Below are 144,179 nucleotides of genomic sequence, written 5' to 3'. Positions count from 1 at the left end.
GCCATCCATATAAATACAGCTGTCTGCTCGTCTGTTAACATTTGCTATACAAAAGGGTGTTCATGTGGGTTAAGAATAGGATCAGCTGGTGCAACTTTAACAAAGGAATGAATGGATAAGTTACTTGAATCTGTTTTGGTTTTTTTTCTCTCTTAGATATAAGTGACACTTTCTAACAGAAATATTTGTTTATTTATTAGATAACTGAGTATTAAATATATTATGATAAATCACCACTTGCAGGAAATTGAGCTACTATGACTTTATTTTACAAGCTAGTGGATGCTGGTATCTGCATGTAAAAGATTGACACACAGGGACACAATGCAAATCAGTCATATAGGCTGTGGTTATATAATCTGCTGATAGGGGGGAGGAGGGAAAACCAAACAGCTGCATCTGACCAAAAACAGAGGGTCTTGTGACTTCAAAATAGCTTAGAGAAACACTGAGGAAGAACCAAAGGAGTACGAGTACTAAAGTTGTATCAATGGAGGCAAGAATTGCCTGGCAATTAAGAGATTAAGGTGGTAATCCTGGCAAACTGACATGTTTGAGTATGTTGTGATTTTTCACAGTATTCTGGATAAAAGAAATCTTGCATATTTGAATTAAGTTTGACCAGGATGAGACTGTTTAGAGAAAGTAACAGAATCTTTTCTGTGGTATTGCAAAGCAGTTGTCATTGCAGCTAATCTAATTTAATGGCTTTTCTGTTTTGGCAGTATGGTTCTTTGATCACTACATAGTGTATGGAGAGTCACTGTGTATTGCAGGGATTTGAAAAAGGTCTCTGGTTTGACAAAATGACACTTACTTTGTTCATTAATTGTTGCACATCACTCTTTGTCCCCTTTCCCCCAAAATGAATTGTGGGCAGAGTATAAATGAAAACAAATCTTAAGATTTGGCATGTAGGAGATGGTCAACGTGCAAAAACACTTGGGCTAGTGCTTTTGTCATATATATTTCTGAAAACTGGAAATAAACTTGTTCTTTCTCAAAGTAAAAAGTAGCCCTCTGCTTAAAACATGACAGTCCCATTCCTTTGGCCTGTGTTGTCCAACTGGAAGCAGCTTGTCAGATGGCACCTGAAGTGTGTAGGCAGCTCAGTAATGTTGCTGTGAATGAGAGAGAATAAATTGAGTAGATGGGGCCTGGGTCAATAGTAAGCAGCAGTTTGGCTGTTCACAGCAATAACGTAAATATGGGAGTTGTTGCCTCAAGCTGCCCTAGTGGGCCAGGGAAGTACGTGGAGCAGACTTGGCAGTGAGCCCAGCCAGTAAAACAACATCCAAGGCCTTGCATTTGTCCAGGCATGCCATGTGGGTTCGAATGACAGTGGAATTTAAGATGAGTGAAATGATCAGTAAGGCTAAGTAAAACTGCAAGGCAGGAGCAAGCTTATTAAGAAGCCAGCATTCTCTTCTGCCTTTATTACACCCATCTGTGAGTGTTCTTGTGAAATACTGGCCAAAGGCAGCAGTAAAAAGTCGTAGAACTGTTCAAAGTCATTCAGAGAAGATAAATTTGAATCTGAAGCACTGCAGGTCTGGTGGAAGGAGAGAAGAATGAACATTCTGGGGTTCTGACTGCAAACCCATGATCTTTCATGATCTAAAGTCATGAAAACAGAATTCTGTGTGTGGTTCAATTTGGTTATGTGGTGATTTTGGTGGGTTTTTTTAAAGCAGAAGCAAAAACTTTGAGGTTGCATGAAAGATGTTTGTAGGTAAAAACATGAGCAAGTACTTACAGCTAATTTATTAATACCAGAAATGTAGTATCATATTATTTAGATTAATATTTAGATTAGTAGGAATTGCATGTTTAAAATGACTTCTAAGGCTGCGCTTTGAAGACTAGACATCACTTGTAAAAATGAGAAATATTTTTAATACAGAAAATATTCTTGAATGGAGTTTAATATTTCTGGTAATTTTGGGGGTTTTCTTAGCAGGTTGTTGGAAAGGGTTAATGAGATTCTTCATGTTTGAGTGGCTGCTAACCTTGCTTTTTGGGCAACAAATGCTGTGAGAAATGTTTTTTTAATCCCATGTTTTAATTTTTTAATGGTTTTAGAAAAAAATGGAAGGATGACTTATGCATACTTTCAGAGAGGCAATATTTGCTCTGTGCTAGAGAGGGAATGAAATTGTGCCTGATTGTACTTGGGCCAGGGCTGAAACTGTCACCTTTTAACTAAAGTTGTTTTACAGAGTAGCCGTCTGTATCTTCATAGCCAAAATGAAAGTGTAACAGAATGACAAACTGCTAGTTCAGTAATGTTGCATTTATTAACTGTTAGTGACAATGATTCATTGCTTTGATGGCTGCATAATAGCCTGTAATAATATCTGCAGTGATGTATAGCTGCTCGTGTGTATCTTTAGATGCTTTCTAGAAGTCATTCTCTAAGTCAAGGACATGAAGATGAGGAGATTCAGTCATTTGGGATAACTGTACTCAAACAACAAGGCCATAAGGAAATGCATTGTTTAATCCAAAGAACTACTAAGAAAATCTGTCAACATTTTGTTTTTTGCATTGCTTCTTTAAATTATGTTACTCTCTGTTTTTCATCAGTGTGATTTGTAAAATTTAGTCTTTTAAGAGCAAATGCTGCTGTCCTTCAAATTACCAAGTTTTTGTGTTGGGGGCAGGAGGTTAGGCTGATGTACAGTATGTGGTGACACCTTTACTCCTGCTGAAATAAACACAAGCTATTTAGGACTCTGAAGTTACACGTGGTGCAGTCATGAGGCTTGCTAATATCACCATCTGTATTTTGGGGTGTCATTCTGAACTTGCTGAAAATAATGGTATTCGTGCTCAGCTTCAGCCTCCTCTTTTTCATTTGGCTGATTTGTGTTTCTGCCTTCTATTGTATCAATCTAGCAAAGTGAATTCAAGGTGTTTCTGATTATACATTCATGTGAGCAGATGGGAAAACAAGGCAGTTTCAGATTGTCATTGTGGCTCATTATAGTTCTTTGATATACATAGCCTTTGAGTTTGATGTGCCTGAAGTCCACATTGAAGCTACATTATGAAATATTGGTGAAAAGCTGTAATAATTAATGGTTTGAAATACTCAGTTAACTGTATGGTAGGACTGCCTGCTGTGGAATAGTTTGCCCTCTGTCATGCAGGCCAGCTGCAGAAGCACAGTGTAATTTGGCCAAGGTGTGAAGAGTTCCCAAACAAGTTTGTTCAGATATTATCAATACCAGTTCTCAGTCTCTGTGTTGTGCTCTGTTTGATAATCAGAAAGGGGATGCCTCCATTTCAGTCTCCCCTCCACTGTGTAACTGCTCCCCACTCGGACATCTTGCCTTGGCTTTCTGCTCTCCTTTTCTGCCAGGTTTCACAAAGACTCTGGTCTGTGTCACTGTACTCTCCTGTAGCTAAAATACACGTTTTCTTGTCTGTTTTCTTTGATATGGCCCTACTCAACACCTGATTTTGGAAGTTTGGCTTCTGCTCAGTGCTTGCTTCAGGACTGGAGCAGTGAACTGGCAGTGTCTGTATAGAGCAGTAGGAGGTGTAGCAGTAGCAGGTTGCTGTGAGCAAGGTCGTGTTAGAAGTCAGTGGTAAAGGCATCCATGCAGAAGTTAGGGAATTTAAGTGAGGGCTTCAGTTCATGCTCTTTGAATAGCTGAAGAGCCTTTTTAATGGAATCTGTTGGTTTTGCCCCCACGGAGGAAGAGTTGTGTGTGGTAGATTGGCCCACAATACCAAGAATCTAGGCAAATTGCATGTGGCAATTACAGCACATGATGAATTCCCTTGTTCCCTTCACTCAGTATTTGCCTCATCTCACTTACCTTTATGCTCAGTCTGCTTTCAGTGAGTCAGGCACAGCACACCAGATTGGAGTGATCAGACTTCTCTCAGATCCCATGTCTACACATGTGAAATGCTCTGGGGTTGCAGGGCTGCAGTCCTTTGGTACAGAGTAAGATAGTTCATCTTCAGAGCAGCAGTGTCAAAAGGCTGCTCATACTGTCTGATAGTACATGGGCACAGCAGGTACTGTGCTGTTTCCAAAAGGCTGTACATTAATGTCTCTGAACTACTGGGTCATGTTAAGATGGCTTTTGAACTGACAATGAATGACAAATGAGGCCTCATCAAACTGGAGGGCAGCAACTTCTGTTTTGTCTACAAGGTTATTATGCAGTGAAATACCATGTCTTCTTCAACAATATAGCCACATGTTAAAGAAGGGAACCAAAGAGGTGCCCAGAGAACTTGGAAGCTTTTAAAGCAAGAAGCAGATTATTTTAAACCAATTTTTTAAATGAATAACAACACTTTAAGACTGAACCAAAGACTTTATAAAATTTTCATTAAAAGACATGCTTTATATCTATCAGAAACAGGGGAAGAGCTGGAGAAGGCACAGGTAGAAACACTACTTGGCACTTCCGGTTGTTATTTTCTGGTTTGTAACTGAATTTAAAATGACTAATTCTTGTTGACTCTTACAGTTACAAGTTGAATTCTTTACCAGCCTTGTGCATAACTTTTTATCAATGTATCTCAAAGCTGTTCTTTCCCTATTTGAAATCTAATACAATTACTTCCGTGTGAAGCTGAATGTACACTAAGACAACAGTTCAGGTTTAAATGAGTACCAGGCTGTGGCCTAAGAGTTTATTTAGTTGCATGTCACATTTTTATTTGATAGTGAGCACCAGTGAACACCTGCAGTTCCTGTCCTGGTTGCTTGTTTCCCCCCATGTCCTAAAGCTTGCCATTCTGTCAGTTGTGTGTATACAGGTGTTAGTGAACTGTAAATATGTTTGCCAAAATCATCTGTGTTAAAAGAACCTCTCTTCTCATTTCCCCTCCCCCTTTGTGTGTGAAGGTGTGTGGGAGGGTGGTTGCTGCTGAAAAAACCTTAGTGTAGTTACACCCCAAGAGCCAGTATGTTCTTATTTTAGTCAGTGTCAGTTGTAAACATTTGATATGCTGGATTATTCTCTTGCTTAAACTAGTGTAGCTTCTTTATTCTTCTATATTTCTACCAAGGATAATGAATTCTTATCCCGACTTGAATTTGTAAAAGACTCATTGATGAGTTCCCACTGTTGAGAAGATTATTTTTCTTCTGCATTTCCAGTATTCTTGCTTAACAAAAGAAAGAGTGAAATTGTCACTGGCACAACAGAACAGCCTCTGGCATACATGATTGACAAAAGCAAAATCTATTTTTATCCTTATTTGCATAATTTGATATGACCATGAAACAGCACAAAACCATCAAAGAGAACAAACTGCTTCTTGAAATGAGACTTGTAAATCATCCTTTTCTGAAAACTTAAACTTGCAGTACTACTCCACACATTGCTAACTTTGGTCTAGAAGGATGTTTCCCCCTACTCCACCCTGCTACCTGAATTTCTTTCACAATTTATTCTTTTCAGTACCATATTTGGCTTGCTAGTCGGTTGTACTGCTTATAAATGAATACATTACTATGTTTCAGTTTGGGGTTGTGGGTTTTTTTAAGTTGTTTTTTAATCTTCTAGAAGATTGGTTCTGGAGAACCAATAGCTTGTAATGGAAAATTGGAGTTAAATATGCAATTATAGAGCTTTTGTGCAATAGTGTACCAAGAAGAACTCTGATCAATCATGTTTTTAAGAGCATGAAAGAAAAACTTTTGATTATTGGCTATTTTGTGTTCCCTGTGAAGATTAAAACTCCTCTTTTATCCCAAGAAATATTTAAACTTCTGCAAACCTGCAGAATAATGAAATAAAGAATCAGCCACATATGCTCTTCATCCTGTTTTACAAGTATTTTTGTAACCATTGTATTCAGAAAGAGATAATGGTAACTGTCATGGCAGAAATGGAAAACAGGAGAGTTGGTCATTCTTTTTAAAGCTTGTGAGTGAGACAGACTTGCCTAAGAACACTCATGATGTCTGTGTCAATATTCAGGTCTTTCCTCATGCTATTTAAAGGACTTGATTACTGATCCCGTTTTCACAGTAGTAGTTTTATAAGACCTAGGTCATGTTGCACTTTCTTCTTACCTTATAGCAACTCCTATTGTCTGAAAATGTTTGTTTATGGGCTTGTAAACTTAGAATAATAAAACAGTTTGGGTAATTCTGGCACAAATCTTATGTTCAGACATTTGATAGTAATTGACCTTCCTTCTCTGGAGAAATCTGGCTGAGTGCACAGCTGCACATGTGCATGTGCCAGTACATCATTGGGGAGTGAACAACTGGTGGGCAAGCATTGCTAGTCCTAAATGTGCACTCTGATACAGCAAGTAGCAAGCAAACTGTACTTTAGGAGCAGTTGTTCTGGATATTATTTGATTATATTCCCCAGTTAGACAGCTTATGTTGAAGTGTAGTTAGCAGCTTAGTAAGGGATGAGCCAGCATTGTTTTAGTACTGAACAGGAGCTTCTGTACACGAGGCTGTTTCCAGACAGTAGCAAATGTACATTTAAAATGAGCAACCTTCTGGTTCTCATTGACAGTAGATGACACAGATGCCTGATGTAAGATTGCAACAAAAGTCTGCAGTTTTATTTAGCTGATACACTGTGAATATAGAGCATCTGCTCATTTTTGTGATCCCTCAGAACCTGATCTCAGCAGGGTGGGGATGAAGACTTCAGTTAATTTCTAAAGACTCATGGCTTCTCTGTGCATGGCAGTGTTAAAAGTCTTAGTAAGTAAAAACAAAGCTGAGTTTTTCTATGCTGTTTGTCCAGAAAATCTCCTTTGATTGTAAAAGAAAATTTGTTTGACGTGGGTTGTTCTTAGGAAACAGTGACTTGTTTTGTTTCCTTGTCTCCTTTAAAATGCTTTCTGGAACAAATAAACTATTAATACTACTTCTAAAACTGATGTTGAACTTATTGGCTCATAATCCTTCAGTAATTTTTAACCTTTTATTTAGTCCAGTTTTCTATACTCTGTATTGCTGTTACCTTTGTTAGCAGTTCATTCTGTTGTCCTTACTAAAGCTTTTTAGCACATTTAGCACACCTGCCTTTTCAGTGTCATGAAGGGCTTTTGATGTGAATGGTGCTGCTTCTCTTGGTCTGTGTATTTTGCTGTGTCTGTCTTGCCTAGCTTCTTGCCCCCATGTGCTCGTGGTAGTTTTTGTGCTCTACCTTCATAGTCTGCCCTAGTTTTTGTGTCTTGAGTGCTTTCTTATATTTTATGGTCAGTGAAGGCCTCATGACTTGGCCAACTTCTTTATTGTCTCTCCTCCCTCAGTAGGATTGTTTGAATATAATAGCTGCCCTACTAAGTAACCAGATTTCCATAACTCCTTTTTTTCCCTTGGTTTACTCCATAACTCTTTTTACCTTACACTAGTTTATTGTGAGATTTCTCTTTGTTTGTTTACCCTCTGCTTCTTGAAGTCCTGTGTTGGATTTGTTTTGTGCTGTTCTCTCTGCTTTCTCTTTTAAGGATTATTGTCTTAAGTTTTTTTCATTCTTACTTTTTTCCCCCCAAGTTGTATTTGTGTCTGTATATTTACTAGTTCCTTAAGATAGGTTAGAAGGCTCTTCCAGACTGGATTCTCTGCAGTCTGTATTAGGACAAAAATAATTCAAGGTAAATAATCTAGTAGAATTAATGGCATGATTTGTAAAGATTTTAGTGTTGTCCATTTTTGGGAGCAGCTAACAGGTGCTCATTTAACACATGAACTATAAGGGGGAGGATTTATGTGTGCAGACTGAAATAAATCTACTTGTTTATCAATTTTATGAAAATTATTTGGGTGATTTAGACTTCAAACTGCATTGTGTTCACAGTGTAAAGTGTGCTTTTGGGGTTGGATATTCATTAGGCTTCTTGCTTCCTGTTTTGTGTGTGTGCAGCTGGGCAGGGGTAATGGGACAGTGCCAAACTCAGGAGAGGCTGTTATGTCAGGAGAGGACCAAAGAAGCCTGAGTCAGAAATGTTCTGTCTGCACCATCTCTTCCTCTGCTCTTCCCAGGTGCTCGTGGTAATTCTGGGCTCATCTGATCTCTCCACCTCAGCCTCGTGAAGATTAAGTTCTCAATGAACATGTACATTTTGTAAATCCCTGTGACACTGAAAGTAGAGAAATTGTCTTAAATATTTTAAGATTTCTTGATTATTGGTGCAAGAGGAATAAGGCTCGTTGCAATGGGGAGTTTAGTGCAAACAATGTGCTGCTACTGTTCCTAAAACCATTAATGACAATAAATGGTTATACACAGGGCTTGAAGACTTCCAACTGCTGTTTTTCTAAAACATTCTTATTATTATTTAAAAAGTTCTGTAGCTGTAACTGTTTTATTTTTAAGTTTTGATAAGCTGGATAATAGCCTTTATTATGATTGCCTTTTTCTTCCCTTGATCTATGCTTTTATTAATACTGAGTTAGGAAATCCATGCTCTTGCACATTAATACACCAACAGATGTGGAAAACCTACAACCAACTACTGTCTGCATTTCATGCTTTGTGATGGAAAACAGCAAAAAAAAAAAAGACTCTTAATTAATGCTGTAAAAAATGTTTGTTACCCTAGTGAAAGGACCAGGAAATGCAGTTTTGGTAGTGCTCAACAATAATGAGCTTATGTTAATTGTGTGCAATATGTGCAATAGCCCTTCCTGAGAATCCTGATCCTTTCACTGTGTGCATAGTTAGAAATCAACCTGTGCTGATTGTCTGTGCTCTTAACACATATAATAGTAGTTAATGATATATAATTATCATTATATGATGGGTAACTGTAATATATACAAAATTACTCCTTAAATGCAATGTATGCCTCCTTTAATATATTTCTTGTTCCCTGTTCATTAACCTTCAGCTTTTTTTTTTTTTTTTTCTGAAGCCTGAGGAATGTAGTCCATTCCTTGGTAACAATTCACTTTCTCTTCATTTGGAAATGCTTCCCTGTCTCTGAAGAGCTGATGTTTTGTTTCTGTTTTAGTTAATTTTAAGCTGATTACTATTAGTGAAATTGGTAATAGACTGACTTCATTAACAAACTAATTTTTTCATCATGGAAAGGTCTAAAATACATAGCTTCCTGTCTGAATATTTTAACTGATTGTGAGAGAGACTACATTTATTTTAAAACAAATATTAATAGTCTGCTGGTACTCAGAATAAAAATAATTTTCAAAAAAGAGCTAATGCCTAGATAATGTCATCTAGCCTGGATTTATGGAAAATTAAAGAGTGAAGACCCTATTTACAAGTGGAAAGAAACAAGACTGGAATCACAGTGGCTACAAAATATGAAAAAAGTTGTCTTTTCTGCTTTTGTTTCAGACAAATGTCTCATATTGGCAGTTAATTCAATATTGAGAAGTGGGGCAAGAAAATCTGCTTCAGTTCTGTGAGACAAAGTTGCTGATTTTGTTAACTGGACTTGTGCTCCCTCTCAATTGCTTGTTTTTCTTTGGAATATTTCCTGTGTTTTGGATAGGTTAGTGAGATCTGAGAATATTTTGTTTTGCCTTATTTTGCTGAACAACTTGTGCTCAAACTTCATGCAACTGCACTGAAAAATGCTATTTAGCATAGGCACTTGATAGTTTTCTAACCTACAAAAAAATATACCTTAGGAATACGATTCTTCATAGTACCTCTAATAATATTCCTTGTTAGGCCTCCTTTGTTTTTAGTAGTTCATAATCTTCATTCAAGTTTGAGTCTCTGTAAGATGCTTTCTGTTGTTAAAGTAGATAAGTATTATGTGTGTGATGTACTCGTGCTTGAAAATATTGACTGGGCTTGCAGAAAGTACCCTAGTCCTATCTGTGTCAAAATGACAAACTTTTAATGATTTTTGAATACAATTTTTAATTAAAAATGGAATACTGTTACAATGAAGATGAAGTTTGAATTGAATGTTCAAGCTTAGACACTTCCAGGATTTCAACCCACTTTTCTGTTTGTATTATATTTTCAATGATTGGAGATGTGTATCAACTGTGAAATCTGATTGAAAACAGGATTTGTAATAAAAAACCATGCTGTAATCATCTTTGTAAAATAGACTGGGGAAGATTTAAAATTAAGAATTGTCTCTATTTTGTGTAACTAGGGTAATAGGAAATGTCTAGGTTGTTGATAACAGTCATACCTTGAAAGCAAAGGATTTTGTTTATGACATTTATTCAAGTATTGCATTCTGACTCTTACTACTTTTTTTATCTTTTAAAATTTTGTTTTCAGATCTTGAGTCAGATGACTGTGCATCCATATACATCTTTAATGTAGACCAGCCATCATCCTCTGTCAATCAGCCAATTTGTATTCCTCGCCATGGACTGCAGTCTCACTCCTCTCCTACAAGATTTCAGAGTCACAAAAACTATGAAGGCACTTGTGAGGTACCAGAATCCAAGTACAGTCCACTAGGTGGACCCAAACCCTTCGAGTGTCCCAGCATTCAAATCACATCCATTTCACCCAACTGTCACCAGGGGATTGAGGCCAATGAAGATGAGTTACACACAAATGGCACAGAAAATGAGTATATGGAAAGGCCTTCCAGGGACCATCTCTATCTTCCTCTTGAGCCATCCTATAGGGAATCATCCCTTAGTCCAAGCCCTGCCAGCAGCATTTCATCCAGGAGTTGGTTTTCAGATGCTTCCTCTTGTGAATCCATTTCCCATGTTTATGATGACGTAGACTCAGAGCTAAATGAAGCAGCTGCTCGATTTACCCTCGGCTCTCCCTTGGCATCACCTGGTGGTTCTCCAAGAGGTCCCAGTGATGAATCATGGCAGCAGCCTTATGGATTTGGGCATGCCTTGTCACCTAGACAGTCTCCCTGTCATTCTCCTAGAACTAGTATTACAGATGAAAATTGGCTGAGCCCTAGACCAACATCAAGGCCCTCATCAAGACCTACTTCCCCCTGTGGGAAACGCCGACACTCCAGTGCTGAGATTTGCTATGCTGGTTCTCTCTCTCCTCACCATTCTCCAACTCCATCACCTGGCCATTCTCCTAGAGGAAGCATAACAGAAGACACGTGGCTAAATACTTCCATTCATAATGTTCAAGGCCTTAACTCTGGCCTTTCACCATTTCAGTGTTGTACAGAGACTGATATTCCTCTAAAAACCAGAAAAACCTCAGAGGATCAGACTGCCACTTTATCTGGAAAAATAGATATCTGTCCTGAAGAGCAAGGTAACTTGTCATCATCCCTTGAAACTGTAGTAGATGATTGCTCTGGATCTCAGCATACCTTGAAAAAAGACTTGCCTGGAGACCAATTTCTTTCTGTTCCTTCGCACTTTACTTGGAACAAACCAAAGCCTGGTCACACTCCTATATTCCGGTAAGTGGTTAGAAAGTAACTCCTTCCTGTTTCTTCCTCTCCTGTGCATCTTAAATAGACATATAAATGTCCTTGTATTTCACTGATGCATTGAGATAAGAAAACTTTTTGACGGCAGATAGATGTTACAATTAGGAAAAAACAAGTTGAGATGCCAAATACACTTCATCTTTGAAAAATACAGTAGACTCATTGTAAGTAGGATTAGTTTTATTTAAGTAAAGTGTATATGCACAGGGCCCAGCTGAATTAGATGTCTGTGATTTTGTACATGCTTTTTGCAGTTCCATCTAATCTGAGCACTTGACATTTTAATATAACTAGGGAAGCCTGACTTACATGATTTTATAAAGCTGGAAGCTCACAAAAGAGATGGGGAGTTTATTTGCTTTTGGGTCTATTTGCTTCTTCAGGCTCATATAATTCTAGAAATAGAATAAAGAAAAAATTTGTATGCCATGCTGAAAATAATACAGGAAGAATGGATGTCTGGGCTGTAGTTCCAAGGTATTTCCACCATCCATGACAGAATTAAATTAGAACAAAAAGAATAGAATTAATAGAATTAAAGGTCTTTTCCTTTTGCAGTCCTGTCATGTGCTAGCAGGACGATTTCTGAAGAAAGAGGGAACTGGTTCAACTGAGGGAAAAAGTCCTCCTCCATTCCAGTCTGTTACTTTCTGTTACTTAATGGATCAGCTCTGTGCTCTTTCAAGTTATAGAGCTTGTATAAATTGTTCAGAAGTTGTCATCTAGCTTGGCTTGTAGCTAAATATATTTAAACAATACTTATTCAGCTATTTGGTTATTTTTTACCTTATTTTATAACCACTGATTTTAATTTCTCTCCACAGAATTGTACTGATTTTAGTAAATAAAGTGATTTTTTTTTTTTCTCCTTAATGTTCTTCCACATATCTGTTTATGGATGTAAAATGTAACAGTAAAGGCACAAAGCTGCTGGCTGAAAAAACATCTGTTCTACCAGGTCTGAAACTACTGTGTTGCCAGATCAGTTAACTGTCCTCAAGTCTGCAGTTTTTTTTTAAATTCCAGTGCCATCTGTTAGTAATAGGTGTTCAATCTGTTACTAGAGTATTTTCATTCAAACTAAAACAATGGTGACTGTTTTTACTTAATTGTGTATTTTGGAATTGTATTATATTTATGTAGGATACTAAGCAGTCCCAACGTGGCATTTTTGTTAGATTGCAGGCTAACAATGTTCACAAAAGGTGAGCACCACTGTAGGGTTAGAGGTCACAAACATACAGGCATGGGATGTGGATCTATGGTTCTTCTGTGGGATAAACAAAGTGTTTTAAAACACAGGCAACTCATATTTGTTTCCTCTTGTACTACAGAGAACTGAATAAAGTGTTTTCATTAAAAAGTAAAAATATTTTTTAAAATGTCAGACTTTATTTAGAAGCTGGAACTGAAGGATTTCTATAAATATAAGATGGTCAAACAGACAGAAGACAATAAAGACTACACCTATACACAAAGAAACTACATAAATATATTAAGCTGTGTACATTTGCTGCCAAAAATGTCAGCTGACTATTGAATTAGTGGAAATAGCTGCACTGGCAGCTGTATCCTCGATGAAATGTTGAATTACTTAGCAGTTGTAGGCTGTTACACAAGGGGCTATGGCAGTGTGCATCTTCATTCAGTAGGTAAAACATTCCATTCTATCATATAATATTTTGTAATTTTGCTTCTTGTAAGCCAGGGTAACTAACTATTACATTTTATGAATAAAAATCAAATGCAAGAAGATCTACTGTTGCTAAATAGTTGATGGTGACCAAAAGTGAGCATATTAGTTGCCATAAAGAATTATATAATCACTATTTATGCATTTATTCCATATTGTATGTACAACTGTATTAATTGTAGTATAAATTACAAGATACAGTAAAAATAGTACACTTTTTCATGTCCTGATTGTATTGTCAAGCACAAAGTAGTGCATGAAGTGAGCAGGAATACTGACTCCAAGCAGATGAGGTGCACACAGCTGCAATAACTGACCCCTGGTAGAAAGGGGGATAATTTGCCCCACGTATTCTGTGATGTGAAATGTGTAGGTAGAACCTTCTGCTCTGAATGCTCTCTAAAGTTTTGAAATCTGCTATCTACTTTATCTGTCAATCCCTCACCATGTTTTTCTTCATTCTTCTGTTTTCAGTAAGTGTGCGATGCTTAACAAAATCTAAAAATGTATAAGATGCTTTTGAGCATATTAGTCATATTTCACGTGCCATCCAAACTGTTTTGTTAGATGACAGCTTGTTATTTGGTCACAGAAACCCATAATCTGTCAGTCAGTGGCATATGAAAAATGTCTGTGTATTCCATGCCCTGAGTCCCATTTCTGCTCCCTTGTTAAAGATAAATGTGGGCAAGGGCCTGGGCAGGACCACTGCAATTCCTTCCTGCAAGTGAAAGAACTGGGCAGCAGCTTCTGCACAGGGAATAGTACAGGAGGTGTCTACTGATGTCACTTACCAGTTATCATGGCAAATTCAGTTGGCCATTTTACAGAATATTCAGCAATGTACTTGGTAATTTTATTTATTAATGGTTACTCTTGTTACTGTTTAAGATACCTGTTTCTTTCATCCCCAGCCTCCCCACAGGGTGATGGATATGACATAGTTTTATCTGTCTCGTGTTTTCCTTCCCATCCATTTAAAAAAACCCTTCTTTTTGGGGTCTCAATGCAGTGGTAGTATGTCCAACCTCCTCATTTGCATTTTACCCCAACATTCCACAAATGCACTCATTTTGTTACTTTCTTGCACATTTGCTGTTTGAGTTGTGAGAGTTCCAAAAAGTAGAAAAAAAGGTCAGGAAGTCTGTTCCCCAATACTTTTTTAATTGAACAAGGAGAATGAGAAGAGTTTAGAGATGACCTAGAAATCTCTACTGAGCAAGTGATATAATACAATACCTTTGGTGAGAATTTCACTTTACAAGTATAATTCATAAAAGATCATCAGCATTGCTGGTGCTAACCTTGGTTATGGTGTTCCAGGGTTAAGGACCATCAAAGACATGGTCAGCACTGGTGCAGGTAACATGTTGCTATTTTTTAGAATGGTCACTGATAATGCAATTGAAAATCATGGCAGTTCTGTTATTTTTACTTTTAAGTTTGGTTATTGTTTGCTTTAAACATAAAATTTTAACATGATTGACTAGTGGAACAGTAAACCTTAGGTTTGGTAAAGTGGATCTTGAGAATTTGTGTCTCAAGCAAACAGGCACTTTGCATGGTAGTAAACTTAATGAGTCATTCACTTTTTCTTTCTTTCTTTAGCCCCACAGTGTTTGATGGCAATAAATGGCACTTTTGTTTTGCTTTAACCAGGCAATATTCATTAATGGTCAAAAATCTTGAAATAAAAGCTAGTTTCTTTTACTTCCCTCGTGGAATTCATAGAGATTTACACATAGATATAAAAACTACACATACATTGGTGTTTGTCTCCAGACTGTTGTGTCATGAATTTAATTTATGACACTGAGAGGTGATGGGGACATCAAATAGCTTCTTGGTTCCAGTGATGATGAGCAAACAGGCTTTGGCAGATGTATTTACAGCTCAGAAATCTTTTTGATGGTAGGTATGTAATGGCAAATTGTATTTTACTGCTGAAAACGAGGATGGCTGGCAATGTAATTAATTAGATCAGAAAAAAAATTTGTTTAAATCTAGTGGTAGATAGTGGAATACTTGGGAAAGCTGTTTCTGTTATTCTTTATACTTCCAAGAGAAGGATTTAGAGAAAAGAATTATATCCCATTTTTACCATAACTATATTGGTCCTTCAGTCTTTATCTTAAGAACTTCACTCACATTGAAAGATTTCTATAGACAAAGTTAGTCTGCCAAGTATTTATCACCTTATTCTGATAAATAGAAATAACACCAGCTATTCTACTAGCAAAACTTTTAAATGAAAATGTTTGCAAATTACTGACTTTGAAGATAAGGACCCACTTAAGTGAGACATGCAAAGGAACTTTGAACCTCTTAGGTTTTTAATAAGCAAGGCTATCACTGTCATGTTTACACACCATTAATGAATCCAGGGAAATTCAGGTAGTGTTTAATAAGGACCTTTGAGCTGTACCTGTTATTCATCTCTCCGCTTTGCTCTGGGATGATGGAACAGAGATTTCCTTGTGGCAGTTCATTGGACCAGTACTCTGACAGAACTGTGAGCTGTGGCTCTGCTAGGAGCAGAATGGTGGTATTTTGAATGTAAACAGTATTAATAAAGTCTATTGATAGACCACTGTGGCAGCTGGAATGGCCCCAAAACTTCTTAATTTCACAGTTTTTCCACCAGTGAGAATATGACTTTATTCTAAACAATGAAGAGCAGCCACAGCAGTATTTTGACTTTACAAAAGTTCTTGAAAACCGTAGTATTGGATCATAGTTATGATTTGAGATTCTCAGGGGGTTGCTGTGTTGCAACATTGGCTTGTCACAGAATACACCATGGGTTCATCTCTGCAAGAACTTGGGATGAGGAAAAATGTGGAATAGCCATTGTATGGTCAGTGAGCTTTTTCCCTTTTGAAATGTTGGGAGAAGCTGTAAGTAGAAAAATATTTTTCTGCTGCAACTAAAATTTATTAAAAGTATCTGTCTTGGAGATCTGTGAATCTTGACTAGTGAAGGAAACAGGAACTTTTACAACTAGCTGGAGATACCCCACAGTATCTTTGAAAGGTTGCCACTAAAATTAGTGGCAAAAAGAGGTAGGAACATTTTCATATGGAAATAAAAATTCGGTAAAGCTGGCAGCTCAGACCTACTTTCCCATTTTCAGCATCTGGTACAAAATAGCATTGCTTCATATCAAAAAGTATTCAAAACATATGCAGATTTGTTATTTCATGCACCCCTAAAGCTGACATGATTTTTCTTATTTGATATTGGATTTTACATAGAATGAAAAACCCCAAAATACCAAGAGTTTGTAGACTGTATTCTCTTGGGCTTTTGAAGTTATTCAATGTGCAATCTTGTGGGTTCATGTGACTTTCTTAAAGTGACAGTGCTGGTTAGAAGTTGCCAGTCTGCTTCCCACCCCTTAGTTCTACTTGAAGGTGTACAGACATCTGGGACTCTAGTAAAATAATAGGATTAAAAAATTTACACTTCAAAATGAGCCAAAGCTGGATCACTGACTCAGTTCAATGTGCATCTCTATAGTATTTGTCTCAAAAATGTCTAAGGATGATGTGGAAGCAATAATATGTAAAACAAGGCAGAAAGGTGCATGACAAAGTACCATAAAACCTTTAAAAAGTCCACTTCTGCTGAGAAGTTCAGGGATAGAGACGGCAAGAAAAATATTCAGAGAGAAACAACAGTTTGGATATCCAACATCAAAAGGGGAGCAGCTGTAAGTGTCAGACCAGCTGCATCTAGAAAACATCTGTTTGGTGCAGTGCAGCCTCAAAAGCTGTGTCATTTACTGGGGAATCTGTTCTGGAAGCTTTGCAATTGTTTAATGTTTTAGGCATCTGCACATGCACAGTGTACTTCCTTGCTCTCTCATGCTTTTATTTTCTACTTGTTTTCAAAGAATGACAAAATCTTGAGACTTGGACTATTTTCTTGTCTGCATGTTTTTTCTAGTGTGCCAAATATTTTTTCAAAAGATAATTTGCATCTGTGTCACATTATTGTTAATTAATTGCAGGAGGTGTAAATGCCTCTGAGCCATTGTATGGAGAGTGGTCATGAGCAACAAATACTTTTTTCTTGACTGAATTTATCATTCAACTTTCAGTAATACCTCCCAATATCTGGTGTATAGCCTGTGGTGCATTAGGAGAGTTCTCTCAGGTGCCATATCTCTTCAGTGTATACCAACTATTTTGACACAGAAATTTGGTTATATAGAGGATAGAAAGATTTTCAGAAACACTACTAAAAAATTCTCACATGCAACACTTCTTTTACCCCATTTTAGTATTTTCTAATCCGGATATTTTTCTCTCCTTTTCAGACTGAAGACTTGAATCCTTCTTTCAGTAGCTGTAGCAGTAAATGGCAAGATGTAGTTGGTAGCCAGTAGTAGTATTTAGGCAGTACATCTTGGCCTGTGGTGAGTGCCTGGAAGGACTGGGCTTACACTGCATTCCTGACAGTTCCCTGTTTTATTGTTGGCATCACCATCATCTCCTACCCAGTAAATGCTATTGCTGTGGGAGGGCCAGTCATCAGACCTCCTTATGGAGGGGAAGATGGGGGGATGATTTTTCTCACATTTCTGCCTTTCAGTAAGAAGAAAGTGAAATATACACCTTCTTCCTCTCATTGCTCCCAAAAAGGTGCTTCAGGAGAGAGGGTTTATGTTATAATGCCAGCTCTCTCCTGAAGTGCACAGCACAGGTGCCATGAAACAGCAGACCAGCAGCCTGGAGCTTGTTCTCCTCAGAGGAGGCCAGCAAGCAGTGCCATTTCTTCTCCCCCTTTCCCATTCTTAATGAAGACATTTCTCTGGTAAAAGGTATATCTGTGATGCTGCAGGCTGAGCCTAAGTCCTTCCAGATACTTCCTAAAGACAGAGATTTTTTATTTTTTTATTCAGTCCAAACATTTATCTTCTTTCTCAACTTTTATGTCTAGCTGAACTCCCCAAAAGGAATAATTTATCTGTCCTGGACCTGCCACTATTCATGTTTGTGGATGTTTGCATTGATTGGTGGAGGGGTTTTACCCAACTTCCTGTGAAGTGGAAAGAAATTAAATTGAGCTTTCCCAGATGATACAAACCAATATTTGTCCATCATTTTAAAACCTAATTTGCTTTCCCTGTTGGTCAGAGTAAGGTAGTATAAAACTATTTTAAAACAAGTTTATTTCTATTACAAATGTTTTTGTTTGATAGACAATGCTATAGATGTTCACTTTTAAATGTTCATAATTTAATTTGCTCTACCAGGTGATTACTGGTTTGAATCTGACTTCATCTTATTAGAATCTTAAGTCTATAAATCTATGCAGGTTAAAGGGTAGGTATGCAAACATTGGGTTGAAGTTCTTCCATGTTATTTCTATTACTGTATTTTGTTCTTCTTCCCTGGAGTGACTTTGCTGCTGTGTGTAAGGGTGTGTCAGTGGACAAGCTGAACACACCTTTAGGTCTCTTTGTTGCCTGTTGCAGTAAGTCTTTCTGCTTAGATAGAACAAATAGTATTTTTAAAACTTCTGGTGATCACATAGTGTTCATTTTAATGATAGTTAACAAAATGCAGTGCTTGCCAAAGGAAAACAAAAATAGCAAGCTGGAAGATAATATAGAGTTAAAATTTAATGACTGGCAGGTTGAGTTTAGACTGTTCCCTCAAAACCACATTTGAATTTGCTTGCTAGGTTAAAATGTGAATATAAAGGCATTATAGAGTAGCACTGGTAGTGTGTGGCTGGGGGTCACAGAGTACCTTTCTTTTGTTCAGGTGCTGGAAATAAGAAATTCCATTGTAGTTTAAGGTTTTAATGTACTGACAAAACTGTGAAATTTTCACATGACAATTTCAGGCTGATAGTTATTCTTATTTGGTTATCATTTGTTAGGAAAGTGGCATCACTGTATTTTACAGTGAAGGATTTGTGCTGTGGGCAGGTGGCACAGTTCATGTAACCAGTGTGCTTATCTTGATTGCAGCACATCTTCATTGCCACCTCTTGACTGGCCTTTACCAAGCCATTATGGGCAGTGTGAACTGAAAATAGAAGTCCAGCCTAAAACTCATCACAGAGCTCACTATGAAACTGAAGGAAGCAGAGGAGCAGTAAAGGCATCTACTGGAGGACACCCTGTAGTAAAGGTAGGAACTCTGGCTTTCATTAATAGAAGGTAATTTTTTAACTTAGTTATTAGTATTTACAATGCTGTGACTTGTTACCTTTTGTGAAGCTTACAGCCTTTTCTGGGCAAGATTTTCTCCCTTAAATGTAATGATAACTGTTTTGAAAACACTGACCAATAAAACCAATTATTGTTGAGGTCAGAATTCGATGTAAGATCATGGTAAATTAGACTTGACTTTGGCATCATACTCTCTTTGAAGAGAAAGATATGGGTTTGGTCTTGTTGGAATAACTGTGTGCACGAGATGTGATGTGCTCCTCTCTGACTTGGAGTGTTCAGGTGTGTATACAAATATCTGCTTTGTGCTGGGAAGACTTCTGGGTTGGTTATGGATAGTCAGTGTTGTCTCCTAAAATATCCACAGTGTCAGCTGACTCACACACCCTCATTCACTGAACATGGGGAAAATGATGCTGAGACACTGTGGGGTTTCTTAAGATGCCTTGGTTTGTGTTTGCCACATCCTTAGGTGAAAGCAGTGTCTCTTTACTTACCTCAGTACTGTTTAATGGTCTTTATCTTAGTTCCAAGCCAGGTTAAGACAAAATTTAATGTCTTGTTTATAAGTCAAATCAGACAGCAGTTACAAAATCTTTATGAAATGAAGAGGGGAGAAAAATCTAATTACATGAAGGTTACAGCAGGTTTTGTCTTTTTCCTCCAAAGCCAGGATATTTCATGTTCTTTTCCAGTAAAATTATAGTCAGTGTTTCAGTTCTAAATCTTTTGCTATAGTCTATACATTAAAAACATATTTTATATATTTATCCTCTTCCAGTAGTTGAAAGTTGGAGACCAGATGCAAAGTGCTGATAGGATTGGCATAATCAGTTTCTTTCTCCTACTCTTATTGTGGTATAAGCACCTTATAGCTTATTCCTCCTCTTTGGCAAGTGAATTTATTTACATCATTATATTTCATCTACATAGATGAAGATATTCTAGCAGAATTTAAGTGTCTTGGATCTGCTGGTCTTAATTTGTCTAAGCAACCTCTGCTTTCCAGGCTCTTCATCTGATGAATTTCTTCCATCAACCTGACTCCTAATCATATTCTTTGGGCTGTTTATCAAACTGTTTCTTCTCTGTTAACTTGAACTTTTTCATTACACCTTTTTTCCTCTTAAAGACTTTGTATCATTTCTTTCTCTCCCTCTAAAAAGGATTGGATCTTCTTTCTTTAATGTCTTTTCTTGTTTTTCCATTTCCATTCTTAAGCTGAGCTCTTTGTCCAGCTTCCATGTTCCCTGCAAAGTTGCTCAGTGTATTTCTTCTCACAGTACTGTGGCCTAACCAGTGCAACTGTCTCCTTTTGTCAGACCTACAGCATTTCTTAGCACAGTGGAGACAAGGGTCAGGTGCTTCTTAGGGAAGTGTATGCTGCAAACTAGAGAAAGTTGAGGATGCCTGGGCTGGGCTGCAATGGGAAAGCTGACAAGACACGTTCTTTCATGTGGAGTATTGTGTTGCTTTAGTCAGTGGAGGACAAGTAGACACAACTTCCACATGCCAAGGTGCTTGCAGTGGAATTTAACACATCATTAATGAGGACAGAAACCTGGGAGATTTTAGCTGACAAAATAAATCTTTCCTGAACTGCTGTGAGCTGCATTCAATATAGTTGAATTTTTTTTCCCTGGGTGCTTATGTTTTGCACTAATGTTTGCATTAAAGGAATTTATGCTGATATTTGTAAGATTTGACAAACAAGCTTTCTTTTTGATCATAGGCTTTCTTTTGCTTACAGAACTAGAACTTCTAAGCTGCAATATGGGATGATTCTAACTGCAGTAATGCAAGTTAGAGGAAACAGATCTGTAGTGGGTGGCTTACACCAATGATTTTAAAAGCTATTTGCATTGAAATTGTGAAATACCTTGATATAGGAGAATGCTGTCTTAAAAATGAGGATGGCATTTTTATGTCTCACAATTCTCACACTTCAACACGTGCATTGTACTATGCCTCTCTAAATTAAAATGAATGCAAATGAAAATTAATATTCAACTTCACAATTTGGTCTCTTCCAGCTGAATTGGAAATGAATTGTTGTGTTTGATAGGAGATAGGAAGTTGTTATGAAACAAAGAATTGATTTGTATTTGCTTTTACTTACTGCTGGGAAAAACAACATGAGAAAGGTCAGGTTTGAAAAAGGTAATACTAAACATCTGTAAGCAGGCAAGTTTTACTTGACTTTCATACAAACTGAAGTGTTTTCCAGTACTTCTGGAAGCTTATTTCAGAAATCCACATCACAATATGCATTGTTACTTCTTTCTGACTTTTCTTTTTGCCGCTCTTAGCTTTAGAGCAGTCACTTCACATGTGTGATCATTGCAGTAAAGTACTCAGCATTATCCTATGTAAAATAACTGTATGTTTACCAGTGTCAGAGATGAGAAAGCAGGTGGGTAAATAGAATAGAATATTTTAATTGGAACAGACCTACAGTGGTTGTCAAGTCCAACTGTCACATCTTTGAGTGCCTGAAGGCTCTGTGCTTTTGTTTCTTACACAACTTGTTTTGCTTTTGAACATTATTTTATAGAAAGGTGGAGTATTTTAATTTCCAAACTGTGAAGCCTCTGTAGTTCTGCATGTGCACTTGATGTATTATTTAAAATAAAGATTTTTAAGATAGTACATGGCTTCAAGCCTTTAATGTATTAGTGCATGTCATTAATCTATTACTAATACTGTACCACACCTGTTGCTAGGACACTAAGCTTCTGACAAATTTGGCATCATCTGTTGTGAGTACATTTAATCAGCTTATTTCCAAATGGGAGGAAATTAAATAAGTGGAGCATCATGCTTTGCTTTGTATATCTCTTAACGTTAAGAAAGCTAATTCTATAATGATGTTCCCTTGTTTTTAGCTTTTTTTAATGCAGAACATTCTAAGCAGCAAATACCTTTAATTTTAAGCTTTGCTTTCTTGGGAGTATATTCCAGCTAAACCTTGTCATCAGGTACAGTTTCTTTTACCTTGGTAGAGAATCTGCATGATAATGCTGACAGTTTTCATAGGGAAGGAATAAAGAATATAGCAGGTTTGCAAGGAGAAAGGTGGCATGTTGAGCTTTTGTTATCCAAATGATGTGGAAATTTTGTAGTGCATTGCCAGGAGACAGCCTCTGAGCTCTCACTATTTTTACCATTCTAATTCATAGGTTAGAGTCTGCAATTCACCCATCTACAGAGCCTTTTAAACAAGTAGCTGTCACATTTTATCCAACTCTAAATGAACATTCATCATTACTTGAATTTCCACCCTTCCCATGGGTCCAATTGTACATAAAATAATGTTTGCACTTACAATTTGCTAGAATGAGCTTTCACTTCTGTCTGAAATGATAGGGTTCTTCATGAGACCTCACTTGGATAATGCTTATGATCAAAAACAGAAAAGCCTTTTAGAGCAGGTAGGTACCTGATAAGACTCTCTCTGGGATAGTTTGGGGTTTTTTTAGTTTTGTATCTTAGTTTTCTGATCTAAAAAGAACTTTTTAAAATAGCAAACTTTTATATACTGTGTTCCTGCTACTCATGTAATTTTCTGCAATTTTCTGAACTCAAGTATTTTAAATCTAATAACATGTTTTGGTAGTAAATTATAAAGGCTGTGTTGTGCCCAAGTAGTATTTCCTTTTCTTTTGTCCTGTTGCTAGGGAAGAAGGTGATATCCATGGTGGTCATCTTGTAACCATACAGAGTGGTGTTCTCAGGGGCTGTGGGCTCACAGCTACTCCCTAGCACCATTCTGTGTGTGAGGAGTGTCTATCCTGGGGCCATTGGCCACTGTGGGAGGCACTGTAGGTGTGAACTGTGATGGGGAAATTGGTTCTACAAGTGATGATCTATCTGCAACAGACATTGTACAGAATCCACTTACACCCTGTGTATGCAAGGTAGAGTTGGAGTGGAGGTAGCTGTTAAAAATTTGCCTGACCAGAAATATCTTTTTATTATACTGCAAAGGGTTTAAGGATAGAATCATTCTGTTCCTCTGCCATAAGCAAAATTATTTCTGTAGCAAATTCACAGTAACAGAGGAGGGGAAGCATCATGTAATCCATAAGGACAACTCAGAGTTCTGCAGCTGAAAAAAAAAAGATGTGTGGTCAAAAATTAAAGCAATATTAAATAAAGACCAGTTTAATTAAATGGCTATGCACTGCTACTCACTGAGAAGTAGAGAGTTGTCTTCTGTGTGAGATGTCATGAAGACCTGTAAATGAAGGACTCAGTGTCAGTTCTGTTTAAAGAGATTGCAGAGCTTGAAGTCATGACAAGCACTGCAGTGGAAGAAAAAAGTAGACTAATTGAGCAAAAGTAAACTCACTTTGAACTGCTTTGAAAGTTCTGAGACAGGAATGTGTTCTCAAAACCTTGTCAAACTCTGTCTGAGTTCTGATGGAAGAAACTGCAACCAACAAGAGAAGGTCTATCCAGGCAATGTCAGATGATCTGATAAAAATAAATGAACAAAGGTTGTCTAAATGAGTGTATGTTTCCTGGCCCGTAATTCTGTGCCTATCACCTTTTCCCAGCTGTTCTCTGGGGCCAGTGCATGTAACTACTTGAATATCAGGTATAATATTGGAATTATTCCCCTTCTCTATGTCCAATAAACAACACGCTTCTTCAGTGTTTTGTAACTCTTCCTGTTCTTCCTGCCTTTCACTCTCTAATTTTCATTTTTGTCTTGGAAGTTTGTCCTGGTTTGTCCATCACCAGAAGGCAGGCTGTATGCCAGCTCTAGTTGCCTACTGTTGATTGGTGACAGCAACCTGCCAATAAATTTAAAAGGCAGAAGGTAAATCTCAGCCTGTGTGAACTGTGTAATGGGCTGTCCTGGCAAGAAACATCGACCTTTGGATGTGATTCTGAAACTATGTATCTTTCAAGAACAGTTTTATGATTCATGCATCTTCTGCTTCAGAATCCCAAAAACAGATAGCAAAAGTGATGCATCTGCTCACTCTAGAAAATGCAGTAATTGCTGTGTAACAACCAATAAAAACAGTTATCTGCATTTTGTATCATGGGTTTACTAAAAACTTTTTTCTATAGGTTATGTGGGAACGACCTTTCCTATCCCAGCAATACTTGTCCAAAAACTCTCCATAGTATAATTAGCATCTGGATTTGTTTCAGGAGCAGCACCCCTTTTTTTCATGAGTATGGCACATCCAAGTGCAGATGGATGATTTGGTGGCTGGTTGCATGGGACTGGCAATTCTGCATTGTGTGTTAGTCTAATACTATTTTAGCTACTAAATTATATCCTTTTTTGCATAGTGTAAAATGGGACAGGACTAAAGCACCTCAAAAAATGCCTGAATTGCCAGTATTTGAAACACTTTCAATGCTGTCTGCAAGCAGTGAGCATGTAAAAGTGTGAGATTTCAGAAACAGAAATCTAAGTTTTTAAACCTTGAAGAATGTTCTGTACATGTGTAAACACATGGTACCATGACCAATAATGAACTGATATTTGCCATTACTCTTTTGCCTTAGTCCTTTGCAGGATCTGTTTGTTTTTGTGATGACCTTTAAAGTGTTTTTAATTGGACTTATGCCCCTTCCTAATGGTTTATTGAAGCTTGTTCCTTTCATCTGTCACTGATTTTTTTTCACTGTTGCAAAGATCTGTACTATTTTAATGTCTTCAAGTCAGTCTACTCTATAAGATTATTTAACAGAAGACAAAGGAAGAAGATACTTTTCTGATGTGTATGCTTTTCATTGATGTAAAGATGGACTAAGTAATCAAGTGATAGAAAATAGTACTGCACTTCAGGAAGGAATTGAAATAGTTTTTTTGGTTCCACATATTGAACTTTAAAATCAGACATTTAACTTTTTGTAACAATATAACCTCTGCAGAATCAGAACAAAATTCTTAAAAAATTCCAATGTTCTGTTAAGACCTTCTGAGCCAGTGGCTGGGATATTGTATGATAGATCTGAATGGAGTTTCCTTCCATCAGTTTCTGCAGTCTGTTTTTAAGTAGTCCATTGGAGATTATAGGTCTGCACTCACTGCACCTCTGCAAGGGATGACTGTGGTCAGTTTGACTTTCAGTAGCTTCCCTGAGCTCTGCTTTCTTCATTTCATGCCCATGGTTTGCATCAAGTTTTCAAAATGTAGCTGTTGATAAATTCACAATAAATTGTATCACTGGTATTAGTCATGGTGTCTTTTGTTTTAAATTATGTTCATCTTCGTGCCCTTGAATCCTTGTCATCCCTTACTTGTCATCTCAAGTCATAGTTGATAGATGTGCTGCTTGCTTGGCAGACAGCCCTTCAGCTTTTAAACCCAGCAGTCCTCACAGTCTCTAGGAAAGTCACTGCACATCACTCAAAAGGGGAATTATTGTGGAGAAATGTCTGTAGAAAAAATGTTCAGTTGATCAAAGCCATGCACTGTTGCCTCTCTGATACCACTGTCCCCAAGATTCCAGGCTTATGGGTCATGTCTCAGTTTTCTAAGAGGATAAAACCTCTAAGAGGCTTTTTCTTTAAATCAAGTTTTCGAAAGAAACTGTATTTTACTTTTGAGGTGGACTGAAATTCAAGCAGTGACAGTTCTTTTCCTTTAGGACTGTTTAGGTTTCATAGTGAACTCTACCATATTTTGCTCATTTTGCCAAAGTAAAAAGGACAAGTACCTGATTCAGGAGAACAGCTTTCTTTTCACCCTCTACAGCAGGCCTGCATTCTTCTCTCTTGCCTTTCTTACCTTGTCACTCTGGGGGGTGTTCTAAGGAATAGAGAAGTCACTGAAATCCATCCAACTGCTGTGAGTGTTATCAAGGGGGAAATAACTATTTACAAGCTACTTTTCCTATCAAGGTGTGGAAAGCCTTGGAAATATCCATCTGAAGTAAATGCTTACTCAGTGCTTGTGGCTCTTTACACAGGTGAGATTCCTTCCCTGTTCTTCACATTGGAACTGAGGATTTTTATATAGATACTGGTGCATTTGGTGAAGATGGATTGTTAACTTCAGGGACTTGATTATGCCAAATTTGTCTTGTACTTCAAGATATGCCCTGTTTTTAGGGAGGCCTATTTTAGGTAAAAGCTTGCTTTCTAATCAGCCTACTTCACCAATCCAGTAATGCCATAAGCAGTGAATTAGTTGCACAAAGGCAAAGGAGCACTGAAATCATCTTCAATTAGCAACCAGAAAAAAGGCACATGAAAGATAAAACATGAGTATTAAGCCTCAATGAAAGTTTGAAGCTTGGCAATTTTCTAATAAATGCTGGAAAGTTTTGCAGGAAATATGCTTTAAAAATACAATCAAATAGGTTTTGACACCATCTGAATGTTGATAGCTGAGTATAAAACCTAACTGATGAAATTATCTTTCCCCTGCCACTACCACCCCTTACACACACCCCCAGTTACATGTTTTCTCTTAAATTCTAAGTTTGAAAGTGTAGATATACAGAATTATGACATCATTTCTGGATTCAGTGACACTTAGGTATTTGGGGTTTTGGATACTTTGGTTCAAAAACCCAGACTATTTCCAAGTATACTAGTGATGTCTTAGGTTACTGTGAAGTGTGTATTTCCTGTCAGTATTTTTTGCCAAGCTTTGTTGTATGTCTTAAGAAATGACATTTTTGCCCTTGAACAGAGATTGGTAAGACTTAGCCTACAACAATAAATGGAAAACATGGACAGAACCTTCCTCATTAAAAAAAAAAAAAAAAGGTGGGATGGGGAGGTTAAAATGTTAAGTATTAGAGACTAAAAAGAGTCTTCTCATAAGCTTTTCAAGTTGCAAGATTTTCTTTAGATCAGAGCATGGAACCAATGATATGTGAACCAGCTGTGTCCCAAATATAACTTGCATGAAATCTGGAAAAATGCTAATTTATTTTTTCCAGGTTGATGCCACTTAATTAATGTGAGCTCTTTATTTTCCTCAGCAAGGAAAGGTTCTCACCACTGCCACAAAATTCCAAGTTTAAATAGTGCTGTCTTGAGTGATCAAATTAATCCATATAGTCTCTAGCGTGACACATTTTTAAAGGATTTTCCATGTGTGCATTAAGGAGTGTTTTTGTTGCATAGAAAACAACTTGGTGATCTAAAACTCTCTCATGAAGTGGCTGCCTTTGTAGCTGGTTGGTAAAAGCTCTGAAGTCCCAGTGCCATGCAGGGGTTTCCTGTGTGCACTGTAGTATTACGGCTGGAACTGCTTTGGCGTGCAGCCCTTGTGGCTTATCCTGTAGTGACCTTCAGTCTTTAGCCTTCCAGCTTTAGTTTAACTTACGCAGGCACTGACCTTTGCTATGGAAACGATATAGAAACACAAAAACAACTTGGCTGAGTTTCCTCGCAGAGCAGTGGGTGGTGTATCAGGATTCTGTTACAGAGGAGGGTTTCTAGAGGTCACTAGTGACACAGTGCAGCAACTTACTGCTTGTCTGCAGCACACTGTTTGCTCCTCCTGGGAAAGTGCTATGTCTTTTTTTTTAAAGGAAAATTAGCAATTTTTTGTTTGTAGTGAGCAATTCTAATACTGCACATTAATGGAGTAAGTGCTGGAAGGTGTACCTGAAAGCCTTCCTAGGACTCAACCAGTAGTTCAGGTTACTGTTCCTCTCTAAGTGACCCATGACTGAATCTTGAGCACACTGATACTGTAGTGCCTTACCGTAGTGCATCTTCATGGTGCTGATTCTGCAGCACTTGCCAGTAGGTTGTAAAATGCTGTTTATTGAAATACCTATGATCTGTAAAAAGACACTGTGTTCTTATTGTGTATACTAAGGTGAACTAAAGGTACAGATACCATAGCTTCATTATGTATTTCAACAAAATATAGTCTTTTTTTTCTCTAAAGTTAATTAAGTACTTATTTTAGTTAAAAAACAATTCACAGGTTGGGGTTTTTTTTTGATTTAAATGTTTGGGCTGTTCAGCATACAGAATTGTGCATAAAGCATATAAGGTAGTAAGAAAATGTAACCCTGCTGTCAATGCAATTAAGAACAGTGAATATTTTTTTTTAATGAGAGCAAAACTGTATTTAAAAGGAATTTTTCCCGATTTAAAGTTGATTTGGGGTAGTAAGTCTTCCTCATTATTCATGAGGTAGGTATTGCATCAATAATGGCAAGTCAGCCTGGAGTTGCCAGCTCACTTATTAGACTAGATTTAAGTAGGAAATGTTCATTCTAAAGCACAGATTTGTCTAATACAAAAGTTGTTTTTTTTCTATGCACAATCTCTCCAGCTGTCTGAGTTTCACTGGCACATCAGGCTGTCTCATTAGCATGCACAGCCTATTGAGCTTACTGGCTTTTGGCTGTGGCTGGGGACACTGCAGCCTGTCCCCTGCTTGCTTAAGGCTGGGATGTTTCCTTTGACTGCACCAATGGGGCCTCATCATGCCCCGAATTGCACCCTGGGCTGGAGGACATGGGGGTTATTCTTCCTTTCCCCACTCCCAGCTTGCTTTATTGCCATGGGTATTGCACACATTGGTTATATTTATACCTTTACATGTGAGGGTGGGGAGTGGTTCTCTTCTTACCTAACTTTGAATAAAAGCAGTAAATTGCCTGCAATACCAAATATATATTTTTTTAGTCTCTGCTACCTTGCCAGTGTATATGGCCACAGAGTCTCCTGGGCAATACCAGTGTGACTGCTGGCATGGGGGATGTTTTACCCCCCTAAACTGAGCTCCTGCTCTGTGTAGGCTTCTGTAGAAGGTGGTCTTCATGCACTGTAGGCAGACCAGCTTCATTTTTCGAGTATCCCCCACCCTTCCTTATCTCTGGTATCACTAGTATCTCAAGAACTGTTGTGTACATGTCCATTGTTCAGCGTGGGGAAGATTAGCCTTAATTGGAAATTAGCTTTGTCACAGTGACCGCATTTGGAAGTCAGTCAAATTTTTGAATAGGTCTGGCTTGTAATTTTTATAATTCCCAGTATTAGAGTGAACACATTTCACTAACGTCACATTTAGGCTGGATTCCATTGTGTTAAGATTTAATTTTAACTCTGAGGAAAATGGATGGTGGAGTCACAGTGTTGAGAACTTGTGACAAGATGGCTGCTGTAATGCTAAACTAATACATGTCCTAATTTTCATTAAACTCCTAAAATAATCCAGACTAATAAAAAAATTCAAATATTCATTTGATATTTAATGAAAAAAAAAAAGCTTTTGGAAAGACACTGGAGTTCTGCATTAAGCATGAAAAGGAAGTTGTGTATATATTTAATTGATGTAACAGTCCCTATGCTCCACTGTGATCACAACACTAAGAGGAATGTTCCCTGTGGTCCTGATGTTCCTGTAGTTTATAGACCACTTCTGACAGTGAAGGGAGAGAAACCTGACAGTACACTGACTGTCACAGGAGGTTCTTCACTGTAACCTTTCTAAATGCTTGTTTATCACACTTATTTACATGGGAAGCAGCTCTGACCATCTAGACTATCTTCAGTCAGTGGCTGAAGGGATATTTTAGTTTGGTTTGGGAGTTATTTAGCTGGATTTAGCTCTTTCTGTACTGAGAACTCCAGGGATAATATACTTGACAAAACAAAGACTTTGCAGACTACTGTTGGAACTTAAATTTCTATTCTTATCTGAGAAAGCTCTAATAAAAGTGACAGGCCTGGTAGGTGCTGCCACTTGAATATAGAAACCAGGGGTTCATTTGGTCCATAAAACTCCCTGCCAGGAGTGATGCACCAGCAGTGGGGCTTCTGACTGCTGGGTGTGGGTGTGCTTTGGGCTTTTGTGCCACTGACTACTGGCTTAAATTACTCTTCTAAGTAGGTTAAATTGACATGTTTTGTTTGGTTTTTAAGTGTTAGCTCTGTAAAGAGCTAGGATAATATTGTTGTGTGACTAAATAACTCTCCCTAGAGACAAAAATATTGACATGACAAAACCACGTTTAAAGAATGACTGTCTGGCCCTCCCTCCCGTTTGAACATAGGTTGATGTCAAAGTCAATGAAACGTAAATCTCCAGTGCAGTTTAGCAATTATGTAACTTGCAGCCTGCATCAATCTGCCAGTTGCAGGAAGGTGAAGGAAAATGAATTTGTAAGAAATACTCTGTAGGTTTCAGATTGATAGTAGCAGGGGTTAAAGGAAACATGTTACTGTTGTTTACATTTGCTTCCTTAACAAATTACCCACAAACTATCATAAAATGGACTTCTAGATTCAATTTTTTTTTCCTGCTGTTTTGGTGTTGAGCCAGAACTGCTGCAGTTACCTCAAGCAACAGGTGATTTTATGGCAACTGAGTGCATTGGTGGTTAGATGCACATTTGAGAACCAGAAAGATGTGTAAATTAGTATTTGCAAAAATTGGGGGTTTAAAGTATTTTCTTTGCCAAAAATAAACCAGACGTGATTTTCTAGACATGAATTGAATCTTCTTATCCTAACATGATACATTTTAATTCACAAAACTTCTTAAGTTTAATGAAACTTGTTATTCCATTTCATACTAGAAAAGTTAAACGTCTTAGTATTTCTAGAATTTAGGTACATCTAAGTGAAATTGGTAATTGGTAATTAGAAACAGTACCAGAAACAGACCCATAGCATAGCTTTGATGTAGAAATTCTGTAGAAAGAAAAATTCTCTTTGAGAGATTAAAAAATAACAACAGTATTTTGATATTCATTTGTTCCAGTAATTGTTGCCAGTCCTTGTGTTTGGAGACAGATACCTGTACTCCGTTTTCTGCTTGCTGAAGACTTTGTAGAAGTTTGAGACAAAATACTACTGACTCTTAACTCTTTGGACTCGTTGTGTGTTGTAGTGTGCACACAGAGGCAGTGCAGCCCCCTAACCTGTTGCTGTTCCCTGTGCCCTTCCCTCAGCTTCTGGGCTACAGCGAGAAGCCGGTGAACCTGCAGATGTTCATTGGCACGGCCGACGATCGCTACCTGCGGCCCCACGCCTTCTACCAGGTGCACCGCATCACCGGCAAGACCGTGGCCACCGCCAGCCAGGAGATCATCATTGCCAGCACCAAAGTGCTGGAAATTCCACTTCTTCCTGAAAATAATATGTCAGCCAGGTACATCGCAGCATGAGTTGGTCATCGGGTTGCTATGTGTAGTTTTTATTTTCTTCGTTTGTGCAAATGTGAAAGAAGAATCTTATAAAATGTGGGTCGTGATGAAGAGACACATTTCTTAAAGTGAGCCAGTGTGAGAACAGTCAGAAGTAAAGAAGCAGAGAGGCAGGGAAGGTCTTGTACAGATGTGTTATATGATTGAGGTTGTCTGTCTCATGTGAATGATTGACCTCTGTGTGGAATAGCAGCTGAGGTTTGATGGGTACACTTTGTCATTCTCTAGTCCTTCCTAAGCTAGAACTAAATATTGGTCTCTTGCTCCTTGTAAATGATGTTTACTATGTTAAATAAGTCATTTTGAAGGTTAAACAATGTGCAATAAAAAATAATCTTTTAAAGGTTCAAAAAAGCAGCAGCTGGACATTTACAAGACAAAATGCTTCACCAGTACTTGCTGCCGATTCCACACTAAGCATTCTTTTAATCGCAGACATTTCAAATAACCCTTAAATACCATAATGTGAGGAAAATAGAACAGCTTCAATCTTTAACAAACTGAAGGCTTACAGAGTGAACTTTGGCTGTAGTTTGATTTTCTTCCATTTCTTTTGTGATCCATCTGTCCATTCTCTATCTCCAGTATCGATTGTGCTGGTATTTTGAAACTGCGCAATTCAGACATAGAGCTCCGGAAGGGAGAGACAGATATTGGAAGAAAGAACACCAGAGTGCGCCTTGTGTTCCGTGTTCACATCCCACAGCCCAGTGGAAAGGTCTTATCTCTGCAGACTGCTTCCATACCTGTTGAATGCTGTAAGATTGCTCTAACTTTTTTTTATACATCCTTTTTACTCATGGTTTCTGCATGTGTTAGTCGTAGCGTCATTGTGACAATATTTATTGCCAGAATTATGCATAACAATTGCGTGAAAAGCATTGTGTGTAAAGAGCTCATTTACCAAAAGTTAATGGTACTTGCCAAGTGGCACCTTGGAGGTTTTAGAGGAGAAACAAGGGTTTGGGCTTTAACCTCAGTGCAGTCATACAGCAGCTTCAGTAGTGCCTGTGTATGGGCAAAGGCAGTTGATACATCTCAGTGAAAATATTCATTCTAAAGCTGATACCACTTCATTGACAAGAGTGTGTACCATGGCTTTCCCTATACTATTATCTAGTGAACAGCTGAACTTCTAGAGAGTTGATTTGTTAAATACTGGCACTAAGGAATCAAGGAATGACCTTAATCTGAATTTTCCCTAGAATTCATTTTATCTAGAAACTACTAAAGTGATTTTTAATCCAGTAGTCCTAAACTAAAAATTGAATTTGCTGTAACAGTAGAGACTGTTGGCATTCATGTCTTCTTGGTGTTTCTTTTCTGTAATTACGTAATTTTAAAATAATTTTAAAAGCAAAGATAAATCATACACAAATATGATCTGTGTATGTAAACAGATGGTCATTTTAGTTTCATCTCTGCTTCTTCAAGTTAGAATTGTAAAATAAATGTCATTATGATTAAAATTGTGAATAATAATTATTCCCTTAATAATTCTAAAGCTCAGCGATCTGCGCAAGAACTTCCTCAGATTGAGAAGTACAGCATCAACAGCTGCTCGGTAAATGGAGGCCATGAAATGGTGGTGACAGGATCCAATTTTCTTCCAGAATCCAAAATTATATTTTTTGAAAAAGGACAAGGTAAATACTGTCTTGCTGGGTTTTTTCAAATCATGTTCAGTACCTGAGCTTGATTTTAAGAAATAAGGATGTTTTAAAAAAGGAAAAAAAAAAAGTCCTGAGTAGTAATTGGAAAGTTCCTTTGAGCACTGTTCTATGTGCTGGTAGGCAGTTATTAATGAAGTACAAAAAGACAGAGAGTAACTAACTTGGAATGTATCTATTTGAAAAATGCTGTTGGCAGATCATACCGTGTATTTGCTCCTTCTTATTATATAAAAATGAAAAAGTGCAAATGGAATCTAATTGAAATGTACTATTTGGCATTGATGCCATGTTGCATCTAATTTAATCAATGCATAGGAACTGACTCCTTAGCTAATTAAATAAATGCTAGTTAGAAAACAATAAAACATTAATCTGAACAGCTTAAATTATCATTTTGGTGATTGTTTGATTTGAACTCTCAGGAAAACTTCTCTAAAAGAGGAGTGTTATTTTTATTAGCAAATACAATAGGTTATGTAGTGGTGTGTTTTGCCACACAAGCTGAACACCTTTGGAAGAAGCAGAGCTGCTGCAGTGGTTCCCTGTAACACCCTGTGGCAGAGTGCTAGGCTCAGGGTGTGGGTTATGGCAGCTCAGAGCACAGGTGGCTGCCCAGGTGATTCCCCCTTGCACCTTGCCCATTCGACCTGGGGTCTGTGGGCTCGGGGCAGGGAGGCACCGTGACCCCGGGGCTGGGCAGGGAGGGGTGGCCTGGGATATCTCTGCTGCTGACTCAGCCTGCAAGTCATCAGCAGTTTGTTTGAATAAGCACAAGTGGCAGCAGCAGTTTAACCACCCTTCAGAAAGGTTTCAGAAACATGAGGAGGATCCTCACAGCACCCAGAGCCTCCTCTGCAGCTCAGTGTGCCTGTGTGGGATGAGCACACTGCAGAGCCCTGCACAGCAGCCCAGAGTGCTGAAACTCCTAAAGCATCTCTGTGCTTTGTTTACAGTGCATGTCTGCCCGTTTAACGGCCTCTTTGTGACTGAAAATAAATCCAGTTTTATATTAAGTCTTTAAATATTTTTAAGATGAATTATTAAAGTGTTAAGAAAATGGTTTTTACTTGAATTATTTGTAAATTTCTCTCAACAGATGGACGACCTCAGTGGGAGGTAGAAGGGAAAATAATTAGGGAAAAGTGTCAAGGGGTGAGAAACGATTTTTCTTACTTCAGAAAGCTTATTTTTTTTAAATGCGAAAATAAGACATTTTCATTGTTGTTCTGAAATTTAGGCTTCATTTATTAAACTAAGTAGATCACTGGCTAATTCAGACAGACAATTGGAGACTTCTAAATTGTCTTAACACTATAAAGTAGCCATTAAGAGGATGCTTTGAAGGAACTGGAAATAGCATGCTTGTTGTCAAAGCAATGACAAAAGAACTTGAAAATCAAAAAGCAGAAACTTAAGATCATTTTGCTAATGTGACAAATTACTTCCAGTGCATACAAATTTTTTTTAAAAACTTAATGATCCAAAATGCAATCCTTTAACTGCTAGAAGGTTTTTTTTGTGCTCTGGCAGATAAGCAAAGCATCCTTTAGATGATATGTCTATTTAATTAAAGCATTATTCTCAGAGTACTTGTGTTTAAAAGAGGATAATTTTATCCAAGTTAAAGTTTGCTTATAGTACTGTTTTACTGTTAATGTGCATAAACATGAAGTTTGCCAATTTCAAGATATTAGTGTGCTTTAGTTTTACCATAAATGTTTCAGTTTTTCTGTAATTAATAGTTTCATTTGCATTTAATATGTAAAACTTTTTTTATTGCCTTTCCTGTAGGCAAACATCATACTTGAAGTTCCTCCATACCATAACAAAACCATCACAGCTGCAGTTCAGGTGCAGTTTTATCTCTGCAATGGCAAGAGGAAAAAAAGCCAATCTCAACGTTTTACTTACAGACCAGGTATCAAATGAAAAATACAAAAGTTGCATTTTTTTTATTTTGTTTTTTAAAGTGACATACAAATATACCTCAGTCTTGTCCCTTTAACAGGTACATAGGGTTAGCTTTGAACTGTTTGTAAAACAGTTACTAAAGCTTGTCTAATTAAAAAGCTGAAATATAGAGTAATAAGCTCCAGTACAATGACTGCAGCCAGTTATTTCTTCATTACAGTTTCTACACAATAATTTTTGCTTTCTAATTTCTTTGAGAATTATGATGAACCTCAGAAGCTGCTCTTTTTAAATACCCCTGGCAATGACACCTTATATAGTGAGATCATAGAAGAACAGATTTGTGCATTTTTTTCCACTCTCAAATGTCAAAAAAATTAAAAAAAAACAGGTTTAGATAGAAGGAAGATCAAAGTATTTTTTCCCCCACTCTGGATACATTGCAGCTTACTGAGACAACTCAGCTTGTAACTTAGCCAGAAGTGAAACCAGGACATGTGAACTGCAGATGTAGTAAAACAGTCTATTCCCTCCCACCTGGTGTGAGGAAGAGCTTACACCAGACATGGAGTGCCTGCTCCTGTCCTGCCCCTTGCTTCATTTCACAGCTGTGTGCCCATTTGGAGCAGTCACAATTCCCAAGGTTCCAGTGGTGGTGGGGACCCTTTGTGCTGCTTGGAGCACTTGAAGTCAGATATCTGAAGGAGTCTTTAAAGTCAGATAAGGATATTAATATAAACTTCTTAAAACTTCTGTATATGCTGACAAAGCCAACTTCCATTAGTTAACATAATTTAAAATAAGCTGTGCTCACTTGTGCTCTAAAATTACCTACTTTTTAAATTTAGGCAGTGTTACTGGGGTGTCTGGTACGCCAAGTACACATTAACTGTGTTATCAGATTTCTGTGGTATTTGTCAACTGTTTTTCAGGAATATCAGCTCCTAAGATAGTTACATATCTATATTGTTGTTTGAAATATCTCCATTTAAATTATTTAAATGGTGGAATGAAATAATGACAGTTACTACTTAAATAAGAAGCAAGCTGAATTGTAACTGCAGCTGTTATTACAAAAGCACTTAAAACACTCTATATGTATTACAGTTCATTTGACTGTAATATTTAGTTAACTGTATTTTATAAAGTAGTAAATGAGCATTTTAAGTGTCAGAATTTTTCTACTAGTACTTAAGATCAGCGTCTTGTCGTGAGCCTCCCAGTAGTTTAAAAAAGAAAAACCTTTAATAAACCTGTAACTGAAAGAATGTCAGTTTGTAACTTATAAGAACAGTTGTTGCCATCACTGAAATTGAGTTGCTGTAATTGAACATGGTGCACTACTCAAACTAGCGTGCCTATTGCTAAAGTTCAGCTGTCCTTGTGATCAGAGGGAAGGAAAGCCTGAGGCCTGCTAAAAATTTCCTTCACCATTCCCTGGTGCGTGATACTGACCTCACATCTGCCTATTTTCAGTGGAGCCCAGCAGCAGCTCCTCCCCTCTGGTGACAAGGACATACTTTAGATGAACTGGACTTTCTCTGGCTGGGTTACAAATGTCTTTAAAAACCTACGTTGCATAGAAGGGGAGATACTTGGATACCTGCTGAGAGAGTTTTTCTGGCTTTGCAGATGTAGAAACAAAGGTGAAAGCAGAGCAGAAGAAGGGAAACAATGACACTAACAGTGCTATTGTGGTTGTTAAACAGCAGTTGGTGTGTATTTGTCACAGGGTACAGACGGGCTGGAGTTGTAAAACCCTTTTGCTTTTTCTAGTTATAATGAAGCAAGAGCACAGAGATGAGGTGGATCTGTCTGCTGTTCCGTCCCTGGCCCTGCCGCACGCGGGCAGCGTGCAGGGCCTGCACTCGATGCGACCCCAGCTGCCTTCTCCAGAGCAGGGGCACCCCCATGACAGCTTGCTGTCCACATCACCCAGGAGCCTCGTGTGTCCCGTCCAGCCCCCCTACACGGCCATGGTGACCTCGGCAGTGCCACACCTGCCACATATGCAGGGTAGAAACCTCAGTCCAAGCGAAGAGTGTCATGTTTTGCCTCCTGCTGTGGTTCAGTCTTTTCAGGTAACATCAGCACCTCCTGTGAGGCCTTCTTACCAGCCTATGCAGTCTAACGATGTGTACAATGGACAGCCTGGTCTTCCCATGAACTCTGCCTCCAGCCAAGGATTTGATGCGATTTCGTTTCCGCAGGACACGGCCGTACCTCACTTGATAAATCTCAGCTGCCAAGCTCTACCACCAGTGCAGTTCCATTCTTCAAACGCAGGTTCTGTGTCAGCATCAAGTCCAGCGGGACACCCTCTGGCACACGCAGCTCATTCGGGACAGTCGTCTGCTCACCTGCCCTCGCTGGGGTACCACTGCCCGGGCAGCGGGCAGGGCTCCGTCCCCTCTGCCCTCAGCCGCTCCCTCGGCCCGGCTTCTCCCCAGCTGCAGCAGGTCCCGTACCATTCTCCAAACCCAGCGGCCGCTTCTTCCCCATCCCCGACGGCTTCCCACCCGCTGGGCCACTCGCCGCTGTCCGGCCCCTCTTCCCCGCAGCTCCAGCCTCTGCCTTACCAATCCCCGAGCTCAGGACCCGCCCCGTCGCCGCCGCCCGGGAGCCGCTCGGGGCAGCACTCGCCGCAGGCCGCCAGCCCCGCGCTGGCAGCGCTGGGCACGGTGTCACCCCTGGGGCCCCACCCCGTGTGTGACTCATCTCCCTTTGCACCCGAGGGGGCCGCTGTCCACATCAAACCGGAGCCTGAAGACCGGGAACTGAATTTTCAAACCATAGGACTACAAGACATCACACTAGATGATGGTAAGTGGATATAATACTGCAATACTGGGGTTATAGTGGACATTAAACTACAAAGTGGGTGTGGGAGGGTTGTTTTGTTTAGAACACGGTGCTCTTCACAGAAGGAAATTTATATCATCAGTATGAAGTCATATTTTTGTGTCCAAAGCAACAACTTGTTTAAAACTAATTATATTGGCTGTTAATTTGTAGTTACACAATTCAGGCATTTTAGTCTGATTTGCCCTCAGATTTTGGTTTTGTTGTAAAACAAGGCTTGAGGATCAACTCCTGCACATTGACACCTTGTATTCAAGAAAGTCATTTGAAGTATGTTCTGATTGTTTCATTGATATGTTTCAGTGAAAACTATAATACCATACCTAAGTTGCATAGATGTAATTTGGAGTCTTGTTTATTGGAGTTGTCCCAGTTTTGAAGGGCAGGCTGGTGTTTTGACAATCTATCACATGTGTTTTGGCACTGTCTTGGTCTCCTCACAGATATTCTGTAGATACCTGTCATCATTCAGCACCTCTGCTCACAGTGGCTGTTTGCTTTCTCCACTCTGGCTACCTTTTTGAGAAGTTCACTTGTTTAACATAAGCAGAACAAAGACATAATGCTAAAGGCCAGACTATGAAGGACTGTATTGTCAATATTTGGACAATTTTTAAATTTATTTCTTAATTAAATATTTATTTTCCAACCAAGTGAAAAAAGAAGAATATCAGATCCTAAGCATCATATTATTTGAGATGTAGATGCAAAGGAATTTAAAAGAAATATCAAAATGTCATGCTGATAAAGACTGGAAGAACAGAAGACCTGGCCTTAAAAGTTGTGTACAATGGATGAAGGGAAGAGACACAAACAGTGTCTCTTTTCCAAAGTAGCCTTAAATGTTGTGGTTTGGGGTTTTTTAACCATCCCTGGTAATTACTTAATTGCATCAGCAGTATAATACAGACCTAAGTGTAGGCCATCTGTTAAGTGTCGTGTCAGCCCCAGCTTCTTGCATAAATGGAGCTTTGCTATTGTTACCTCCAGACAGTACTAATAAAACTTAGTTAGAAATGCCTTTAAAGTCATGGCACAGTAGGAAGAAAACAAGAGAAACCAATCTAGTTGAGCTTTCAGTTCAATGGCCACCTTAATTAAACAAAGCTCTCTTTTTAGAAACACTGTTTATCAATCAACTTAAGTTTATTTAGAAAGGAAGGAAGAGACTGATTCTGTCAAGGACTTGCTGAGGGGAGAAAAGCAAGGCTTTATGAAACAGCACACAGCAAAAAAAAATAGCATTTTATACTTCTATACAGAGGAGAGAGAAAGAAATGTTTCAAGAAGTGTCAGGTTAGAAACTACTTCTCTCATCCTTCTCTCCACACCCACAAAAAAAAAAAAAAAGATAAAGTAGAAACAAATCAGATAAAACTAAATACTCTAGTTAGATTGTTCACAAAGTAAGCAGAAGTGTTTAGCACTTATGAGCATCTTGGCAGTATGCACAGTAAAAAGAAAACTTTTTCTCTGTGTCTCAACTATTTGTTGCTTTTTGATACTATTTCCTTTGCTTAGGCTGAAAGTACTGCCTAGTTCCTGTGCTGACAAAGCCGTGGAACACAAGGAGAGAAGCTGTCAGAGCACCACTTGCTGATGGTTCAGAGTACAGTGAACATGGCAGTCAAATGGCCACAGCTTAACTAACTTCTTTTTTTTAAATGATTGTTGTAGAAAAATTAAAGAAGTTCTGATACCTGCTGATTAAACATACTTCATATATGGAAAATTGACCGTGGATTTAAATGCTGAACTTGCCCTTGGCAGCAGCACTGGGTTTGTGAGCAGATTCCTGCCTTTCCCTTCCATGTTGGCTCCATGTGATGATTTCCTGGGGGTTGGGTTTGGGGCTTGTTTGCATTTCTAGTCTGCAAATACTAATCAGATGTCGAGCATGAAACCTGCTGTTCCAAAAGTCTGGAAGGGCACAGTGACAAGAAGCAAAGCTGCTCAGTTCTCTCAGTGTGAGTGGATACTTCCTCTGCTTAATCAGCTTTAAGGGGAAAAAAAACCCCATGTTTACACATGAACACTTTTTTTAATAATTTATCTAACATATTACTCTGGTTTAAAAAAAAAATCTAAAATTTCTTTTTATGTATAATTGAATTTTAGTTTCTGTACAAATAGAGCCAGGCAAAAATAGCAAATAGGCTATTCTGCAATAATGTTATAACAATTAAAGAAAAAACTCCAAACATAATTACATACATAAAATGAGTGTGTTGATACAATATGTTCTCTGAGCTAATACATCAAACCTGAAAGCTCTACTTAGTTGGAAAATAGATTTTTGAGGGTAACCAATTAAGGCAAATAAACCTCTCAAAATAAAACACTAAGGCAAAGCCAGTTGAAAATTCTTTAAATCATGTCTGGATTACTGGCCTTAAATATTTAAATCAGTAGTCTTAAACAAAAAACACTGAGAGCATAAATTATGTTCCTTCTTTTAAGTAATGTACACTGTTTCACAATTAAAATTATATTATTTCTTTGCCAAAAAAATAAAATATTTCAAGAAATATTTTACAAAATTTCAGTGTACTATGGAAGTGCTATCCCATGATAAATTAATCCCAGAATAACTGTGTAGTTTGACAGTATCTGATTTAAAATTCTTACAAACAAAATCCCAACAAAAAAATCCACAAAACTGGGAAACCCCCACCTCCAGGTGTGGCAGTGTGGATAATAGTTACATAAATTCGTTTAAGTAAGACCCCTAGAATTGACTTCCTGCCTCTTCAGCCAATACTGAGGTTTTTTCTTAAAAATATACCAAAACACTTCCAAATCACTACATAATACAGAGCTACAAAGCTGCTACATCCATCAGTGCTCAAGCCAAGAGCATCTGGATTACCCTCAACCCAACATCTCCTGGAAAGTGTAACACATTTGCAGCTTCCCTGCAAAGTCCAAGGTGTTTGCCAGTGACCAGATGGAGAATCTTTCACAATTTTGTTTATTCCTTTGCCCTTTACCTGGGCTCTGTTCAGACTGAGGACAGTTACACAATGCAAAGGCAGATCCTGCCCAAGTGTCTGCACAAAGGATTCTTCTTTCCTTTTTCCCCCCATACTGAACTCTGTGTGACTCTTCATTGTCTTGTTTTTCAGGAGGACCTTGTTGATGTCCTTAGACTTTTCTAGTCTTCATATTTTATTTTTTACTTTCATGTTTTGTTTCCCCTCTTCCCATCCTTGCATCCTACAGGGAACACCTTCTAGTTCACTTGTAACAAGGGATCAAAATGCATGAGGTCACACAGATAAAAAATTCAAATTACGTTATAAAATATATTTGAAACAGCACAATTTCAAAGTAGGATTGTATGCTACTACTAAAAAGGTATTCTGAAAAAGTTCCCTTTTCTTCTTAGATTTTTGCAGTAGTCAGGCTGCAGAAGCTCAGAAACTTTTGGGCTGGAATTAAGTTAAAGCAGCTTTGTGCACTTTTATTCATTAACAAGTCAGCCCTCTGGAGAACACCTCAGGTTAACATTTCCCTGGATAGACAGTGTAATGTTCAGGGCAGTAAATGTTCAGTGTAATGTAAACAAGGCAGCTGAAGTGACTGGAAATATGCAGCTGGTCATTTCTGGCCTTTCCCATCTCCATCATCCATACTGGGCTCTGCTGCACACCCATCTAATAAAGTTTTCTTCCCCATTTGAAGAAAAGTTACTTAAAGTTAGTCTGGTTATATGATGAGGCCTAATTAATTTCCACCCCCTCAGTTTTTAAAAAGTGCTCCTAATGTAGTGGCTTACCTATTCCCACTGTCAAGTTTTAGGTTTAAAACTGTTCCAATACTGTTGATCTCAAATTTAATCTTTTGTGGTTTGCAGTTTGGAAGGGAGTTTACCTTGGATTTCATGGCTTTCTACAGTGATGAGATTTCTAACATGTACACCTGCATTTAACCATTTCTAAGGTGGTGTTTGGCTGTATTCAGCAAACCAGGATGACCTTCTACTAATCCTCTTACATTTTGTTACTCATTGCATCTCCATTACATAAAGCTGGAGATTAGAAAATCCAGTGTGTGCCTTTACTATAAATCATAACTAGAAATCCCCTAAGCACTTTGTGTATATAAAGCAATAAGGCTGCTTTGTCAGACATATTCCATGTAGAACTCTAAGCCATTAGCATTCATTCATTTTAACAGTTCTGTGATAACTCTCTATCTGATAAATTATCTTGCTGGGAAGCTCCTATTATTCTGATCATAGCTAGAAGACTTGTACATCTTTGCAGGCAGCTTTTTTTTAGCTTCAGCTAAATTTCTGAATAATCAGACTGGTGAGAAATATAAAAATATTGGAGAGGGACTATACTTTGTATTTCTATCTTTATTTAAAACTTGTTCATTAACAGCTCAGTGTTAATTAAGGCAGTGTCCTGCCATTGGAGGTCTGCAGAAAGCACAGAAAGTTCTGAATGCTGGAGTCTGGTGTAGAGTGGAGGAGAGCAGCTCAAACTTGAGATGTACATCTCAAATCCAAGGTGTTTTATTGTCTCCTGAGTACAGAGCAAAGTGTTGCACTTTGCAGTGTGGCCAGGACTGACTCTGACCTTCACTGTGCTTGGAACTCTCAGAACAATCCTGCACTGAAAGGCATTCTGAAAATAATACCAGTAGGAACTGTTTAGCAAAGTTATGTTCAAAGTCCTTCTTTCTTAGCATTCTGATTATTAAATCTGTGTTGACATGTGCTATCCATGCAGTAAAAAGCAGTTCTGCAATGAGATGTTGAGGTGATAAGGCAGAACCTGAAATGTATCGAAAGATAATGGAAATCTACTTTGAGAAATGTGTGTTATGAACAAAATAAAGATCCAGACTGAGCAGTAGTTTAAAAGCTGAAGGGTGGAGCAGTGAGCAAAGGGGAAATGTTTTGCATCAGGGGTTGTCAGAAGTTAAAGGATCCTTTGGCCATATCTTCTAGGGGATTCACTCACTGTGTCCATAAAATCTGTGTCAGCCAGGCATCCATTGAGGAGACTAGTTACAGATTTCTAGTGTGTAAAAATGTCAGCTAAATCCTCAGGTGTCTATGGCCACCTCTTCCTGTGAGAGCCACAGGACATCTCATAACTAGTGCAAAGTAAACTCAACTGGCTCACCCTTCAAAAAGATTCCCATTCAGGAATCAGAAGAGGCTAGAGACTTCTTCCATCAGTGCAGGTGGCACTTCTGCACCAAAATGTAGCTGCTGGCCATTGCCAGCAGAACTGGAAGGAGCTCAGCACACCTTGTGACCCTGGGAAAAAATCCACACAGACCTTTCAGCACCACTTTCCACTGCCTGGCCCATGTGTCCTCTAGAGCCAAGGCTTGTGCTGAATTCTGTGTCAGACTCAGCTCTCTCTTGTGTGAGAGAGAAGGTAAACATTACTGCAATGGGTTGGTTTCACCAGAATACAGAAATGCAGAGTGTGACAACAATAGCCAAGCCCATGAGCAGGGTATTTGTTAGTGTAACAGCTGGTGCTGTGATCCTGCAGGCACATTTAGTTTTTCTGTACAGCTATAGATATAATATGCACAGGAAAATGATACTCCAACATTCCATACAGTTAATTGAAAAAAATAAAAAAAAAAAAAGTAGTACTGCTTCGCAAAGTTGGCATTAAACCTGAAGTTACTAAAAGCAAGCCTGGCCTGTGGCTTGTGATGGTGTCTTGCAAGGCAGCTCACCATGTCTGTGGTAGTTTGCCACAGCAGCCATGGTGACATGTGCCTCGTTTGGTCTCAGCTGGCTGCTCCAGCACAGATGACTGAGGGTTAATTGCAGCTTGGCAGCTTCCTCTTTTTTGTTAGGGAGAGTTGACACTTGCTGGTCATGTGGAGTCAAAACCAGGCTAAATATACTGCACTGAGCAATGTGACGTAATTGCAGGGATTCTTCACATAAATTCAACTGCTAGAGTTCTGTCTGGAGCTGACAGAAGAAGGTGTGTGTCCCAGTAAATCTGTGCTGCAGTCTGCCCATAATTCTCCTTAAGGTTTGCTGATCCTTGCTCCCTCTGTCAGGAGAGCAACTCACTCACCTGCCCTCTAAAACACACAATTTGTATCAAACTTCTTCTTGTGATGCATATTAAAAAAACTCCACTCTGTGCTACTCACTGAAGCAGCACAGCAGACAATCATGCATTCTAGAATATTTTGGGAGATTTGCTTTTCTAAAACCGGTACATCTAGATTATGTCCCACAGCCCACATATCCTGCTTCAGTTCAGCAGCAGTAAAGGATACACAAGCTAAACTTTTAATCAGATAGTACTACAAAAACAGGAAATTAATTGACTCCCGTAGGAAGAGATCCTGAAAACCAAATAGGATGACTCCAGGAGCAATTTGGTCTGCCTGTATCCATAACAGAACTCTAATTTTAAGTTGACTTCCTGCTTTGACCCAAACCAGGTGCTGATAATTGAGGGTTTAAAGCTTTTCTTAATCTTTCTTTCCTTAAAGAGTGAGTCAGGACAATGAGGTCTTTCAAAAAAGTACAAATTTTTGATCAGTTAAACAGATCTACCAGGTGTCATTTTTCTTGATTTTTGTTTCAACTTCCTAGTTTTCATTTTGGCTTTATATTCTTTGTTACAGAATGCATTTTAGGAGTGCTTAAGGTAGTAAAAAGCTTTCTCAAATGTTTAGGATATTACAAAGTACTAAGGTATTTTTAATGTATATTTTTCGGGTATCTCAAGTTCTGTCTAATGTGTGTGTGTAGAACAAAATCTTTATGCTGTATCACACAGTTGAAAAGGCTGTTGCTTTATGTCCCACGTTTCCCAAACAAGAAGCAGTGTGTGCCCAAAGGCAGTGCATGCTCTGTTCCAGAAGGGGCTGGCTGGAGATGTTGTGTGTGCTGTGCATGGCACAATTTGTCAGGGATTGATAAAAGCAAACACTCACCACTGTCAGCAGCTTTGGTAGTGCACACAAAAACCTCAGGATCTTGCTAAGTATGAAACTAATTAGAAAAATTGCTCGGAAACATAGTTCCCTGCCACAGTGATATATAATCCTTACTGTATAAGCTGTGCTGTCTTTATGAAGCAGAGGCTGTTGCTTTATGAGCTAATGAACTGTTCTCTCTGGAGGCTTTTTGTCAGTGTTTGTTGTCTGCTCTTTTGAAAGTTTCACCTTTCTAAAGAGGGTTGTTGACACAGTTAATTTGTTTCATCATGATGCAGTTTCCTCCCCATCTCCCTGGATTCATTAGATCTATATTTAAATATCACTTTCTTGCTGTTTCTATCATAATTGATGGGGAAAAATGATATTTTCTTATCTCCTATTATTTGACAAGAGTTTCTCCTTAATGTATCTTTCCCTTCACAATGGCAGCGGACATTTTCATTGGAACCCAGATAATGCTTTCCACTTCCCATTTAAACACATGTAACTTTACACTTTGAACAATTAAGCATAAGAAGTCACCCAAAGAGGTAATTTGAGCTGCTTGAATTTCAGAAGGAAGTAAGAGTAGATTCCTTTGTTCTCCCAGGAGTCATCCCTAATCAGGGCTTAGAAAAACAAGTGTGTGCCTCTATCCAGAAGGCACAAATTAGCAAGGGTCCAGAGTAATTGTGTTAAAGCCTAGTTGACTAAACTTGCAACCCTGTCTTGGGCAGGAAAAAAACCTGAATCCAACCCTGTTGTAAGCTCTGCATAGCCACTAATCACAACTGAATAAAGACAGACTTGTTGGTTAAAATAAAGCACACACTATTTGACATTGATTTCTCCTCTAGGAAAAGCAGTTCCATGAAATGCAGCTCTGCACTAGCTGCAGGGTTTCTCAGGTGGGCCAGGTCTGAGGGAGCCAAGATAATTTGGTGTTCTGCCTGGAGCTGTGGTGGCCCTGGTGCAGAGCCATGCCTTGGGCAGGGTGTGCAGGACAGCTGAGAGCAGCCACAGCTCCCTGTGCTTGGGGGAGAGGGAAAATGGTACCAAAGGTTTTGTTTACTGAGACTTTTGCCTACCCTGGAGTTGCTGTCAAAGGCCACAGGTACTTCTAATTTGAGCACAGTAAGTAAAGCATATTGAGAAAACTGAAGGAAGAATGTTCTAAACACAAATGCTAAAATCAAATTTAAGTAGTATAAATACATGATGATACAACTAGGCAGACATCCAGAAAATTAACCATTACCTTTATGAATGGCTGCTGAATGAAAAGTAACTATACAAGTAAATATACAAGATAAGTGATACTGTTTTTAATAGACACTCTGATAACTTATAAATAGTTACATATGTCACATACGTAGTGTTTGTGAATGAAATGGGGTATTTAAATTTAGTGCTATTAAAGAAGAAAAATGAAAATCACTTCCTGGTTGAGTGAACTGTAACTTCTTGGTTTAGTCCAGTCAGTAGTTATGTCTGTCTTCTTCTCTGACACAGACAGTTTTATCTCTGACCTGGAATACCAGCCATCAGGTTCAACAGAGAAATGGACTCAACATTCAGCACTCATGTCCAACTCCTATGTGGAAAATCTAGAGGGTGAGTCTGCTTACTGAAATGCTTCAATGTTTGAAATTGGAGCACAAAGGAAAGGGGAAAGTGTTATAAGAGTTTTAAGAGCTGCAAGTGTAAAGCACTGTTTAATACTGAAGTACTGCTATAACTGGACACCTATATATTCTGAAATAGTTGGAAATTTAGCATTTGTGAACCAGGTGTACACTCATTTAGTAAAAACCTCCACTCAAAGTGTACAGAGCTGCCACAGAACTTCCTGAGTGCTGTAGGATCCAGTAAAGCAGCAGAAGGGAATACAAAAATCTTAAGCCAAATATGGGCAAGGTAGAAGAGTGGCCAGATCAGTTAACTTAGAAATTTGGAATGTTTCTCTTTTTCAAAAAGATGAAACAATGATATTTTAAATAGATGGAATACAGTGGCATGCACCACCAGTCAGGGTATTAGGAGTTATCAGTTCATAACTAGATTTAGAGTTGAATGTGCATTATAATTGAGTAAGAATGTCTGGATTTATTTTTCAGCTTCTTTATTTCACATGTAAGCAAGATAATTATGCACTATGACTCTTCTGAATACTAATGATATGAGAAATTGTTGCATGTTATATTGGTCTTGTTTGTGTTTAGACTTTAGTGGTTTTCACTTTATTACAAACATGTCTAAAATGCTATAGAAGAACTATACTGTCCTTTTTTTTCAATACATGTACACATACAAATACCTTATAAATACTTATAACACGTTCTACTTTCTCCATATATTTTAAAGGTTAATAACTATAAATGTACAATAGATTTGGTAACAGTAAAATAACAAGTTCTTCATAAAACTTACACAATTACTGTGTAGACTGATCCTAAGCTTGCTTGTGAAATTGAAATAAACCACACTGGTCATTTGCCAGCTTTCAAGAAACTTAATTCTGCTTTCCTTACCTATCAAAATGTTATTGGTAAGGTAAGAAGCTCCTACTTGGAATGGCAAAGCCAGAGTAAGGACTGTACACCAAGCTGACATTCCTATCTCTTGAAACAGCCAATCAGTTAGTAAAATATGAGTTATAACTTAGATAATTTCATTGTTATATACTATATCATTGCAGTTCACAAACTGGTAGGTTCAAAATAATTGTTGAAGAGCAAGAGTTCTTGAAAAATGGAAATTCAGGCTAATAATAAAATAATCCTCAAATGCCATTATCCCCAACTGAAAAATAATACATAGGATGGGAACCCCCAAATTTAGGCCTGTGAAATGTACTCTGACAGGTCCCTTTTAAAAAGGGCACATAAACAGAAACCCAGACCCAGAGAGAAGCACATTTATACACAAATAATGTACTTTTCAAATGCAATCGAGAAACATGGCATTTTTAAAAATTAAAATAATGGGTATTTTATGTATTTTGCATAATGTAGTGTGGTATTAATACAAGAGATAGGATTACAGAGAAGTAGGATGATTTTGTACCTTGAAGATTGCTCAGTGTCAAATCAGACAAGTTAACTGTATCCACTGCCAGTACAGAATTCTTGCAGAGCCAACTTTCAGGCTTAAATTAGGAAGAGCACAGCTTCTAAATTATGATACTGCTGCAGAGGAGAGCAACTGTGACTTTAGTGTGCTGCAGGAGATCAGAGCATCTGATCAAAGGCAGGAAGTAACTAATGGAATACTTGAGTCATCCTTTATAGAAGGGGCAGGTGAGATGACTGCTTCAGGGAGTACCAAACCTTGAGGAGAACTCACATGAGGAAATATCTCTATTTGATTGAAAAGAATGCACAAAAACTTGAAAAAATTAAATCTTGGTTTGTAGCAGCTTCAGCATCACAACATTTTTGACTTAGAAAAACCTAAAATGCTTGGTAACTGCCAATAAAGAGATTTGCTTGCCCTGTAAGAAGTAGATTAGTGGCTTCCTTCAAAGAAAAAGAGGTTACTTGTATTATTCCCTGAAAGGCCTGTAGATTCAGGAATTTCCTTTTCTTATATTGTTTTATAAAATATATATACTTGGATATACTTCTCTTTTCCTTTGTGGTCCAGTACAAAATATTTGTGTTTTAGCACACAGAGAGAGGATACTAGATACAGAGCAACTCAGAAGCATGTTAGTTTTTGCTTGACATTTGATTAAAAAAATAATACCTTTGCTTTTGATATTAGAAATTCAAACACCTTAAAAACACCTTAAGAAAACTTCTTACTATAAATTCACAGTTGGGGGGGTTTAATTTATCCAAACCATTCAAGATTTTATTATTAGAAGCACCAGCTTTCCTGCTGATGTCATGCTTCATAACACAAGAGCTTTGTTCTGTTCAAATCTGTGAACTTGGATCACTTTCTGTAGGTGGGAATTTCTCTGGAGGGGTTGGTCAGTGTTGGAACAGCTGCTAAAATCAGCACCCATAGCTCTGGGCATCACTCACTGCACAAATGGCTGAGCTGTTCAACCTAACTTTAGGTCTTTAAACTCTGGATTGCAAGTGTGGAGACTCATCCTGAGCAGTTTGATTCTCAGGCTGTGGCTTTGTCAGCTGTCCAGTGCAAGCCTTCAGTGGCCAAAGGTGAAGCCCTGGGGCTCAGGGGGAGGGAAGCCTGGGTGCTCCAGCTGCTTCCTCTTGTGCAGTGAGCAGGAGCTGGAACAGAGCACAATGGGTAGTGAAAACCATGGGAAGAACCCACTAAAACACACTAAGTGGTTGCTCTTATTTTACAGCAGTTCCAAAAGTCTGAGATACTTCTACTCTGTTCTACCCCTACTGATGTTAGGATGCTGCTTCGTATTTTGCAATTTTTAATTTTGTAGGCTGGAGCCTGTATCTGACATTTGGTGCTTTCTCAGTGCAGTGTGTTGCTCCTTCAATGCAGCACAGAGAGGGAAAAGCTTTGCAATGCAATATTGCACTGTCACCAGTATTGACCAGGCCAATCTAATCTGTCTGTAGCAGATTTTATTCCTACCAACTTAACTTCTGTTCTGCACCATCTATTTTTAACTGTTAGTGTAAATTTGCCATCCAGCTTACATTCTAGATAAATACTAAGGGAGGAAAAGGTGAAACTATTGCACATAAAGTAACAGCAGAAATTCTGAAGTCTGGGAAAACTGCCAAAGAGGTCAATTACATAGAGAAAAGTTGTTAAAAATAATTTCCATTTCACAGCCCAATATTTAAAAAAAAAAAAAGGAGGAAAAAAAATCTTAAAAAACCACTGTATCACAATTTGATCTGTGCCATATCTGAGAAGTTTTCAAAGTGCAGTTGCCACTGTTGTATGGAGGAATATGCCACATGTGTATGCAGTGTATTGTGTGCACCCCTCTCTCTTTTCATCTGCTCCAGTCTTTATTTCAGGATCAGTGACCTGGACTGTTAGCACAGAAAACACTTTGTAATATTTTTTATGTCATCCACTCAGTTGGCACTGATAATCCAGAATGATTTTAGATATCAGAAGGTACCAAATGATTACTAAATATTAGCAAGGCCTCTGTAATGGTTTGGTGTGTAAGACATTTCTGGTTCCTCCTGATCTAAGGAATGAGTACAGCTTGATCCCAAGCTATGGCATCAGCAGTGAACACCTGGCACCACAGGTACCAAACAGGCAAGGATTTAACTGCAAGGAGCAGTGGACTAAAAAGCCAAGGTCCTACTTACACAACTGTTCTTCTAAGTCTAATAAAATTGACTCTCTCCAAAGAAGCAGCAAAACTATGAACCACAGAACACACATGAACCTGTCAGACAGGGCACAGAGAACATGAAAACCATCCTGGGGATCTGTGTTGCTGAATCCCAAACAAGCCCTGCAGCCTTCCCCTGCAAACTTGTGCTGGAGAAAGGAAATGGTATCAAGCCAAGGAGGCTTAACAAAGCCATACATGCTGCTTTCCCAGTGTCTAGTTGCTAATGGGATGGGGCTCTTAAAGTGAGCAAAAGGGAGTATGAAATCTTTCTAGCTATATTTTTAGGACAGAGTAGCCCCTGCAGCCCATAGTCAAAACGAGGGCAGGTGGCATAAAATGGTTTTTTAGAAGTAAATAAATTCTATTTTGTTTGTAAAGTATCAGCAATAGAGCCTGAGCTTGTCCTTTCTCAGAATTGTTGGAAATTTGCTCCTCTCCCAATTTGTCACCTGAAGAACTTGAGTTTTTCTAGACATTGTAGAAAACCTGTATTTATGTGCATGAATTAAGTTTTCAATTTTAATCACAGACTATTACATGTTGTGTGCTTGCCCCTTATACCATGCATTCAAATACTGGCTTTGGATTTCTCTTTAAGTCTTTAATACAAGAAGGAAAATGCTGTATGATTTCACCTTCAGCCTTGTACATTTTTATGCAGGATTTTCTCTCTTCTTACTGACTACATGATTTACATTTAAACTGCTTTAATTTATACCACTCCCCATCAGAAGGACAAGTTCTGATAATGCTGGTATTATATGATTATTATATGTGCCGTGAAATATTAGAGACTGATCTGAGCTGCTGCCTTCTGCAAGTTCTGCTTTCTTTGAAACCTTTATTTTTTACCCTCATCTAATCAATGGAGAGTTTTCTGGAGTCTGCAGGCCAACCCCAGTCCATCTGTTGGGTACAGAGTTCCAGGCAGCTGAAATAGATGTTATAAAATAGGAAGATGTGTTAGTTGGGAGGCCAAGGTCTGTGAAAAAACACCTTGGCCAGACACAGCAGGAAAAGCATTATTTTTTTAAGACCTGCAAGGTGCTCTGGCAGAACACTGATTTACATACTTACTTTGAAAAAAACACACTTGAATACTGTTGGATTTATAAGTTAGCAATTCTTATAAAGTCACTTTGACAAATAAGATTTCTCCACTATAATTCTCTGTTGGAATGAAGACATGGTCCTGCATTTGCCTAAGAAATGGTGGATATTCCTAATGGAAATCTATCCAGATAAATCTGTATACACCACATGCTAAAAAGTATTGCAAAAAAAAACCCCACTGAGTTACAAAACAGCTTCATATAAACAAATCAGTGATTATTTAGAGCAAAGCAACACCAACTAACCTGTAGCTTTAATAATCTACCTAATGACTTCTGCAGAAGTTTGGCAAATAAAACCCCATGTGGCCAGCTATTGTCTTCAGTGTAATGTGTTTTAAGGAGAATGCAGTGCCAGTGGCTACGTGCTGTTCAGTTAAACACCTCTGACTGTGGGAACCACAAAACAGTGCAGGACAGACCAGTTTGTGCTGATGGTGCTAGTACAGATACAGATCAGCCATCAAAGCTTAAGTGAAGTAACTAAGAATTTCAAAATATTGAACTTCAAATCATTATTTTTAATATGTTTTTACTGTAGCACTCATGAAAGTTTTAGCAGTACTGAACAGCTGGGGCACTCAATTTGCACAAAGCTGCTGTTCAGTAGGTAAGAGCTGTTGGAGATCATTAGAGCAAGCTAATGAATGCCCTGACAGAAGCTGGTGGAGTACAGTTCTTATGAATGATCATCTATAATTTGGTTGTTTGTTTGTTTGTTTTAATTTGTGAGGGTTTTTTAGCAGATGTTTACTTAAGCATTCTGTTGGCCTAACAAAAATACTTGGGAAAGTGCCCTCCCTGCAGTCACACAATTTCCAGTGTTGTAGTGCAGTTTAAGTCATTGAATGACAGGGTTTTTTGAAGCCAGATAAATTGCAAATCTTGTAATGCTTGAGGGAATTGGCTTTTCCATAGCATGTGTGACCTGTTGGAACCTTTGGGTTCCACACCATATGTGTAACAAGCTGTCCTTGCACTCCTAAGGAGAAAACCATTGCAGTGATCAACTTGTGGATAACAAACACCTCCTCCATTACACACAGGGCTGTGGCAGGAGGTGGTTTTAACACTTTCCTGAATGACTTTAAAGGATATAGACACAACCTCTTTTCAGAGCTGGATTTTCTATGTTACATGGACTTCAATCTATTCACAATATTAATACATTTTCTTTCATAGCCACTTATGATCCTGCTGCCATGAAGGGCAATGCTCAGGCTGTTCAGTGCTATAAACACAAAGAGCAATTTACACCACCTGTAGATTGATTTTGTTATGCTTCTACCAGACAGGAATGGTTGGTAGGAAACTAAATGCTGCTATGAAAAATTAAGGAAGCATTAAGGAAGGTGGTGAAGTGCATCAACACTGTTCTGTAAAGTTACCAAATGAAGAACAAAGTAGCAAAAGCCTGGGTTCCAAGCTTGTTAAGATGTTCAACAGAAGTAGCTTATTAGCAGAACAAAATATTCTAAACATAAAAATGGTCCTTAGTCAAGAAAAGGATCCATTAAATACCTGTTTATAGGAGGTTCAAGCAAAGCAATGCCAATGATTAAGGAAAAGCCTCCATAATTCAGCAATTCAAAGTTTTGCTGAGAAAGATATTATAACCTACTGCCCACTCAGTAATGGGAATCAACAGACCTCATTGCATCTAGCAGTGAAATAATATAGATCATGGTTATAGTCCAATATTTTTCTAAAATTTTTCATTATTATTTAGTGTGATATTTTTCACATCCATGTAGAATGTTATTCAGTTTTCTTTGATAACATTACCAAGGTCAATTTTTGTAAAATAGACATTTCTATCACTGCTTTTACACTTAGCCTTTAAAACGATAATTTTTATCATCTTCCAACTTCAATTATCTTGCAATCAGTTACATAAGATTTAGAGGAAGACTCCAAGATTGTAATTTCTTAATAACCTGGGTTATTTTTGTCACATTCATGGAGGTATCCCTCACTTTTAAATAGTACAATGATTAAACTTTGCCGAAGTTGACACACATGAATACATAATATTAGTTCATCCATGGATATTTTCCTAAATTTTCACTGTAGAGAAATTGACATACAAAATTTAGTTACTGTGGTTTCAGAAATGCAAATATTCACTAATAGGTATGTAGTGTTTAAAAAGAATATTCTATTAACCTGAATCCAAGTTCTGAGGAAGTTCTGTAAGTAGCCTGAAAGAACCAGGAGTTGTTAGAGTTATTTGTTGTGCTTGTCACACTTTGGAACAGGAGTTCTCTGGGGAAATCTTGATAAACCTGACCTGTGCTGTGCCTTTCAGTTACCTGCGTGTCGTGAAACTCATGTGCTTATTTTCTTCAGGGGGCTTAGGGAGTCTCCAGCATGGATTATGGCAGGACATTTTTCCCCACTTGCTTAACTGTTGCTGAACCAGGCTCCTCATTCATCTCCTGCTATGTAACAGCACCAAGGCTTAGCACTGAAAGTATTTCTTTTTTAAAAGGGTTATACTGATGAGTTCTGCCTTTTGGAAAGTATACAAACTTTTTAATATTTCTTCTTTATTTTTTTGTAGTGAATGAGATCATAGGAAGAGATATGTCACAGATCTCAGTGTCACATGGAACAGCAGCAGCCAGCCAGCCTGCACGTCCGTGTCCTGGATCTCTGGAGACGAGAATATCTGATGGAATCCAGTAACGGATAAGCTAACGACTCAACATCCATGAAAACTTCACAGTTTCTCTGAATATTTCTTCATCCTCTTCCTCTTTAGACTTACTGTGCTTCCAACTCTGTGGCCTTTATGAACTGGAACAGTGGATCCTTGCAAAGCCCTTTTAGTGGGTTACATTTTTGATGTAGAGACAGAGCATTTTAATTATAGTTCCTCAGATGCTGTAAAGAGACTTCTTAAAATGGACACACAGAATCTACACCATATATTTTAACTGTTTTAAAGTTACAAACAAGCTTTGCTTTTTGCATTTAAATAGAATACTTTTATATTTTAAGTGCTTCAGATGTGTGGAGATGTTAGTTTGCTCTTATACTATTCACAGTCTTGAACGTGGAAGATTTAATGCACATCTTCAGTGTGCTGCTTGCCCTTAGAGGTAGTATAGTTTGTAACTGATGATTTGTAACACCTTTTGGTCATTTTGGAAAGCCTTTAAAGCTTCTGTTGTTTAATTTTTTTCTTAATAAGACCTTCCAGTGGCAAATCATACCTGTCATCTGAAGCCAATGCCACCGGAAGCCATTGTGTATATGAATATTGTAGCGTTTTCTTTCTTAGATTCATAGGAAGCAAAGCCAAATGTAGATCTGCACTTGTTTATAAACTGAAGATGTTACTTGATAGGCTGCAAAAAGACCATTCCATCATGAAAGTGTTGGGATAGAAATTACATTCCAAAATTTAACTTTTATAACTTTGTGGATAATCTTCCTGATCTTTATTAGCACAGGCTCCTTCTTGAAATAGCTTTTTTCTTAGAAAGTTACATTTGTAATCAGATTTGAGCAGTAGGATTTTAGGTTAAAGAACAGCAACATCAAAGCCATGTTAGATACAGGAGAAAATTTAATGTTTTGCTGAGGATCTGAATGTTCCCATTAATCCTGAAGAATATGGTTTTGAAATAACCAATTCAGTGGCATTCAAGTTTTCAATGCAATAAATCATTTGATCACATCTGTATCTTTTATATGCTGTATGCCCGACCATGCCACTTGGAAGTCCTAAGGAGATGACAGTTGCAGTTCCTTCAATTCAGGCTGTTTGTAAATGTCAGTTTGCTAAAAAGTAATTTACTGTGAATTAGTGGTTAGGGAGTATGATGTGTCCATGTTTAATTTTAAAGGTGTAAAGCAGGAGTTTCCAAAGAAATACTCAAGATTCATCACAGCAGCAGTAAACTCCATGCTGTGCTCTGAGGATGTGTCTCCCCTATCTCCATAATCTGATGAATTTGAAACATTCTATGTCATTATTTAAAAATCTCTGGCCTTTCCAATTAGACACATGAAGAGGATCCCACACTGCCTGTGGAGGTCACACACTTCCCTCCCCCAGGAATCACTCATTAACGGAGCTCCCCTCCATGGAACACACAGGGTACACCAGTCATGGAAAGGAAGGTCACCAGTACATGGAACTCAGAACAGCCAACTAGTGTTCCTACTAGTTGCTCATTTGGGTGAGCCATGACAATCTAATCAAAATTAAAAGTGAATTAACATAAAGAATTAGAAAATTAGAAAGTAGATTTGCATTGATCCAGTTGTGGCTACATGGGGAGCACATGCCTGCTGTAGTCTTCAAGTGAATGAAAGGGTCTGACAGTGGAGAGCAGCGTTGAGTTTTAACACCTGGGAGAGTAAACGCAGCTTCTGCTGATGTTGCATTTTGGCAAACAGTGGTGGGGGAAACTTTCCATTGAGCCTTTTGCTGGCAGAACCTTACACCTGGGGGAAGTCAGTGCCCAAGCAATACCATTACAGTAGCTATAATCACATCTCTGTAATAGCTGAATCATGAACTTCTAAAGACTATATATTATGTGGGTAAAACTGTAGTTTTATCATGTCCTTCCTTTTAAGAGTGCAGCCTGAGGCTACTACCTTGATGTTTCATAATTATTTCAAACAATTTACTGCAAGGCCACCATGTACCTGCTGGGAATCTTAAGCATCCTTTTTCTGAATGTACTGTTCAGTGGTGTAAATCTTGACATTTGCAGGAAATAATTGGCAGGGCTGGAATCTGAAAAGTGTGATATTGTAATTGTCCCTCAGCAATGGTGCTTTACTCTGTCCTCTACTCGTGTACATTGAAGATCCTACAAAGAACTCACATGCTCAGAATTACAGCTACTTATGTTTTTAACACCTTCAAACCAAACCAAACCACACAATCCTGTAAACTATGTAATTGTCTCAGAGTGTGTGTTGGTGGCAAGGCATGTTCCAGTTTTCATTCATGTATTGGGTCTTTTGCATTAACCATTGTTTGTAGGAGAATTCTGAGTGAAAAGCTTTTCATACTGTATGGGATTTATGCTCCTTTATCCTGCTGGTACAGACTCTCCTTGCAAGTTCTCCAAGTAGCTGGAATTCACACTGTACCTAAAATATAGGAGCCCAAACAATCCGGAGTTGCTATGCACTAAATTTTCTGATGCCTTTAAATACCTTGATGCCTGTAGACATAGAAATGCTTTCCTATTTAAAAATGAAATTTAAAAAAAATATAGCTTTGGATACTAAAGCAGTTTTGTATTTGCCTTGTAAAAGCTTCAATACAAGGGTCTTAATTTTGTTTTAGCTTGTGTGATAACGTAGATAAAGACTGTTAATCTTGTATAATTTTAGTGGTATAAAAAGCACACGATCTCTATTGGACTATGCAAATTTAATTAAACAACAAAACCCGGCAACTGTTAATATTTTGTTGGCATCCACTTCCTTGTCCTTTAAGTCCTGTCTTCTCCCTGAATACTTTTCAAAAATTTTTAATAACTTAGATTATCCTGAAGGAAAGCCTTAATGATGAGGTCAAAGATCGATGTTTAGGGGAAAAAAACAAAGGGGTAGCATATTAATCCAGGGGGACAGGGGTGAGTTCTGAAATTACCATAAACTAGCAATCTGAATTTCTGTAGTAAAACTTACCTGTTATCAGGGGAACTGCCACCCTTTTTAAACCAAAGAATGAAAAAGCAGTTTTGTTCTGATACAAAGCTTTGAAACTCTATTTTTGATACTCATAATGGATGTCATTCCTTGAGGTTCGGAAATCGTTCAAATTGAAGTTTTATATTTAAAAATGTGGGACAATAAAGATTAAGTTCTAGATGTTTACAGAGCCTTGTATTGTAATTTCATGTACATTTTGTATTTTAAACATTTTTGTAAGTTATGATTGCAGTGCTACTTGCAGAAATAAAGGGAAAAACTTGCATTTAGGCTCTTAAATCATAGTGTTCAAATAAATAAAAATAATGCAAATGCATTGTCATTTATTCAAAATGCAGAACCAGACACATGGGAAGAAACTCCGTTTGTGATGGGGCAGTAACCAGCTGTGCCAGGCTGGGACAGGGGAAATGAGGACATTGGATATTCTCCCTGCAAGAGTGGTGATTTTGAACAATCTGATAGGAGAGTGTGGGGCTCAGATTAGAGTCAGCACCAGGGACCCTCCACCTTTGTAAGGAGTGTTCAGCTGTGCTGGCAGAGTCTCAGTCTGCACAATACTGCTGCTTCCCCATTGTGAGTGTCATTGTTTCAATGAGACGATCACAAGATTTTTTCCAGAAATAATTATTCAAGGAAGTTCACAATAAACAATAATTTCCATTCCTGAAAGGACATCGTCCTAGGTAAGATGTAGTTTCTGAAATTGTTTCCGAAATAAATGCGAAATTCCAGCAAAGTTTATGTTATTTGCCAAATGCTGGCTGATCAAGCAGTACCGAGGGAAGTCCCTGTGGGCAATGTGTATCTCATCTCCGTGATCTTGGAGCTACTGGACAGGTTTTGATCTCCCTTGCAGTTTCTTAGCGGGCCCTTTCCTTCCCCCTGGAATCCCAGTGAGTGTGGGACTGTTCCAGGGCGGACAGGGGAGCAGGAGCAGGGGCGCGGGGATCGCGGCCAGGCTGGGATTAGCGCGCGTCCCGGCCCATTGCCTCCAGCGCTGCTGCCAGCTATAAATACTCCAGAAAGGGGATGCTCGAGTGCCACCAGCCCAATGCGCGGTAAATATAGCCCAGGTTTAGTAAAAATAGCGCCGGCAGTTTGAGAGCTGTTCACATGTTCTGTAGGGTGATTACCCAGGGTATAATTAGCACACACCGGCACCAGCAATAAGCCATTGACTGCGTCTCCTTTGCCGTCAATTCAAGCCGCCTTTCAGATGCAAACGGGCCGGAGGCTGTTGGCTCGGGACGATGGGCTGGGACAGGACAGGATCTGCAGTCACGCCAGGGCGGGCGCAGCTCAGCACGGACACACGCACTGCTCCTGCTCCATTCCAGGCGGGGTGAAAACGCCACTTCTACCCTGCAAAACACTGCTTTGGTGCTTCAGGTAATCAGACAGAAGGAATGTCCTGTTAAAGTCAGTTCCTTTAAAAGAGTAACCAGAAGTTTGTCCATTTAGGACCCAAACCCAAAGGGAATGCTGGCAGAAATCAAGGCTTTTTAATTCTCATATTTTATCCACTATTTCCTTACGATATTCCACAGTGTTGCTTTTGCTGTCTTCTGCTGCTTGTTTCTGGACCTCTCTCTCTCCCTTCCTAACCGTGTAAAAGACCATGAAAAAGAAAAAAGGATTTTCAATATATTTAAATTTATGCATAGTTTTGCATACAGGCTTCTGGTTAAGGAATTTAACACTGAACTTTATTCTACCTGCTAAAAGGATAATTTTTATCAATCAGTCATTCTTAACATACAAGGCATTGTAACTTGCAGACACCCTCTAAGAAATTATTTTACAATAACCTACTGTTACCCTTGTTAACATCTGCTACATGCAAAAGAAAACTGAAGGGAAAAAACAGACTAAGATACAGAAACAATAGAAAAAAGAATATTTACTTTGCAAAGACATGGATGCTCCATTGATCTTGTTTTTGAAGAGATTGATCCACTAGAAAAGTCAGGCTATACAAGTTCTCAAGCTGTTTCTGCAAATGTAAAGTTTTCATTACATTAGTGTTTTTTATTACAAAGAACTAAAAAAAAAAAACCAAACAAAAAAAAAAAAAAAAAAAAAAAGCCCCACCTTATCTCCTCCTTCCTGTCATTGCTGTGACACCTGCTGGTAAGAGCTGGAAGAATGTTTTTAGTGTGTGCTTGTTCTTCTCTGTAATTTTGATCAAAGAAAAGTGATGCACCTAAAGAGGACTTGATATGAAAATATTGCTTGGGAATGCAGTGCTGGATAATCAGTGCTATCATATGAAGTAAACTGGAGGAAAAAGGGAACAACTACTCTTCCAAGTTCTTGTGACAGTGGAATGATAAATGACTGATGATTTAGAAAGGTCCTTCTTGTAATGAAAAGAAGGAAAGACAAGGAAGCAGCATGCTGAAAATCCTGAGGGTGGAGAAGGCAAATATTTTCTAGTAAACAGGCAATTATATAAAATAATAACCACCCTACATATTAACAACTGCAGCATCTCCACACATGAATGACTGCAGATTCTGGAATCAAAGACAAAAGCTCCTAAGCCCAACTTCTCCACATACCTGAGGTTCTGGCTGTAACATCACCATTAAGGATTTGGGATGGCACAGAGCATTTTCTAGGACAAAGTATGAAAGGTCAGGGCTGCCTTCCTAAATTTACTTCAGCTTGGTACAGAAGGTGTGATGGATTCTTCTCTCCCAAGGTGGCAACATCACTGCAACAAACACAGAGCACAGAAAAGCTGAGTGTTGTCCTGTATGCATCATTATTTTTTTCTCACAGCAATAAAAGGATCTGTTTGTAAATACCTCAAGAACTCACCAGCCAAGTCGTTCTTGCAATGTGCTGGAAATGGACAAGACAAACTTTTAGCAGTCAGTATGTCACTGCTTTCAAGTAGGAAATTCTCTAAGTATGATGCAAGAACAGATTTTTCCAGTCTTCTTTCATTTGAAGAAGTGCCTCAGGAGCTGCTGCACAGCCTGTTCAAAGCACTGGTTTTCTATGATTTAATGAATTAAGGTTTACTTTCAAGGTTTGCCATTTTAAGAATTGCATCATAATAAAGGTGTGACAAGCATTTAAAGGTCAGGAACAGCTGCAGTTGACAGCAGACCTGCTTTCAGATTTCCAGTTTAGCTGCCATTGGTTCAACTTTACCCTGTGTGTTTTCTAGGCAGGGTCTCCATGTGGAAAAGTTGCTCATAGGACATTAATCCTCACACCTGCCTGTCACAGCAGCTCCTGCTCAGGTCTGTGCTGTGTGATCAGTTCCTGCTGCAGCTGTTTCTGTCTCCAGCTGCACTGATCAGCACACACTGTTTTGCCAGTACATGCATTTCTGCATTTACATATTCCCACCACTTCTGCCCTTACCAGGAATAAAAATTTGCTCATAAAATCTTCAACAGAAAGCAAATATGAGAGGTCAAGGATAACTTTATTCGAGTAACAGCAAATATCACCCTGTGACATTTGCCTGGCTGTAGTCACAGTAGCTGGAAGAGTATAAGCCATCAAGCCAATAGGACAAATAAGGCAATACTGAAACTGAATTAAGTGCTACTATGGGATTATTTTTTCTAAGAATATGAAAAAAGAAGCTATGCCAAGAATGTCATCATTGCCATCTGACCTCACCACTGACAGAAGTTATAATGGAAAAGTTGCACAAACAATGGAGGATAACAAGCAATCCAACACTGGCCAAATCCCAGGCTGAATGACATCGTGGCTTGGAGAGGCACAGCCATACATTTCATGGCTGTCAGCAGAGTTTGCTGAGAGTCTCAAATGCTGCTTGTCCGAGCCTAAACCCTTGGGAACTAATCCAGCTGCTAAAATGACACTGGAGACTAAGGTTTCCTTAGCTAGAAAGAGGAATACAAAACATACAAAAGACAGAGAAAAGGGGGAAAAGAAAAAAAGAGAAAATATTTTGGTTACTGAGCAGGTCTGTCTCTAATTACAGGCTTCCACTCCCACAAAAGGCTGACTTCAACTACTTTATAGCAGAAAGCAGGAAAATCTCTAAATTCTTCTTAGTTATACTTTTTAGATAGCAGTAAAGCTGCAAAAATCATCATTTAGCTAAGCAACAGTTAAACTGGCTAAGCAGGCCGTGTTCCAATGTAAATTGTCCCATTTTTCTGTGCCATTTGTGCCCTCCTGCCCAGACTGCCCCCACAAAGACTCTGCCTTCATGACTATTGCATCATTTTCATACATTTGTATCCTTTTCACATATTACACTAAACTCACTTTTTTTCCAGCAACACATGAACCCTTTGCAGGTCAAACACCATCTGGACCAGACAAGTAAAATGGAATTCTATCACTTATGATAAAAAAATTTCCTGTTTGGTTGGAAGGACATGACCTAAAACCAGAACAATTTTGAGTGACATTAAATATTATATTCAAACAGTGACTCAGTTGTTCATAATCAAAGTAGAAAAAATTTAGAAAGCAATTAAATATTGTCTTTACACTCAGTTTGTAAGATAACTTTCAAGCTAGCTGGTGTTTCTTCCACTCAAAATACACTCAGGTGGCTTCACTGAAGGCCATTTTGCAGACAGTAGAGATGTGCTGCAGATGGGCCCAGCAAGCAGAATCAGCGCTGGCTCCATGTAACAAAAATTATCCTGAGGGGTGGAGTTAATAAGAAAGAAAGCACATTATTGGGATTCAAGGAGCTGAGTTGTTCAGCTGTTCTGGAAATGTCCCCCAAGCTCTCAAATTTGTTTAAACAAGTGTCAAACCTTCATTCGGTGTTACTGGCACTCTGTCAGCCCCACAGATGTGTGACTGAGGATCCTGTGCTCAACAGCAAAAGGACATTTTTCTACAATTTTTTTCTCTTTTTTTTAAAGAAGGCAAATTGCAGCTTGATGTGGGGCCAGGGGTGTTATAAAATTTAATTCACTTAGAGATCCTATGCAGTTCTAATTCCCCCCAAGAAAAGTCAGGGTAGGAAGAAAGCTGACTAAGGACAGTTCTCTGGGGTCTCTTTTTCTGACAAACGATGTGTGAGTGCTCACAAAACACACACCTGAATCCAGGTTAGACTTTGTGAGCTCCCCAAAAGCACAGACATCTGGCTTAAAGCAAGAAGTTAGTGGCAAACCATCTTCAACTTTCTATTTGCAGCTGAAAAGGAGGTTTAAGATCACATGCCGTTTGAATTATTTCTCTCCATTTGTATATTATGAGTCACTTTACTCTCAGTAGGACTCCTGCAAAACAAACATAAGCAAGCAGGAATAGGAGATGAAATCTCACATGCAGAAAGGTCACTGAGGGAAACAGCTCTGGTCTGCCTGCACTGAAGCAGCCAGGGCTCATCAGGAGGGTCACAGCCTGTGCTGAGCTCCAGAGATGTCCCTGCTGCTTCTGCCTCCAGTCAGTGACGGGATTGTCTCACAGCCAGAAGAGGCAGATGCTGACAGCTAACCCTGATACAGTGAATCCAGCTGAAAGGCAAAGCCTGAATTTCTGGTTGCACTCCTGAGTCTTCATCCCAGGGCTGACCACAGATGAGTTCAGGGGAGATTTGCTTCTAGAACAAGAAAATGCTGGGAAGCCCATGAAGGAGAAAAGGTTGGAAATCTGCTCCCCCTGAGTGCTCGGTACTGTGTGGTCTCTCTCAAGGGCCGGCAGTGAGGGGACAGAGCCACAGACTGACACAGGGCCTCGGTGGAACAGCAAGGGGCAGCACCTATGGAACAGAGAAAATTCCACACCCCATTGAGGCAAAACACCCAAGCAATTTAGTAAAGGATGGATGCTTAATGGCTGGAAACGTTTACATACATACAGAAGGGAAACAGCCTTTATTGTAACTAGAAGGGTGGCCCAACTCTCCTACTCAGGAAAAGAGTAAGATCTGGAAGAAAGGGGGTATCAGGTGAGATTAAACCTGCATAAATCTTCTAGACGACTTGAAAGGGAATAATGGCTGTAAAAGCTAAAGACCAAAATTGTGGAAGACACAAAGGCTAAGCCCTTTAGTAAGGTTATCAGGAAGGGAAAGAGCACAGCTGATTACTGCACAGAGAGCTTTCTCACAGTATAAATACAGCTAGACTAACATGGGACTGGTTGTTTATCTATTTCTATTCTTATGTCTTTAAAAACAAAACAACAACTAACCTGATTGCTCTGAGCATTATGATTAAACACAGATTCGCAATCTTAATCACTTGACTCATGCTAGTTAAAATAATCTGGGTTACTGCAAGGCATTCCTTATCCTCACACATGGTGAATGCAAAAAGTGAGGCCTCAGGACATTTTAGCAGGTGACCCAACCACCCAGGACTTCTTCCACTCCATTGAAATACCAACAGAGCAGGTTCCCAAAGGCACAGCTCCAGGAACTGAGTTACAGCACGTGTGCCAGAGAAGCACTAGTAATTTCTGGTAGCTATTGGCCATACTGGAGGCTCCCTGCTGCACATTCAGGTTTTGAAATTATACCAGAACTGCATGGCTCACACGGGGCAGAACATCACAGCACTGAACAACCTTTAGTAAAATACACAGATATCTTAGGATGTACTAAAAATTCAGTATCACTGTATCATAGATGATTTGTGCTATAATTTTTCTATCATGAGGTACTTCAAATAAATGCAAAAAAAATCATGTTAGTCACCAAGAAGACAGCTTCCATCCCTCTGGAATGCAGCAAGTGTTAAATATTTATAATAAAAAGACAGGATTTAAGAAATATCATGGCTGGCTGAAATAAAGGTGAGTTTCAAGCAGGTATTATGAAATTACCTGAGTTTGTGCAGGCTACTAAGGTAAATGTTTTCTTAAGCAATTATCATTTGAATTGCGAGTTATTTTCCACTATGTCCCACAGAGATAACATAAAATCTCTGTTAAGTACTGTGATCACCAGTTCCCAGAACTCAATATATGTTTTGGTTGACATTTCAGGTCACATATAGAAAGCATTTTAGTGTCTTATTGCACAAAGTGCACCTTTTAGTCCCAGTCTTTGCAAACATATTGATCATGAGCTGTTCTGCCCGATCTTTCCCGTAACTCAAACTTTCAGCAGTTCACACCTTTATCAGCAGTTTCCCTCCCTACTCCCAGAAAAATTCACCATCTAAAGTCAGCCCCAAACCAAAGCAACTTTAAGCTGCATTGGTTCTTTGCCCCTCCACACTCTTAATGGACTTAATGTGTCCATATCAGATTCCATTCGGGAGGAGAGGAGAAGGACCAGTTCCCAGCAAGGATCAGATGGGTTTGGGTGGTGCACTCACACCCAGCCCTCAGCCCTCCCTGCACTCTCCGGGGAAGAAAATGTGGGGAGGGGGCAGGACAGAGCTGCTCAGGGGCTTTTCTTATCTGCAACTCACATCTGCAGTGGCAGCAATGCCTCCTGCCAGCTCTTGGTTAGAGAGTGTTATCTCACTCCATTCTGTTCCTATTATTTTTGTATTTAACGAACTCCTACCCAGCTCTGAAATTCTGCTGTTATGAAAAGAGACTTGGGTTCATCTAATGCTTTATTTATGCTCCAACAGCACATTCACTTAACTAACAGATGGTGGCTGATGAACTCTAGAAATTTTTAACACAGGCTTCCAGTTTTATTAATTTAAAAGTAATGAATAATTCATATATAAACAATTAATCTGATGTCCCTTTCTTGTTCTGACAGCAGTAGAGAAGCATCCAAACCACATGAAAAAATTGCTTCCAACACCAGCCATGCACAACTGCCCAAGAAGTCTTCCATCTGTCCCTGCCACTAAAGGTACTACATGAAAGCCAGTATTGCACAACTGGTGGTTTCTACAAAATAGATGCAAAACTAAAGAAAAGGACACAGGAAGGCATATTTAAGAAAGGCAGCATTAATTCTTACAAAACAGATTCCTGGTATCCTGCACTGAATGTCTCAAAAAGTTAAGTAACAAGAATCAAAGCAAATCAACTCTCTATAGACTTATTTTCTAAAAGGTAGTGCAGAATTTTGTACAGAAAAACCTCCTGATAATAAATGATTCAGTGAAGGCTTTCAGGAAGAAGAGGTATTTTGGAAATAAAAAATGTGTCCTTCAGAGAAAAGGTGCTCCTGCTGTAGTAGGGTTAAGAGGAAATTTTTGTTGTTTGCTCTGTGCTGGGAACATTTAAATTATTTTCTCTTTTTTGTCTGCATAATTAAGGCTGGCCTTGCTTGGCCTTCCAGCAACTCCTGCAGCCGCTGCAGTGGCTTCACCCAGCTGGAGCAATGTTTACAAGGGCTGCAGAGCCGAGCTGTTCTCAGAACAGGCTGGGTGGGCTGGAGCAGGAGCACAGAGTGCTCACTGACAGCACAGCCCTGCTCCCAGCTCCTGCTAAAAGCCAAACCTGCCACCTCCCTCTGGCAGACACCCCTTGATGCTTCCTATAAATACCTTCCCATCCCTGGCCTTCCAGAAATGTCCATTAAATTACTTTTACAGCAGTGAAGAAAGGATTATTTATAAAGCTCCACATTAGCAGTCTTTCAGGGAATGCTGCAGTAAGATAAATGCAAAGGCATTTTTGAGAGGAATGCTTTCCCATCATGAAGCATTATCAAGAGAACATTATCTAATAGATTTGAGACAAAAGGCTGTATATGTGGTTTGATTATTGGTCTGAAGTGAACTGCATTTGCTGTGTTCACAAAAAATTTACTTTGAAAAACCAACTTTCTTTGTGCCTCAGAGTGAAAGTCTGAACAATTTAAGTTGGGGAGGGGGAGGGGGCAAATGAAAAAAAAAATTCACAAGTTGCTGATCTTATTCACTGTTGAGATATTATGTGGAAAAGAAAGATAATTTTAGATTAAATATTAACATCATGCTTCAAATGTACTCAAATGTGGCCAAAACCAGATGAGCTCATTCCACAAACAAAATCTATACTTGGGGTATTATCAGAGCAAACCTGGGCTGTTGCTGTGGGTGGATTGTGACCCAGCCAGTGTGTGCAGGCCATTCAGGGAGATGTTCAAGAGAAGCCCACAGCAGATCCCCCCCTGTGCAGAGCTTACACAGTGCCCACCCTACTGAACAGAGCATGTTCTGAACAGGGAAAGAACACACAAAAACCAGACCAGTGCCAGACCCCTGAGTGTGGAACACAGCCTGGGCCATGCCACAAAGGTGTTCTGGAAGCACAATCTGAGCAGCTGCCCATGAGCATCACAAGGCAGGACAAAAGCTCTCCTTTCACACTTATATTATGATATCTTCCTTACTAGAAATTGCCACTTTCATTTTCATATATAAAATCCCCATAACAAGCCTGCCACGTTTTACTGCTTTTGGCACTACAGAGCCACCAGAGTGACAGATCCTAGTTTGGGTTGTTTTCCATGTTACTGATGGTTATCTATTTACAAACCTCACTATTGGTGGAGAAGTGAGACTGAGGTCTTAGGTTTTGTTTGCCATTCCTGAAAAACATCAATCGGGTTTGGGGTGATTGAAGAACAGCATGCACGATGTGCCTTTATGTAATTCCTAAAGCACAAGAGCAGAGGCCATGTAGGAGAGGAGAGAGGGTCCCTGGGATTCTCTCAGCACCTCCCAGTGAGGGGGATTGTCACAGCAGTTACCATTCTGCACAGCTGCTCTCTCACACCACCATCTAAACAGGGATCTCAAAGCACTGCATGTTCCAAAGGTACTCAGAATGAAAGGTACTGAAATCCCTTGGGTTTCAGTGTTCCACTGTTGATTTGGGGAACACATGATGGAGTGTTTTTAATACAAAAATTCAAAAAACACCCTATGGTTTATGTGGGTCAAAAATAAAAATGAATTATAAACCGCAGAATCTTATTTTTCGTGGGTACACTGAACAATAGAGAAAACCATTCAAGTGGGGGTGGGGATGGCAGTGGTTTTGAGCATTCAGGAAAAAATGCAAGTCCTCTTAGACAAAGAGTTTGCAGAGTTCAATTTTCAGTGGCATAGTGTGCTAAAGAGCAACCATTTTTTTCCTGTATACTTCACAAATTTTATATCTGAAGCAAATATGAAACTGAATATATCTAAAATCAACAACAATACATAGGAATGAGAAGAATTTCTGAAGGGAGATGATGTGCTTGCTAAATAGAATTCAAAAGTTACTCTAATTCTGTAATAGCTCTTCTGAAGGATTTCTGACTCAAATGCCAGAGTTACAAATTCAAGGGCTCCAAGAACCACAAGGCTTGTCTGCTTCATTACTAGCTCCATAATTATTCCTCAAAGTTATGCATTTTTTACAGTGACATCTGCACAAATATTGCATGTTCCCCCTTACTAAGCCTTGTTCAAAGGGATGAAAACTGAGGTGCTGGCATAACAAAAAACTGTTGCTTGGCTCTTCCTTCTGATTTCACACCCATTTCCTATTCTGTATCTAGAGGCTAAACCTTCATTTATGCTCAATGACAGGCAATGAGCAAACTGCAATTGGATGCAGCTCCTTTCCCCCACTTTGGTTTATCCTATTTGTCTCAAAAAACTCGAGAGTCTGTAACTTAAATCAGTTGTGACTTCAGTTCATGAGACCAGCAACATGAGCAGAGCTGTGCTGGGAGCTGCACACACTGAGCCTGTGCTGCTGGGGCTCTGGAGCTGCCCAGCTCAGAGCTGCTTTAGTTCAACCTACAACACACTGGGACTGATTTCTAGATTTGAGGCTCTCCAGAGTTACCCCAAGAGCAGCCTGCCAGCTGTGCTGCCCTTTGACACTGGCTCCTCCCAGCCCATGGCAGTGTGGGCTGGTGCTGCCTCCTCAGCACATCTGCAACCTGCTGTTCCTGTTCAAACAGCTCAGGAAACATCCCATCTCCTAAACCATCACAGCAGCATTGCAAACCCTCTGGAAACTGCAATATCCAGCACTGCTCTTGCTCTGTAGCTGCAAGATCTCCAGGCCCACTCCAGCAGTGAGTTCCCACTGCAGCAGTGGTGCTGTTCTGCCAGAGTAGCTGTGTCTGAAAGGAAACCACAGGAGGAACCTGGTGCCAGGGAGTAGAATAGAAAAAAACACCTTAACAACCCACAAACCCAAAATATTGCCTTCACAATCTCCCTTGTTGTCAGCACACTCTCTGGGATGTATCATCAGTGTCTAGGCCCATGGCCCTACAATTTTCCTTCTCCAAATCCTCTCCAAAACAATCCCCACAACCTGAAAATTTAAAATTCTTTCTTTTTTGAGGGCTTACTTTTTACAAGGTAAGGCAAAGTCACTTTAAATAAAACCACTGACACGCTGTTATCAGTCACCAATATCTTTTAGCTGAATGAAAATATTGATTTCAGAGACAAGCAAAAGCTACATTTCATTGGAAATATGGATCCTGCCATCTTTATAAGCTTTCTCATCCTCACAAGCAAGAGAAATTGTCTTTTACTGTCGTGAGCACTACCAAGTCTAACTCCAGCTCTAACTCTAGGATATATCTCCTCATGGCCTGCAGATAATTATCCAAGCTGTGCTCCAAATCCCATCAGGAATATGATGTACCTGACTTTTGCTAAGACATTTCGGAACAATTTAAAAGGTAAATACCACATACACATAAAACATGCAGCATTGTAAGCAATATGACAGTTTATATTCCAAGGCATAGATATCCTAAGCAAAATTGATTGGTTTTCTAAGTTTTTGCACTGCTTTTCAAAAAAGCCAAACTAAAACAAAAGAAACAACCAACCCACCCTTCCTCGAAACCAAAGCAAAAAAAGCCTGGTCTTTTCAAGGACATTTTAATTTAATGTGATTACTACAATTAATATTCCACGAGTGTAGCTTGTGTGGATTTTCACAGTAAAATTCACAGTTCTCAAGGATTTGATGCATTGCATCAAACCAAAGAAAGGCAGGCCTAATCCAACGGGAATGAGTCCCACATTTTCAGGGCGTGTTTTACTAAGAATTCCCAGGACTAAGTCCTAGTGACAAATGTTACACTCCAGATAAGGCTCAGACTGTCCTTTCCTCATTTTAACCTCTCATGCCCTGACCAGAGAGGAGGAAGGATCTGTTCCTTGCCAGCCTTTGCACTGTGCAATTCCATCACACCTTTGCATTCTCCCACAGCAGAACTTTGTGTGTCTTCAATCCTTACTGAGAGCAGTCCCAGGGAGATCTCCAACACTGAATTTGTTCAGAAAACAGCAGGAAAAGAGCTTACTCTTAAATCTCAAAAGCTTTTACTCAGTGCAGCAAAGACAGCTAAATTCTAATGCTATTCTATTGTACACAATAGAGATTTTCCCAAAAAACTACCATCAGTTTTTTGGAGCTTCTAATAGAAAATTCCACTGTGACTCCCCCTCCCCAATATACATAATTTTTTCTCTCCTCAGCTTTTCTGTTGTTCCCTTCCAGCTTTCACCTATTCTTGTGGATAATAGTAAGCAGAAGTATAACAATATTTCCTTCATTTTGCTCCCATATACTTTCAAGTATTACTATTTTAAACTTACCCAGAGTAAAGATTTTTAGCATTTCTGCACATGAATACAAATTTTAGGAGTTATGTTTGAATGAAATTCAAAGATCTCAAGTTATTTTAGAAGGGAATATACACACACAAGTGATTCATGGCAGTAGCACATTAACTTTTCCTCTACCTCCAGCAAGCAGAAGATAAAGTGCTGATAACGAGGAATGATTAAACCCAAATAGCAACAAGGAAAAAACTTTTCAGAAGTTAAAGGGTTGTAACAGCCAAGCTGGAAGATAGGGATTAGCACAGGACACAGAAATCAGAACAATTGCACCTTCATCAGGTCTATTGTAAAAGCTGCTTTCCCAAATGAAGCACAGCATGTTCTTCTTATTTTCACTTACTGTTCAACAAGAGAAGAATGTCCTAGGAGGTCTAGAAGCAGTAGAAGGCCCTGTTTAAAGTTCCCAGAGTTGAAAGCAACAGAAATTTACAAAGACAACTCCCTTGTTTGAGAGTTAAGGATTGTGGGTGAGAGAGTTTGTTCCTTTTTCTAAATAGTGAAAACTACTGCAACCCCCAAACTCTCCCCCCACCCCTTTTCAATTACCCTTGAAAAATTTAAACAGTCCCAAAATGTGGCAAGTGCTGGATCAACTCAAGATCTAATACTGAACATTAAGAACCTCTCTCCATTTTTGCACTTCTTTCTATATGATCTGCACACTACCGTGTGAGTATCTCACGGGATCCTCCACAGGGAGAATTCCCAGTCTCTCAGTTTACGGTGTTAACACAACCAAAGGAAATGCCCGGAGAGACGAGGATTAAAACCAACAAGAACAACAAACTCTGTCTGCCCAGAGCAGTTTAACCACCCCCAGCAGCGAGGAGAGCAAACAGGCTGAGAAAGTCAGCACCTCTAGAGAGGAGCCCTGCCAGCACCGGGGCTTTACCAGAGCAGCCAGAAAAATGAAGAGTCATTTTCCTCCCATTTCTGCTCTAACACACTCTGTTTGCATCGGGGTGACACTCAAAGCACTCCTTTTGTCCAATCATTGCCACTGGATTTCTGGCTAACATTTGACGGATTTCTTTTTGTAGAGCAGTTTTTAGAAGTTAACTTTTTCCGACTGGACGCAGTCAGATACAGCTGTGATTTGCACAATTTCAAATCAGTTTGTACATTTCAAAGCAACTGTATTGAATATCAATGAACTCAGAAAACATTTCTAATAGAAAAATCAAGCCAAGTTTGAAAAAAAAAAAAAATAAAGAGGAAAAACAGCATAACCAACTTAAGTGAACAATTTTATGGACAGCAAAATGACCTCCGATTTTAAGGCTGACATACACCAGTTTTCCCTGAATACTCTGAGTATTCACTGAAGCTCCTGCTAGCAGGGAAGTCCCGCTGTTTCCAGTCCCCTCCTTGCCAACCCCGATGGAAAGGGGACATCTACTGGCAGCTAAAGACATTCCCTCAAAGACACAGCTAACATTAAATCGCCAAAATTACAGCACTACCTCAGTAACGTTTACAGAAGGGAAGGCATTTTATTTAAACACAACTTTATATTATCAGCAAGCACACAGAAAGCAACAAACAATACTTATTTTTTAAAAATCATGTATTGAAAGTAAATCGATTACAATAAGACAGCAATAAAAGAAATGGCAATTAGCAAGTCTAAATTAAATGCTGTCATCTTAATAATTGCATTTCAGCTGTATATCCAGCTAAATAATACAGTAGCCCACACCAGATTATATAAAAAAGAAAAGGAGGAAAAAAAAAATCAGGTCTCTTGTTTAGTTTGGATTTTCTTTTTAAAAAACTTTATAACAATATCTAAAAGGGCAAAATTATAAATTGACTATAGGCAAACCTTGGCAAATCAGGAATTTTCTGGTTTAGAATATTTCAAGTTTTCCTTACATGCAATCAGCTTTTGGAAGACACTTCTAGTGACAGACTCCAAATAGAACAGATCTTGTCAAATGCAGTTCTATATAAGAGAGGTTAAACTGTCAGTCTTCATCAGCAGCTCATTTTAACTGACTGAAACAGAACAAATACTAGCTCAAAAATGAAGGTGCTGAAAAACATATATTCTTTAAAAAATGAGGAATCTATCTGTTGAAAATATCATAGTTCACATTAACAAGGAAAACTTGTAGCATGTCTTGGGCAAGTCTGCTCTGCAAATAAAGAAATCCCAAGAAGAAACACCTGATCTGATGCACAGCTGCAACTATTGAAATAGACAATGCCTGTTTCAAATTCTTCAGTTTCACGTCCAACAAAAGTAATAAGAATAAACTATCTTCTGTCTAGGCTGGACAGGAACATCCCATGGGATGGGCAAATATAGAAATCATCTCTAGGTAAAACTATCATCTCAAGAGAGTGGGAGCAGAAATGACTAAATTAAACATCTCCAAACCAGCACTATTAGAGGTGTGAAAGCAGAAGAAATGCAAGCAATTGTAATTCTGTTCCTCAGGTATACAACATGGCAACACAACTGCAGGAGAAGGAGTTTACTGATTGTGAGCACAGAAAAGTCTTTTTCGAGAATCTTTGAGAATCTCTTTTTTGGGGATTGAGTTTTGTGGCTGAGCGTGAGGACTCATTCTTTAACAATAAAAGTCAAATCAGAGTTTTTTACCAAACTTCAGTTCTTCTTTGGTAAAACAGTTAAAGCTTAATGCTTTTTAAATTTTCTGTTAACACACATGCATGTAAAGACAGAGATCAATCTGAAAAGGCATTGCCACACACCACGGTCTAATCACTAAGTGGATGCACTCACCAAAGAATAAAAATCAGAATAAAAATCAGGCCTTCCCCCACGCTCCCAGCCCTCTCAGTGATGGGAGCCATCGCCCACACACCTGTGAGGCAAGTGTTTATTTGTGGAGGAGAGCTCTTGTGCATAAAGCCAGCCCATCACCTAAAAAGCATCTGCAGAAAGTTGCGGGTGAGCCTCGCCGAGGGACGCTGTTTGCGGCTCGGCTGCGGAGGAGAAGCTGAGGGGTCAAGGGCACCGCTGGCTCTGCCTCAGCTGCGGGCACGGCGCGGCCGCAGGGCCGGGAACGGAGCGGGCACGGAGCGGGGCAAGGAGAGGGGCAGGGAGAGGGACACGGAACAGGGCACGGAGCGGGCACAGAGCGGGACACGGGGCGGGCAGGGAGCGGGGCAGGGAGCGGGGCACGGAGCGGGGCACGGAGCGGGGCATGGAGCGGGACACGGGGCGGGACACGGAGCGGGCACAGAGCGGGGCAAGGAGAGGGGCAGGGAGCGGGACACGGGGCGGGGCAGGGAGCGGGGCAGGGAGCGGGGCAGGGAGCGGGGCACGGAGCGGGACACGGGGCTGGGCAGGGAGCGGGGCAGGGAGCGGGGCACGGAGCGGGACACGGGGCTGGGCAGGGAGCGGGGCAGGGAGCGGGGCACGGAGCGGGGCATGGAGCGGGACACGGGGCGGGACACGGAGCGGGCACAGAGCGGGGCAAGGAGAGGGGCAGGGAGCGGGACACGGGGCGGGACACGGAGCGGGGCAGGGAGCGGGACACGGAGCGGGCACAGAGCGGGGCATGCAGCGGGGCAGGGAGCGGGGCAGGGAGCGGGGCACGGAGCGGGGCAGGGAGCGGGACACGGAGCGAGCAGGGAGCGGGGCAGGGAGCGGGGCACGGTGCGGGGCACGGTGCGGGCACAGAGCGGGCACGGAGCGGGGCACAGAGCGGGCACGGAGCGGGGCAGGGAGCGGGGCACGGTGCGGGCACGGAGCGGGGCACGGAGCGGGGCACGGAGCGGGGCACGGGGCTCCTCCGGCAGTGCCACAGCGCCTGCGGCACCGGGTGCGGGCCAGCCGAGCCCCGGAGACCCGGAGCGTGCGGCCCGGCCCTCAGCGAGGCCAAGGCAGAGCAAGAGCGGCCGGCGGAGCTTCATCCCCGGGCCCTGCCGGCTCCTCACGGGACCGGCCCCGGGCAGAGCGCGGCTCCGGCACCGCCGAGGCCGCGGGTTCGAGCCCGGCCGGGCCGCCCACGTTAGGGTTGGATTTGATGGTTCCTGTGGGTCCTTCCCGACTCGGAATATTCTGTGATCCTGATGGATTCCTGCCCCAGCCACCGCTACTCCGTTTTTTACCCTTCCCCTTATTTTTTTCTCTTTTATCTTTTTTTTGGACAAGACCACAGAGTTGTCAATATGAGCAAGAAAGTTGAAGTTCAGAGGAAGAGACAGGGCTCTGGTCTACCCAAAATGCTGCCACCGCCCTTGCAGTTTTACACAGACAACTACTAAAAACTAGAACTACACATTGGTCCCATGTCCCGCTCGTTGGGTTTCACACACAAACCCACATCTGGAGCATCCCCAAGTTCACTTTCTGGAACTGGCTTCCAGCATCTCATGCAGGCAGGGATAGCACAGCAGAGGCTGATCGGCAGGTACAGACTGTGCCCGTGGCACAAACAGAGCCCGGCTGCGGTTTGTGGTGTGGGACAGCTCTCCAAAGCAATGTGCTCATTGCCAGCCAAGCCATAAAGGTGTTGAACGAGTACGGGGAGTGTTTACACCTAAACCATGCTGATGTGACTGAGGTTCTCCATTCCTCAGCTTGCCAAGGAAGCAGAAAACCTCAAGTTCCATACAGCTTTTATAAGAGGAAAAATCAGAATGTTTCAACAGCCTGCAAAGCTGTGACCAGCTGGACCGTGGCAGACTGTGTGTAATAAATGGACTGCACAGCTACCAAATTTTCCTCCAAGGCACAATGAGAATGTTAATTGCCATTGCACAGTCCTTTATACTCTTCCAATTACATTAAAAGTAATATTATTGGTAGTTACCATTGTGCAATCCTTTATATTATTCCAATTAGATTAAAAGTAATATTATTGGTAGACTTTACCAAGACTAATACTGAAAACAGATTAGTGCAAACACTCCCACTTAAAAACAAAAAGCTTTCCCTCCAGTCCTACCTGATTGTGCTGAAACTTAATTTGGGAGGTTTTGATGATGAAATGGTATCTGTCATGAGATGTGTCTGATTTGAGAGATACAGACCTTCTCATCTCAATGTGATTTCCTTCCCTTTCTCCATTTTCACTACAAAAAGGCTGGCTGGCTCTATCTTGACTTAAACATAGCATTTTGGGTTGCACAGAAAAGCGAGTGACCCATTAGGTCGATTAAACGCAAACAGGAACATGATTTCAAGTTCAATACTTTGTTTCCTCTGGCAACAGAAAGAGAACACTAAGCGTGTAAATAGTTACATCATGTTGCCTAAAATGTGTTGCACTAGTAGAGAAACACACATCCTACAGATTTCTGGTGTACTAGAGCATGCAAAAAGACAAAAAACCAAAATAAACAAAACAAAACAAAACCCCACAACAACGGAAAAACCACCACCACAACCCCAAAAAGACAGAGATGTCACGCAAAGTACAAATGCTCACCTAAATCTAGGAGAAAAGTGTGTAAGGCTATTTATCAGACTGATGCTCTGTGAAAATACATTAAACCAAAGCATAAATTACTTTCAAAAGACAATGCACATTGTAAGCATCTCTTTTATTTATTGTAATGTAAAGAAGCATACATCATTCAGTTCTTTAAAGTACAACTCAAATTGTACACTAACAAAAAAAGATCAATTCAGACATCCATGAACATGTCAACAACAGAATTCATTACATTTTGCTCTGCTGGTATTGCACTTGGAATGGTTTAGAAGTAAGGCACAGTAAAAACAAAGTCATTTAGTGCTACTACAGCAGATGTCTTTTTTTAAACACATGCTACACGACGTAAAAGTACTTCTAGCTTATGTATATACACACACAGGGAAAAAGAAAAAAGCATGCACTAGAGAATTCAGATTTCAACATATCTTGCTGTTTCATAATATACAAATAAAGTAGTTTAAAGATGTAAACAAATTGCATGCACATAAACTAGAGCAAAATCTTTAATACAGTATCTGAAAGCTATTATGCTTAAATAAAAAAATATAACTTATTAGTACTCAGGTTTATGTGCCATTTTTGTCCTGTAGAGATTAAAAATTTGGGTTTAGGGCAGGGAGTTATGGGTAGAAAGAGAGGATTTTTCTGGTTTTGCTGTTGGTTTTATTTTTTTGCTTTACACATTGGCAGCAGTACACTGGTAAGAAGGTCAAATATGGCTTTGCAAAACAATGTCTAATGAAAACATGAAAAAGCACAATTGTGTTTGGGATTCAGCATCCTGATATTTTCCAGTCAAGAACAAAACAAAACATAACTCAATATGATCTATGCTTGGAACTGGTTAAGCCATGTATTTCAAAAGACCTTTCTAAAGACATTTAAACTCTACAAGAACGAGACACTTTGTCAAGTGTAAACTCTTTTAAAACTAAACACAGAAGAATCTGAATGACTCAAGCATCGCTTTCCACTTCAAATGCTACTGAGTAAGTTTTGCCCGTGGCTGCTGTAGCTGAAGTGCTATTGGACTGTCTTCAGAATTAACTATGTGCCAGGAGTGGCTTTGCTTCGCTTTACACAGGTACAAAAGAAATTAAGTAAATTAACTGCATAATTTTTGGTTTCACTTTATCTTTGGCATAGGAGATGCCATTTTTCAAATCAAAAAGGACATGCACTATGCTGCATTCCAACATGTTATGCTGAAAAGGCACATTTGCTGCTGCCTGGGTGGCAAGGGAAGACTTCTCATTTTGCAAAAGGCACGGTGATGAGTGCAACATCCTTTCCTCATCCTCCAGAGAGTGTTCAGTTAGACCAGGTACAATTGTACACAGTGGCTTCCCAGGAGCTGCCCGTTTCTCTCAGCCACTGCTTTCTTAGCTAGATCCAGGCTTGGAAAAGTCACCAACGCCTCACCACTGGGCTGGCCACTAAAGTTGTAAAGCATGAGGATGGAATCTGCTTGGAGCTGCAATGGTACAAGAACACAAGAGAAAAAAAACAAAACTATTAAGACCAGAGACAACACCTGAAAATGCAGGTTTTAATGCTGGCACATTTTTTAGTGCATCTGGCGCACTCAGTTCCTGTGTCCATGGTGAAAATATTCTGGATGTTAAGAATGGGAAGGAGAAAGAATCAAAGATTAAAGGAATTTCAGCTTTTATCTTAAACAGCAGCACCTCTTATTCTGCTGAATACAGTGCTGTAGACATAATTCTGTTCAAAAATTTTGCTAGAGAAGCAATTGAGACTAAAGGTTGATAAAGAGTGAGAGTTATATATAGGAAGTGAATGGAACAAGAAATCCAGTCATGAATAATTCTTGTACTGTGTGGACTACTGGCCAATTGACAAAGGCTATTAAGGTATGTCAATACTCATAGACAAAGTTCAAAAAACCCCAACCCACATGCAAAAAATAAAAGAGCTGTATGAGTTCTATGTTGAGAGAATGAGCTGAACTCAACACAAGTATACAATGCCAGGAAGGTTTTTCAGAAAAATTTAGTAAAATTTGGGGCAGTTCGACTGAAATAATTATTGTCATCTTAACAAGGCTAAGGAAAAGCAGGTTAATAGATGAGATTTAGTCATTGGAGTTGATTTACTTTGGAGGGCATTTGCCCTCATGAAGTCTTAAAAAGCAGTTCCAAATTGCTGAGTTCAAAGCAGACATCACTGTCAGCCCTATTGTACCCCATCAATTTTCCATAAGATGCAGGAAATTCTTCAAAGTTAAATTTGGAACTCCTGGTTGTTGGATAGAAATGAATCTCCGTGAAGTTTCAAAACCAGAAATTTAAGGATCAAAAGCTCAGCATATAAGGTTAGTTTTTTTGAAAAACAGTCAGAGTTAGACAAAGCTATGCTGGAAAACCAAGCAATTTCATGAATGTTAATTCAAGTTCATGTGACACATGTCCTCTTGAGTTCATAAAAGGTTAAATTATTTAAGTGTTTCATTTCTGTAGAATTTATGTGTGTCTGGTATACTACAAGAAATAGCAGACTTCTCAGTTATTACCTATAGCATTTCATTCATATATCATATATCAGCTTTACATTCATACCTATGAAAATAAAGCAAGTGCATGCTAGAGCTTCACTCACCCAAACATTGAGCAGGCAGCAAAAATATTCTTAAAATATAAGCAACAGTACACTTTAGAAACCAAAAGCATGCATAAGACAATACAAACTTTCTATGATTTCTTCTCAGACAACTAAAGTTAGTAAAAAAATAGCATGCAGTAAGAAATCCAAAAACAGATTTAAAAAATCATGTCTAAAGCCCACTTCTAGTTTGGAAACAATCTTGGTTTATTTCAGAGTAACCCTCCCTCAAAGAGAAAGCTGTACACAACTTGGGTTGAGCTGCAAATCTGAGCTAAAAGATGCTCTTCTCTAAGCCAGCTCTTTGCTGTTAATCCATATGGGATCAACTCATTTACCATCAGTCTAGAATAGAACTTTAATATTCCAGCTCAGAGTCAGCTGAAAACACACATGGAGCACAGTTAAGACCTCTGAGCACAGAGGAGAGGTTTAAAAACATAGTTTAAATAGCAGTATTGGTGTAATACCAATGTAGGGATCCACAAATTCATGTTATAACAGTTGTATAGAAAGTTACCAGACAAGTCTACACATTCTGCAAGCAACATAATTAAAGAGGTAAATTAACCCCTTCAGTTTAATTTTAAGACATACTGGCTTTACACATATTTCTAGAGAAATAGATTTTCTGTCTGTACATGTGTGTTTTAAAATTAGATTCAGATTCACAGAAATTTTTTCCTGGATACTACTCTGTACCACTTAGAATTCAGACTGAGCTACTCCATGAATTAGTCAAAGACTGTTTCCATGTCATACTTAGTAGAAGCCAATTGCTGGTCTGTTTTTCCAGTTAATCACCAGACCATGCAGTCTATCTGCTCCTTACAGATCTAACAGAGAAAACAACTAATTTGGAAACTACTGAGTTGATGGTTGTTAGTGAAAGTACATTTGTCTGTGAAAGTAGGCACAGAATGTGACTGACATTATTAAACTGAAAGCTTCTTCTGTTTTTTTCTTAAGGAAAAAGCAAATGTACTAACTAACCAGTAGCATTTTGAATGGAATACTGTAGTACTGTGGCATCATGTACTCCACAGAGGCCACAACAAAATTTCTCTAATAATTATGTGTGAGTGCCAAAAATACAAGCAAGTTTACTGTTAGCAAATCTAGTTAGTTGTATTAGAAAGTCACTATACCCAAAAACCTCTTCTGAAAAAAACTAATGTAATATTTCATATTGCATTAAGGAGATCAAGAAAGAGATATTAATCTCTAGCCAGTTATGTGGTATGGAAAAGACAAAGCCAGAGGTCTGGGGGTTTTTTGCACACACATTTGTGTGTGCTTTCTAGCAATATTGGGGTGAGGGGAAATCATCTTCTACCACTATTAAGAGGAAAATATTGGACTCAAAGGTTCACATGAGATACAAGCATCAACAAAGCCTCTGGAAGTTGAACACACCATCTGAGCAGAACCAGGCAACCACACTACCTCCACCACTGCTGCCCAGCAGCTACAGATCACAGATGGCCCACGTCCTGGGGTTAGTTGATTTTTGAAGCAGAAAGACTAACACCAGGATCCCATTGCAAGCTACTAAGGGGGAAAAGCCACAAGCAAAGATGTCTGTAGCACCAAGCCCTTCTTTCCCTTCCCGTTCACCTCTGGAGCCCCAGGCTCTGGCAGTCACATCTTACCTTCTTCAGAAGTTACAAAGAGTTACAAACAGACCCACTCTTTCGGTGCTTGTAACACACTCCTGGCTTGATCGCTCAGCTGAATTAGGCCATTGTAGTCATCAGGTGCATACTACAGTACAAGTGTGACATGGGACAATCAGCAAGAGAAGGAACAGGCTGGCACAGCAAGCCACACAGACCATCATTTCCAACCACAATTAAGAGCATCAGCTATAACAACTGGCAGGAGACACTGCATTGGACAAGCTATTTTTATGAAATATAAAAAAAATGCATTAATTGTATTACTGGTTGTAGAAATAAAGGAAATGCTTGTGGGGAATATTCTAAATTATGTATTTGAACTGCTTCTCATCAAGGAGGGGAAATAACTCAGACCATGAAGTGCTCCTTTTTTCCTTCCACTCATGAGATGGCAGAACCAGGTAACCAAACTCTTACATTTTCACAAGCACAATCATGAGCCCAGTAAAGGCTCTCACTGGGACAGATGAGCATCTTCCAGCCTGCACACTGAATGGGGGATCAGGATAATTGTATGGATATCATTCAGATCTTTTATGCACTCATATAAATGAAGTGCAACTTCTTTAGGGTAGAGTGACCAACACTTGAGCTGTAGACAATGCTTGTACTCCATAGACTACACCAATGTAATGAAAGAAAATCAATGCCCCAGCATGAATGCATTCACAAGGTAAAATAGCATTTATCCTAGTGTAGAGTATTTCTGCACTGGAAAATAAAATAAAGTACCCAGTGTAACAGCATCATGATAGATTTGTAGAAGTAATATAAAAGAAAAATAATGACTGTACACAACAGTCACACCAACAAATTTGAACAACGACCACATATGTGAATCAAATCTAAGAATTATTTGAAATCCTGAACCATAATCAGTCATACTATTGGCCTGGTACAAATATGACATACATAGTCAGAAAATAAATTTTGGAGAATATGAAATTGTTCTTAGCACATAATCATTCCAAATCACATATCCTGGAAAGGGACTGAGCATTCTTACACATGCTGCAAAGATTACTTGAGTGGCTTCTATAATCCAGAAGGGTGTTTATCATAACCTGAGTTGTAGAATATCTCATTGGCAAGAAGAGTTTCCTGTCTCTCCCCCAGACAGACTAATGTTTTTGCACTAACACTATAAATGATTGCCAAATACACACAATGTAGATGCACTATGCTACCTTTCCTTTGATATTTCTATAATACAAAAAGTCTCCTGCCAGCTTAGGGAGAAAAGGGTATTATATTTGGGCATACAGGACACTCATCCATCCAAAGGGAAGTTGAAAAGAAAAACACCAGCCATCTCAGTACACACCTTTCACAGAAAACAATAACCAAGAGCCCAGAGAACATAAAAGAAAAGAACTCCCCAGAACTGTACTACTGGATTCTAGCCACCTTCACATCTAAACCCAAGCCATTAAGTAAAAGATAAATATAAGAAGTATTTTCTAGATAGTCTCTGCCAGGGCAACCAGACCGTGCAAATATTAGATTTATCAGTTCCCAGACCTGCCCTTGAAACAAATCTACAAAATGCAAGTTTACTCTTTGGAAGGAATGTCTCAAGATAGTACATACTTTAGATTATCAGTAGATGTACAGTAGGCAATGTTCTATAGTCTTACTCTTGTAAGGGACAGTATTTCCTAAGTTACACTTGAAAAGGAATAAACAATGTGGAAAATATCAAAGTTGGAAAAAATATCCTGTACGGAAATGTCAGAGCTTAGGCAAAGACCTAAAGAATGCCAGAAAGAAAGAAAAATAAATTCATCAAATAGAAACAGAAGTAGCTTCTAATCACAAGGATAGGTAAGAGACTGCAGTCAATTAAAATAGAAGCTGTGGAACAGTTCAATACACAACAACAATTCAAATAAAATGATAATTACCCTGATTTGCCTGAGTAAGCACATGATTGTGAATATTTCTGATTCTGTCTGCCCCATAAGAACAAAACAAGAATATCCAACCACACAGGAAAAAAACAATGGTTAACTGATTAATAAAGATGCAACACACTATACTTTCTCCTTGAATTTCCTTTTTCTTCAACGTATTTGATTGCTTTGTTCTTCTCTTGCTGAGAGAAATATGTGACTGCCTTCCCCTCACATACTGTGCACAGATTTAACCAGGTCACTAACCAGTAAGTCATTGATTTCCATTGCATTTTTGCATTTCCTACAGTGCATAATCAAAGCTCAGTCTAAAAACAACACATGCAAAACAATCTAGAGAAAATAAACCACTAAAAAAACAAAACAAAACAAAAACAAAAAAACCCAAAACAACACAAAAAAACAGCATTGAAACTGGAAAGTATATTTAGACACACTCCAACCAGAAAAAACACAGGAAAGGAAAACATCATAGGCAAAATGGCCACTTCAGCTGCAATTCTCACCCAAACTACCCATAAACTTTATTGCAGAACAGTTCCCAAAGGGAGCTCTCAGACTCTGGAAAAAAGCCTAGTTAGACTAAGCCTGGAATATAAAATCAGATTTAAGGGTAGGTAACTGCAACCTTTAGCACAAGTCAGGAGAAATAACCTAAACTGGCTTTGCCCTTAGAAGAACATCAGTTGTACCATAAGACTGAAATATCTGAATGCCCTGTGGAACAGAACCTGAACATTGTGTGTATCAGAGACTAAAACAGGTGATGCCTGCTCCAAAAACCAGCGGCACCCTGTTCCAGAGGGTGACACTTTAGTCTCTTGCTTCCAGCGTGGGAGGCAACAGACAGAAACTGTAACCACAAATTTACTTGTCCCAGTCTCACAGATACTTTCTCCACACAGGCAACATTTCTAGGTGGGAGATAAATTCAGAATAAAGCAAAACAAGCAGCGTGCTCTATTCTGAGAGTGTGGGGGTGAGCATGGAACAGTGTCTGTATTGCCAGATGATTTCCAATCCCACTAAGTGGGAATTCTTCCTTGCCACTTCCTCTTCCCTGGTCAGAGGGTGCCAGCCCTAGGCAGGCACACAGATGATGGGGTATCCCCCTGGCAGACTACAGGGAATCAGATTTCAAAAGGAACCCAAAGGAAATACAGAATGCTTCTTTGTTTAAGCACACGTTTCAGGAAAAAAACCCTCCTAATCCCTAAAAATTCAGTAACAATGAAGTCTGTTGTCCTGATGCAACGGAGAGATGTCGTTAGTTTCTTTGGAATGTAGCCATCCATCCACTTTCCTTCACTTCCTGGCTACTGTTCTAAACACAACTCATCCTCCTCCCCTCCACCAGCATTCTGCATCTCTGAAGCCTTGGAGGACTAATATACTGCAAAAGCACTTTATAGCTACAAAAGACACTTAAGCCCAGTTCAGGTTTAAAGAACACTACTTAAGCTTTTCATATGTAGAAACATGAACACAAAGGAGTTTTTACATTTTTATCCCAGCCTTCTTCAGGAAATTCAGGGGGCTTTAAATAAAAGTTCAGATGGTGACCATGGCCCCTAAATCTTAGTCATCTAGTTTGGTTTTTTTAACTGCTTTACTTACACATAACCTACCTAAATAGCAAGTCTGCTTTCTAAGAACTGTCCCACAGGGCTTTTTTCAGGCAGGCATGAGTTCACTTCATGCCAACCTCCAAGAAACTGGGCAAGTACTGCTAAAAAGGAGGCTGAATACCAGCCAAGACAACAGCTGTGAACTAGTTTTTGGTCAGCTAAGATCATGGGCACAGCTAATGTGCATCTGCTTTTACATTAACCTAACAGCTCTTGTCATGATATCAACCCTGTCACTATTTGCATTCTCCTTAAAAAAATTTTTTTTAAAACTGCACACCAACAACAACCAAACAACAAGAAAAGAAAACAGAATGAAAACACCAACAAAGTCAGTATGTGAAGACTAAAATATTTTGCATTGATTAATTTAGTGGCTAAATAGTAAAACTCATCAAGTATTTAGCCACTAAATAAAAATAAAAATACTTCAGCAAAAAATTTTGTTCTGCCATGCACCAACTTCACATAAATTCATCACAAGTGCTGTTCATTTAATATTTACTGGAGTTCTCTCACTGCTTCTGCAGCTGTACAGAGTGACAGCCTAAAGTTCTGAGGAGTTCTGCTGTGTATTATCACTATATTTGCACCACTTCTCCCTCAAACTTTATCCCATGGTGTGAAACATAAGTTATTTTTCTGAATTCCTGAAGAGTCTCCTCTCAATCCCATGCATGGATCTCCAACAAAATGCCCAGGATCTGCTAAGCAGCTGGTGAATGCTCTGGTGAGGGTTTTGTTGTTCTTGTTTTGGTTATTTTGGGGTTTGTTGTTTTTTCCAATGTGGTTTTAGTTGGCTTGGGTTTTGTGGTTGTTTTTTTACCTTTCCTTTAGCTATGTATCCAGCATATAGTTGGACTCAAATCAATGGCCATAGTGCTTTACAGTACAACTAAAAAGCAGTTTAATGTGAATTACTGAATCAAAGAGTATTAATATATAGCTCTTTTGAGGATTACATACACTAAATATTATACAGAAAGGTGATGGGGAAAACTGCCATCTCCCTGATTCACTATTAAAATTCTTCCTGGGTTTTTCAATTGCTCAATCCTAGTTGCAATAAATACATGCAAACTGGAAGGAATTTTCAGCAATAAAAACAAGAAAAGAGAATTACAATAAGCAGCTGAGCTGCTGAAACACTAAACAAGAGGCTAATGCTAATAAAATTAAGTGAAAATTATAGTGCTGATCTGCAGACTTTTAAATTATTTGTTTTTGGAAGCATGTACTGATGTTGAGACCAGATTGCTGAAGCCCATGATAGGCAAAGTCTGTCTCTTAAGAGGCAGGTCTGGTATGAAAAGTGCTTTCACTTAAGTAGCAACATGTGCACATGCAATATACAGAGCCCATGAAGCCTGAAGGAAAAACCCAGAGGAAAATAAAGCAAGAACTAAAACCTAAACCCTGCTCCTTTCAGACAAGGACACACAAAGACAAAAATCACCCTTCAATCCCAGCTCTTCGATCTGGTTCCCAGAATACCAACACTGAAGTCCATTGAATACCAGCATCAGTTAATTGTACAGAGATTAAAACCATGCCCAAACCACTGATGATTGTATTAAGGGCTCACTTTATGAACCAGCAGAAGCATCGTGCAATAAATCCTTGGGTGGCAGCAGAAAATGAGAAACAATGTGAAGAAAGGGGAGGAAAAAAGAAAAAAAAAATAAAGATTAGTTATTGCTGCAGAGATGCAATATCGTCCCATTACAGTAAATCACCATCTCTTTTTCCCCTGAAGGAATGAATGAGTACAAAACTAGCATTACCACATGTGGCATTCCAAGAACAATTCAAAAGAATTCCTGGCTCTTTGGTAAGATTTTGACCCTGATCTCATTTGGACAACATCTTCTAAAGAAATCAAATAGGTGACCAATTTAATAACAGCAACTGATAATCACAGGGGGTTGTAGCACCAAAATATAGGTTTCACCTTGTGGCAAGATTTCTGTTCATCTGACCATTTAATTGTGCAGTACAAACACCAGGACCTGCTCTCCAAATGCAGAAATGAGGAGAAGGGCAATCTGAGCATGAGATACAAAGTCCAGATTCACTAAACTGGAGATTTAGTGAAAGGTACTAGAGGTGGTCACTGACCTGTTCCATGGATAGACAGGGTCAGGCCACATCTTTCAAAGGTGGAGTTACACTTCTAGCTGAATTTCAATTTAGCAAATAAGCTTCCACACTTAAAGATTTAATACATCCATCATCTATGCAACAAAACCCCCAGCCAGCAGAAAGCAACTAAAAGGGAAAATATCGATGGCTAAACAATAGCATGAATGATTATTACTAATGATTATTAGCATCATGAAAGCCACAAATAACTGAACTTTGTTTGAACTCTGGAAATATCTGTGAAAGAAAAAGTTCTAAAATACAAGAATATTCCGTTTCTTTTTACTATTCATCAAAATTCACAACACTTTTTACATGACTATCTTTTTCTGCTGAAAAACTGAGTATGCAAAATGCTTTCAAAACATAAATGTAAAGTTCAAGAAGAGACAAAGGTAGAGCACTGCATCTTCCAAATACTCAAAACTTGGAACACACATTTAAGCATCTCTTCTCAGATACATTAATTTGCATACCAGACATCTGGCGCAACAAATTAAAGCTCATTGTCTTGTAAGAATATTAAGGTTAAAAAAAAAAAAAAAAAAAAAAAAAAAGGAAAAGATACTATGCCTGAATCCTTCCTATTAACTCTAGCAATATCACTGTAATCCCAGAATGTTGAAGGACAAACATGCAAAAATTGTTGCCTTTTGACACAAATCACTTGCTCACTTGCAGTGTTTGAGAGCCACAAAGAGGATTTTAGTTCAGGGCTCCCAAGCAGTACCCAAAAGGGCAGAGCTGGTAGCTGTGTAAGTGCTTTACCCACAGGAGTTAAATACTCACTAGAACATACCATATTAAATTACCCTTCCTTTTAGCAAAGATGCCATGACAAACCATGGATGTAGATACAATATCCTCTGAGAGAAAAGGCAGAAGACATGGAAAGCCATTCCATGAATTCAAGTAAAGGCTGCTGGAAAACAGGGTTTGTACCTGGTGGTTTTTTGTAATTTTTTTAACTTACTAAGAAGATAAGTTTCTGTTTGCTCACCTGAGAGCATTTCATCAGTCCATACAGACTGATATTACCTATAGTACATTTGCTGTCAGTTTGGACAGCATGGATAATACAGATTTCCTATAGTTTGCAATGTAATACAGCTTTAATGAAAGATGTTCCTTCCTGTAACCAAAACAAATAGCACTTGAAACAGTGTTTTACCGAGGCATCTGTGCCTCTCTTTTTGCAAATCACCACACCCAGATCACAGCACTCTGCATTAGAAATCTGCAAACTTTAAGTACTGGAGGTCAAACACTGACCCCACCAAAAGGCTCCCACCACCAGGACTGAAAATTTTGGCAGCCCCCACTTTCCTGGGGCAGCACCTTTGCAGCCCCACTCACCCTGGGGCTCTGAGATCTTCAAACTCAAACCCCAAGCCCAGACACCAAACCACTGCTTCCAAATCAGGATTTGTTTATTCAATGAGAAGTAAGGCAAACTGTGTGTTATTACACTTCAACCTGCCAGTTGGATATACAACATGCAGCTTGCACACCTGTGTGGCAGCTTCCAAAAGCACTCACTTGCTCAGTTTGCCCTCCACTGATCAATACTCAGAGGTTTCAAGGAGCAGGCTGCATACTAACCTGGTACCCCTGGAAGAAACTGAGTATCTCCTTCATTCCTGTGTTATATGGCAAGCCCTGCATCCGGACTAAGGCTCCAGGCTGGGGCAGGATCGGAGTGTGGGTGGCAGTGGCAGCAGCTGCCACAGCTCCTGGAGGAGCTGCAATGTACCCCACCGTGGTAGGAGATACTGGAGGACTGAAAGAGAGACAGGGAGCAAAATTGTTACAAAAAACTGCTTCTGCTACTCAGAACAGACAAAGATGAAACCGAAAATTTAGATTTGAAAATAATCCAAACACCACAGAAAAGCAAACAGTCCTGATTAGATTGTTTTGTGCACTTTTAAAATTTCTCTTCAGCCTCTCAATCTATTTTTAGAGAAAGGAGGGAAGGGGAAATAGTTAACACTTGTAGTTAAAGACATAAGGAGTGACATTTGTTATTTCACAGGGGAGTAGGAAAAAGTAGCTACAGATGACTTGTTTTAAGATCATTAATAAAAGCACAAAGAAATAAAGGAGGGGTGTGCCATAGTGTAAAAATGAGGAAAACGCCCAAATCTGGCATTTCTGAGCCACAAAACAGTGAGTAGTTAGCATTTCCATCTCTATCACGGCCTATCTAGCAAATTACCAGATACTCAAGCTAGCAAGTGTCACAAGCCTAAGAGCTATAGAGAACAAGCTATTTCCCCACAACCCCTGTACCAGACTTCAGTGACTCATGCTGATACCATCTGTGGGAAGGGAAAAGGTGGAGATCTGCTTTGCTTTCACATGTAAAAATGCTCTTTGGTTTCACTGATTCACAAAATCAAACCTAGTACTCACCTATGATGAGTCTTTCAGTACTGAAAAACAGTACTGTAAGTAAAAGAACAAACTAAGAGGTAAGGGTAGAGGTGTATATTGACACAGCATCTCTTTTGGCCAAGAAATTGAACTGCCTTGATGGCATTGTCCCAGTGCCAAAAAAACCCTATGAAATAATAGGCCAACATTATCATGAGATTCAAGCAGAACCTACAGGGGAGATGAACCCCCCTATAAGGTCACAGAGAAACAGTTAAAATGGTTTCTGCCTCTGTTGCTGAACACTAAATTCCCAGGATTACCTACACCAAAACTGCAAATGTAAGAGCTGCTCACAGGCATCCACAGAATTGCCTGCTGCTCTGGGATGAGAGGTCAAGAGGAGCAGTGAAATCTCGGGGTTACCTGGGCTAGGTGAAGAGGAGCAGTGAAATCTTGGGGTTACCTGGGCTAGGTGAAGAGGAGCAGTGAAATCTCGGGGTTACCTGGGCTAGGTGAAGAGGAGCAGTGAAATCTCGGGGTTACCTGGGATAGTAAGCTGTGTAGTTCATGTAAAGCTGAGCAGCCTGGGCTGGGTAGTAGGTAACAGTTGGAGGAGCAGCTGCAGAGGCCTGGGGCGTCCTGGTAGTTGGCAAGAGAGCTTGTGGCTGGTAAAGGGCTGCTGCCTCTGCAGGGATCACAGCTGCTGTTTGGAAAGCAGCATAAGCTGGTGGAGAAAGACCTAAAACCAAACCAGGTCACAGCAATAAAAAGCAATCAGAATGGAGAACTCTCGGGTGAGTAACTCCTCTCCTACAGCAATGTCATTAAAACCATCTGGGCATGATTGATGAACTCTTGAGCAAAGACTGCTCTCTAGCCTCTCCCCTGGAGACCTTTGCTACCTCCTCAAATAACAAGCAGGGCATTTGGAATGAGTAATTCCTAAAAGTTCTCAACTCCTAGACCTGAGCAGCCTTGTCTATATGTAGATGGAAAGTAGGGAACTTCAGAGGTATTAAAAGAAAAGCATAAAGCCATGTGCATAGAGAAAGCAGGAGTGCACACCAACACACCCTCGTGTTTTCTAACAGAAGTTGTACTCTGTGGGACAAAAGCACCATAATAGTAGCTACACATGGGCATCCATAACTGCTGATGACCATGAGACTCCAAGTATAAGCTTCCTACGACTTCAAAAAGTATTTTTAGGACATAGAAAATGGAAGACAGAATATCCCACTAGATCACTAGTCTGATGCATTTTGATGAATAAATACCTAATTTGTACAGGAATAATAAACTTGGCTTGGTGTGCAGTCAAATTTGGTTTATATACTATATTTGGAAGCTTTTTACTGTTTTGCCAATACACATCAGTATTTGTTTTGTGATTTGATAATGAAACTAATTAGAACAGTACAGTAAAATTCCATTATAGTTCCTCAGTAAGGTTTACTGTAATCTTAAAAAAAAAATAAAATCCATCCAACTTCACCACTCTATGGTTGGTTAGTATATCACCCAGTGGGTGTTTTCCATCAAAAATAAGCCCAAAGAGTACCTTCTCAATGCTCTGAGGCAAGATAGCAAGAGCACTCATTGGCAGCTGGAATATAGAACTTCTCCCCATTTTAAAAATCCCTCTCATTCCAAGTAGGTTTCACTACAGGCAAGTCTACTGCAGAGCTCAGAAGAACAGTACACCCATAAAAAGCAAAGTGTGCAATAATTTCACTGGCAAGGCCTTGCTGCCCTCTACTCACCACCGAAAATACAATAAAAATGCCTCTGATCAGTCCCATTATTGCCCAAAGGGAACAATTCCAATCTTAGCATGTACACAGATGGATGATTATTGATCATGGCAAAACCCGAGTCAAAAGGTGAAAGGCCACAAAGCTTCAGCACCTACCACATGTCAGCCTTTAGCAGCAGAGAGCAGAAGAATTGGAGACTTACATGGTAACTTACATGGCGGTGGGGATAAGCCACTACGATTTAAAGTGCCACCCATTAAAACAAAGTTCATCTCCTCTCCAGAACACTGAAATACTTCCACATAACGGTCCTTCATCATTTTTTTGTGACATTTTTGAGCGACCATAAAGGCTTTGTCAGCAGATTTCATTTGGATAAAAGCATCACCTGACGGTCGTCCCTAGGGGAGACAGGGAGATAATTGTAGGTCAGTCTGTTATTAAATGACCCAGATCACAAGAGATGCAGAAAGGACTAAGATCAAACATCTACCAAAAGCCTGTATCATTATTCCTTCTCTGCCATAAGTGACTCACAACTCAACAATTCTATTTAGGAGCAATAAAATCAAGACTCATGCAACAAGTGCCCAGTTAACACAATGCTCCTTCAGTCCTCTGCAGAAAGAAACAATCCTTGAAACAGTAGCATTAAAAAAAGTTTGGAGGTCTCTCATCCAAAAGGTGTTCAAAGCAGGACTTTCAGTTTACATCAGGCCACTCATGGCCTTCTCCACCTGAAATCTGAGCATCTCCAGGGATGGAGATTCCATATCACCTCTGGGAACCTGTTCAGGTGCTTAGCTAATTTGTCATTGTGATTTTATTTTTTCTCTTTTTACCCAGATGGATTCTTTTATTTTTTAAATGCAGTTTATTCACACTGTCTCTTATTTTTTTGCTGTTAATCTCTAGGAAGAGCCTAACTTTTCCTTCCCTATGACTAGTTTTGAGGTAATAATACAACAGCATAAAGTTCCAGATCCTTTAGTAAATCCCATAGCTACATGAGAAATTGATTTCTAGGTCTGATTTTCTGCAGTCTGACAAATATACCTGGCTGTAAAAAATACAAAAAACTTCCTTAACCAAAAAAATACACACACACACAACTAAAAATATAGATCTCTCATTTGTTTTCTTTAATACCTCAGTATTTCTGTCATTCAGAACTTACTTTTAACACAAGAGGGAAAATATACATCTCTATGATCACATCATTAAAACATACCCAAACCACAATTTTTAATTATCAACTTTCTTTAAAGCCTGAGCAACTGCTAATCAAGTTATAAAAACTTCATTTTGACACAAAGATCACTCAAACTACGCAGCAGGAACCCTGAAGCTGACAGAGCAGCTATGCCATCTAAAGGAGGCATTTCCATCATGTGTCTCCAGCCTCTGGCTGGATATCCTCCAGGATAAGATTATTCCAAGAATAAGCTTCATCTTCCCTAGGCTGATGCATATATACATACAGAGAGAGAAAAGGAAGGGTGTATGTAAAAGAGGAAGAGAAATGAGGCAAAGAAGGCAAGACAGACAAAGAGAATGTTGTATTTTCCCAAGGTTGGAGAAGACTAAAGCCAAGATCAGGTAAGCTGTTGTGACTTCTAACCTGTTCAATCACTGCAAAGTCACTCCTGCCGTGCAAAATGCTGTTACCTGCTGATTAAGGACCATGTGAACTCCATGGGGCTTGATATCCCCTGTGGCATCTCCCATGAAGTCCAAGATGTCATCGATGCCAGCAGTGTAAGGAAGCCCCCTGAGCCGGACGCAGTCCCGGATGCTGCCCGTGGCAATGGTGTAGGGAGGGGGGATCACTGGGATGATGGGAGTTGGAAGAGTTGGAATCAGAGGTGTTGACATGTATCGATTAAGGACCTGTTGGCAAAAAACCCACAATCATCTGTCTGAGCACAGAGCAGTTCTCAATACTATTTCCAACATCATAGAAAAAAAACCCCTTCTTACACCTAATTATTGCAGTTAATTTCCTGTTGGGCATTTGAAAATTTCAAACTCAGAAAAGGGGAGTCCAATGAATTCAGTTTGCTAGACTGCAATAACAAACTTTTCTCATGTCAATATAAAAAAGTTAATAGCCAAATACTTATAGCATCTCAAAAAGGAACATCTGAAATCACATCTGTGCTAATAAAGTTGCCAGTATTGCCACATATAGTTCTTAGTTAAATCAGGGTAAATTAAAAACAGCCATTTTAAAAGAACTGAGACCTGAAATAACTAGTAAGTAAAAGCACTAATTCTAATTTATTCTAAAACCTGATTGGTTAAGTGAGGGTGTTTATTTGTTTAACCAGTGCTCATCTCCAAGTACAGAGTTTCTGAGGAAAAAATAAAAATTAAAGATAAGAATATGACTTGACTTTGATCTCAACATTTTCTCTTGACTCATTTCCAAATGACAAAGGGAACATATGACACATGTTGGGGCTTACTGATGAAAAACATTTTTAGTGATGACTATCACAAATAAACACATTCTACTGAAAGAGGTACCAAAAAACAGGTTACAAAGCTTTAATTTTGTTATTTGGCTTTGGGAGTTTGTTTCAAGAATCTCCTTGAATACATTTCAGGCCAGAATATCTCTCAGCTGTGTAGAGAATACTGCAATTACTTTGTATTAACACTTTACTTCTTGTAATTACTCAAACAAGTAGCCTTGTTTGTAATTACTCAAACAAGAAGCAAAGAAGTTCAGGTGTCAGCCTGGACAGCTCTCATAGAGGAAGAAGTAATGACATATTGGTAGAATATAATTTATAGCCAGGTCACCCTAAAAAAGTGGAAGCAGAGACTTGGTTGCTGTGACAGAGTGATTTTGCTCCTTAGAGGATTTTGTTTCACTCTCTCAGGAGGGAAGTTGTGGGGGAGGGGGAAATGCCACTTCCCAATCTTCACAGCACACAGATTCTCAGCTGTTGTAATATCTGTATCACAGTAGTAGCAATAGTCCACAAGTGTGGATATTCTTCCCCTTGCCCAATCCCTTCTTCAGGAAGGCTTCACCTGCCTTACAGGTTGCACAATAACTGTGTTACGTTTTTATAGGCAGTAGTTATGCAAAGACAAGACCAAATCTAATAGTGGCTCCCAGTGGTTATGCAAAGACAAGACCAAATTTAAAAGTGGCTCACTCTGGAGCCACCAGTGCAGAAATATTCTGCGTCAGGAGGAAAAATATATAGGAAAACAAAATGAAATGTATTATCTCAGGGAAAAAAATTCACTTCCTTTCACCCAAAAATCAGATACATCCTCTTAATTCTTAGCTTCCAAGAAAGCAGTTTCTCATTTCATGCATCGAGATTTGGATATAATATTAGAAATTCTGTACATGGAGACTAGCATTTAAAGACAATACTGCAGATTTTCAAGAAGCATTACTACAGTACTATCAATCTACTTTATTTTTAGACTTATTTTTGTGATTTCAAGTCAACTCTTAAGGAGAAGAAAATTATGTAATGACTTTTACTTTATGGCCTGAAGGATAGTTAAAAAACAAACAAACAAACAAGCAGTGGCAGCTTAAAAAAACCCCAAAATACCCCACCCCAAATAAATGAACAAAGAAAAACCAGTGCTGCACAATTTTCCATGCCCATTAGGAAACATGTGTTGGCCTTTCTTGACATTTTTCATATAATAAACATTCATGGTTGTCTACAACATATTTGTGTGCAAGTGCTAGAAGAAATATTTCAGCTGTTCAGTTTTGAGTCTCACAACCAATAGTTACAACCTGTTGGACCTCTGCTGCTGTGCTCCTGAAGAGTTCAATGTAACGTTTTCCAAGTATTTCTTTGTGCTTTTTAAGTGCATTCTGTGCATATTCTTCACAGGAAAATAACACAAATGCATCTCCTGTGGGCCTGCCATCTGGGTACTTGACAAAGAGAAGTCCCTCTTTCCCTCCTGTGACTGGGCACTCCTGCCCCAGGAATCCCAAGACATCTTCCTGAGTAGCAGTGAATGGAAGGCCTCTCATCCGGATAATAACTTGATTTTCCTTGGATAAGAACTGGGCCACTTCATTGGAGGTGCCTGGTAGAGAGAGAACAGCACATGGTTGGTGCTGGGCACTCAATTCCAGAGCATTCAGCAGCAGAGAAGCTTAAGGAAGATTACAGGAGGTGAGTAGAAACACATCCAGACAAGATCCACTACTAACTCTCAGCAATCTATTTTGAGGGGAAAATCTCTTCAACCTGCAAGTGTTTCATATTTTAATGAAATTGGAACAAAGATGAGATTAGAGTGAATACAAGATATATGGATGCTTCCACTGCAAAGGCTGGTTTTCCTCCCAAGACCTGTCTGTGAACATCACAGCTCAGTTACAACCATGTGAAATCAGAACTTGACAGGGTCAAATATTCTTGGAAGGCAAAACAAGAAAAGTTACTTCATTATCCATTTGCATCCTCAGTAAAGGAAAAAAAAAAAAGAGCTAGAACAACATTCCTATGAACTTAAGTAATCACACTGAACTCCAGCATCACTTACCTCCTGCAATTTTTAAGAATTCTTCTCCAGTTGCTTTGTAAACCTTGAAAGAAAGAAAGAACAAAAAGTTCACATGAAATCACAATGTTCAGCTTTAAGCCACAAACACTCTTTCACAAGCAAGAGAATTGTGTTTTGGTACTTTGAGCAAAATGGAAGTGTAGTTTGGTTTTAAATGAGAACATCGCCTAAAATATTCAGATTTCTCTCCAAAGGTTTGTTTCAAGTCACAATTTTTTACCTCAATGTATCTGCTACCCATGTGATGCTTGTGCCTTTCCAGAGCAAGGTCTCTCTGTTCAGAATTGACAAATCGAACCAAAGCCTCCCCATTTCTTCTGCCTTGAGAATTCAGACAAAGAGCCACACCACCTCTGGAAGGTAAAGCCAACAAATATAAGCTTAATCTGAGTCTTTAATATATTTAACAAATAATTGTGTAAGAATGGTAAAGGAATCAGACTTTAATATGAAGATTACAGATTGAAAAATAAATACTACTATCCACAATTTAATTTTTGTTGTAACACAATTGTATTTTAAAATATGCTTCATTGAGAACATAGATTTCATGTTGTTCACCAATTCCTCAACTCCCATAAAGATGCAAATTTGTCCTTCCTATTATCTCAGAGATGCACATTTGAACTTCCTCATCACTCTAAATAAAAAAAATATATTTTCTCAGTGTTGGAGATCTGGAATATATATCAAGTGGCAGGTATGCTAAATAAACTCACTCTCTTCATATATATGTATACACAAATCTATACACAGGTATATACATGAGCCATATGAAAATTTATTCCAAACAGTACTTGGAAGTTTCTGAATGTGGCCTGTTTAAGAGGTACAGAAGAATAATAAGTTGGCACAAAATGAAAGCTTGGTTCAGGTCCTGGCCTCTGCTTTGATTAATGCAATAGGAGTTTCTCCCTTTAGATACCTGCAATAAATTAATGTATGTTGGTTTTCAATTGATGTCTCTTTTCTTCTTCACTCATTTCAAAACTTTTTCTTGCACACCTAAGGCTGGTAAACCTGTTCAGCTGTCATGGCCACAGCATGGGAAGGGGTCAAGTGGGGAAAGACTGAAGGGCTCCAGTGGGGAGAGTGGGGGATGTGTGCTAAACAAATATTAAGGGAACTTGCTATGAAAGGCAAAGTGATAAAGCAAGGCAAATTCTCCTTATCTTACTTGGCAATGTTGAGTCCTTTGAAAAATCGAGCGATATCCTGGTCTGAAGACTGCCATGGCAAACCTCTGGCACGTATTACTGTCTCACTGTCCACAGTCTCAGATTTGCTGCTGCACAGAAAGAAAAAAGAAGGCCAAGTTTTAATCCAGGTTTTTCAATATTTTACCAAACTTCAGATTGCAGCTAATTGAGTTGTAAATTGGGAGCATATTTTCTGTTGAGACACTCCTATCTCCATTATTCCTTTCAATAAAGGAAAGGAAGACAACTTGAATAATTCCTTTATATCTACAACACTGAAGATGCACGATGTTGTCACCACATTGCAGTTCCTTAAAAAAAAATACAGGAAAACTGCCTCAATGCAGAGTAATAAGGAACTCAATTTTATTTGAAAGATTCAGCAAATTCAAGCAAGACTAATTACTTATGCCTAAAATATTTAAATCTGGTCAATTAAATGCATTTGTAAAGAGTGAGCCATCCTGTTCCTTTGTCCCTAAACCTAACACCCAGTTCAGCATGTAAAACCACTTTGGGAAGCACCACACAGCTCAGCTCATGCAGGGTGCACTGGCCATCAGCACTGTTGACTTAGGGAAAGTTCACAAATATTTCTTCACCCTGGCTAAGATAAGCCAGCCTTGCTGCCATGCAAAACAGAAGCAAGAGAACAAAGAGCATTTAACTTGCAGTGACTTTAAAGAGGTGGACTGAAGTACAGCATGCCAGCCACAGTCTGTCTGCACTGGAGTGACTGCAGAGTGCACTGTGCTGTTCCAGGAGCCAACCTGCTTCCACATGACCATGGGGAAATATTCACAAGCTTTCCTTGCTGTACACAAGATTCATCTTTGCTTGTAAACAATCATCACAAGGGCACTTACCAAGGACCTGTTTCATACTTGCATTTCACAGTTTCAGGCTCAGTAAATACGTGATCTGTGACAAAACAGGAAGTTTAAATATAACCAGGGTCAGAGATTACTTAAGAATGACAGCACCACTGCCAATTCTTTCAGAAAAGAAGGAATTCAGCATGCAGTATGTATAGTTAACTTACTACAACCTTCTGAGAGCATGCTGAAAATGATAGCCACCATGGTCTTCACTTGCCACACACCAAAATCCTCCTCTGCTTCATCTGTCCCTAAGCCTAGATCTAAACAGGTGATTATAGAAAATAACAGAATTGCATAATCCTTTGTAAACAAGTCATAAGGCTTTCCTGATATTAACACAGAACTAGTAATCAAATGTACTGGTCTTAGTAGGGGCATGTGGCTATTAGACATGATACTCTGCTCATAAACTGGTTTATATTCACTTTAACTCACAACAGTTTGAAAACTCTTGAGAGTTTAAATAATTTCAGTGTTAACAGTCTGAAAAAGAAAAAGCTGAATAAGTTCCTATCACTTTAAACTGAACTTTAGTCCCATTCAGATGGACCACAACAATTTTACCAATTTGGATTTAGATGTAGAGTACGTTTTGGGTTTTGTTTTTGCTTTATTTTAAACTCAGTCCAGTCAGGGTCATGCAAGATAACTATTACCTGCAAACAGTGGAAAAGACCCACTGACAGCTCAGCCTTTCCTTTAAGATCAAGAACCAATGCAAGTGACACTTTTCTTTGGCAGATTTATTAAACATGATTTAGAAATCAATTCGATTCAATTTTGGAAAAAAAAATTACAAGCAGAGCCACTTCCCCAACACGCTTAAGTAGCCATTCCACTCACTTTATCTGTGAGTTTTTAAAACCCACGTCTAGTTTTTATTCTTCTAAACTCTGTTACAATCACAGAGATAAAACTCAAGGAAGTTTAACTGGTTGTGGTATATAAGCTGCAGCAAAAGGATACATTCTGCCATGGTCTTGATAGTCTGATCTTTCACGGCGGCTGAGCTGGGGTAGCAAGTGTGGAATTCTTTGCGCAGATCATAAAAGGAATAGAAGCAGTCTGACAACATGAAGTTCTACAAGGAAGGCAAAAATGTTTTGTTTTTCTTTTTTTGTGCACACACTATCCCTTTAAATTTCAATTAATACTTTTGAACTGCATGAGGCACTCTCAAAAATCACATAGTTCCACGTCACCAGCTTGCTGGTGATGGAGCAGTTTGGCTCCTTTGTAACACAGTTCAAATTCCATAACTCTACTGTACTGAAACTCTACATGAACAAAGACAAATAGCCACTGGGAATCAGACCCATGCAGAATAGGTGGAGAGGATGGCTGGGAAAAAATAATTTAAAAATATCTAGGTTTTGCTGCTTAATTCCCATTTTGGACACTATTTTATCTTTTGTGGCTACACTGAAAAGCAGATTTGTACCAAACCGTGATGACAAATTTTAAACAAATATTGGCACAGAGCCCCTACCTTGCACAAAGGCAAGTTTTTCCTCCCTGTACATGGCAGAGTGCTCTAAATCCTCCAGGAACTTGGAGCAGAAACTGCTGCTTCATGTGGGAGTAGCAAACAAGCTGCAGCTCTGCTTCCCATTGAATAAATGCAGATGAGGAACCACTGCCAGGCCACATCACCACCTGTGTGCTTACCCTCCACAGGACACTGGTTTAACACAAGCCTAAGCAAAGCAATAGTTCTCCATCACTTCTGCTGAGATTTGAACTGTACCTCTCTTTACACTCCTCATACAGAATTGAAAGTACTTGTATTGCTTGTATTGTCTCTATCCTGGTTTTCCTAATTTTCTTCTTCCTTTTGCTCGTCTGAGTAATGTGGCTGACTTTCAAGAGCAAGTGCCTAAAATAACTACCCAGGGCTCAGGCAGGAAGGGGATCATCTTCAATAGTCTTGGGACACTCTAGTTCCCAGAGTGGAATTGCATCACTCCCCTCCCAGTGCTGCCTCCCTGCACCAGTTCTGATCTTGTACCTTCTTGGAGGTTTCCGGGTGGAGAACTTGTCGAATGAGTAACTGGCCATCACTGCAGAGTGTGTAAGAGCTCCTTCCAAGTACCTTCAAATCACTGGATACCAGCTGACTAAACTGGAAAATAAAGTGAAAAATTCCATTGTACTGACTGAAAATTTCATGCACTTGCCATTACTTCAGCACTCTTTTTTTGGAGGAGATAAAGTAATTCAACATTTTGTAAAAGGTTCTGAAAAAAGGTGATGGAGAATAGACATGGGCCTCTGATAAAAGCAAATAAACTGTATGCAATTGTGGAGTAAGAAAAAAGAACACCCATAATATAATAAAAAGACTAATTAGGAAGATCTGGCAGAATTAGGAGTTCATATGAAAAGTGATCATATTATACTGGTAATGTGGAAAATTTGGACTAACTGTAATTTAAGTTATTAAATATTTGAAAGGACTTTGAAGATAAATCACAATATTGATTTTGCAATGCCTTTTCTTCACCTATAGCACCTTTGATGATATTCTTAATAATTTTTTTTTACTTAAAAAACCCTACCCATCAAGATTTATTAATGTTTCAAAAGCAGCATACTAAGAAAAGCCAAAACATAAGTAATCCAATACCTTCAAAAGTGAAATTATGATCAAGTCACATCCAAGCTAATAAAGTTTTTGGTAGAGATAAAGCGTTACTTTAGATTGCATATATTGTATTATATAATACATAGTATTAAATACTAGATTTTAAAAAATTATTTCCAGCTCAAGGATAACTAAGCCCCAGCAGATTAATTCTCAAGAGGAAAGGACTCCAGCTGTGTTATTCAACATTATTTTCCATCCTTAGATAAGTTTCCAGCCTTTTATTACTCTATACCAGTGTTAAATTCCAAGCTCCTAATAAGTCAACTAGCATATTATAGTAGCTACATGTATCATAGCAGTGAGCACTAGCTTGTTAACTAACTTTCAAGGGGACAGATATAATTATTCTAAGCTTCCCTCTTGATGCTATTCCCTCCCAGGAAAGCATCACTTCACAAACAAAGCAATAATTACAATCATGGTGCAGTAGCCACCCACTGCTCTCAGCAACAGCTTATAACTGCAAAACAACCACCCCTAAAAGCAAATTACAAGTTGACTTGAGACTCAGACAATATCTTTGTGCTGCCTTTTAAACTGTGTGTGGGGAGAAAAGAGTTGGTTTGTTTTATCACAACACATGTGACACTTTACATCATTACAGCCTGTGTTGAGGAAAGGTGATGTCCTAATGACCTGATCCCACAACTGCACAGAACTGACACTGAACAAGTGTTGCAACACCTGCAGCCCAAAGCTAAGGCTCCACAAGGGAAAAACTGTGTATTGAACATGATTTAGAAGGAGCAGAGACATGATTACCCAGGCTTTAATTCAAAATAACTGCTCAAACCAATCCAGGCCCTTTTCCAAAGCTGACCAGAGTTCCACTACCATTTTGAGCTCAGAATCCTCTAAGGACACCAAAGCAGGGAACTGAGGGGCAGAGCTGAATAAAGAGAGGCACTCAGCTCAGTGTGTTAAGTTGCTGCATTTGCAGATGTATTTACAGATATAGATACAATCATATCTAAAAAGTGAAGTTATTTAATAGCAGAGAACATATTTAAAATTATAAGGGTGAATATCCTCCCAAAACAAAAACCTTTATAATGCAATTCTCTGCAGGCTGCCACATACACAAAAAGAACAAACACACCGCACAGACAAAATAACCAACTAAAAAATCAACCAACCCAAAATTGCAAATTCACAAAGCCTCTTCCCTCCCAATTGCTAGTAAAGGTTGTGTTCCTACCACAAGCTGAAGTCTTGAAGAACCTGAGGCTTTAAAGCCAGTTATTGTTCAAAGATGATTTAAAGTCAGAAAATTGAGATCTGATATTTCTCAAAATACCTCTGTTGATGTGTAAACATCAGAAGCAGAAGAAAATTCCAGTGGACTCCAAAGGAACCACTTTAGAAAAGTAGTTCTGTGCATGGCCACAGTTGCAGACCAACAACAAATATTCTCACCACAATAACACCTGAGGAGGATTGCCTTCTTACTAAATGCAGCAACTTATTAGGTTCTTTTTTAACTAATGGGCCCAGTAAAGACCAAATATTTATAAAAAGGGATTGGAAATGGTGATAGGAATCAGCCTCCAGAGGGTGCACAGGGATTCTCACTGAAAGAAAGCAGAGTCTTACTGATGAACAGCAATAAAACACTCCCCACACCTTCAACTTTGTACCCTGTGTCACTGAAGATGCTCAAGAGCCAATACAGAGTGCAGTTAGGGAGATATTTTGCTCAGATACAGAAGAAATCCAACCCACACAATCTGAAGAAAGCAGCAGATGTAAGCAGCCTCCTGTTGTACATGTAAAACATAAGAACTGTAGATCAAAAAGACTTCATCAAGTTAGAAAAAAAACTGAAATTAAAAAAATAAATATGTTTGTGCAAGGAAGGAAATGCTCAGGTCAAATGGTGTAAGTCAAGTTAGTAAAAATCAAGACTGTTGCACTGAAATATTCACTTTTTCCAGGTGGCTTTCCCACACAATCTACAGCTGAAAAGACAACAGATATTTTCAGAAGCTGGTACTGAGAAGATGCCAGTGTAGTAAAATACTGCTTAAGGACACTGATAAGCCCGGAATTCCAAGCGTACTAAGGTTTAAGGAACTCCCAAGGATCTGCATTTGTTTTTGTTTTTATTTTTACTGAGTTTAAGTATTTGAACTGCATATTTATTAAATGTCAGAGATAACATTCAACATTGCAAACTCCTTTCCAATGGGACAATCAACATGTCAAAACAATTCCCTACTTTTCTTACCAGATGCCAGCAGCTTAAAGTGCCTTCGATAAACTGCCACAAGGTTGGCAGGCTTTGCTGGGAGTTTATTTAGAAACTTCTATTTTAAAAGCAGCCTGTTTCAAACTTTGGGGTGCACTGCTCTGGAAGAGGACAAAAAGACTGTGGGAATAATAGTCAGCAGACATAAGCAATCCTTCATTATCCAAACCAGCTTAACTATGGCCTGGGTTAACTGAGAGGACGGAGTAGCAGAGGGAATGGGAAGATTCACCTGGGATCAGAGCAAGGGGCAAAATAGCCCCAGAGGAACAACAGATATCTGAGCTTAGCCTGAAGTAGCTTCTTTCATCCACAGGAGATGTCTCCTAATTCTGCAAAGGTTGACTATGAAAGGCATAGCTGTGAACCAGCTCTTGCTGCTATAAATTACACTGGACCCTCAAGTCTTTCAGGCAACAGATACATGCAACACAAGTGTCCAACATGTTAAAGCAGCTAGGGCAGATGTGTTTGTAAAGCCACATCAGTTGAGCAATTCAGCATTGCCCAGGAAAAGCCATCTTCTGCCTCCTTTCTTGCACCACAGATTTCAGGCAGCATTTCAAAAGACAGCCTTGAACCAGCATCCACCCAAATGGAGCAAGCTAAGGACAAGTTTAGACCAGCACTGGATTGACATTGTTTCTGTCTCACATGTTGTACAACCCATCCACAACTCTGTCATTTCATAAATTCCACCCCCATCTCCTTCACTGCACTAATAAAAACCATCCCTGCTGTCACTCACCTTCATGCTGCCCTCCAAGCACGCCCCCACTCCAGCAGCAAAGCTGCCCCACCTTAACACTGCCCCACCAAGCTCACACACCCTGTCTGCCCTGCTCATCTGCTCCTTCCACAGCACTGCCACTGCTAATTACCTGTTTGCATCTCACAACCAGCCCTCATTGCAACTGCAAGAACCAGTCTGTGAGCATCACCCTCCACCTTCACTGCTTATTCCACCAGATCAGTCTCTCCAGCAAAGCTCTGATGAGTCATTCCATAGTTAAAGGAATATGTTCAATAATTCCACACCCAGATTAAAAACTGAACAGAGAGAAGAGGAAGAATCAAACAAGCTGCTCTGTATATTTTCCTTCATGAAACCTAAAACAGTTCTTAGAGAAGGCGGTGAGAGGGAAGGACAGACTTTGAACACCAGTTTGAAAAACTGGCTAAACAGGATTTTGGTCATGTAGCTGAAAGTACAAAGAGATTGAAGAGACATGTTTTGCCAGCAGCAAAGCTGGATGAAAGCCAGCACAAGCTGCTGTGTTTTTTGTAGATGAATCCCAAGGGACTGAAATAACAGCCTCTTCATGTTGCCTTAAATATAGCTGAACTAAGATGTGGATCTTAGAGAAACAAGAAGATTCTTCATTAAGCTTTTTTTACAGTTATGATGCATGAAAAACTAAAATAAACATCAGTCTATTTGGATATTCTCATTTCCCTTACTAAAAATAGCTCTCATCCTTGAGAAAGGCCACTGCATCTGTGCTGTATCTGTGCCTGGCATGGTAACGAAATACTGAGATAATTCAGTCACAGAAAGCACCCATCCTGTCAAACAGAACCATTCCTAAAACACCATGGCACTCTGGGTGATTCTCTCTAAATCACCTCTGAGAAATAACAGAAAATTCAGCTGCCTCATACACACCAGATTTCCAGCAGTGAAAATCTAGTGAGTCTTTAAAACTGTGTGCTTTCCTTTAGCCATGCACAGAATTTCTCTGTTTTGCTTCTTTTGGCCCTACTGACCCACCATGGCTAAGACAAGACAAAATCATCCACAGAGCTTCAGAATTAAAGCCATCCTTGCAGTTTAAGATGGTCTGGAATGCCATGCTAAAGTATAACAAAAATCCAGAAAACAGCTTAGTTTGTAGTCCACACTTAAGCTAGATGGGAATTTATTTTCAAGTAGAAAGTCAAGTTATATCTATCAATATTCTTTGAACAAAGGATGGTCCTCACAGTGTAGGGATCTGGTTTCAAATCAGTAGTATCAACAGGATGATAGTAAATTGGCCAGAGTTTAGAATTTGATGAATGCAGATAAATACATGGTCTACTTTCTGACAGATCAGCATATCAGGAAGTGCTCATTTTTTCATCTGTGCCACCTTTAGATTTAGGAGGGTGAACAGATCATATCTGGTCCATTCAAAATTGGAGACATGAGACAGAGAGATGATACTTGATTTGTCTTAAAGCCTCTTGAAAGACTTTGAACAGGCTTAGCAATCTAGATTAGTGTTTTGCAAAAAAAAACTCAAGCAAAAAAAACAAAAAACAAAAACAAAAACAAAACAAAAAACCCAAAAAAAACAGAAGCCACCAAAACAAACAAAAATCCCACACTGAAACTTTTTCAGGAATTATAGCTTTTGGTCATTATTAAAAAGAAAATTTTCAGGAATAACTTATAAGAAGAGTTATTTTATCTTACTTAGGCCCTACATTCTGATATACTCTCTTGAACTTAAAAACCCCTCATATTACTGAAATGAAACTGTTCCAGACAAAGTGAAAATAAGACTCCACAGATCTGTAAAGTACCCTGAGTTGAAAAAAGTTTTGTCTGAGACACACGAATATGCACTGCTTACATTTCCTTTGCACAAACCTGTGGCTAAAGCCACACTGTTTATAATCATGGATGTTTTCCAGTCTAACTTGTATTTAAAAAAAAATCATCATCACTTATTAGACATTACTGTAATTCACAACATTAGAACTTTAGACTCTCTTTCAGGTCTTTGGTGTGAGTCATTCTTTGCTTGTAGCATTGAGTATATAACAATGATCAGTCTCCTTTCAGCTAACAGCAGCATGGGAAACAAAGGATAATCTTCAAAAAGGTTTCACTGAAGATTTTCTATTCCCAGTTCTGTTTCAACAGGCAAAAGGTGCTGCAGTTGTTGCCTCAAAGCCTGATTTTATGCTAAGTCCTCAACAATTTATTCCAGAGAACACCCAAACCCAATTATACAGTTGCAGGTGTGGTTCCTGAAAGAAGATCTCCAGCAGTTGAACAAGGAAAGAGGCTGCTGAGAGAAGTTACAGGTTCTTCATCATTGAAGATACTAAAGACCCAAGTGCCCCTTGCTGTCAGGGCTTGGGCTGGACAATATCTATTGCTACCTTCCAGCCTCAGCTGTTGTGTGACTCCCACCACTTTGGATTGTTTTACCCACTCTGCAGCTCCACCAAAGACCAGGACACCAATGCACCACAGTGTCTAACTGAGGGGCTGGGGTGTCTGGGAAAGGACATGATTTCTAGGATGGGAAGTGAAGATCTAGAGTTAAGATGCAGCCAAATCTCATTAACAGAACCTGTCTGCCACTAGAACATAAGCAAGATTGGAGCACCACTGAAAAACAACATCCAACAATCCTGAAGTCTGACCTAAGACTTAAAGGTTCTAATACAGCATGAGAAAGAAAACTCAGGGGTAACAAGCCATGGCTTTGGCATACCCAGCTTGCACACACACAACATACCATGACATGTCAGCCTAGGGAAATATTTTCACTTGGACTTTGTGCCTCAGTTCCTACACCCATGAGGGTTCCACATTTATTTACAACACTCTCCATGGGCAGTTTTCTGCTCCTTCACTCTCCCAGCCCTGGTGATAATGTCAGCCTTATCCATGCAATGGAGGAATTTAAAGCATGTCAATACTACTGGGAGGTGCACAGACTGCATTTCAGCACTATTTACAAGTATGATAACCCTTTATTGTGTTGGGTAACTTTTTAAACAGAGAATCCTATAGTAAGCCCTTGCCTTTGTTCATCTGTTAACTGATATTCCACACGGCTGATAATGGATACATGGTGACCTTGTACTAAAATTGCTGGATGGAAAAAAAAAGAAAAAAGTGTAAGCCCCAGTGTAGCCACAAGCTACAAATAACTTCTTTTTCCCTTCTAGCTAAACAGGGGGGAAAATACTGTATTTAGATCCCATTCAGACATAAACATGAAAAAGAAATTGCCCCTTGATTTTATTTCTTTGCAAGGCAAACACGCAGGAGATGACAGAGACAGACCAGATCCATTCACAAAAAACATTTAAAAATAATATGGCCAGTGGATTTCTCCTATTAGGAGGAAGGCAATTATTTGCTCTACTGAACACTAATGCCTGAGATTATTTAGTGACTGCAGACTAGCTTGGACAAAAGCATGGGGTTCATTTCCAGTTTGCCAGAGAATCTAATTTTGCTCAATATGACTGGTCAAGTTACATATCACCTTATGCTTCTTGATGGCCTAGAAACTGCATTAAATATCAGAATGAGGAATCAGTCACAAAGGCCACCATAAATGTACTCAAGAGAGACATTACACAGCAGCCAAAATGAGTTAAGAGTCCAGACCCATCTTTGGAATTTGCAAATGTAAGAGCAAGTTTGCCCTACTAAGTCTCAAGGAGAGGCAGGATGTGGCACTGAGTTTCAGGCAGCTTCTCTAGCTGTTCCAAAGCCATTTCCTCCACATCAGCTGCTTATTTAGACTCCTGTTGTTGCCTCTCTCACTGAAAGAAATTAATTCTTTTCCACACATACCATGAGTCAAACATAACAATAGGGTCTCAGCTATCCTAGGCATGGGGCTCTGCCATGAAATTCCAATCACGAATCTTCAAAAGAAGTAGTAGCTCAACAACATAGAATTATGCTTTTAAATGTATTTATGATGTTCACTTTTATTTTTTTACTTTGTTGGGCAGCTGAAGTTACAGGAAATAATATCACATTGTCCTCCTCTTTGTTGTAACCTCACAGGTCACCACAAGTCTCTCAACAGAGAAAGGCCTACAGACACTTTTTATAATTACTGCAAGACTTTAAGTGGGAAAATGGAACATATTCTTCAAGTTTATAGCATCCTTCCACTCAATAAAACAGAGCAAATGCCTTTAAAATTCATTATACTCCTTTGGAATTAATAGAGGGATTGGCAACTTTAAACTTAGCTGGTGAGAGTAGCCTACAGCTAATTCCCTGCATAAAAATAAGTTTTTTTGGCATTGTTCAGCAACAGGTAGAACATGAAATACAGAAACAGAGCAACAATTGTCATGGTTTGTCTGTCCAGTGACAGACTGTGGAGCATAGAAAACAGACCATTGTGAGTCAGGGCTGTGATAAACTGTCTTAAAGATGAAACTTCCACATTATTTCTTTCTGGAGTTCATTTTAATTGGGGCTGGGTCTTTGCACAACAAAGTAAACATTAGCTAACTAAATGCTTTAATTCTTCTTAGGAAAGAATGCAAACATCTAAATATCTGCCATGACAAAGATCTGTCCAAGCCATGCCACTTGAGCATTTTATGACCATTTTTGATTAATTATTTCTTAGATGGAAGTTTGCAACACCAGATTATTTGCATGCTTTCCAGCTATGGTATCTACAGCATCTAATTCAGGTAATGCATTAAGCATAAAAGGCAAGACCATGGCTCAGGCAATCTGAATGTCACAGCAGTCAGGTCACAGGCTTTTATCTTCAAAAGCACAACCTGTTTTAATAAGAGAGTGTTGAAATATGCAGAGTACTCCACAAATGAGCTACTTGAAGTTAGCCTTGTGTAAGATAAAGCACCCCAGCCCAGTAACATAAGAATTTCGGAGTTTGTGGACTTCCTTTACTACTACATTATGTGTCAGGAAACTGCTAAATAAAGAAACACTTACTGAAATAAACTACATTTTCACTTTGAATTAATATGAGTGAAAGAGGCCATAACTATCCAAATAATGCAAAATAATGCAAAAATAGGTATATCTTGCAAAATAATTTATCATTTGTTAGCACAGATTATTCATAACTCTGACTTTAAGCAAAAAAAAAAAAATTCTGAATACTTCTAATAAAAATAAAAAAAATCCCTACTCTGTCAACCTTTTACCTACATTTCAAGCAGGTTTACAATGGTGCCTCACACTCCTCACAGGCTGCTATCAGCTCAACTCACAGAGCAAGTCATTACAGCCTGAAAGACAAGGTTGAACATACTTTCCAAACTCTAGGTTTTAATTAATGCCATGACTGCAACATTTCCCAAAGTCTTGATATAAGCACAAGCTCTCTCTCAGTGCTCTATACCTCCCCCACTCCCACTCACCTCTGTTTCAAGGACAGACTTTCATTAGCTATGTGATCTTTAGCACTGGCTCTATGCTTGGTACTGCTCTATTTACTCAACACTACCTCATTGTTTGTAGTGCAAGCTTAACCAGTTGTAGCAGAATAGCCAATGCCTGCAAAATTAAAGCATTTTTTTCCTAGTAGGTTGTTTCTCATGTTGTTTTTGTAGTAATATGCAAGGAAAGTAAAAAGATGAGACAACACCAAAAGAATGAAGAGGCACTAATCATCCACAACCCAGTTTCCTGCATGATTTTCTCATACTCCTGCCTCTCCATTAAACTGTAAGAATATCATAAGCATGGACTTTCAGAATAGCAGCCTTGACATTTATGAAGGATCTTTGCTTACATAGGAATCCAAGTGGTTCATGATCAAACCCTTACAAATATCAGCAAAAGAAAGTAAAACTTTCTTAAATTGACATTGTTTTTCAAATGGGGGAGTGTTCCCTTTCTTGTACAAACATGTTTTCACAAATACATAAAGGACAAGTGGAATTAGATCCCTAAATCAGTTTGCCTTCAATCTTTCAAGATTTCAAGTCACAGATTAGGTAAGCACAATAATTGGTTATGACTCATAAGGAAAAATGAGAGTAAGAAATTATTAGAGATATGATTTTAGCAGTTCACAACTGAGTAAGATCAAAATTTACACTTGGCCTCCCAAGGGACTCAGACATTCCCAACACACAATAAGGACATTAATGGTTACACTATTTGGATGTTGCTTCCTCTTACAGAACTACATCCTGTCTTTCAGGTAACTTACTTCTTCCAAAGCAAGTTCCTTGTGACTGAAAAGACTTGACATGAGTTTGTCTGTGAAGCAAGTCACAACTTCTTGTGATCAAATCTTAGCATCTGAGAAAGGGTGTTTGTTTATATTTTCTTTCATTTCATTAAGCATAACCACAAGAACAGCAGTTTTCTTCTGCACTTCATATTTACAGAGTGCTATTTCACATGCTTTACAATAAACTGAAGTCCATCCTGTGTAAGTTTTATTCTTTTGTAAGAAATAACATGGAGACACTCAAGTTATCAATCAAGCAAACTGCAAAACTCCATCACAGTCATTCTTGTGACCAACAATGTATTTCCAGCCATGTATCTCTCATGACCCCACTCCAATGGTATTTGACTCAAGAGGATTGGTGTTTTACAATATCTCATGTATTTCTTAAGCTGAAAAGTTAACTTAAATCAACTTTCAGCTACAATAAGGTCTGTTACATAGCAAAATTTCCACAGGGTTTTTTTCACTTTCATTTTTCAAGTTGCATTACTATAGTTCTACTTTCCTCTTAGTGCAATTCACTGCAACAGACTTACTTATCAGGAAAGTAAACATCTTTACAGAAGCTACAGTAAAATTAATTTCACACACTGCTAATGTCCACACAGCTCATTGCAATGTTAAAGCACATGCTTATATTTCTCTAGAATAAAAGCCTGAGAATGGAAACCCCACTAATTAAGTTTTGATTGCAGTTCAATAAGAATGATAACACAATTCAGAGAATGTTCTAGAACTCTAGCAACAGAATCTTTTATTTTGAGCTAACAAGTGTCAAAAATCATCACAGGAGCCTAGTTTTTGCAAAAAGGAATACAACTGTTTCTTAACCTTAAGTTTCTAACTAATATTTTAGTATTAATAGAATATTCATTTCTCAATCTTTTTTGCCACACTCTGCCCACTGCAGCTCTATGAAGAAAGGCAGCAGAAGGAAAGAGAAACTAAAATATTTTGAATCTGAAGTTTGGGGGAAATGGGAGAGTTGGTTTTAGTTATCTTTTGTCGCTCATCAAAAGGGGTGATCATTTGAATTTCACTTCCCAATATCTTTTGCTTAATATTTATCCCATAACTCACATCTACCTTCACAGCTTGTGGATTCAATGAATGAAGGATAAATAAGCAAAGCAGCTGTTTGTGAACAAAGCAAGAACAGAAGTACACTGGAGCAAGTTGTGAACAGTTTAAAGAATATCATAGATTTATCAGAGCAAAGCACTGAAACAAGATTTATAGAACAAACATGACTTCTGACTCAAGACTCTCTTAGAATACATGTCAAGGTGTCATTCAGAGCATCAATATTTCCCACCTTTTATTGGAATAAGGTTGTAGCTAACAGGAAACAACCTGATATCTCTGCAGGGAACAAAAAAGCTTTTCCAGAGCAGATAGGAGATGGCAAAGACATGAATGTAAGAGAGAATTACTGTTTATGTTTCTAATTAAGAGGTACAAAATTTCTACTTTTAACCACAGAAATTACAAAACGAGACAGAGCTGACATCATGTTGCTAAAAAATAATCTTTAATCAGCATTTTAGTTCTGGTCACAACATTGCTTTGCTAACAGTATCAATTCTAGCATCTGTGCATCAGTCTGAGCCCAACTGCTCAGCAAAGAAGTGCTGCAAGAGATTGACAGATGTTGCCCTCCTTTGGCTGCACTCAGTTACCCAATAATTTCATATACAACTTAAGAGTGTTGGTTTATGGAAAAGAAGGAAAAAATCAAGTAAACAGACATACAGATCAAGGAAGTGTGCAACCCTTTCAAAATGCTACCAGGGGAAGGAGAGAAACAGCACAGGGTTGCAGACAATGCTGAGTATCCACACAAAGATTTCTAAGCCTGCTTCCATGTTAACAGCAAGAACAGACAGAAGAATTACTGTCAAAATAGTAGAATACAAATCATAGAATCATTTAGGTTAGAAAAGCTCTTCAAGATCATTGAATCCTACCATTAACCTAGCAGTGCCAAGCTGACCACTCAGCCATGTTGCTAAATGCCACATCTACACATTAAAATCCTTTATGCTTCACTTATTCCTCAGCTACTTTTGAAAACCCTGCCAATAATTCATTAACACATTTCCAGTGATTTTTTCAGTAGCTACTTAGAGCAAGTTAAAGGAAAGTTCAAAGTCTCTGAGGATCATGCAATCCAACAATCTTTGTATTGAAATTCTTCTACCCTCTATTTTGTTGTCTTTCAATTACTTAAAAAAACCTTGCAAGAACAATTTCAGGAGAAATTCAAGTATTCAGACATAATATTACAGCTGTGGAAACATCCAAATGTATTAGTGACACAGTTTTCAAACATGGCACATCACTCCCTGTGAAGACAGGCACCTCAAGCTATTCTGGAAGGTCATAGTAAAGTTTATTTGTCCATATATGCTAATCCCAGACTTGGAAATTAATTGCTAGTGTTAAACTTTGCCAGAAAAATTAGCAACATCTGCTATCATAAAAAAGTCTACTCATACCCATCCTCAAACCACTGAGTTAAATTATTCACATATCTTGAATATTGGCACTTCTAGTTTTAAGAGAAGATAGCCCAGCTTGCCAAGGGTATCACACTTTTATGCCTATAAGGAAAAGAATATGCAACTTTAGACAAATTCCTTTATCTAATTCTCAGCCCATTCTGAAGTGCAATGTACCTAAATACAGGAATAAAGCAAGGGAGCCTTTCTATTTCCTACAGGGAATACTTAAGGAATTCAGATTAAAGTATTGCAGCCTTTGGAGAAGGTTTTTCCACACAACCTAACAGAACATAAGTACTGCCAATAACAAATGGATTCACATGATCTACATATGTATATTTCTGTGTACATATATATTTAATATACATAACAGAGGAACTGTGACAGTTTATGCTATCAAGTCTTTCCTGGGCTTTTTGAGGGAACAGATTTGAGTGTTTCAATAATAATGTAATAGGCTACAGAGATGGGTAGCACTGAGGATTTGTGAAGGGAAAAATAGTTTAGCTATACCATCAAAAACAGAATTGGTACTAAGATTCTGAAAAAAGAGTTAGCCATAGCTAAAAAAAAAAAAAAAAAAAACCAAACAATCCACACTGCTACAGGAAGCTTTAGCACAGCCTTAATTCCCCACAGAAAACACTGATGACATTCCAATAATAAATATGCAACATAATTTAACCAATACTAATCTACATTTATCAGTGAAAATAGGGACTATTGGATGTTAATAAATATGAAAACTCTACATAAGGCTACCTGCACACAGGACACTCAGTCCTCCTATAAGAGCAGGAATCTATCACCTACCTGCCCTGACAGCCTTGTGTCTACCAGGAAATCCTCTTCACTCACTGCTGATGCCAAACTAAGGCCACAATTTCACATAAATTGCTCAGTGCCCTACTTGTCTTAAAGTGTTACCCTCCTTTCACCCACTCCTTAGTGCTACAGCTGCCCTTGGGGAAACTTCCTAATCTGCCATACATGCATCAGACAGAGCAGAACCACTCCAAAGCAGAACTGCCTTCAGCTCAGAGCAGTGCCCTGCTCCAGCTCACTTTGCAAAGTCTTCTGTACTGGCAGGATGCAGGTGAGGGAGGGTCATGGAGCAGCAGATGCCTAAGTGAGAGATGCCAGTGGAGTGTTCATACAACAGCAGCTTGAGCACCCAGTACAGGGGCAGAATCAGCTTAAGCTGGTATCACCATCAAACATGTTGGATCATGAAAACACAACCAAAGGGTGTAGGTTCACAGGACGTGAGTTTGGACAGCAAAGCAGTTTAAAGTTCCCACCCCACCTGCTCATTTCAGTGATGCTGTTTACAGCACAGCTTCACAAAGAGTTTTACTGACACAACAAAAAGATGGCAAAGCCTGGCATAGGGACAGGAGAGAAGATGGCTTCACTGCTGAAGCCAAATCTTGTGAAACAACACCCCAAGTATTTGTTGTGGAAAGAACAGCCTGTCTTGACACTTGCCAAAGGTTTGCCGAACACCTGCTCCAAACCATCAGAACTCAGACCAGCAAATATGCCAAACACTGTTAGAAGTTTTATTGAGGTGATGTAGTCACCAAATAATGTGAAGTTGCAAGACCAACCACAAGACTAAAAAAAAAAAAAAAAGCCACCCAGCATTTTCAGATTTTTTCTGCAGTTTGATCACCGAGAGGTGTATTAAAAATAAATTTAAAAAATCATTTATCCAAAATGAAGGTGTGACAGCTGGCAAGGGAGCCAAGAAAACTTTCTGCTAGCACATTGTGAAGAAGCTGCAGAACAAGTTTCTCCTAAAAAAAAAGGGTTGTAACCGGTTTATCAGGTTAGAGGAATTCACCAGTTCTTCCACCTCTCCCCCCATCCCATTTGTTTTCAAATGCTTGTTTCTTGCTGAATTTGCTGAAAATAAATTGCACCTGCAACCCAGCTGGATGCTCAATAGGCATCCAAACATGTTTCAGGGAAGTGGCAATTTGCTATCAGCTGATAAAGTGGCAACCACTCAGTATTTTCAAGCTGAGAATATTAAGAATATGAATCAAAATATTCACTGATGTATTTGATTCAATATATTCAATCAGTCAGACTAGGAGAATCTTTAAATTTTTTTTTACTATTTAAATGTCAATCCATAGGTTAAAATTGAATGCTTTCAGTAGGTTCAAAAGCAAAGCCAAGTCTCACATGAGAATGTCTCCCTTTTTATGTATATCATTCAAAGAAAGATGGTAATTACAGCTAAATACTGCAGACAGTTCTCCAAAATTATTAGCTCTTCTTAGACTCATCCTTTGTCAGGAAGACATGCAAATATCTCCTTGCAAAAGGAAAGTAACATGTCTTAAGGCAAGTCATGCTGATTCAGCCAGGTTTTCTGTATGGGAGGGATTAAGTAATCCACAACACTTTCAACTTCATATGGGATCTTTAGCTTAGAACCCCCGTGGCAACAATCAGAGAAGCACATGAGGTTGTCAGCTTTTTGATGACAGAGTAATGGGGCTGAGAGAAAGGCAAAGTTCATTTTGGTTTTGCTCTTTAAAAGCAAGGTTCCATTCCCGCAAGGTTTCAGAGAGCAACCTGAGAATAATTGCTCTCCCTTAAAAGCTTGCAAAGTGGGAAACTATAAAGCTACAGCAGTTAACTAGAAAAATATAAATAACATGCTAAATAAGCTAGTCCTGTGATTTGAGGATCTGAACAATGAAACCTGGCAAGAATGCCCCAGTCATGCAGGAAGAAAACTATTCCCCTTGGTAAGGAGTGTACCTGATGCATGTTTAGAGGCTTAGATCACAGGCTCAAGACACTTCCAAATACACACTTGAACAAGAGATCTCTCACTTGTTTTGTTAAATAAAAATCCTCACAGTTTTCTACTCAGTAGCATTCTGCAACATCTCAGCTCTGAGTTCACCATTACTGGTCTCACATCAGAGAAAGTTATTAATGTCATTTGGAGCTAAATGTATCAAACAAGGTGCCTCCAAAGGGCACACATTTTATGACTTCAGGTAACTATTTCCCTGTCATTTGTACATGCTCTGTTCCCACAAAGGAAAGCTATCACAGCATTGCACATCACCCATGAGAAAACACAGATGGATCCCATAACTGCAGTAGTGCCTGTAGAATCAAATGTTTGCTACCCTGGACAAGCATTGTGTTTAAAACATTGCAACAAAACAGAGCATGCACTCCAGCAAACAGCTTGGTTATTTGAGGGCACTCTGCTTCAGGGGCTTATCTTGTGAAATTACAACAACCAAAACTTACTGATAAGGAACACTATTTCAGAATATTTCTTGAGAAACTCAAATAGTAAGCTGTTCAAGATGTAACATTTTAAGAATATGAAGTAAAATTGAAATGATGCATAATGATGAAGTGCCTGGTTAAAAGCAGGGTAAAGACTTGAGCACTGATTACAGGCTTTTGGTAGACCCCATCATTGCTGGAAAGTGAACTACACAACAATAGAAGGAGACTTTCTGTGGTCAGAGAAATAACTCCAGACCTACAGAGGCTGATCTACTGTTTACCAGCTACAAATCACTGATTCAGAACCACAGAATGTTTGAAGTTGAAAGAAGCCTGTGAAGCATGGATAAAAGTTACAATGGATTTGTGCTCAGTGATTTTCACTTCCCTCTACGTGTAGAGACTGGGAACCCAAGGCAAAAAAATAGAAGCAGGCACCAAAACTTTCATTTACATGATTGAGACATGTGCTAAGGTGAGCAATTTTCAGCTGCATCATCAATTTTCTACCACAGTCCTGGCAGGGTGTGGAAAGCTAATTTCACATAGTCTATAACATTATCTCAAATCAAGGTACAAGTCTACTTCCCTTTCCTCCTCCTTTTCAAATAACCACTTCAACTACCTGTTGCTTTTGCCAATCAAAATGCTTAACTGAGAAAGAAAAAACCCTGTATATGTTGCCACCTGACTCATCCTTAAAATACATGATGCAATTAAAATATCACATGGACTTGTCTTCAAAATGCAGAAAAGTATCTACTATTAAGGAATACAGAGTTCTGCTTTTTGCCACCAAATGCAAGTGGGAAGTTGAATTAATTCTCTCCTAATTCCCACAGGAGTCAGGACACAGAAGGGAAGGGAAAAGAGTTTAGGTAAGGTGTGTTCCAGAAGACTTATGATGGAACTGACCACATCATAACTAGAATCCAACAATTAACAGCAAAATCATTATTTAGTTGCATAGATATGCAAACAAAAAGGAAAAAAATTGTTGTTTTTCAAGAGTCTCTACCCACCTACACACAAAGGTAGTATTTCCTTTTATTTGCTAAAGCAGACCCACCTACACTGCAATTTACAGCAATAAGATACAATCTCTCATAAAGTATTGAGTATAATTAAAGTGTGTCTGTTATAAAGGTAAACAGAGTGTACTAGGCTAAGCTGTTCCAGATGTCTTTAGTGCAAGATCTGGGACAAGATCAAACCTGCAGCTGCACATTTTCTCAGGGGTTATAATAGCGCTTTAAAAAAAAAAAAAAAAAAAAAAAAAAAAAAAAAGGAAAATCACCTCTCGGTCCAGCGAAACAAATGCAAGTAGAACAAATGCCACAGCAGTCAATGCTGGCAGATTTGAAGCTGCACAGAAGTTACGTGTTCAGACACTGCAGTGTGTAGTGCTAACCATGCAGTATCAAAGAGAGTTAGGACCAAGTCTGCCAAGTTATCTGTGTCACCAGAAGTTACAGCAACATGAACCTGTTCTACTGCCTAAGCAAGTTTCTTGCTGAAACACACCTACGAATGATTCAGACAAGGTGTGGAAAGCCAGGCTTATATGTTACACAAAAATGTACTATTGTATTTTTCCATTCAAGCACTTTTTGTGCTTAGAAACGACAGTCAAAGCAAGCAAACTTTTGGGAACTGCATTATGTACACACTATTTGCACAAAAGTTTTTTTAAGTAACTCAAATCCTCTTGAGCTGTAAGTACCATACAAATTTTAGATTTATTGTCTCAGTGTAAAAGTAAATGAGCCAAAGAACAAAACTACAGAAAACAGAAAAAAAAAAAAATCAATTTAAAATCCAGTCATTAACTCATCTGGAAAAGAGCAATACACAATAAGCATATGTGATTTTACATGAAAGGTTTTGAAAATTTCAGCTGATTTTGAAAATAACAAATAAGAAAAAGTTTTTAAATATAGATTAGAGCAGTAAACCTCTAGATTAGAACCTATCATGTGAAGTCTGAAAGTTTGATTAGCACTGCTTTATTAAGCAGTACTCTTACTGGCCTACTCTTTTAAGGCTTAAGAAAAGCTTGGAATAAAAGTAGACCCATCAAAACAACCAGAAGTCAGATCTACCAAGGACATACAGCATCAGCTTAAATACTCTGGTATCATCTATAACTCTTTCAGAATTATGGAGTTCCCATTTCAAATGGTTCAGGTCTGTTTTGGGTAATTTATAAACTAGCATGAAAATCTGCTATTGATTTCAAAATGAACAATAAAATTAAAGTCTATTTCCTCTTTCAAATCCGTTGAATCTCGTTCACAGGCTTCACCCTGAGGAGCCCCTGCTCCCACAAGCTGCACCTCACCTGTTGAAGAACCCGGTCCAGTGGTTCAGCTTTGCCCAGTCCCTCTGGTGTTAAGCCACTGACTTCGCGACACTGGTCACTTAAGTCCAAGTTGTCTGCTTTCACCAGGGATTTGTGTAGTGTCCCTACCTAAAAACATTTAAGAAATTATGGACAAAAGTGAGGAACAATGGAATTAGCTCTGTATAGCAATGTGTCGAGACTGCAGAAAAATCAGAAAGGTGCAGTATCACCTCCCGATAAATGCCAGGAGAAAACGCATTTGTCTATTTCACAAATCGAAACCTTTGGCCGCGGTTTCTCTCCCTCCCACCCCGGAGAGCCACGCTCTCTGCTTCGGAGCATCCGAGCCCATTTTCATAAGGCCTTTTGCAGTTAGCACCGACTTTTGCGGGAGTTGTTGAGTGCAAAGGGAAGATCACTTAATATTAAGGCAGTTTCATGAATACATTAATTAAATTGATAGTTTTGTTTGTTTTATCAAAGCCCTTCATCTCTAGGGGGTTATTTAAGATAGGGCTTTTGGGGAGGAAAAAGATTAGAGATGACTTTTAGGTCGGCCTAAAAAATTAAAAGAAGTCAATATTCTCTTAAAGGTTATCCAAACATTGGTTAAACAAACAAAAAGCAGGCCCAAAGGGTCCAACGGTGAGCATGAGCCGGCTCCCAGGGGAGCGAGCACGCTCGGAGCCACCCGGGGCAGCTTTTTGTTTTAAAGCTTCAAAAGTCCGTAGACATCCTCGAAGCCGCGCATGATTTAAGGCGGACGGGGCAGTGGGGTGTGGAAGCGGCCAAACTTTTTTTAAAAGTTACTTTTTCCCATAAAGACGGAACAAAAAAGGAGCTTCCCGAGGCAGCGGCCCGGGCAGGGAATGACCCCGGGCGCGGCCCGCGCCTCCCCTCGCTCGGTGCATTTGTGAAATGAACAAACGGCTCCGGGCGGGCGGCGAGCGGCCGGCACAGCCCGCTGCGCCCCGCTCCGCTCGCCCGCGCCGCCGACGCGCCCTCGCCCCGGATATCGAAGCCATACCTTCTTGCTGTGTAGATCCACAACTTGCCACACCAAGAGAATTAGTTCCCTCTCATCCGAACCCAGTTTAGCCCCATATGCACCAGCTGTTGCCCCAAACAACACCACCAAAGAGTCACTGTGCGAAGCCGTCATGACCACAGGGGGAAACAACTACAATCAAAAGCAGAGGTCAAAAAAAAAAAAAAAAAAAAAAAAAAAGAGAGAGAGAGAGGGGAAAAAAATGCAAAAGAAAGACACAGTAACAAACAAGAAAAAAAAAATAAAACCAAAAAAACCCACAAGGCTCACCCCCTACCTCCAAGTAATCAAAGAGAAAAAGAGCGAACGAGGAGTCACAATATAAAGAGAAGAGAAAGAGCTATTTAGGAGGTTGGGTGTTTGAGAGGGAAAAAAATAAAAAACATGGAGAAAGCAAGCTCCCATCTCTACCTGTTCCCGGTGATCTCCTTCCCGGGGCAGATTGGGAGGTGAAATTAGCAAGCTGTGGGTTTCTTTCCCTCTGACATCATGGCAGAAGCTCAGTCTGGACTTTTTTTTTCTCTCTCTTTTTTTTTCCTCCCTTCCCTCTTCCCCTTCCCCTTCCCTGAGTTACCTGCCCTTGGTGCAGCTCATGTGACTCTAGTCAATCTCCCAATGGGACAAGGCCATTGGGCCTCTGGAAAAGGTGTAGGAGGGACGGAGGGAGAATCAACGCCTGGCTGATCTGGTCTGATTGGTTTTTGAAGGCGAGCAGAGGCAAACTCCCTTTCTCTCTTTAATTCTGCCTGCAGGAAATGCCTGTACCTGCTTTCAGTTCGGCGGGGTCCCGCCCGCATGCGGGGCTCTGTGCGCCCGGACCCGCGCCCGTTTCGGGGGAATCTCAGCGATGTCCCAGCACAGTTGCTAAAACATAATTTATGATAATTTATGAATTCCACGAAAGAAAAGTCTTTACCTGCTTCTAAGTAATTGTCTTTTGTGCACGTTGCTGTGTGTGTTTCCAGCTACCGACGCCAATGTTAATGTGTAATGAAAGTGTAGTATTCCACCGGGAATTTTAAGGGATGTTACAGGCAGAGAGTACTTCGCAGTTTAGGCCCTATCCTTCATATAGTTTGTAAAGATGAATCTTAGTAAAACTTTTTTTTTTTTTTTTTTTTTTTTTTTTAATTATGTACCTAGGCACTTTTTGCAAAAACACAGTATAAAGACCTGCATTTTCCTGCTACAGCTGCTCAATAAGGAACTAGGCATTAACTGCAGCCCAAGAGGAGAAGCTTTTCTCATCTCTTCTCTCATCTCTTTTCTCATAAGCTCATCTCATAAAATGTAGATTCTCTTCACAGAAGGCCCATCCGGTTTCTACTTTTAGTCTATCTTAATTCTCATAATTGTACTGTTACTAATTTATCTGAACCATTCTAGCTAAATGAAATTAAAAAATAATATTCTAAAATGTCTTTTAAAAATCCTTAAATAAATGCTGGCCTTCCTGCCATGTCACACATTTCAAAGTTATCAGATTATGCAACTGGCTTTTCATTCATCTTCTATCCACAACCCTTCCATTCTCTGCCCTGAAATATACTTGCCATTTATTGATCTAAAAAATCTAGAGGAGTGACATGGTATGTCTCAACAGAACAGCAACAGGATCCAGTTCCTGAAAAACATATGGGACAAACCCTTGTACACTGAGCATAAAAAAAAGTTAATTTGTAACCAAGATCTTGCTGAAATGAAGAGTTATTGCTCACCTTTAGCTTTAATCCTGGCAGGCATATTTATAGAGGTATTCTTTGTAGGCTCCATACGAGGATAATATCCCATAAATGTAACTGGGTGGAGAAGAAAAGTTTTAAATATGGACATTCATGGTTATGGTAGCTCAGTACTGTGATTATTCTGCTTCTTTAAAATAGATCAGTTTTACAGTTAGAGCACTTGAGAACACTGAGGAGATTCATTAAAACCATTGTGCTTGCAATAGGTAAATGTCTAGTGGCATTTTCATTCTTACTGCGAAGGGAGGGGAAGGGAAGGGAAGGGAAGGGAAGGGAAGGGAAGGGAAGGGAAGGGAAGGGAAGGGAAGGGAAGGGAAGGGAAGGGAAGGGAAGGGAAGGGAAGGGAAGGGAAGGGAAGGGAAGGGAAGGGAAGGGAAGGGAAGGGAAGGGAAGGGAAGGGAAGGGAAGGGAAGGGAAGGGAAGGGAAAGGGAAGGGAAGGGAAGGGAAGGGAAGGGAAGGGAAGGGAAGGGAAGGGAAGGGAAGGTGAAAAGAAACTATCTCTTTTGCTACATTATTAAAAATTTCTATGAACTGAATATCCTGATGACTGAAGTCCTTTTCTTAAAGACTAGTAAAAGGATGAAACTTTGAGACATGAGATCTGGAGTAATATCCTGGCTGGATTTAGATCTGCAGAAATATCTCAGTAATCTTTCAGAGAACATGGATTCTTTTGTTCCAAACTATATGATATTGAGAAGTTATTTGTCCTCATGAATATTTTACTCATCAGTTAAAAGAAGGAAAATGATGATGATATCTAACCCTATAAAACGGTTCTAAATACCCTGAAAAATTGAATTAACTTTGAAATTTGGTCTAATTTCAAAACTGCAATCAGTGGCAGAGCAAGGACGTGCACCAAAAGATGTCCAGAGCTCTTTTAGCTATTTTTTTTCCCTGTGATTTTGAGAGACAGAGATATTAAATGGAATAAATATGGAACCTTGGTATTTCTCCTCACAATAGGGATAGTAGCAAATTGTCTGCATGCCTCAGCATCTCCAAACTGAAATGGCACTGGAAGCAAAAGATTTGTAAGTGATGTGTAAGCAAATCTGAGAAGACATTTAGATTTCATACCCATTCAGTCCTCGGCTCCTGGATTGGTTTATAATATAGTGTAGCAATATTTGCTGAAGGAGGAGCTTACTGTAACTCCTGAACATAAACCCATATGTAAAGAATTATCCTCTCTTTAACAACAAATGAGTGGGAAAGGCATGGGAACAAGTGCTCAGGAGTGTTCTTTGATTGCTGTCCAGATGTTTGGAGAGATTTGATTTTTTGGTCTGCCAGGTAGGTGTGCCATGATTACAATGCACTGTAGAAGCCTTGAAATAATTTCCATTGAGATATCCACAAAAGCTCAGCAATCTGCAGAAGAGCTTCAAAACTGTGGTTCTGATGGGTTGCAGGTACCAGCACCATCAAGCCACACTGGAAGCATTCACTTAGAATCCTGTATCAGCTGGAATTTATTTCTATTGACTTAAAGGTAAGTTAAAACATAAAATTGGTGACTAGACAAGATAAATAAAAATGGAATTACTTCTATTATTTTACATAGCTTCTCTTCTCTATGGGATAACAATCAATGCAGTGGTTAAATCCTACAAAGGTTTTGTACATGCTCAGTTCCCATTGGAGTATTGGTGTGTGCTGTTTAGCCAAGTTTCTCCAGATTACACTTACCAGGCTTTTGAAAAGCCAAGCATTTACTTTTCCACCAAACTTGTGGACAGATCAAATGTGCACGCATAGTAGTATCTTCCATAAATATTATTATAGATTTACATCAAAGTTAATAAAAAGTTTATAACAAATAAGCTGAATTTCCTTTTTTCCTTTTTTTTTTTTTTTTTGTTTGTTTGTTTGTTTGTTTTAAGATTGGAAGTAATGCTGTCTGTCAAATAATATAATGAACAGTTTTCTGGATTTACAATCACTGAAATGATTGCTGACAGGGACCTCTGCAAGCCCTCTTGTCCAATGCTGGCTTACTGCCAGCACTACATTGAACCAGCTAGTATTTTATCACAGTCCAGACATGACTTAGAAACCTCCATGGATGACCCACTCCAGTGCTGCACTGCATTGCTGATGAGAAACTTCCTCCTGGTTGCCAATCTGATCTCACTGCTAAATTTTTAAATAATTCACTGCAACTAGTTGAGACAGGATCTTTAAGCTGTGGTAAGTTAGACAAGCCATGTGATACAATTCCTGTTACCTAATGAGATGAATATGCAAGTGCTTCCTTACCCTTTCAATCTACCTTACCTGTGATTCAAAATTGACTTTGTGCAAAGCTTTATTGCCTTTACAACCAGCCTAAATAAATTTTCATTGCAATTGTTTATTTTTTCACTAGTCTCAGGTGTAGTATAATATGAGAAAGAAAATTCAAAGGAAAATATCCTTCTCGTGGCAGGTTTTTAAGCAAGACTGGTGTTCAGTCTTAGATCAAAACACTTCTATATACTAATCCATTTCCTCTTTGCTCATTGAAAAGATATAGCAGTTTACACATCTGTCAGTGTGGCAGAATATGCAATAGTAAAAAATAAGCTTTTTAATGATAAAGTTAATCTAGTGAGTTATTTGTTACATAAGATATAAAGGAAAAAAGTCCATTGCCAACATCCTTGCTACCATCACTATTAACCTAGTGAAAGGAGTAAAACCATAAATCGATAACAATATCCACTGCAAAAGCTGAAAGCTAAAATGGACTCTATTATTCACTAGTATTTACATGCAATTAAATAGAACAATCTTCTGAATTTATAAACAACAAAATTTAATATTACACATTTATGGTTCAACAGGATAAAGTTATATCCTCTTGGGAAAAGACCAAGAGTTTAACTCCTCATAATAGTAAATGAGAATGACCTAATATCTGCATAAAGCATTCAATTTGGGCCATTTGGTACTTTATATTTAACAGACCAACTCAGAGACTTCCAATTATAGCAGTAGCAAGACAGGAAATTCAGTAGTGCTTTACCCTTAGAGAAAATTTTTGTAACACCCCTTCAATGAATCAATGATATTCAGCCTGTCATATTCCCACACACATAACTGCATTCACACTGCACAGCTAGAAAGTTCTCAGAAGTTCACTGAACCACAAAATCACTGATGTTTCAGAGTGAGAAGTGTCCACAGCCATCTGGAATGTTGGATTCCAGTCATTCATTTCCAGTCACCTTTACATGTAAACACTAAATACAAGTAGACAGCATTAGAAATGTAAAGGCCATTATCTCCATCAGAAGATCTGCATGCTCCACACTGCTCTCACTTACTGACAGTTGAGAATCAGTGCTGCAATATAGAAGTGGAAAGAATGATCATCAAATACAAAGAATGGTATACTGGAACCCCAAGTTATTAGGTCAAAAACAACTGTAAAGTTTACACAATTAATGATGAATCTAGGCAGGTTGCATCTTCTCAAGCTTTACTGAAAATTGGCTGATACTCGTCTCTCTCACAAGACTATTTTGGCAGAAATTTCTAATCTCTGTCTGCTTATTCAGATTGCACCACAAGCTCTCAGCTGACATAAAAACCTTGATAAAAAAGGAAGGTGTGTTCCTATAATATTTTATTACCATTTCATTTTACTGCTCTGATATTTAACCTGTTTCTTCATTAGAATTTAATTAAACTTATTCCACATACAGATATGCTAATACACTTCTTTTTCTCACCACAGTATAAACAGAAGTAAATTATAAATGCAAAACCTAAGCAAAACTTAATCACCTGTTGAAGTACTTGAGTTTTAAAAACATTTCATCGAAATGTATAATTTGTATAATAAATTGATGAATGCAATTATGTGTATCCAAAGTAGACATGATAGGACCTATCATTCAATGATTTCCTGATCTTTCATCTTGGTTATGGTTATTTTGCTTCACTTCTACCAGGAATTGTTGCATACCTATGACAAGAGGATTTCAAACACACCCTGTGTCCTGTTCTATCCAACACAAAGAAGAAGCAGACCTCTGATTTTTTTTTTTTCTGTTTCTGTTTTCACTGTCCTGTCTTGAAAGTACAAGTTTTTCAAAAAGTCTTGTCTGACTCATGACTACCAGCCTCTAGCAGGACTAATGCCAATTTCTAGGAAGATTAGATGAGTTTATTTTCTACTCTACCATTTGCAGCTTGATAAGACAACTATAGCTTTTGCAAAATAATCTGATTTTTTTTTCTACAGCACCTCAAAATGTAATTGCTTTCATGGAAGACTGTAATTCACATTTAAATATATTATATAGTTACAGTCATGTCAGTAGAGTCATCAGATCCTCACTCAAATAAATTTCCTTGTTCTATTCAACAAATGCTCTTGTCACTTTAACCTCTGATCATGATTAAACAAGTACCTTTCTTCTTTGGCCTGATGCTGGATCTTACACACTGTGGAAGTAAGATAGAAGTTCTGTCCTTACAGATACATCCAGCTGATACAGGAGGGTGACATGGTTTCCTGAGAAGAAATGTTCTCAAAGAAACATGTTGCACAGTCAGTAAATGTATTCAGACAGAGAGAAGACAGGTATACCTAGATTTTTCCTTTTGGCATACAGTAGAAATTTTAAGTTTAAGGCGCCATATGATGCAATTCAGTGCATTTTATCACTTAACAGCAATAGAATTGCTTTATAAGCACAGATAATAATTAAGCACATGCAAGCAGCTGCAATTCCCTTCACAGCAAGCTGGAGTTGTGATAATATACCCTGACAGAGCTGTTTCATAACAGCCAGTCCCACCCCACCTCCTTTCCACAGCCCTCTGCTAAAGTGGCACACCCTTGTTTGACAGGAAATGTCACCTTGTGTTCAGCCATTCCTTGCTTTCCTCAAGTAATTATTTCTCTCATGGTGCGACACAGTTAACATACATTAAGATTTTGCCTTTTCTACACTGAAATACACGGTGGTGAGGAAAAGAAAAAGAGCCCTGGGGTAAATGAGGGGAAGTTACCTGGCACATTCTGGGAGTGGCTCTGCCGTGACTTGGGTGAGCGCACTAATAACGCTCTGGGTGAACTAGATGGCAAGGACATAATTAACTTTAAACTACTCCTTTACAGGCTCTAGTGCCCTTCTTTGTGTGAGGAGGGAGTCTGAGGAGTCCAATCTGCTCCTCTGTTCTCTAAAGTGGAGTCATTCGCTCATTCGGTTCAGTCACCCTGCCAAAAACAAGACAGTGACTCATGGGAATGGGCAAACAAAAGGGGCACTTCATTAATCCATGGCTTTAGGGCACATCGAGCTTTTCCAGGGCAGGTATCACTGAACACCTGCAGCCTCACTAAGGGCAGTCAGGCCAGCTGTCATTGTCACACGAGTCACGATGGGCAGCATTTTACACCTACTTTATATAGACACAAGATCAAAGATTGTGGGATCTTCCTGTGTCTTCAGAACTCTGGATTACATTCTATCTATGCAGGAAACCCTATCAGAGGATGCATAACACATCACGTTTTTGATAAATTAATGTGTAAATTTCTCCTTTTCTCACTACACGTCTTGCAAAACTGACTTGAAAAACATTTTATATTTTGCACTGTTATCAAAAGCACAAGATTTACCTGTCCAAACCTTGTGAATCTGTTTGGTTTAGGGAAACAAGGTGGAGCCCACCACCTTCAAAGATTGGCTGTTTCAATCAAAGATGTGAACATCTTGCATTCTCAACTTTTGATTTCCACAAAGCCTGTTTGTTTTACTTAGGGCTAGCAGTCCCTGTTGCCAAGGAATTGCTAGGGAGCTAAGCCACACCTTTATGAATATACTTAGCACTTCCTGCTCTGTGCAGCCTTAAAAGCAGTCTCCTCTACTCCAGAGAGATAATTGGAGGTTAAAAAAACATAAACATCTACATCTTAAGATCTTGCCTGGCTGGCAAAGCCACCTGACTTTGTGCTTTTGTTCAATAGTTCACACAAGGTCTTGGGGAAGTATTTACCATAAGATGTATTTTTCAGAAGAATTCAATGTTTGGGATGGTGATAATATGTTTCTCACCCTTTCATCTGTTTGAATCCAGAGCTTCCATTGGTGGGTGCTTTGTGACGACAAGAAAATGAATTGGTGGGTTCCTCTGAAATCCCTCTAGGCTGGTACACATGCTGTAGGCTGACTGGTAGCTCCAGCACACAGGGTAAGGGTTCATTATTTGTAATATATGTAAACAACCCTCTGTGTTCTGAGGCAGCACCGTGGTGTAATTGCTAGACTACCTGCATCCTCCTTTTTCTGCTTCATCTGTAATTTAAATTATTATACAGAAGGATTTGTCAGTCCTGTTGATGCTCAGTATTTACATGAACCTTAGGAAGTTGTGTTTGCTGTTTGTTTGGGGCTTTTAACATAGTTTACTTAAATAAACAACTTCTAAACACACACATTCAATACTATAAAACAAATTTAAGCACAGAACTCATTGCTGAAAATTAAGCTGTCTGAAAATGCCTAAAGCACAGGACACTCATATCAGAAACCTTCTTACTGATGAATCAGTCCCACAGTTTCATAGATTTCCCTCTTTATCCATCTGTCAGATGCAGAGTATAAAACTGTCTTTTGTTTTATTGTCACTGCATACTGCAAATGGGACTTCAGACTCCCACTTAACACTTCTTACAGTTTTCCTGATGTTACAAATGATAGCAGCTTCTAAGGCTTGGGTGGGTAGTAGGGATGATTAATAAAATATGGTTACTGGCACAGCAGTGAGGTGGAGTAGGTGTGAGTAATTGTATTCTGTGGGAACTTAATCAGAGTCCTCTGGTTCATGGGCATGAAAGTATTTTGTATTCTCAGCATTTCTAAGAAAGGACAGAAAATCAACAGGATCTTAGTGCAGGTTTCTTTTAGGATTTCTCTACAGAAAGATACAGACAACAGTGGAAAATTAAAAATTTGGAATAAAAGTTACTTTATTGCTTTTTTTTTTTTTTTTTTTTTTTTTGAGAATGAAATTTGCAGTGCACATTAGAATGGTGTAGACTCAAAGGCAGTGGGAAAGAATTCTCACTTGAAGACAAAACTTGTTGCACAGGCCCAAAAGCACCACAGGGAACAGACGATGCATTTGAGCATGCAGTTTCATTGTTTGAAAGGAACAGCAGTCTCCTTAACAGTCCAAATACATTATTAGGGGGCAGAGAAGAAGGTTGTGAGCATACACATAATGAAACTAAACTAGTGGGTGTAAAGTAACGGCCAATTTCATTTATTTGCACAGTTTATCTGTAGTAGCAACCAAAGCCCCAGCAGGCAAACAGCCTGGACAGCTGGTGTGGAGGAATGGATTCCACAGCTCTGCAAGGATTTCATGTGAAGCAATACCCTCTAACTGGGATTAGCTGCCTTACTCAAGACCAGGCTCAAAAGGATTTACAAAACTACTATATACTATATATATTCAGAGTCATACAGTAACACCTTCATTGTTCTGTGGACAATATGCTGCATCAGAAAGACTTGTTTTTTTCTCACATGTAGAAAAGAAAATGCCCCTTCCTTAGAAAAATCATAAAGGATAAGGGACTGGTAATATGGGGATTAAGCAGGCAGGATTACAGTCTCAGCTGAGTAAAAATGGTGTATGACAACTGACAAAAACTGTTAAGTCCCTTTCAAGAAAAGGGATTATTAAACCAAGAGTTCTGCAAGTCACGCCTACAGTTCCTGGTTCTTGGACAACAAATATTCATTGTCAAATAGTGCTATTTAATATAAAATGGGCTCTCTTCTATCTTCATGTGCCTTTCCACAACACAATCAAGGCCAGCCAAAAGCATTTGCCACATTTCAACAGGGAACTTGGTCTAGCATTGGTCATGATGGTTTGTAAAACAGTTTAGGAATACTGAGGGAAAGGATGGTCACTGGAATGCTCTTAAGCTCGTAAAACCACAGTTGCTACCTTTATTTTTAATATGGAAAAAGAAAATGTATGTTTCAAGATGTTGCAATGCATCAAGAAAAATTAGCATGGGCATGAAACACTGAGGAGTTTATTTGATCTACTCTCCTTGACTGAGACAGAAGACAGTAATTTCAAAAGCATTGTTTGTACATGAAGGAAAATCAGAGCTCGGATCTATTTGTTTCTTTAGCCCTTTAGAGAATAAAGACATAGACTGCTTGAACTGCTTCAATGGCTTCAACATCAAATTTCAGTGAATCAAAATATTAAAGTTCAGTTTCCTAATGTATTTCCTAAATAAAAATACATCTTTCAAACAAGACAACATTAACATTTGGATAGCAAGCTCATCAAAACTGATGGTGATCCCACATTACAGACAAATATGGATGTATATCTACGTGTACATATACATAGTTCCTTTGTAACATAGTCATTTTCATTCCTCACCTTTCTGTTCCCTCAGAGTTTTTAAGTTTGGGCCAAAGGCATATACTTCATCTGTTCTTGATTAGCATTTCTGACTTCTTTAATCTTCTTTTAGTTCATATTTTTCTATCTTTGTCTCAAGTATCTGAAAATACAGAACATGAGCTGAGTACATAGCAGCACAGAATAATCAAATGTCTGTAGAGATCACAGGTTTCCCACAATAGTATTACAAGTATAAATTGAATATATATTTCACACATCATTTCACACACCATAGTTATTACTGTCTCTCACTGCTCTGCAAGGAAGAAACACTTCAAAGAAAAACTGCCTTAGTAGTTTGAAATTTACATCTGCTATAAAGCTATTTATACTTAATTTCACGTTTGATTTCAGTGTGACTCTATCATTTTCCTACCAGCAGTAGATATGGCCTTTTTTAGGAATGACTGCATAGGAGAAACATGCTCCTTCCACATGAGTGATTCTTCTTGGTACCTTTCCTCCACCCCTCCCAGCAGTGCCTTCATGTTTAAGCAGCTTCACTCTGAAGTTACTATAGCTGTGCAACTCCTGCTCATTGTGTAGCCCTTAATAATTGCTTTCCATCTGGATAATGCTGTTGCCATATACTCTGCATAAGGCTACACCTTAAACACCTAATAAAATGGAGTTCATGTCAGAACAGCAAGGATAACTTCTGAACTGCTTGACTCAATGCAATTTTTTCATATGTTGGTTATGAATAACAAGTGTTGCAGGAGGAGTGCATAAGCTCTTCTCTTTTTCTCTTCATTACTCCTCCTTCTGTGTACACACACACCAAAATATGGCCACTGTTGTAGTCCATGTGCTTCAGTTTGATATCCTTGATATAAAAAGCAGCAGAAGAGTTTCTGAGGATTCAGGACTCTGGATATCTGCTTCCACTTGACAATAGTATGAAGTTATATTTTAGCCATAATTCAGGAGACATTTTCTCAACAAGGTTTTTGGAAGAGGATGAGGATATAATACCATTGATAAAGAGCACACAAACCAATTCTGTGTATTTCAATCCAACTCCAGCATCAGGCTTTAGCTGCAAGCTGGATCACAACTGAATTTCTTCTAGGGAATGCAAAAATTCCAAATGTGATGTAAACTGCATTCCTGCAGAAGATTTGGTATGTCTTAGTATTTGCACAGTTTCTCAAGAAGTTTCACTGGGACAGGACAGGTATCAGATGTGGAGGCAACATTCAGCACAGAGCTAACTTGTTGCATTCAAGTTCAACAATGCTTCCTGTTAATCAGACTCAACTGAAGTCAGCAAATAAAAGACTCTCCTGGGACTTGTAAAAATTAATTTACTAGTCATGAGCAGAACATGGGTGAATTCCTGTAGAAAGTTAAAGATTTATTGTCATTACTTCTTGTATCAATTAGCCATATTATACTTCCTGGACTCTGGATCCATTCTAAATAAAGAATGCATTGCTGGTGTCATATTCAATGTAACCTATTCCTTTGCAATATTTAGTTGCATTTTATTCCATCACAGAAAGGTATGCAGTGATTGCAGGTTTTAAGGACTTTGGTTGTATTTTTCTTCATTTTCATTTTGAGCTTTCCAAAATTGTGTCCTTTGCCCACTGCTAAAGGGCAGAATTATGTTAATGGAATATAATTCTCATTTAGTCTCTAGAAGGCCACACACTGCTCAGGTCTGCAGGCAAATGTGCTCTAGAGAGCTGCATTTCTGTTCAGCCATGTAACTATGAACCTCTTGCATGAGATGCTCTAGAAGATGGGAGTGAGGCAGTGTCCCACAGCAGTGCCCTGCAGTTCCTGCCTTACCTTCAAATCAATGGTGTTAGCAACTGAATCAACATCTCATACTGAATTTTCTCCTCTGTACTCATTCAAAAAACAATCTTAATTTGTTTGCTGTTCAAGAAATAGTAGAGGTAACCTTAAGCTGTACCTCAACTATTTTTATGGTTGGATCACTGAGCTCATCTAACACCATTCAGACTTGCAAAGTCAATCTTATATGATGAACTTCATGTGAAGAGATTCTAGCTTTTGCATGTTTTACAAAGTATTATAAAAGAAATATCTGCTCAGAATTGCACAATATCTTTTGCTTCTTCTTTCTCTTTGCTTCCTGCAAATTAATTCTCATAATTCTCCTTAATGTCCTGGGAAAATGACAGTCAAATTTTAGCCAATGATTAGACTTTCCCTCCAGATTTGTGTGTTCTCTGGGCCAATTTGTATTTTTTACCCTGGAGAGGAATATCAAAACAAGTAGATGTATCTGAAACTTACAGTAGGCATGTTCAAACAGTAATACGTCTCACACTTCTTTTGCACTACAAAGAAAACCACAGGATAATAAACTCATCCAATTTTAAGTATAAAATATGTATGTTTATATACATATAATAATGACATGTGGGAATCTAATACAAGACTTTCATAATATAGAGGTGATAGACAAAAGCCTCAAAGAGCCCTTGGATATTCTTCCCCTTTCCCTTTCCCTTTTTAAATAAGCATTTTTCTTTATAGCCCACCCAGAACTAGGTCTCCATTGAAAATGTTCTTGGACAGTGATTACACAATAAATCCAAGGCAAGAGGACAAACATATTCCTGCACCACTGTACAGTTTGTCTCAATGAGGCAGGTGGAACAAAATAATATTTTAATTTGTTAGAAAAGAAAAATACCTGAATATTATACATGAACTACAGCTCAAAACCATAAAAATAGAGCAAAAATTTACAGTCCACAAGAACTTTCAGCAGTAGCAGTATCTGTTAGTAAAAACACATCCTGTATATTAAATGATAAATACCAAATTATTTGTTGAGTGTAGCTTACATCATTACTTTTAACCTTCACAGCTGAGTAATAGAGCATCCTCTTCTTGAATATTTTCTATTATGTAGATCATGTAGTCAAGCTATATCCAGAAGGAAAACACAATTCAGCTCTCATGTGGCCTAAAGCTAGAATTTTTTCATATATTGTGTGAGTTGTAACTGGCTAACACAGAAGTATGTTTGAATAGCTGGCCTGGCAAAGGTCTATTCAGCCTCAGAGTAAAGAAAACGTTTCCACACCCGGGATAGATCAATAGGTCTGTGTGACAACATATTCAAGAGTCCCAGCAGCATTGCTGAGAGAATGCTGGACTAGCATTTATGAAACTTCTGAATTCCTCCTGGACTGATGCACTGCTCTGCCATTTTTCACTTTCCTCTAAGAAGTGGGCATGATGACTGCAAAACTGAGGATGTTTAAGTCTCTTTGTGTTTTGTTTCATTGCATCCTTGAACCAAGGAAAATTTCAAAAACTTTAATATTGAGATATTAAAATACAACAGGCTCACATGACCACCTGCAAATTTGAGTTGAATTCTGAACTTAAACTCTGCTCAGAAAAATCTGAAATTTGACCTTTTCAGGTAAAGCTTCTGAACATAACTTTTGAAGTTAAATACTACAGCTAAGCTGGTTTAACAGCTTGGCATTGCAGAAGTGGGAAGCCCTTGTTGCTTCCCCACACTTCTTTTTCCCAGCTTTAGGTATCCCATCTCTTTGTACCTGATGTAGTTGTGGTCATACTCTGGCTGAACCAAAACCACTTGTTAATCCACCAGTAAAACCCCTTTTGATCACCAACCAGACTGACTTAATTTTGTTACTGCCAGAACCTACTAACCTGAGGGGCCACAGTCAGGAGGGAGAAAAAAGACTCTTCTTTTAGCAAACCATAAAACTGGCCAAAGCCATAATGCAGCTCTCCTTTCATTGCTTACACAATGTAAAAAGATGATTTGATGTTTTTAACTGGGGTTTTAGAACTTGTTTTGGCAAGTCAATTTTCCGGGGAATTTTTAGAAGCCTTGACTCCCTAACTATTCTTCAGCTAAACTAAGTCACAGTTTCACAGCTTTTTTCTTCTTGACAGGTGGTTGGGGCCAGAAATGCCATTTTAACTATAAACTGCTTTCATAAGTACTGCTGTGAAGAGGAATCACCATGATATCCTGCCCTTACAGGGTCCTTCAAACAAATACTTTAGTGTGACAGTAATGTAATCACAGACTTCCTTAAGGGAATTCCTTGGCTTAAGTACTGTGGCATACATTTTAGTCATTTTAGTAGAGACCATATTGATCTAAAGACAGAACAGTGATGTACTTCAGATGCAGGTACAGAAGGACACAAAACAATAAAGTGACACTAAGCAGCCAAATTCTTAATGGGTCAGGCACTCATGGCTGCTTAGCAGTATTTTGAAATACCCACAGCAACTACTTCAGCCTCTGGGTCGTTAGAATATTACATTTTCAAATATTTCAAGAATGACAGCTAGAGCACGGAAGAAGGAAAAAGCTGAGGCAAGAGTAGTACATCACTGTCCTTAAACTTTTTATACCACCAATGCCTGAGACAGAAATTGATCTTGAACAAGAATGTCAGTCATTGTTTCCCAGAATATCACAAAAACCTGACGTTGTGAAGGGCAGATCTTTTCAGATGCACAACCATATGTATTATGAATGTTACTTTCAGTTAGTTCTGCATATACATCTATAGTAGTATGCACAGACACACCCTTTAAAACTGTTCCTTTTATTAGGTATAACTTTAGTCACCTACGAAGTGGTTCAGGTTTTCAAGAAAAGACCCCAGTCTGATGGCTGGAATAGTCATTTTATAAACACCCTGTCCCCGTTTGTTAAACAGCTTTGCTCATGAATAAATACCATGCAGCATTTTTCCTCTCCATCCCCACTTTTAAGAACAAAAGCAGCCTCAGGCCATCGAGTCTTCCCCATCATCTCTTAATCGCTGAGAAACAGCTTCTTTCTCAATTGTTGTTGCTTAACTAATGCAACATTTAACACCCCAGATGAATCAGCACTGAGCTACGAGTAACCTTCTGGCTACCGATCCTTCAGCTCCACAATGCTAAATTTACTGATGAAAGTGCCCGGACTAAGTTCGGGCTAAGAGTTCAATTTTGGGAAGTCATTCTAGAGCCGACATTTGCATATTTTCTCACCTCTTCTTCCTTTGAATCTGTCTCTAGAATTCATACATACAATTCATTTCTGTGACGTGGTGTTCTCCGATTATCAGAACTCATGTCATCTGTTGTAGTTTTTGTTCTTATCTGGGCAGATCCTAGATGATGTTCGAACTTCAGTGGTTCAGGGCTTAGTACAATACTTATAGAAATTCCCTGTATGGCCTTACCAAAGATCGCAATGAAGCATTGTGTTGGTCGAGCTATCGAAAAAACAGCAATTCCAGCCAGCAGAAAGTTTCTCTTTTTCATCAGAACTAAACAAGAAATTCAAGTGGATGATGGAAACAAGAGAACAGGTTTGTTAGAAAATCTTTCCTCAACAACATGAATATGATACATATATATACACACACACCTTTTTTTTTTTTCCCCAGAAGTTATTAGTTAGGATCGACAAGAATTAAATCCCTTGATATTTTTGCTGGAGTTCTAACTTGTCCCTTGTGTGTAGGTTTTCATTTTTCCACCCCCCAGTTTCATCAAACAGAATGGCCTCTGTGTAATAGAAATAGCATCAGTTAACAAGATCATTTCTTCAAGCATTAACAATTTCAAACAGCAAATAAAATGACCCAGAAATCAGAAAACGATTGTGTTTTTTTTTTTTTTAATTTGTGTCTCCCCACTATCCCATCCAGGAAGAACATGCCATATTTTTAGGCAAGTGCTCTGTGAATGTTTTCCTGCAGTGGTACACATGATCTCATGCAGCCTCAAGAGGCGAAGGTGGGGCTGCGTTTATTGAGCAGCCTCTAGTGGTTCCCCAAGGAGCACCCAGGGCTGTAACTGCGTGGGCTGCAAAGGCAGCAGGAACCTGCTCACACCTCGCACTCAGAGAAATGCTCTGAAATTGTCATCCTGCCTAGAACACTGAGAAAACTGTTTGGCCTTTCTTTAGCCATCTCCAGTTTAACAGAGAAATTCTTCTAGCAATGAAAAATCTTTATTAGAAACCAATAATTGGAATAAAACTACCTATTACTGAGAGATTGCTGCTTAGGCTGATAAAATCTTCATTTCTAAAAGAAGTGGTCCTTGTGCAGCGGCAGTGTGAGCCAGCCTCCAGCTGCAGGTTTGGTTCAGTGAGAGGTTGGGATGGATGGGGAGAGGAGGGCAGGGCATGGGAGGGATGGAGCTACCAGAGTTCATCCTGCTCAAATTAAAGTTCTGTGGAACTGCCTGGACCCAGCACAGCCCAGGCTACCTGAAAGTCCTAGACCTGACCCCAGGGAAATAATCATCTCAATTAGTGTCTTACAGAAAACAGTGTCAAAAACTTTATATAGCACTCTTAATATAATATAAAAATGTCTGGCATATGAAAGACTGAATATATAAACCGTGAAAAAATTAAGTGTAAAATTAATTACAAAGGATTTAAAATAGTTTCCATTGTTTATAATTATACAAGTAATTATAAAGGCTTTATAATTGTTGCCACTGTTTATGTGTAAATACACAAGCTTGGTGCTCTAATATTCCATTAGCTTGAAAATTTAATGTAAAGGACTTCAAGCTTACACAGACATTTTGGGCTCTGAAATTTACAATCCCATATCTAACTTTTTTTGTGATGATAGACTGATATTAATTAATTTTTTTCAACTTTTAGTACCAGCTTTTTTCCATTAAATATCAAGAAAAGAAAATTCAGCAGCATATGTGTTTGTTCATATGTAAAAACTAGTGATCATCACAGCAAAATAATAAAAGCTATATTTGAAGTGTCTACTTAATAATTCCTCTGACAACCTAGAACTTTAAACTACAAAAAGCTCCAACCTTTTTTTTCAGCCTCATTAGGATTCTGTGAAAAGATTTTTCAGCTGATTCTCTGCATTTGCATCCTAAAACTACTGTTGAAGCTCTTCCCACCAGTAATTAATTACTCAGGGAACGGGCATGTTTTCACTACAACAGAGATCCACCAACCCTGCCCCGAGGGGAGCACAGCTGCCCCACCTGTCAGCATGCAAATATGCTTGGTATGCCCAGTCACATTCAGGCAAAGCCTGTGAGCCCACGAACAGAAAGATTAAGGTTTCCTATTACACTGAGGCACGTTTCCAGCAGATCAAAACAATGGACTAAAGGGATACTCTGAAATTGGGAAGCCAAAAGTGCAAGATTTTGCACTTCTACTAAAGATAATTTGAACACGGGTTTATGAAACACAGTGCAGCCTGGGGTTTGATTTATATTTTTTTCCCCAAATGCAAAATTGCTTTTGGGTGAAAAATGCATCACGACTTTAGATCATTGAATCATGTCCTGAAATAATATCTCATAAATCCAGGCTCACACACAGAAGTCTTTTTTTTTACAAAGTTAAAGAATATTTCTGTAGTCTTTGCTTTGTTCTTATTCCTTGGTATTCCAGGCTAGTCCAGGATATTCTCACAATGTAGGAAGTGTTAGGAAAGTTTGTCATCTGAGATCTGAGAAACAAAATGATGAAATATCTGGACTCTCAAGAAATTATGTGATGCAAATGGGATCATGGAACACAAAACTCTTCCACAGTCTTCTCCACAGAGTGGTGGTGTCAAGGTTTTGCATCCTTTTAATTTTGCCAACATAAGAGTTCACTCTCTAGATCTTTGTGGTTTGGAACAAAAAAAAAAACCCAAACAAATGTGCTTGTGTCCTTTTTTTATTTGGCAATGTTAAAATTCCCTTCTATTTTTTTCCTCTCATTTGCTATTTATTCCCAGTCAAACTGCATGTCATCTCCATTCTTCTTCCTTTCTTCTCAGTAGAGATGAGGGAGTGAGTGACATGTCCTATGCTGTGACTGCAAGCACTTGTGTTGTTCTTAGGATAATACAGGAATCTGCCTCCCAGCCACCAAAGCTTGCTCAAGGCACATATGGAGCCTTCACTATCAAAATGTAACTTATTGTGCATATTTTTTATCCTACCCTGAAAACCTACATAAGAAACTGATTTTAAGTGGGTAAAATTACATTCTTAAAGGCTGAATCTGTCTACAGAGGAAATAAAGCCCAGGCTGTATTTTATTTCCACATCCTTTAAGCATCATTTCTGCTGATGCTGAAAATCAAGGGCCCAGTTCAGACAGATGGGTTTTTATCAAGAAAACTAAAGTGGGAGCAATATTTATAAAAACCTTTTAGTCACACACTGGATTGTAATCAACTTCATAGTTTAAAACGAACTAATTCCAGTTAGAGAAACTTTGTCTAGCAATGATTTATTTTTACACTTCCTGCCCTTCAGATTGGTGGACTGGTGTCATGCAATGACAATGAAGCACTTGCTTAAACTTCTGAATGGAATAGATACCATTTTGGAGGCCAGTGAAAAGAAATAACCAGTAGAACTACACCTGAAAATTGTCTCTTTGCAAATATACCAAGAAAAATACCAAGAAGATATCTGTGAGAAAATCAGGCAAGTAGTTCTGCTTCTTTTTTCTGTAGTTACCTGATTGATCATCTTGATGTCAATTTATCAGTTACATTTATAACTGAATACTCCTGAAATGTATGCTGCTCTCTAGTGGCTTCCATAGAAACAATAAAGCACAATTCTACACTCAAAAACTGTACAAAGCAAAAATCTACATTTCAAACACTTGAAGAAAGGGATTGTCTTGCTACTGAGTGTTTTCTGTAGCAAAGTCTGCTTAAGGAGTTCCTTCTCTCCATTTTGATACAATGGTTCACACAACTGCTTGTAAGGCTGCATAGTGAAACACTCCAAATGTTAAAAATCACCCTTTTTCTTAAGATATTAAAGGTTAAGTTAATACAAAGAAAATGAGTTATTTTAAAAACAGATAATTTCCCTGATCTGATGAACAGAGAGATGTACTATCATCAAGGACCTAGCAAGAGGATAGAGGTACAAAGTGAGCAAACTTAGCAAAATGTCTTTGTCACTGAGGGAAAAACCTGAACCCACATCCAAATTCCTGATTCTTAAAGGTTTCTGTGAAGTGGCTGTGCACAATCAGCTCCTGCTTTGGCAGTGACCATAACACTACCAAGACAAATCAGAATGGTACAAAACAATTTATACACACACAATTAAAATAAAATCTTTCAGAATTGCTGTTAAAATCAGAGGTTCTGTTAACATCTTTCATTTTTGCCCCCATCTCATCTTTACATTTACAGGCCTCAATGAGGTTGGTCCTCCACAGTCATTTTCACCTGTCAAGCAATACTCCAGCTAGGTGCCAGTTTTTGCTGAATGTTTATTTATGCCCAAACCTGTCTTTCACAATATCCCTTAAATCTAGAAAACACTGCTCAAATTAATTAGTATTCAGCTTACCAACCTCAAGACATGTTTATACTCTGATGTTTACAGTAAACTGCCAGTTACAGTGGAGAGGAAGGTTGCATGCAAGGAATTTTGATACCATAAACACTGTTTACTTCCAGCTTCAGGAAGTCTACTAAGTATGCAAATAACTGGACTTGTTTCTCTGTATTACTTATTATTTCTTCCATTAAATTAGCTGCTACAGCTATTGCAATATGGCTGAAATAAATCTCAATGCATTGTTTGAAGATAATGGGACACAGCTATTGCTGTGTCTCTTCTGTTTAATACTGTGGTTGTATTAAGTAATTTCCATGAGCAAAGGAGCAATTACCAGGAGCAAAGCTGCCCAATCAACATTTATACTCAGGTAGCACTGTGCTCAATTCTCCTTTTAAAATTTTTCAGACCCAAACTGATTTTAACTGTATTTAGAAACATAGATGTTTTTTCCTTAAAGCTGTTAGGAGGATATAATAAAACTTACATTTATCTGCCTTACTTTGGCAAAGGACTTGAAGGACTAAAGCTTTCTCTTTTACTTCACTCCTCACTCCATATCCCAAGGGAAAAACTCAGTCATCTGTAAAACAGGAAAGGAAATGTAATAGACTGAGCTCCATCAGATCAAATAAGCTTCACCACAATAAACTGATTGGATTCTATATAATATTATGCAAGAAAGAAAATCATGGATCCCTGAAGTTTATAAGCAGAAACTCAATTTATCCCTGATTTCTAATGTATTTTCTGTGCATAGACATACACACACAGAGAGAGGAAAAGGGCTGTTCCTAGCAGGAGAAAATCTTTGACATTTCTGGTCTACTCAACAAGGGTTAAGAGATAGTTTGCAAATAGCAAACTTCATTATTGCAGTAGTAGCTCTCACAACGTTAAAGGACAATTCACTGAGAGTCACAAAATAAATTCATGATGTGTTTAGAAAGACTATTCTATTCGTGCATGATGTCATGGATTTATGAAGATGAGTTGAGAAAATAGACATACAAAATAGTGAACAGAATAATCAAATCTCTCATGGTGTAATCTCTGTTGTCAAATGCCACATGAGGCTGTTTTCATTTCCCATTTCAAATTATGACAGAAAGAAAATTCATGGGATAGTTTTGCAAGATATAGGGTTAGCAGGACTTGTGTTAATCCCTCAATGCTACAGTACCTCAAACCCATTTTTCTTCCAATATTTGTCAATTTCTTTCCTTATGCACCAATATGAACAAAAGTGCTGTAAAACCTCTCAGAGAAGGGACTTGAATGACTGAAAGATATGGCTAAGGAAACGAGGGAAAAGGAAAAAGCAAGAGTATGAATGTAGGAGAATAAAGTTTCAAACTTCATTTGAATGTTAATGCAATATGAATGTTACAACTGTCAGAAGAGAGATACAAAGAGAAAAAGGACAAGTATACCAAAAACATTTGAGAAAGACAATCTAATGTGGAAAGAACTGCCATGAAATCAGAGTCTTGAATCTTTTTCCAAATTACCTCTTGTGTTTCCAAAAACTTGTACAGAGGTAACTTAATCTACTACATTTTCTGTCTGTAAAATCAGAGAGACTGCTTATCTGATAGGCAACTTGGGTATAGAAAAATCTGTAAGTAATCTTCAGACCTATCAGGTTTCATGCTCTAAAATGAGATTTCCACAACCTCTTCCAAACACACATTCTCATCCAGCCAGCCCTCCATACCTCTGCTGGGCAGTGCCACAGATTTCTTTTCCTTCCCACCTCTCAGGCACAGTTCCAGGCTCCCTCCAGCCTCTGGTCCCAGCACTTTTCCCACACAGCTGTTCCAAGGCAGCTGTGGGACCTTTGGGCAGAACACTACTTGTTTGAGGGAATCTCCTGTTTGTGCAGCTACAGATCTAAGATGCTACAGAACTGGAGAGTCAAATCCCTTGGGTGATAGAAGCATCTTTTGAAACAAATATTTGGCTAGATCCACAAAACCAGAAAAAGTCAAATCTCTGACTCAGCCTATTTGACAGGGGTTAAACAACTGAGTGAACAAGTTTGATGTGATAAAAAGTGCTGTCTCTTACTTTACCTGAGGCTTTTTTCCTATTTGCTAGTGAAGTCTTGCTCCTTTGCAGCCACCTGTGGTTGGTTTTGTTTTGTTTGGTTTTCTGGGAAAGAAAACTGGAAAAGAAAAATACATGTATTTGGGAAAATACTCCAATTAAAATGCTATGCAGAAGGCAAGCAAGTGTAAAGAGAACTATGTTGTTCAATAGCAAACAGCATTCACAGAAGAAAATTCAAGCAGATGTAGCCAAGTCAACTACAGAAGAATGTAAACATTCTGTAGCTAGAAGACTAATAATGAGTACAAAAGATATATTGTTAATACAAATGATGGAATGAGAAGAATTATAAACAAGTCATTCACTGAAAGAAAACATTGAATTAAGCATTCAGTGAATAAGTTAAATAAAAAATATATATTTTTTAAAAGCCCCACACCTGGAAATGTAAACAAAATTAGTATTGAGAGAGAGAGATGCCAAACAGAAAAGACGAACAATGGAAAAAAAGTGGTTGAAAGCCATAGAATATTTTCCAGTTTACTGTGAAGGTTGGATTTAGAGTAAGGAATATGAAGGCAGGGTATTTATACCACGTTAAGTTAAACCTTTAGTTTAAGAAAATAAATTGAGAAAATTTTCTCTTTATTTTTAGGTATAGTTGATAGACAAATAAGGTCTTCCCTTAAATTGCTTCAGGAAGTGCTTACTTCTCTTCCTACAAATTAAATAGGGAGTGCAGAGAGTGACACGTGGCTGAGCCAAATCAACAGTTCTTGGAGGGAGGGAGTCCTGTCCCCACCTTTCCAGCTTTTCTTTCTTTCCTCTCACATCTTTTTTGTGTTGCCTCTGAAGTTTATCTGATTCATTTCAAGGTCAGGCAGCAAAACTCACTAACTTGGCAAAAAATGTACTCTTTGGAAGGTGGGCAAAGGTAACTTGTGTTTTTTTATCAGGCTGAACAACCTGCAGCCAGATGAGCTCCAGAGGTGGCTCAAGGTCAGCAGGGGGATCACATAGCCAAGAGCAGAGGGGGTAACAGGAGAAGGGCAGGGAAGAGGTGAATGCTTTCTGGCAGCAATTAGCTTTTAGCTGAAGTCAGCCAGTTTTGTAACTTAAGTACCTCAGTTAAATACAATAAGTCAGATGGAGGGAGCTGTGCCATTGCCCTCTGTTGTGTACACAGAGGGGGTGCTATTGCTGTTCTTGAACTTGTATCTTCATGTCCTAATGTTTCTTATCCATGTGAACCAAATCACCTCCCCAGATGTTTATTAAAGCTGAATTAGGAATATCCTCCACTGCCAGCCTCTCCTGTGCTATTCTGCTCCACAGCACTGCTTTTTTGTTACAGTACTATGACACAAGAAGCTGGTATTAGATTTACATTATTCTAGGTTTTATTGCAAATCTCATTATGCTTGTTGAGTTTTACTTTTAGCCTCAAAATCTTACATAATGCAAATAGATGACAACCTGCATTTTCAAATTTTCATTTCTCAGTGGTGTTCTCTGTTTTCTTGTTTATAGAGCCTTTGGTTATATATTTAAAAATCCCTGATTCTTTGATATACCTTATATATACTCCTACATACATTAGTCAGGAAGGCTTTGTGTGGCATTAAGATTAAATTTAGCCAATCTACATTTTTTTTTTCTATTTCTAATAACCAGGCTGCTTGCCCCTATTAACTGAAGGTTAAGCAGAAGGTGAAACAAGGATTCTGCTGCCTGTAGGAACAGATGTACAAACAAGCTGCTACAGGGCATGTCAGGGTGTGAACACACAGTAGATCACATGCTCTGCAGAAGCTCTGCAACCTGTTCCTTCTCTAACTTGTTATGTCTTCTTTCTGCATAAAACTGCACTTTATGAAACCTTGTTATCCAAGAGGAATTTGTGTACAATATATACTCATTCAGGTTATGTGACCATGCTGGGCCCTTTGTTCTTAATATACATTATTTTCTACTGGGAGTTACAATTTTCCAATATTTTTAGATAGCAGATGGATCTCATATTTCAACCACACATGCACATGCAATAGCCTAAGTATAAAGAAACTTGTAGACATCAGAAATCTCATAATGAAGAGTAAATAGACTTTTGGAAACCCTTCCAAAAGATGAAAAAACTCTTGAAGTGAGCTCTTTTTTTGGGGCTAATTTTTATGTGTCCCCCAGGGTCTGTCCCTGCACATGGTTGTCTGTACACAAACACAGTTCCTATGTGCTGACTGGCTCCTCATGTTGCTTGAGCAAAAGATAACATGATGATTTGTTAGCTCATCAAAACTTTTCTGAAAAGGTATAATTTTTCTTTGTGTTCTGGTGGATATGTAAATACTATAGATCCTAAAATAAACAAATGCCAGAGGCACTGGGATAACTGTATTACATAAAACTAAAGTTCAGAGAAAAGTTGTGTGTCATCTGCAGCACCTGCCCAGCCCAATGTGCTGAGTATCAGGGTGAGGAGGGGAGAGCTGAGAGGGCACAGTAACATCAGCACAGCTGCATCCCCATGGGATTGTGAGGCACAATGGGCTGGAGCTAATGCACACCTGAGATAAATATGTTGCAGAGTGAGAAGGAAATACATTTTGAATGAATGTACAGATGTAGCTTTCACCTTGTTTGGCTTCTCGGAAGTATAATTTGCCCAAAATTAAACTAATCTACAAAAATTCTGTCCTGTGATGCTGTGCTCATTACATCTATATAGAAAATACACAATTATTTACACATTTAGAAACATAACTTTATAGGTCTGATGTTAAAATCACAAATCATGACACAGCATATCACAAAATGCAACAGGAGTCTCACATATATTAATAATTTTAAAAAGACATTTTCATGTTTCTAAGACATGCCACAGTAGCCTCTGGGCTCATTTCTAAAAGAAGGGATTACTTGTGATGAACACAAACCAAGTCTTTGTGTATGATCTTATCTGTAAGTATTAGAAATAACCTGGGATTCCAGTCTCACCTCTGAGACACATTGAAATCAAATAACTAAAACACAGTGGTTCACTCTGGAAATTGTTATTTTTTCATTTCTGCAAAATTATTTTTCCAGATTAAAATTGCTTTTCAGATTGCTTTATGACTACACATTCCTTGCTTTTGCTTAAACATGTTTAAAGACTTTTGCAACCAAAATATAAAACTTTTATTTTAGTTAAGTTACAGGAAACTTTGTCTATAAAGGCAGTTATTTATAGCTTTAATATGTACTTCAGTCATTCCAACTGTACCCTGAGGAAATGTTAATTTTTAAGCTTTAATGTATTATTTTAATGTAACTTTCTCTGTTACTATTTCTGCCTTATTCTCAATTCAGGAAGCTACTTGGAACCCTTACTAAGGTCAATTCCACACTAGTTTAAGTCTAACTTCCTTAAGAGGTCGATCTACAAACCTACGTAAGTAGTGTAAATTCCTACAGAATTTATATCAATTTGATAAAAAAATTACATGTTTTGATAATAAAATTGTTGAAATGCTTTGCCCACCTATGCGTTGTTATATATTTAACTACTGTAATATATTATTACACCTATTTCACTCTTACAATGACATTTACTGTGCAGTCTTGAGTACCTCCCTTCACCTTCTGTTTTCCTGGCTGCAAACAAGGAACAATAACAGCACAGGCAGGAGTCACACACAGCCTCTCTGAGCTGTGCACTCAGGTCATCCAGACATCCCCTCTAACTCATTCTTACCTTTGAGGCCCCCTTTGATGCATAACGAAATTCCTACAGGAATATTTTATACCAAATACAAAACTGCACTCCTTGCCCAGTATCAACAACCGTCTGAAGTTGCTGTGAATGTGAATTCTACATAGAAAAGAACACAAACAAAGCTCTTCTTTTGAGATGCAGGTAATGTTGGGCATTTAAAGGAGTGCCCTCCTGACCCCCGCTCATGTCCTGAGGCAGCAGATTGGGTTACTTGGTATCATTGCCTTGGCTTGGATAGCTGCTCATGAAGTTACAGAGTTTTAAAATTCCTGCAACACCACTTACTTCCAGGAACACCTGCAGCTCTGGTTTCCATAGGCCAGTTTTAAATTCAGTAGAGAAATATTTCTCTAATTTTACTGCCTTTCTTACTAAGGCTCCCCTTAATCTCTTGTGGTCTGAATGGAGTCCTACTAATTCTGTTAAACACTGCAAAGAAGCAATTTTTCATCTCCTGAACTTATTTTTTTGTACAGATTAAAATCCTTCTCCCTTAAATAATAATATAAAAAAATTAATGTTTTATTACTTATTTGCTATCATGAAATCATTAATTACGCACTCAGAGTTAAAGTTTAAAAACAGATTTCAGAGATAATTAACTGTTTCAAATTAGTTCATGATGTTATATAAAAGGAGACAACTATTTAGGTTTTTTCTGGCATTGGATTTTTTTATTTATTACTGCTTATTTTATACTGCTCTTTGAAGACTTGAATACACCATAATATTAATCAAAATATAGAAAGCTGCTAGCTTAAGAGAAGCTTATCTTTGTCTTCTGATCAGTCAAAATTTGTTTTCCCGTGGGTCTTATTTGCTTGTTTGTTCACTTTACAGCAAAGCAGTGATCTAAGGCACATTTGTACATCAGTTACAGCCTTTACCAGTGATCAGATATACATCATACTTCTCTTTAAACAGGAATGATGGTGAGCTACTTCATGGATGGAAAGGGGAACAAGTAGAATGAAAAGGAAGTGGTTTTACCTCAAGCAGCCAAAGTGAAATGTATGTTTGCACTTACCCTGAAAGTAGGAAACTTCACTTTCCAAGCTCAGCAATCCCTGTTTATTTTCCTATACAGATAGGAAACAAGAAGGGATTTCCTTGGCACACAAAAAGCAGTGGCAAGGTGGGAATTTGGCAGGGTATCTATTCACTATTTTCTCCCTGTGCTCTGAAAAGAGCCAGCAATGGGCTCACCTGCCATGGCAGTGCTGCAGATCTGGCCCTGTGAAGCCACAAGGGTCTGGCTGGGGCAGCAGCTCCTTCAGAAATGCTGTTTCCAAGCTGCCATACACACTTAGGAATGAAGCAACTCTGAGAGCAGCTGAAGCACAAAAAGGATGTTGAGCCCTGTTGTGAGGAGGAATGTGTGTGTGAGGAAAGAGCAGGACAGACCACACTGCTCACCTCCCACAGGGAAAAACTACACAAAATGCTCCCTGGGTTCCTAAACAGTCACTTGGTTTGGTACACTTCAGTACTTGTGGATAACACCAGTAATTTAAAAGGTTAAATAACACCACTATCCCTCTGTGAAATTATCAGTGTGCCTAAAATGATTTACCTGAGTTAAATTAATAGCAATAAGGAAACAAGTACTCTATAACCAATGCAATATTAATTTGGTTCTTGGGAAATGCATAGCTATGTTTTCAAACACATACCAAGCTTTTTATTTTTTTTCTTCTCTTGTGCTCAGGATGCTAATTATTTAACTTTATTCAACCAATAGTATTATTGAAATGAAATGAAAGATCCTATCACATGGCCAACCCAACAGTTACACTGGGCTATTTAATTGTCTGCTTAACTCAAGCCAAAGTTCAGTGACCCACAGCAGGTGAAATTCTCATGCAGAGTGTGATAACATCTTTGTGATCAGAACAGTGTATGCTTTCCCAGCTCTTGCCCTCATAGAATTTCTGTGTATTTCCAGTGGTTAAAAGATGTAATTTCTGTATCTTGGAGAGAGCAAAGTACATTTCTGTGTATCAAAGAGAGAAAAACTGTGATGAGACTTGGAGAATCAAGGAAAGAAAAGGAGTCAGATGTAGGAAAATTACTCTGAAGTTCTCTTCTTCATTTGTAATATTAAAGGAATGTAAGTATAAGTGAAAAAATAGCAACCTTGAAATGTTGAAGTGTAAAAACATCACCATTTTTTTTCTAGGAAGCTCCCCCACTTTTTACAAAGTTGCCTAACTTAAGCCATTACATAAAATGGCAATTG

The 144,179-nt window shown here is 38.9% G+C and overlaps 2 protein-coding genes and 2 long non-coding RNA genes across 12 annotated transcripts in view; 2 read left to right on the top strand and 2 right to left on the bottom strand.

Moving 5' to 3' along the window:
• Positions 1–46,380, top strand: part of NFATC3 (nuclear factor of activated T cells 3) — a gene marked incomplete at its 3' end in the record, with an annotated part of 51,775 nt that extends 5,395 nt beyond the window's left edge. Inside the window, 10 exon segments of the mRNA XM_079316555.1 lie at positions 10,215–11,334; positions 19,041–19,203; positions 31,145–31,344; positions 31,985–32,157; positions 32,905–33,045; positions 34,169–34,224; positions 34,864–34,990; positions 36,760–37,806; positions 46,282–46,348; positions 46,350–46,380. Coding sequence (XP_079172681.1) covers positions 10,215–11,334; positions 19,041–19,203; positions 31,145–31,344; positions 31,985–32,157; positions 32,905–33,045; positions 34,169–34,224; positions 34,864–34,990; positions 36,760–37,806; positions 46,282–46,348; positions 46,350–46,380 — 3,125 coding nt within the window.
• An 11,420-nt stretch (positions 46,381–57,800) lies between these two features.
• LOC306807223 lies at positions 57,801–63,938 on the bottom strand. The gene is made up of 4 exons (XR_013775668.1): positions 63,658–63,938; positions 59,430–59,584; positions 58,773–58,861; positions 57,801–58,230 (listed from the first exon to the last, which is right to left on the bottom strand). It is a non-coding gene; the product is annotated as an uncharacterized lncRNA (long non-coding RNA).
• A 10,952-nt stretch (positions 63,939–74,890) lies between these two features.
• ESRP2 (epithelial splicing regulatory protein 2) lies at positions 74,891–117,282 on the bottom strand. 9 transcript variants are annotated; one of them, XM_079316460.1, is made up of 17 exons: positions 117,016–117,209; positions 116,584–116,736; positions 115,554–115,682; positions 97,575–97,688; positions 96,533–96,647; positions 95,734–95,826; positions 95,552–95,606; positions 94,664–94,774; positions 93,707–93,839; positions 93,466–93,508; positions 92,702–93,003; positions 90,592–90,813; positions 89,126–89,324; positions 87,710–87,905; positions 86,390–86,567; positions 79,078–79,189; positions 74,891–76,277 (listed from the first exon to the last, which is right to left on the bottom strand). In XM_079316460.1, the coding sequence occupies exons 2-16, from the start codon at positions 116,716–116,718 to the stop codon at positions 79,100–79,102; spliced, it is 2,115 nt and encodes a 704-aa protein (XP_079172586.1). In that variant the 5' UTR covers positions 116,719–116,736; positions 117,016–117,209; the 3' UTR covers positions 74,891–76,277; positions 79,078–79,099. The 9 variants fall into 9 exon arrangements, with proteins under 9 accessions (XP_079172586.1, XP_079172585.1, XP_079172582.1 ...); XM_079316459.1 differs by having other exon boundaries at positions 95,728–95,826; positions 117,016–117,135; XM_079316461.1 differs by having other exon boundaries at positions 76,140–76,277; positions 89,138–89,324; positions 95,728–95,826; positions 117,016–117,135.
• A 5,980-nt stretch (positions 117,283–123,262) lies between these two features.
• On the top strand, positions 123,263–132,146 carry LOC306807222. The gene is made up of 3 exons (XR_013775667.1): positions 123,263–123,396; positions 124,432–124,545; positions 130,714–132,146. It is a non-coding gene; the product is annotated as an uncharacterized lncRNA (long non-coding RNA).
• The last annotated feature ends 12,033 nt before the right edge of the window (positions 132,147–144,179 follow it).

Source organism: Erithacus rubecula, assembly GCF_903797595.1.
Source record: "Erithacus rubecula genome assembly, chromosome: 12".
NCBI lineage: Eukaryota > Metazoa > Chordata > Aves > Passeriformes > Muscicapidae > Erithacus > Erithacus rubecula.
The sequence above is the reverse complement of the archived record's forward strand: the minus strand, read 5'-3'. Positions and strand labels throughout refer to the sequence as shown.

Coding starts and splice junctions, on each gene's coding strand:
- ESRP2 (XM_079316456.1), bottom strand. CDS start 116,718: ATGACGGCTTCGCACAGTGACTCTTTGGTGGTGTTGTTTGGGGCAACA. Junction 115,683..116,583: donor TGGATCTACACAGCAAGAAG/GTATGGCTTCGA, acceptor AAATGTTTTTAG/GTAGGGACACTACACAAATC. Junction 87,906..89,125: donor ACCGCCATGTAAGTTACCAT/GTAAGTCTCCAA, acceptor GTTTGGTTTTAG/GTCTTTCTCCACCAGCTTAT.